Genomic DNA, 144179 nt, shown 5'->3' on the forward strand with positions numbered 1-144179 from the left:
ACAGCATAGTAAAAAGCAGAGACATTACTTTGCTGACAAAGGTCTGTCTCGTCAAAGCTATGGTTTTTCCAGTAGTCACGTGAGAGTTGGACTATAAAGAAAGCTGAGCACTGAAGAATTGATGCTTTTGAACTGTGGTGTTGGAGAAGACTCTTGAGAGACCCTTGGACTGCAAGGAGATCCAACCAGTCCATCCTAAAGGAAATCAGTCCTGAATATTCATTGGAAGGACTGATGTTGAAGCTGAAGCTTCAATACTTTGGCCACTTGACGCACAGAACTGACTCATTAGAAAAGACCCTGATGCTGGAAAAGATTGAAGGCAGAAAAAGGGAAGGACAGAGGATGAGATGGTTGGATGGCATCACCAACTCGATGGACGTGAGTTTGAGCAAGCTCCGGGAGTTGGTAATGGACAGGGAAGCCTGGAGTGCTGCAGTCCATGGGGTGGCAAAGAGGTAGACATGACTGAATGACTAAACTGAACTGAAGGTTTCAGGTTACTTTGCTCTATTTTCCTTTTTCTGCATTACCTGACTTTTCTACAAAAGCCTATATAATCAACTTAGAACAATGCAATCATTTTTATTTGGGGACATTTTTTAACACCTTTCCCGAGTCTCATCCTAGAGATAAAGATCACACTTGTCTCATTTCTTTTTTTAAATCAATTAATTTGCCCTTAGCACGCAGCATGTGGGACCTTAGTTCCCGGATCAGGGATCAAACCTGGGTCCCCTGCATTGGAAGCATGGAGTCTCAAACACTGGACCGCCAGGAAGCCCCTTGAGAGGTCCAAAGCCCAGTGTGGGACTCGGGAGACTGGTATGGCTCTAATCTGGTCACTCACTCCCTTTGGATGCTCTTGGACTCAATTTGCTCCTCCAGAAAATGGAAAAGCTCTTTACTTCAACAACTTGAAAGAACTTTTATTTGCTCATAATGACCAGCACATACATGCTCACTGATCAATCAAACCTTGGAGAATGCAGAAAAGTATCTGGAAGAAAACATGACCCACAATCACACCAGCTGAAGAGATCCATCATTAACATTTTGGTGCATTTCCTCTTTGTTTCTTTTTCTAGGCATCATGGGGCTCAGGACTTGGAGGCAGGCATGAGCATGTGCACTGAGTCTATAGTGAGACGCTCCACCTCTGGACTCAGCATGGCCTGTGCCTGGCTGGGTGGCCTTGAGGGCACTCCCCATCTCTCAATCCATTTTCTTCTTGGTACCGGGGGAGTGACAGCTGTCATGGTTTTCTCATGTGGCATTCAGTGAGATGAGGGCTCTACAGCTCAAGTACTGTCCCTGGTACTGGGAAAGCTTTATGAAATTTTTGGCTGATCCAATATGATAAACACTAATTCCATAATCCCTTACTCCTCCCCTACCCCAGCACCTGATCAGTTTCTCTCATTTCAGAAGATGCTAATCAGGATAGTCAGTAGCTCCTGGCCCTGATTTCACACTAGAATCATCTGGGGAGCTTATAAAATACCATGTCTAGACTCCACCCCAGAATAATTAAATAGGAATCATGGGGGTGGAGCTCTGACATTGGTATTTCTGGAAAGGTCCCCAGAGGGTCCTAATGTGAGCAGGGCTAAAAACCACTGGTGTGCATCAAAGTGCTTTATAAAGGCCAGCACTACAGAAGCGGAAGGGGTTATTATGAAAATGTTTCTCAGCGGGTGGAAATGGGTTCCCTGACTCCTCCCCACTCCTACCTGATCCTGCTAGTAGGCAACATCATACTGTCTTGCTCAGAGTGGGGTTCTTAGTGGGATCCTAAGTATTTTCCTATGACTTCTGGGGCTGGGGTTTGTGTGGATTTAATGAGAGTAGACCCTGTGCCAGGCACTGTGCTAAGCTGAGTGTTTAGAGGCAGACCAAGGGAAGACACACGCCCTGTTACCACACCAGCCTCTGTGCAGGGCAACTTGGCAATATTCATAATTGAAATGAACATAGCCATTCCACTCCTAGACACAGAACCAATGGACAGGAGCCTTAAAATGTTCCCCCAAAGAATGTACATAGCAGCGTTATTAGTAAGAGTCTAATACTGGAAACAACTCAAATGCCCATCAGGATTTGAATGGATGAGCTAATTGTGGTATATTCATACAAGGGAATACAAACAGCCATGAAAAAGAAAGAGCTGCCACTGAACACATGGATGAACCTCAGACATACTGTTGAACCAAAGAAACCAAGCTCAAGAATACATTCCTTACGAAGAAAATTCTAATTAGAAAATAATTGAATTAGAACATTTGAACATTCATGCTATGAACAGCCCAATGTTTACAATAGCAGAACATCCCTATTCACAATAGCAAGACATGGAGGTAATGTCAGTGTCCATTGACAGATGAATGGGTAAAGATTTGGCATATATATATATATATATATATGAACTGGAGGGTGGGACCCACTAGGACAAGGCATGTGGGGGTGCTAGAAATGTTCTGTGGTGACCTATCTGTTGATCTGGGTGGTGGTTATACAGGTGGATACATGTGCAAAGTTTATGGAGTTCTACACTTTACCTTCAGAGAAGGCAATGGCACCCCACTCCAGTACTCTTGCCTGGAAAATCCCATGGATGGAGGAGCCTGGTAGGCTGCAGTTCATGGGATCGCTACGAGTCAGACACGACTGAGCGACTTCACTTTCACTTTTCACTTTCATGCATTGGAGAAGGAAATGGCAACCCACTCCAGTGTTCTTGCCTGGAGAATCCCAGGGAAGGGGGAGCCTGGTGGGCTACCGTCTATGGGGTCGCACAGAGTCGGACACGACTGAAGCGACTTAGCAGCAGCAGCACACTTTACCTTTTGTAAGCTAAACAGCAATTAAAACATTTTTAATGCAAATAAAATTTATACATCCTTTGCCTCATTGATTCCACTTCTGACAATTTTTTTCTATAGATGTATTTGAACATGGAAGACGTTACACATGCATAAGATTATTTATTGTAACATTTACTGTAAGAACTAAAGATTAGAAAAAACAAAACATTCATCAACGTGTGGCTGTGTGTTAGTTGCTCAGTCGTGTCCAACTCTTTGCGACCCCATATACTGTAGCCCACCAGGCTTCTCCATCCATGGGATTCTCCAGGCAAAGATACTGGAGTGGGTTGCCATTTCCTTCTCCAACATCCATCAATAGGGGCTGGTTAAGTAAAGCACAATTCCTCTTAACCATGCAACATGATGCAGCCATGCAAAAAATGGAGAAGATTGCCAAGATATATTATGAAAGTGAAAGGAGTCATGGTGTGGAGATGCATAAATACTGTGCTGTCTTTGGGGTTAGAAAATGTAAAAGGAAATAAAAAGGGAGAGAGAGAAGGTAGGGGAGAGATTAGTTTATGTAAAAATAAATAACATATCTCTAGAAGGGCATGTGTGAAACAAAAGAGATTGGTTGACCATGGGGAGGGAACCTGGGTGGTTGGACTGGGTTGAAGGAAATTTTTTACTATATACCTTTCATGCTTTTGGAATTCTGAACCTATTACAAATTTCGAATAAAAAAATTAAAACAGCCAGGCCTTCATTCACCTCCTTCAAGGTCTGTTGCTACAGAATAGAATTTGAATGTTGACCCTGGCCTGTAATATAATCCCAAACCTAACTGCCTTGCCCTTCCTCTGTCACACTTGCCACACTACTTCCTGGCGCCTCTCAAAGGTGTCATGATTCTCACCCTTGCCCTGGAGCCCTGCACCAGCCATTCTCACTTTGGAAAATGTTCATTCTCTGCTTGGTGTCACCTCCTCCATGAAGCCTTCCTAGACTTCCCCATACTTCTGGGCTCCTGCAGCCCACATTTCTTGTGTATCATTTCTCATGTCCCATTTGTCATATAGCTCCTAATAATTCATTTCTAGGCTTCTGTGCCTTACCGTAACGTTGGCCCACAGCCTGGTGCCTGGAAACAGGGTTTGTAGAATAATAGATGGATAATTTTTACCAGGTTCGGAACTGATGAGCACCTTTTGTCTTCTACCCAGTGCTGTTTAGTTTCCAAATTCTGTGGAAGCATGAACTGTGCCTCAGTTTTCTCATCTGCAAAATGGGATTAATAATGATACCTATCTTGTAGGATTACACTGTGAGGATTAAGTGAGTTAATATATGTAAAGCACACAGAAGTGTATTTGATATCACTAGTTATTATTGCTTCCATATTGCTTTCATATTGTGATGAAGAAACTATATTCTAGTAAGTTCAGAAGGCCATACAACAGCAGGTCTATATCCAGACTTCCCAGGCTCCATGACTAGCCATTCTTCTATGTGAGGGAGCGCTGGGCAGGTGTGGAGCTGAGGGATGTGGGCGTGGTCACAGCATCTAGTCCTCCATGCCCAGCTCCACTGTGGGCTCGTCTGTATCCTTCTTCACGATGGGACGTGCTCACAGGAGGGGGAGGGAATTCGTTTATGAAGGAGAGAGAGGAGGCACATTCTGATTGAAAACCCTAGTCAGAAAAGGGTTGGCTGCCTAAGCTAATGACTGGCTTAGGCAGTCATATTTCAACCTTCAAATCTGATGATGGGTGCAGAATTGGAGGCAAGGACCTCTCTTTTCATCTCTTGAAGCCACCTCCCATAAATCACTGTCTAAAACAAGTCTAGAGGACATCGTAACCTTGTTAAGGTCCAGTTTTCTCATCTACCAAGTGGGGATAGTTACTGTAAGGAAGGAAGGAGATGATAATTCCGTGAAATTATGTGGAAAAGAGCTTCGGAAATTGTCATGCATTAGCAGACGTTGGCAAACAGTCAGCCTGAGGCCCAGACAGTTTCCTTCAAATCACATGAGGCGTAGCAGGATCCCCCAGGTGCCCTAGTCCCCACCATTCCCTACTGTTACTCCAGCCCAGGAAAGGTTGACATTCCTTTGTGTCTATGGGGGTTGGGACTCTCACTGTACTTATCTCGTCCCTGAAAGCGTGTGAATTTGCCACCCCTTCTCCACAACATTGGTTACCAAGGTGCCTGCTCTTCTGCCAGCCGTCAGCGTGGATAGCCAGCTAGCAGGGGAGAGATGGTGCAGCTCTTTAAATAACTGGGATCTTGCTACTCGGCCCAAGTCATCAGACTCCACCAAGGTCCAGGCCAGAGCCGTATCAATCAGTCCTAGTACTTTTCCATGAGCTGAGAAGAAGCCAGACCTGCATGAATCCTTGGACATGCCTCCCTTTAGCCTTTAGGTACAGAGAATAAATCTGCAGCCTCCTAAACATGCCAAATTCCTGGTCTGCTGGAGCCTGGAAGGCCAGATGCTGCTTACAACTCTGACTCCTGGATGCCTGAAATTCCACCATTATCAACACATTCCTCCCCGTTAAGCTGTAAAGTTGAAAGATCTACTGGGAGGCATAGCAGAATGAGTCCAAACTAGGCTGGAGCAGATCTTTAAGGATAACCTTGGTGAGAAGGCAGATTCTGTAAGCAGGCGAGGGAAGGGTTGAGTGGTGTCAGGAAGGACAAGGAAAGAGAGGCAGAGAGGTGCTTGAAAATGAAGTTTCCTTTTAGAAGCAGGAGTGGCTGTAGAAGGGAAGGAGAAGGGAAGAAGAGCCTGGAAGCAGGGTGGACACTCAGGCCAGCAGTGGCCCTGGAAAGAGGGTGTGGACAGCCAGCTCCAGCGTGGGAGGGGGCAGCATCCTCTCTGAACAAACCTGCAGGAAAGAGGGGGATGACAGCCCCCCTAACTACTCACCCCTTCCCCCTCTGTCGCCTTTCATCCCAACCCCCATAGACACAAAGGAATGTCAACCTTTCCTGGGCTGGAGGATTCTGCTCCCACTGGAAGAGGAACAAGGATGAATCAGGTCTCCCGATCAGAAAATATAACCTGATCCGTCTCATCAAAGGCAAGGGACAGGTGCACAGGACCTCTGGTCTTATCACCAGCTCTCAGCCCAGAAAGAGCCACCTCCATTAGGGCCAGTTCTAGGAGGGCTTGGGAGGGGTGAGATAGAGAGACTTGGACGCCTCCAGATCCCCCAAATTCACTGTGTGACTTCAGGCGAGATGCTTAACCTCCATCCTCAGTTTCCTCATCTGTAAAATGGGGGCAATGATGGGACCTGCTTCACAGGGCTGCTGTGAAGATTCAATGAAAAGATGCTAGGGATGAGTTTTGAGCTGAGCCTTATAAGGTGTATTAGACTTTGACAGGTGTTCCAGGCAGAGAGCAAAGGTCAGGGGGTGGGGTGGAGAGTACAGGGCCTATCTGGGCACCGGTAAAGAAGCTGGTGAGCTTTCCATTGGTGCTAGTGATGAAGAACCCACCTGCCAATGCAGGAGACATAAGAGATGTGGGTTCAATCCCTGGGTTGGGAAGATTCTCTGGAGGAGGAAATGGCAACCCACTCCAGTGTTCTTGCCTGGAGAATCCCCGTGGACATATAGCCTGGCGGGCTACAATCCATAAGGTTACAAAGAGTCGGACACGACTGAAGCAACTTAGCACACATGCACACACAGAAGCTGGAGTGTAGCTTGTGATGGGGAAAGCTCATTCTGGAAAGCCAGGCTACGGCTTGATGGTGGAAAGCCTCCGCAGCCCATACAAACTCCAGGCTTCGTGCTAGAAGCAGTGGAGGGCTACTGAGGTATCAGGCATGTAAGAGAGGCCCTCAGTGGCCAGAGAAGGGATTTGTCCCAGGCTGCAGGGGTTGCTGGGTTATGCCCATCTGGCCAAATCACGCTCAGAAGCAGCTACCTCCTTTAGGTCAGCTCCTTACAGCTGATCCCAACCGCTTTCCTTAGACCCTTTCTGTTTCTAATTTGGGCGAGGACTTGACCTTGAAGTGAGGTAGACTTGGTCTCAGATATTGGTCCAGTACTACTAGCTAGGTAATGGAATAAGACCCTGAACTCACAAACCTCAGTTTCCTCATCTGAAATAAGAGGGTATGGCAAGGATTTCCCAGAGTTATGAGGGTGAAATGAACTGGCACACATGGGTGCTGGGCCCTGTTGGCCCCTCCTCTGATCTGTAGGCAGGACCTCCTGCGGGCTGGGTGTTTACTCAGCCGCCATGGGCATCTTCCAGCTCTAACTGCCCACAGCCTCTCCCCTCTGTGACTCTGAGAGCAGCAAAGAGGAGAACAACTTGTGCCGGGAAACCTCGAGGCCAGGCTTAGGCTTATTGGAAGAAATTGAGACAATTATGAGCCATGAGGAAACTGGTTTTCTCTGCTTTCTTTGGCAGAGAGCAGAAAACCCGTCTTGAGCCTGGATTTAAGCTGAGGAGAGGCAGGAACCTGCTGTGCCTGCAAAGTGTCTTGGGGAGAGAATGCAGGCTTTCTGTGGACCTACTAAGGGCCAGGCATGGTGCTGGACACCTTCATCCATGCAGTGACAGCTCATCACGCCTCCTGTGTGCAAGTACTGATGTATTGGGTTGGCCAAAAAGTTTGTTCAGGTTCCCCATAAGAGGGTATAGCAAAACCTGAATGAACTTTGTGGCCAACCCAATAGGAAAAGGGACACAGGCATGAAAAGACAGACAGGGTCCCTGCCCCAGGGAAGGGGTGGGTAACAGATAAGAGGAAATGAAAACAAAAGCACAAATCATCTCATGGATGGATGTCATGATAAAGGAAAGCAAAACAAAAGTATAAGGGGACGGGCATATTCAGAAAGTCCTCTGAATGAGGAGAAATGACCTGCCAAAGGGAGATGAGCATTTCAGGTGGCAGGAACTCTGCCTGAACAATCACCTACATCCTGTCTGCTCAGCATCACCACAAGTCTGAGCTCTGAACATTGTCCCCATAGTACAGGTGACAAATCTGAGGCTTAGGGAGAGAAAGTGGCTCACCCCAAGATCAGGGCAGTGGGAGGATTCGAGCCAGCCCTTCAAAGTCCACGCTCCTCCTTGCAACCTGGTCTTCCTGCCCTGGACACAGGCCGAGGGACCCAGCCTTTCACACTCTTCACAGACTCAGAGAGGTGAAAACGTGAGCATGCCTTTCTCCAGATCCCTTACAGGGGTGGCCTGTAAGCCCACAGTGACAGAGAGCCAGGAGCCGAGGTGGCTAATGTCTTACAGTTCAGAATCACCCTAAAAGGTGTTTTCCTGGGACATCCCCTGTGAGCCTGTATGACTGGGAGCCACAGGGGAAAGCCCATCTGCTTGAGCAGCAGAAGCTGGGCAACTTCCCGGTGTGTCCTCCCACCTACTGAAGGGCTCCCAGGAGACCTGTCTGTGCTCACTGTCTGTGGTCTGAGAGGGGCAGGGACACCATGGGACTTGTGAGCTGCCGTCCTCGTTGCTAGGGGTGATAGGCTGAACAGGAGCTCTGCCGGAGCTAACAGCCATCTCTCCTTCCACTCCTCTACAGCTCCCTTCATCAGATTAGTCCAGGGTTGGGAGCCTGTGAGCTCACAGGGCAGGCGAATATACAGAGGCCTCTGCAAACCTGTGGGGTTCACATGGTGAGTGATGTGGTGAGATCCAAGGTCAAGGGCTGGCCAATTTCTGAAACCTTATTCATGCCTTCATACGAGGATGGTAAGTCCTATGACACAGCCATTTAAAAAGATCTCTAACATTCTTTGTGATAATGAGTTAATCCCAAGGTATAGGTAATAATTAACTTACATACACATTCTATTATGGGGGTATTTTATTTTATTTTAGTGGGGAACTTTTCATTTTTATTTCTTTATTTATTTTCGGCTGGGCTGGGTCTTCATTACCACTAGGGCTTTTCTTTAGTTGTGGCAAGCAGGGGTTGCTCTGTAGTTATGGTGCATGGGCTTCTCATTGCCGTGGCTTCTCTTGCTGTGGAGCGTGGGCTCTAGAGCTCAGCCTCAATAGCTGTAGCTCAGAGTCTTAGTTGCCCCTGGGTATGTAGGATCGTCCCTTACCAGGGATCGAACCTCTGTCCCCTGCACAGACAGGCAGACTCTTTACCACTGAGCCACCAGGGAAGCCCCCTGGGAGTATTTCAAAGTGAATCATCACAAGAGTAGTTTACCCCTAAGTGCGTTCATGAACCAGCAGCATGGGCGCCACCCAGGAACACATTACAATTGCAGACCCTCAGGCCCTTCTCCGGACATGGAGGAGAATCCGCACTTTAGCAAGATCCCCAGGTGATTTGTATGCACATGTGGAATTTTTAAAAGAAGGTATAATCATAACTCTCATAAAACATAAAATGAATCTGGGTCAAAGATTTTATTTAACTCATTAATTAACGAGGAAACCACTAAGATGTTCTAATCACTTAGAGGAGAATGCGAAGAGTAGACACAAATATAGGTCATCAGGAATCTGAATTAATTTACAAATAGGTACATTACTGGAAAAAAAAAATCCACAGAGCAATAATCAATTGCATTGCATTAGATACAATTTACATGTCTATGTTGCTGCTGCTGCTGCTAAGTCACTTCAGTCATGTCTGACTCTGTGCGACCCTCTAGACAGCAGCCCACCAGGCTCTGCCGTCCCTTGGATTCTCCAGGCAAGAACACTGGAATGGGTTGCCATTTCCTTCTCCAATGCATGAAAGTGAAAAGTGAAAGTGAAGTCGCTCAGTCGCCTGGACAAGCATAATTTACACAGCCATCAGTTTTTCTACAACTTCAAAGTTGTAAAATATCTGAGATAATGAAAGATGGGAAAAAAACAAAAGCCAGAAGCATCTTTGGACAGGATACCCCGTAATCTCTGTCTTTTTTTCCCCTTTCTTTCCCTCCCTCCCTCCCACCCAATTTTCCCAATTTTTCTTGACACATAATAAAGTTTGATAAGCCCTGTCCTACACCACTTCTGTCTTCCGGCATGCCCGGACCCGATAACCTCTACAGATCATGACTAGAGGGAACTTTTTAGCAAATCTCAGTGCTTTCAGGGCTCTACTGGGGAATTAGCAGGTGGGCCAGACCAGGCTTCAGATCAGCACTGGCTCAAATAACAGAGCAGAAATTCAGAGGCCTATAGGATCTGAGGTGCCACCTACTGCTGCTAGAGTTAATTTGTGTTCTCTAAAACACTTCATTTGGGACGCAAAGATAAAAATGTGTGTACTTGTCAGCTTTCATTTCCATCCTGTTGTTGTTGTTCAGCCGCTAAGTCATGTCTGACTCTTTGCGACCCCATGGACTGCAGCACGCCAGGCTTCCCTGTCCTCCACTATCTCCTAGAGTTTGCTCAAGTTCACGTCCATTGAGTTGGTAATGCCCCCCAATCATCTCATCCTCTGCCGCCCTCTTCTTTTGCCTTCAATCTTTCCCAGCATTAGGGTCTTTTCCAATGAGTCGGCTCTTCACATCAGGTGGCCAAAGTATTGGAGCCTCAGCTTTAGTATCAGTCCTTCCAATGAATACTCAGGGTTGATTTCCTTGCAGTCCAAGAGATCCTCAAGAGTCTTCTCCAACACGACAATTCAAAAGCATCAGTTTTTCAGGGCTCCGCCTTTTATATGGTTCAACTCTCACATCTGCACCTGACTAAGAGAAAAAAAACAAACAAACTAACATTTCTACCCTAGGTAGGACCAATTGCACCAATTGGAAATTCATCTGCAAGAGGCAGTGACTCCATACTCCAGCTTCTCCTCAGCATTAAGGGTCTGTTAATTAGCAGAGTGGATGTTAAAAGGGGGTTTTCATGACACATGGGTAGTGAAGATACGTGAATTAGCTAGAATCTGGTGGCAACATTTCCCGCCTGAAGGAGGTATGAGAATGCAGTGAGCCAAGCAAAGGCTCCCCAGACTTGGTTCCTGAATGGTCTGTGTGTAGCCACTGATAGGGCAGGTTCTTCTCTGGCTGTTCTAACTGGAAGCATAGCCGAGCATTACTATCGTCACTGTTGACTCAGGTAGAACTTTCATTGACGATGCCGTCAGAACATCTGAAGAGACAGAGACCCAGGTCCTCACTGAGCTCATGGGAGTTGCCTGGCTGGCTGGTTACTTGCAGCAACTGCCCACAGGTGGGAGTCCATTCTGCCTGTGACTTATCTTCATGGAGCCTGGTGTTGAGGCTGAGGGAGACAATCTGAGTTCTCACCTGTCCCTTAGCTGTTGCCTATCAGTATTTACAAAAAAGAACTACTCATTCTGTTTAAGTAGAGTGGCTTAGGGGCCTGGAGAATGGAGCACATGGTTAGGATTTGCGTCTGGTTGTGTCATTGCTCTTCTGGGGTAGATCATCGCAGAGGCTGAGAAACAGAATGGCAGCGGGCAGGTCTGGAGTTGAATCCCAGCTCCATTCCTCCATGGCCCTTAACTGAGCTGCTTGTTTACACCCTGCTGGGCACCAGGAATGGGGCTGGGGCTGTGAAAAACCCAGTGCATATGAACATTGGGGGTTCACATAGACTCAGGGAAGAGCATGAAATGAAATATCACAAATATTGTTTTCTAAGTTACCATCATGATAGCACCATGGAAGGAAGGTTTATTGTGCAAAGGACTATATAGGGGAAGACCTTTCCTTGTCTGAAGAATCAAAAGACTTCCCAGGAGAAGCAGAGACTTAAGAGTGAGTCGGAGGTAGAGGGTACTAATCAAGCAAAAGAAACAGCAGAGACAAAGGCCTTAAGGTGGGAGGGGTTTGGTCCACTCTAGAGATGCAAAGGGGCTTCCCAGGTGACGCTAGTGGTAAAGAACCCACCTGCCAATGCAACAGACATAAGAGATGTGGATTCAGTCCCTGGGTTGGGAAGATCCCCTGAAGGAGGGCACGGCAACCCATTCCAGTATTCTTGCCTGCAGAATCCCCATGGACATAGAAGCCTGGTGGGTTATAGTTCATAGGGTCACAAAGAACTGGACGTGACTGAAGAGACTTAACACGCATGGACACACAGAGATGCAAAAAAGGCCCGTGTGAGCAGTGTCCCTCAGTTGTTTGCAGGCTGGCAAGCTACCTGGTGCACTGCTAAAAGTGGACCTTCTTGAATCTCACTTCCAGAAATTCTGATTCCACGGGTTTAGGGTGGGGACATACAGATCTGCATTTTTAACAACCACGTCAGGAGGTGTCAGAGAGTAATGCTGCTTTGGGCCACACTTTGGATGATATTGTCATAGAGCCCGATGAGAGTGGCACAAAATAAATACAGCTCATTTAACTTCTCTATGTAGCTCTCAGTTCAAATCTAACACTGAGGTTGTAAGATGGCAAGAGGATTAGAGCAGTGGTATCCAGGGCCGAGCACAGAGTCTGACATGCGGCAGGTATTCAACAGATCATTGCATATCTGTTATTGTCCTTCTCTGATGTTCTGGAGGAGTGAGGACAAGGCTAGGAGTCAAATGATCTATACTCCAGCCTCAAATGGGTCACTGACTTACCACCTCACCTTGGGAAAACCCCTCGCTTTCTGAGTGAGTAAACCACAGTTTCCCTATCTGTAAAAGGAAGGGAGTATGATCAGGTGACACTTAGCTCAACTATCATCTGCCATCTTGAATTGCCCACCTGGTGGGGCCCAGGGCTCCCACACCAAATTCAGTGATCCTTGACCTGGCTGCTCATTAGAACCATCAAGAAGGCTTTAAAAATACCAATTAGGGGACTTCCCTGGTGGTCCAATGGTTAAGAGTCTGCCTGCCAATGCAGGGAACATGTGTTTGATCCCTGGTCTGGGAAGATCCCACATACTATGTGGGTCAAGTAAGCCCATGGGCCGCAACCTCTGGCCTGTGCTCTAGAACCCACATGCCTGTAACAGGAGAAGCCACCAAAAGGAGAAACATGTTCACTGCTACTAGAGAGTAGCCTCTGCTTACTGCAACTAGAGAAAGCCCGTGTGCAGCAATAAAGACCCAGTGCAGCCAAAAATAAATTAAAAGAATATATATATATATACCAATACCAATTAGGGACTTCGCTGGCAGTCCACTGGTTAGGACTCTGCACATCCAATGCAGGAAGAATGGATCTGATCCCTGGTCAGGGTAAGATTCTGTATGCTGCATAGCATGGCCAAAAAAGTTTAAAATAAATAAATACCAATTAAATCAGAATCTCTTGAGGGTGAGTCCCAGGCATTGGTAACTTTTCAGCTCCCCAGGCAAATCCAACGAGAACCAGTGATCTAATTCCTTGAATCCCCCTTATTTACAGAGGGGTTTAAAAAGGGGCTTCAGAGAGCACCCCAGCTAATAAGAGCCTTAGACATTATCCAGCACCCCACCCCAACCCTGTTTTTTAAAAACAATTTTGATATAAAATTTTAAGAATCTTGTCTGAGAAAAATGAACATTGTTTAAACAAAATCAGGTAATTCAGAATGGCTTCTCACCTAACCCTGCCATCCCCAAAGGTCACGGTATTGGGTGTAATCAACTTTACTGAGGTATAATTTACATGCCATAAAATGCACACATTTAAACTGTATGGTTGGATGAGTTTTGACAAATGTATTTCCCTCCCCCTCACCCACTCCTCACCTCCCACTTCCCACCAACTCCCATGAGACAACACTTTAAAGAGTTTTCATTTTACTCTCTTGGGTGGTTTCCCCATGTTGTGATCTTTTCTTGATACTTTTTGATTTATCTATTTTAGATTTGGGGTCATATCATTAATCCTCAACCAGCATACTGCTGAAAGCAAAGAGGAACGGAACTAATAATCCCACAGGACAACAGGTGTAAACGGGTTTGTTCTGGGTCAATTGGGGGTATCTGGTTGAGCAAACATTCTCTATTGATGCCTATCATTGATGGATGAGGATTCAACTTAGATACCCCATCTCTAGCTCACTTCCTCTCCCCAAGTGTTGCTAATTCTGTTCCTATTTCAGTTTCCCTGTTGCTTAACTTTGAAATTTTAACTAATATTTGTAACCCCATATTGCTGGGCCCATTTGATAAGGATAGCTCTGTTTCCTGCCCCCCCACTCCCATTTCTGTTCCCTTTTACCTCCTAATTTCTTTTCTCTTTTCTCTTTGTGTTTATCCTATCAAGGTTGATAGCATTTACTTCTATTTTGCAGTCATTATCAAGCCTTTCCTATTTAGTCTATGAAAGACCCAAGGCCCAGGGTTTACATTATGTTCGTGATGCGACCTTTATCTTGTGAGCCTACAGTGTATATTGTGATTGATCATAGCTTCTCCATGTTTACACTATGGTTATCCCTGAGTCTCTCCCAGGAAGATGCTTCCAACATCAGCACTAAATGAATTCTCCTTTCTTACTCTTTATCAGTTCTTCTAAATCATCTCAAAATTTAGTTTCCTTCATATGTGAACCATTGATTACTGGTTGGAATTTGGGGGGGGTGGATTTTTTTTTTTCCGGTTGGATTTTTTTTTCCTTCCTCTCTCCTTCTTGGTGTTTCCTCTTCCTCCTTGGTGTTTCTCTTCCTTTCTCCAGTAAGAGAAATACTTGCCACTTCACCATATTCCTAAAATCATCCGGCCTCCTTTGATATACTGCTTGAAATCTGTTTCTTTCTTCTTTCTAGTTTTATTATACATGGGTCCCTGATTCTTTCCTCTTACCGTTCTGAATGTTTCATGGGCTGGCTGCCTACCAGTCATCCTGGAATTCTTTTATATTAGATTGCTGGATTAATGCTACTAGTTTTTATCCTCCACAGTTGTTTTGCTGAAATACATGTTCAAATAACTCCTCAGAAAGGCAGCATGGGAGGTAATTTCTGAGTCCTTGAATATCTGAAAATGAGGGTTTTTTGGCCTTCACTCTTGACTGATAGTTTGGCTGGGTATAGAATTCCAGGTTCAAAGCCATTTATACTTAGCACTTACAGAATATTAGCAAAAAAATTAAAAATAGTCTCTGGCATGAGGCAACCAGTGTCAAACAAAAACTTTACAATCTACTGGACTCAACAAGTCACTGAACCTCTCTGTGCCTCAGTTTTCTCATCTATAAACAGAGATTTTTTTTTAAAAAGTGCTAATTTGTGGAGTTGTGATGAAGGTTAATTTATGTATGAAAAGTGCTCAAAATAGTGCCCACACATAGCAAACATAAATTTTGTTGTTGTCTAGTCTTTAAGTCATGTCAAGCTCTTTTACAAGCCCCATGGACTATACCTGCCTGGCTCCACTGTCCATGGAATTTCCTAGGCAAGAAGCCATTCCCTTCTCTAGGGGACCTTCCTGACCTAGGGATCAAACCTGCAGCTCCTACTTTGGCAAGTGGATTCTTTACCACTGAGCCACCAGGGAAGCCAAGCATCGATAGTAAGCTATTATTCTTCTGTCTTCTATTGAAACTGATGAGAATTACAGCATCAGTCTGATCCTGCTTCATTGTCAGTCAAAGACATACACATTCTGATTCCTTGTAAGTCAATGTTCTGGTCTCTGTAGAAATGTTCAGAATTTTTTCTAAACTTTGATTTTTGATTTTTTAAAATTACTTCTTTGACTACTACTTCTGCTTCATTGACTAAGCTAAAGTCTTTGACTATGTGGATAACCATAAACTATGGAAAATTCTTAAAGAGATGGGAATACCAGACCACATTACCTATCTCCTGAGAAACCTGTAGGCAGGTCAAGAAACAACAGTTAGAGCCAGACATGGAACAACAGACTGGTTCAAAATTGGGAAAGGAATTCAACAAGGTTGTATATTGTCATACTGTTTATTTAACTTTTATGCAGAGTACATCATGCAAAGTACTGGGATGGATTAAGCACAAGCTGGAATCAAGATTGCCTGGAGAAATATCAACAACTTCAGATATGCAGACGATACCACTCGAATAGCAGAAAATGAAGAGGAACTAAAGAACCTCTTGATGAAGGTGAAAGAGGAGAATGAAAAAGTTGGCTTAAAACTCAACATTTGAAAATTAAGATCATGGCATCCAGTCCCATCACTTTATGGCAAATAGATGGGGGAAAGGTGGAACAGTGACAGATTTTATTTTCTTAGTCTCCCAAATCACTGCAGACAGTGACTGCAGCCACAAAGTTAAGACACTTGCTCCTTGGAAGAAAAGCTATTACAAACCTAGACAGCATATTAAAAAGCATATTAAAGAGACATTGCTATGTTGCAAAGGTCTGTATAGTCAAAGCCATGGTTTTTACAGATGTGAGAGTTGGACCATGAAGAAGGCTGAGCACTGAAGAATTGATGCTTTTGAGCTGTGGTGCTGGAGAAGATTCTTGAGAGTCCCTTGGACAGCAAAGAGATCAAACCAGTCAATCCTAAAGGAAATCAACCCTGAATATTCACTGGAAGGTCTGATGCTAAACTGAAGCTCCAATACTCTGGCTACCTGATGCGAGGAGTCAACTCGTTGGAAGAGACCCTGATGCTGGGAAAGATTGAAGGCAGGAGGAGAAGCGGATGACAGAGGATGAGATGGTTGGATGGCATCATCGACTCAATAGACTGAGTTTGAGCAAACTCTGGGAGATGGTGAAGGACAGGGAAGCCTGGTGTGCTGAAGTTCATGGGGTTGCAAAGTTGGACCTGATTTAGTGACTGAACAACAGCAACAATTTATGCTAAGCTTGTAGCAGGGATTATTTACTTAGTCCTCATGCCAATTGGGTTGGTCTTGTTTTATCTCTATTTTATAAGAAAGACCTTACAGCAAGGAGGTGGCTAGAATCTGGACTCAGAGGATTCTTATGTCTAATGTCTAATGTCTTAACTCTCAGGCCTGACTCTTCTCTCTCATCTTTCCAAATGCCCCTGGAGGCATTTCTACAGGGGACACCCCTGTAAGCACAACCCTGGCCCATGGCCTGGCACAATCCTGGACCCATTCAGCTCCCATCATCTTGATCTTGGCTCCTCAAGAGCCACATGGGCATGTAGCTCCTCAAGGGTCACACTCCCCTCCTCCTTCTGTCTAGCCCACCCTCTCTGAGCATGGCACAGACCGAGCATGCTGGCAGCTTCCCAGGGACAGTTCATAGGAAAGACTCAGGTGCTGCCTGATGACAGTGAGTGCTCCCTAATCATCAGGGACCACTGTCTTTACCACTGTCTTTACTGTAACTGAAGTCTGCTTCTCAGGAAAGGGTTGGTGGCAGCACAGGCAGGGCCCAGGCGTGCACACAAAGATCTGTTCGGAGACCCAGTGCATCATTGGCTCGTGGTGTAAACAGCTGCTGAGGCCTTGCCTGGAGAAAGCTGGGAGATGGAGGAGGTGAGAAGGAAGCCCACATCTCTGGACCCAACAGGAAGCCCAGCAGGCATATTCAGATGGAAACCAGCTATAATTGGGTAGTACCTCTGGGGCCCCCTTGCAGGGTGGCTGGCTCAGTGGTGAGAGGCCCGTGGCCGGAAGATGAAGTGGTGACGAGGTGACAGACAGGAGGCCCTGCAGGCGGGGAGACAGGCGGGTGATCACAGTGCGTGTTTCATTAGCTACCAACTGAGGATTTGCGGAACTTTCCTTTGCTGTCTCAGCAGGTGGCTAGGTTTTTAAAAATAAATTCCAGGACATCAAGCTCAAATTTCCAGAGCGGCGTCCCCAGGCCCCAGGCTGGCACAACTGTGTGATGAGCAGAGTTCATTCACCTAAGCCTTACCTTAGGTGCCCTCCTCCCCTGCTCAGAGCTCTCACCTCTCAGATCTTGGGCATTTCCTTGTATTCCCCCAGGAGCCTTTGTCCAAGCAAATCCCAGTCCTTCTGTGGCCTGCTCCCAGCTGCCAGCTTCAGGTCTTCTCAGCATCTCATACCAAAGTTGCATGGGGCTGGGGGAGCAGTGCCATGGAAGGGCCAGGTATAGAACAGAACCGATGGGTCAAGGCTCGTGGCTTAAGGTATCACCATCCCCAATGAGATCTGGGAACCCCCAAAGGAGTCAGATCCTCTAATGGTGGGACATCCAGCTGCTGGACCATCTCTACAGGAAAACACTCAGCACAAAGCATGCTTGTCCATGACAGCAGGTCCCAGAGCGAGAATTCCAGAGCCAAGAAGAGCCCGCAGAATGTCCTATCTCACTCCTTCCATTTTAAAAGATCTGGGGACCAAGCCTCAGGGAAGTGAGGTGACTTGCTCTCTCTCTCTCTAACACATCTAGGAAGCTGCTGAGACACTGAGCCAACATCCAGTTTTCTGGGGCGTGGCCCTGACCAGCCACAGGCAGCCAACTGAGCATGGGCAGCTTTCCCCAGCCGGGGAACCACCAAGAATTCCATGCAGGCCACCCAGATTCCTGGCAGCTGCCAGCCCCACCTCAGCCCTGACCTGGTGGCCTGGGCCGCTTCCCTGCCAACTCCATGTTCCCACTTGGAGCTGAGCAGTCTGAGTCTCCAATCGTTCCAGACACAACAAGGACTGAGCGGTTCTACTCTGGCTTGCCAGGAGGGTTTGCAGCCAAGCCGAGCTCCTCCAGGGGCAGAGAGCTGACCGGGACGTCAGACACAGCTTGCCTTTGGCTATCCCCAAGGTCGTGTCTGCTCTACTCTGGCTGTTTCACCAGCTCAGCCACCCCTGTCAGAGTCTCCTCTCCACCTGGGCCTACCCCACCCTCCAGGTCTCATTGTTGCTTTATCCATGGAGCCACTGCTCCCTTGGTCTGTAACATATTCTTTTGCTGTCCCCTCCAGCTTGCCTTTCTGCATCACCAAATATAGTAGTGCTGTATCCCCATTCAACCTTCACCTTCAAGTTCCAGTAGCACCTTGTGTGCTCTGTATAACAGATTTCGTGCTTTGCTTTACTTTACGTAGTCTGTTCTTGACTGTGAGTTGTCACTGTGATTTGGTTTCAGTTATTTGCACTTCAGAATCTAGCTCACTGTCTGAGCAAACATGCTGTTTGGTGAACGAGGAAAAAAGATGGACAGAGGGATGGATGAATGGATATTGGATGGATGATGCATGTCAGTTCAGTTCAGTCGCTCAGTCATGTCCAACTCCTTGAGACCCCATGGACTGCAGCACGTCAGGCCTCCCTGTCCATAACCAACTCCCGGAGTTTACTCAAACTCATGTCCATTGAGTCAGTGATGCCATCCAACCATCTCATCCTCTGTTGTCCCCTTCTCCTCCCACCTTCAATTTTTCCCAGCATCAGGGTCTTTTCAAATGAATCAGTACTTTGCATCAGGTGGCCAAAGTTTTGGCGTTTCAGCTTCAGCATCAGTCATTTCTATGAATATTCAAGACTGATTTCCTTTACGATGGACTGGTTCGATCCCCTTGCAGTCCAAGGGACTCTCAAGAGTCTTCTCCAACACCACAGTTCAAAAGCATCAATTCTTAGGCTCTCAGCTTTCTTTATAGTCCAACTCTCACATCCATACATGACTACTGGAAAACCATAGCTTTGACTAGATGGACCTTTGTTGGTAAAGCAATGTCTCTGCTTCTTAATATGCTGTCTAGGTTGGTCATCTTTTTTTCCAAAGCGCAAGTATCTTTTACTTTCATGGCTTCAATCACCATCTGCAGTGATTTTGGAGCCCCTCAAAATAAAATCTGTCATAGTTTCCTCTGTTTCCCCATCTATTTGCTATGAAGTGATGGGACCAGATGCCATGATCTTAGTTTTCTGAATGTTGAGTTTTAAGCCAGCTTTTCCACTCTCCTCTTTCACTTTCATCAAGAGGCTCTTTAGTTCTTCTTCGCTTTCTACCATAAGGGTGGTGTCATCTGCAAATCTGAGGTTATTGATATTTCTCCCAGAAGCTTGTGCTTCATCCAGCCTGGCATTTCATATTATGTACTCTGCATATAAGTTAAATAAGCAGGGTGACAATATACAGCCTTGACATACTCCTTTCCCTATTTGAAACCAGTCTGTTGTCATATCCAGTTCTAACTCTTGCTTTCTGACCTGCATACATATTTCTCAAGAGGCAGGTCAGGTGGTCTCTTTAAGAATTAAGTATGTATGGATAAATGGATGTCAGCTGATGGCTGGCTGAATACAAGAATGAAAGAATAAAAGGATAAATGGATGGATGCTAAATAAACAAATAGGTGGATAGATGTCAGATAAATGGATGGGTGGATGTTGGCTAGCTAGCTGGCTGGCTGGCTGGCTCCATAGATGGATGGATAGAAGTAAGGATAGAAGGATGATTGGGTGAATAAATGGAATGATAGAAGAAAGAATTAGTGAATAGATGGATGGATGGGTAGAAGAAAGAAAGGAAGGATGAGTGGATGGATGGATGGTTCATCCATTTGATAGGACAGCCAAAGACCTCTTATCTCATATATGTGGGATTTCTATTTTCCCATTGCAGAGCTACTGAAAGTCCAAAGTACAAGGTTTTGTTTTGTTTTGTTTTGTTTTTCCAGAGAAGCTCTCTGTCCCTCGTGTCCTCCTAAGCCAATTCTGAGAGAAGCAAAGCAAGAGTTTTTGGCCCCACTTGATGGATAAGGAAATTAAGATCTAGAGTCATTTAGGATTCATTCATGGATACCCAGCTAGTTTAAAGCAGAGTGAAAATCAGACCTCTAGCTTCTCGACTCTCAGGTCTGAGCTACATATGTATGTGTACATATATAACTTTAATGAAGCATCTGAGAGTAAATTTAGAGACTTTTGCCTCTAAGTAGCTCAGCATGTGTTTACCCAGTCTTTCTATTTTACAATCATGTTATAGTTATCAAAAATCAGGAAATTAGCCATTCTACAGTAGTATTTCATCTACAGACCTTATTTAGACCAGCTGACCCACTAATATCCTTTTCCTATCCAGGCTCCAATGCAGGGTCCCATGTGCATTTGGTTGCTGAATTGCTTTAATCTCCTTTAATTGGGAACTGTTTCTCAGCTTTTAAAAAAATTTTCATGACCTAACATTTTTGAAGAGAATCAGCCAGTTATTTTTCAGATGCCCCTTGATATGGGCTTGTCCGATGATTCCTCTTGATGAGATTTGGGTTACTCAACATTGGCAGGCTGCCACAGATATGATGCTCTCCTTCCCGGGCCGTCATCTCAGGAAGGACACGATGATTCGTTCCCTCACTGGTGACGTTATCCTTGGTCCCCGAGAGGTGGTGTCTGCCAGTTTTCTCCAGTGCAAAGTTATTCTCTTTCCCTTTGTAAAATGGTATCATATGAGAAGCTATTATGAGACTACATAAGTGTTTTGCTTCTCATGATACATTTGCCCACGAGTTTTAGCATCCATTGATGTTTCTTGCCTAAAACAGCTATCATCCTGCTGCTGCTACTGCTGCTAAGTCGCTTCAGTCGTGTCCGACTCTGTGCAACCCCATAGACAGCAGCCCACCAGGCTCCCCCATCCCTGGGATTCTCCAGGCAAGAACACTGGAGTGGGTTGCCATTTCCTTCTCCAATGCATGAAAGTGAAAGTGAAGTCGCTCAGTCGTGTCTGACTCTTAGCAACCGCATGGACTGCAGCCTACCAGGCTCCTCCGTCCACAGGAAAGGTGATTGTCTAATTCCAACATTCCTTCTACAGGTGGAAGAAGGAATAGAAGGACATTCCTTCTATTAGGTGGAATCCTTCTTTAAATAAGAGTTTTTTTTCTTCTCCTGATTTATTCAGTCATTTATCTATATCAGTATAGATTCAGAGGTTCCTCCTTTACTGTGGGTTAAAATATATTACTATAATTAATTAGTAAATTAACACTTTATCTTGAAATAATTCTAGACTCCCAGGAAGTTGCAAAGACAGCATATAAGGCCTCGTGTACCCTTCGTTCAGTTTCTTTCAATGGTTGTATCTTACCTAACTGTAGTGCAGGTCAAAGCCAGAGAACGGCATTGGTGCAATATGTGTGCATAATTGTGTCATTTTATCGTGTGTGTACATTCATGGAACCGCTGCAGTCAAGATACAGCTTGACCATCTCGAAGATCTGCCTGGGCTCCTCTTCTACACTCAGGCCCCTCTGTCTCCCCAACCATCCCTTGCTCATGGCAATTATCCATTTGTTCTCCATCTCTGTACTTATGTCACTTCAAGAACATTACATAAATGAAATAATTCAGAGTGTGACCTTTGGAGACAGGATTTTTTGCTCAGCATAACATCCTTGAGCTTCATTCAAGTTGTTATGTGTCTCAAAATCTCATTCACTTTTATTGCTGGGTAGTGTTCCATGGTATGGAGTTACCAAGTTTGTTTAGCCATTCACCTTTTGAAGATATTTGGTTGTTTCCAATTTGGGGCTCTTACAAATACAGCTGCTGTGAAGTCATGTACGGTACAGGCTTTTGAACGGACATGTTTTCCTTTCTCTGGGCCAACTTCCCAGAAGTGTAATTGCTGGGTTGTATGGTCAGTGCATGTTTAGACTTTGAAGAAACCACCAAATTTTTCCAGAGTGGCTCTGCTATCTTTGTTTCCATCAGCAGTGTATGAGTGTTCCAGTTTCTCTGTATTCTCATCGACGTTAGTATTGTGACCTTTTTAAAAAAGGTTTTAGCCATTCTCCTAACTGTGTAGTGATAATCTCACCGTGACCTTAATTTGTATTTCCTTATTATTTTTAAAATTTTTACTGAAATATAGCTTATTTACAATATTGTGTTAGTTTCAGGTATACAGCAAAGTGATTCAGTAATACATGTATATGGATATATATTCTTTCTCAGATTATTTTCCATTACAGGTTATTATAAGATACTGAGTATAGTTTGCTATGCCATAGAGTAGGTCCTTGTTGGTTATCTACTTTATATATAGTAGTGTGCATATTTTAATCCCAAACTCCTAATTAATTTGCATTTCCTTAATGGCTAATGCTACTTCCCTGGTGGTTCAACGATAAAGAGTCAGCCTGCAATGCAGGAGACCTGGGTTCAATCCCTGGGTTGGGAAGATCCCCTGGAGAAGGGAATGGCAACCCACTCCAGTATTCTTGCCTGGAGAATCCCATGGACAGAGGAGCCTAGTGGACTACATTCCATGGAGTTGCAAAGAGTCGGACACAACTGAGAGATGAACATTTCATTTCATTTCAGTGATGTCTAACGTCTCTTCATGTGCTTATTTGCCATCCATGCCTCCTTGTTGGTGCAATGTCTCTTCACGTCTTCTGCCCACTTTGTACTTGGATTGTTTCGTTACTTACTGTTGAAAGTGAAAGTGAAGTCGCTCAGTCGTGTCTGACTCTTTGCGACCCTGTGGACTGTAGCCCACCAGGCTCCTCCGTCCATGGGATTTTCCAGGCAAGAACACTGGAGCAGGTTGCCATTTCCTTCTCCAGGGACCGACTGCTGAGTTTTGACAATTTGTTATATCTGAGTAGGAGTCCCTTGTCAGATAGGTGTTTGCAAATATTTCTCCCTTATTATTTATTTTGGTGTTCAACTTGCCCTTGTTGACCTTTAAAAGAAAGTTTTCAAGGTGTTTGAAAGTTGTTTTCTTTAGACCTACCATGCGCTTGCTGGCACTTGTCAAGAGCTGTGAATATATAAGACATAAGGCAGGGTCCTTGCCCATGAAGGGCTCAGTCTAGTGTCCAAGAACAGAGAACAAAACAGATCATTTCAACACAGTGCAGTCAATGGCACGGAAAAGACATGGATGGTGTGGGACCACCAAGGTGAGGAAGATTGGTCAGGGGAGATGGGCGGGAGCCAGAAGGATGAGTCTGCTCCTGTGGGTGGGAAAAGAGCCATGGGTGATCAGAGTAGAAGAGCTCACACAGACGACCTTGAGTAGTTCAAGTACATCAAGTTCAAGTAGTTCATGGCAGCAGGGCTAGGAGGCCGGAGAGCACCGTGGGGCAAGTGCTTTGTGGAATCCCTTGGAATTGGGTTGGCATCTCTGAAGGCCCTCCCCTGTCCTGTGACCTTGGACAAGGTCAGTTAACATTTCTCAGGCTCAGTTTTCTTACGGGCAAAATAAGTTTGGTAGTGCCTACTTCCCGAAGACTCTGGGAGGATAGGAAATAATGAGCGTGTAGCATTCAGCTCTGTACTAGGGAGGGAGGGAGGGCTAGGTGCTTGGAGAAGCCACTGGAAAAACTGAGCTGGATTGGCTCGTGGGAGGGAGTTCCTCCCGGGTCCTGGCCCTTCCTGAGGGCCTCTCCCTTGGGCCCATCCCTCCCGTGGTTCATCTTGCTGAGGGAAAGTGCGAACCTTGCCCCATGCCAGATGCCTCTCCCTGCACCCAGGGCCGCACCAGGGCCCCGGGACAGTCTCCACCACTTCACACACACTTCCTCTGGCTCCTCCCGGCAGTGCGGAAGCCTCCCTGGGCCATCAGCCCAACACTCTTTCTCAGCAGCCTTTCTTGGAAGTGTTGTTTATTTTCAGTGTCTCTACCTCCTCGCCTCCCTGTCACTGTTTCAGTCCCTGCGGTCTGGCTCCCCGCCACCCACACCCCAGGGACTTCCCTTGTCAAGGTCACCATGGCCTCTGTGCCCCTGACAGGCTTTAACTCTCTCACCTGGCCTCCCTGCAGCATTCGAGAAGGCTGACCACTTCCCCTCTTGCGCTTTTCTTCCAGCCTGGCTCTCAAGGCTGTGCCCTTGCATGACTTTTCCTGCTGTCGCTGCAGGACCCTCTGTTGAGGTCCCCGTCAGGTTCCTCTCTGTACCCACCTCTGACATAATGCATCTCCAAGGGTCATCCCCCAGCTCACTGTCTGTCCTCAACATCTTCGCATCCCTTTCTGGTGATTATCTGATCTCTATTCAAGCTTCCTGTTAGTTTCTACAGTCTGAAGCCTCTCAGGTCTCTACCATGAACTCCAGACCATTGCATCCAACTGTCTAGTCAAAATCTATCTACACCTCAAACCCATCGTGAGTACAACTATGGTCACCCTCCTCCCCAGACCAGCTCCACCTCTGCAGTATTCCGTCTTTCATTGAACCCACATCACAGTCTTCTAGCTGTCACAAACAGAATGAAAAAACACAGGGAATGGGGCAGTTGGAGAGGCGAGCGATGACTTTGTTGTCCACTTAGGCACCAGGGATACGGATGCCAGGGAGCAGCTGTCAGTGTGTGGCTGGGGTGTGGGAAGGAATCAGGAAGGAGACATGGTTTGCTGACATTCTGGAAATCACAGCCCTTTCCCAGGAGCCCTTCAGCCAGATCACCCTTGCAGGCTCAGGCCTCCCACCTTGAGGACTGTAGGTGAGGGTGTAATGATCTACGAGGGCAGAGAAGGAAGGAAGGAAAGAAGGGCTCCTCTTGGTTAAGCAAGAGGGAAGGAGATAACCAACTGAGAGGGAACTGGGAGGCTGGCAGTAAGAGCTCTGTGGACTTAGGGTTGGGAGGCAAAGGATTAGGCACCAGAATAAGAGGCACCTTATTCTGTGTGTTTATGAGGTTTGCAGAAGAAAGACTGAGTTACCCTGCACCCCACTCCTGATTATGAATGTGTGAATTTCCACTTCCTGCCTTAATCTGAGAAAGGCAGGCGGAAGGGACCATTAATGACAAAGGTAAGACAAACGACAACAAAAAAAGATAATAATGAAAACTACCTTTGACAGGAAAAGAGTGAAAAGGGGGTGTTTGTTATGCAAAAAGAGAAAGCAGGCAATTGTCCTATTTGACTGATGCACAACAAACATTTACTGAGGACACACTAATGCTTAGCCCTTCAGATTCATGTCATTTTATCTTCACTGCTATTGTGTGTGGTACATGGTTTTACCCCATTTTACAGATGAGGAAACTGAGGCTCAGGAAGATGACTTAATTTGGTTTTGGTGGTGGTTTATGCTTCTGACAACTGTGTTCTTTTTGTTGTAGTTTTGTTCAGGATTTATCTTTAAAAATAAAGTGATACAGTCATGTCGTTTAAAAGTTAGCTAGTTCCACAAGATGTGTTAAGGAGACTAGCATTCCTCAGCCTCACTCCCTCATACACAAGTACTTGCAACTTTTTTTTTAATAACTTTTTATTTTGTATTGGAGTATTACTGATTAATAATGTCATGATAGTCTCAGGTGAACAGCAAAGGGACTCAGCCATACACATACATGTATCCATTCTCTTCCAGACTCCGCTCCTATCCAGGCTGCCACATAACACTGAGCAAAGTTCCCTGTGCTATGGTAGGTCCTTGTTGATTATCCATTTTAAATATAGCAGCGTGTACATGTCCATCCCAAACTCCCCAATGATCCCATCCCCCATCCTTATTCCAGCAATAATAAATTCACAACTTTTTAAAATAGATTCATTCAATACTTACTTCTGTATCTCTATAGAACATGCTTTCTATCGCTATGTCTTGATGCTTCTATTTCAGCCATTGTTAATTGACTTTCCTTCATGGAAGAGTGGGTTTTAGCTCTTCCCCTCACACACATATAATCAGTATACATATTCACACATCCTAGCCTCCATCCTCCTAATACACTCATGCAGTTAATTTGCTTAGATCCATCGTCAGTAGTGACACTATTATGACTAAGTAACAGCTACTTCTCAGAGCTGATTCAAGTAGTAAACTAGAATCCACTTCCTTTTCCTGACACCTTTTGTTTTCTTTGGAGCTGATCATTGCTTTTGTTTTTCCTGGTTGTTTCCACAGTTACCTATTAATTTATTAAATCGATGGGCGCTCCGAATGGCCACCAGTTGTCTAACAAGAGTCAGATACACGGATGTACACCATTTTCCCACCAGTTTCATTTCCATGAACAAGTGTGTTTCATGGAGTTCTCCCCAGTTGGGATTGGTCATCATCTCGGTCTGGGTCATGGCTGCAATTCTGAGCTCTCCCATAGTCACCATTTGGGGGATTCCCTTTGCCTCCCACTACTTCATGTCTTCCTCTTTCTTAATTCAAATCCAACTCCCACTTTTGTTGGTACCTACATCTTTCAGGAGTTTCCTCACCAAAGTGTGTAGGGCTAAATGTTCAGCCCTATGGGTCTTTCTTTCTGGTTTATTCATTTTCCTCAGGGAAGAGGCTCCCAGTATCTTGCCTGGAGGGTGTACATTGAGATGCAGTTTACTAGGGGTAGCTGCTTGTTTTCAGACCTCCACTCTCAGCTGTGCCTCCTAACCCTCATCTCAGTACAGAGATTCTGTCTTATCTCCAGGCTATGGTCGCAGGAAGACATGGACACTTGCCTAGCCATGCGGAGCAGATTCAAAGATGTAGGGTCCTTATTGCCTGTGAGTGAATTACTTTCACTCTGAAATTCATATTTTTGCCCACTCCCTTCACTCACTTCCAGAAGAACATGATGCTTCCAGTTCCTAAGACTTTTGAGGGTTCTGCTGTGTAAACCGGTGGAGAAGGCAATGGCACCCTACTCCAGTACTCTTGCCTGGAAAATCCCATGGATGGAGGAGCCTGGTAGGCTGCAGTCCATGGGGTCACCAAGAGTTGGACACGACTGAGTGACTTCATTCTCACTTTTCACTTTCATGCACTGGAGAAGGAAATGGCAACCCACTCCAGTGTTCTTGCCTGGAGAATCCCAGGGATGGGGGAGCTTAGTGGGCTGCCGTCTATGGGGTCGCATGGAGTCGGACACAACTGAAGCGACTTAGCAGCAGCAGCTGTGTAAACCAGGTTGGGTTTCAGGTTTTCCCAGTCCCACTTTAGAGATCTTGATATTTTCCTGCTAAGGTGGTTGCCACTTGTCCACTTGCTTTCCAGCCTCCAAAATTTCGTGACTTTTTTCTCTTCTCTTATGCTCCACATTTTATGCGTTTATGTCTTCTACCATCTAACTCTACCATTGCCTGGGAATGTGAGGCTGCTGCTCTCTCCCCAGATGCAGGTGTCTGTTTGCTGATTGTGGGCAAGTCCTGTATGCGCGAGTTACTTCTCAGCCACAAGAATCTCTCAGCGAGAAAGGAAATGAGCTTCTTGGTGCGAAATCAACACATTTCCCGCATAGGAGTCAAGACACCTAGACCTCGACTGACTTGGTTGCCACCTTCCTGGGCAACCTCAAGTGGGTCATTTTACTGTTTTTTTTTTTTTTTTCTCTCTCTGGATCTCAGTGCTCCCATCAGTAAAACATTACAAATGTCACCTGCAAGCCCGCATGAAGATAATGGGAACCGAATGAGATGCAGAAATGCAGGGAGATACAGTTCTCTGCATACAGATGATCATTTCTAGTCTCTAATTTAGGAAGCACCGAGTCTGTGCTAGATCCTCCGAATTCAGGAGTGGGAAAAGCAGATCATTTTCCCTGGAAAAGCTCATGGCACAGTAGAGGAGACAGTGAGTATGCAGGGTATACATGAATTCACAGCAGAGGGAGAGACCAACTCTGCCCACTGGGGTGGGGATTAGAGAACTTCGTAGGAGCTGGGAAAGACTGCACCATTCAGAGAATAAGAAGAAAGTGTTCAAACAGAAGGACTAGGATGAGCAAAGAAAAGACACACGAATCCGCAGGGCAGGAGAAGAGAGCTGTAGTATCTTGGGGTTGGAGCTATGTGGCTGGAGGTGCCTGGCTCAAGCATGCCATCTATGCCATACTCTTCTCTGTGATCCAGAGATGGTTTTCCCCTGGGAAGAAGCATGGTTGCTTCTTCCTGAGGGCAGGTTACCTGTGGCAGCAACATGAAAGGTGGCCCAGAGATAGGCCAGCTGGGGCCCAGAGATCTGTCAGCCTGCTGGTCCCACATACCAGGGTAAGGGTGATGTGGCCTCAAGTAGGGCAGGAGCAGGGGAGGTGGAGAGGAGACTATCAGCTTCTAGAGATATGTTGGTGTTGCTTAGTCACTAAGTCATGTCCAACTCTTTTGTGACCCCACAGACTAATACTCTCTAGGGTCCTCTGTCTATGACATTTTCTAGGCAAGAATACTGAAGTAGGTTGCCATTTCCTTCTCCAGGGGATCTTCCCTATCCAGGTATTGAACCCACATTTCTTGCATCTCCTGCATTGGCAGGCAGATTCTTTACCATTGAGCCAACTTGGAAGACCTCACAAGATCTATGGGCCCAAATCATCAGGACTTGGTAATTACCTGGGTGGAGGCGATGAGAGAGGTTGAGGAGTCTAGACTGACTCTTGGGCATTCAGCTCTGCTGGCTGGCTGGCTAGTGGGGCTGTCCCCCAAGCCAGGGGTGTACAGAAGGGAGAACAGGCTGTGCAGGGGAAAACAAGAGAAGATAAAGGGATTTGATGTGGGCACTGGGAGTGTGACAGGCCTGTAAGACACAAGAGGGGATGACAATGAGGGAGCTGAATGTGTGATTCAGGAGAAGGACTAGAGCAAGAAGCCATCTGGGCACAAGTCATCCAAGCAGAACCAAGACCATCATCATCACCATCATTATTACCAATATCATTACCTTCATCACGACTGCCAATTGTACCACCATGATCATCCAATCCACCATCTGCACCTCCACCACCACCATATCCACCACCAGCCTGCTCTCTGAAGATTAGTTCTGTTCTCCCAACTTCCCAGAAATGATTTCTTCCAAGACAGAGATAAATCACCTGGGCCCAGGCCTGCCCATAGCAGACTTTCAGAAACTATGACCATTACAACCAACTAGTGACAAGCAGACATCAGTGTCAGGAAAAACAGATCCCTGGCTCCATGCCCACCACATCCAGCCTGCCCAGGGTATCACTTGAATGGCTGGTACATCCACCCTCAGCCAGTCCCTGGGCCTGCAGAAGCTGTCCTCTGCCATCAAAATATATTTGCCAGCCAAATATACTGGGCCAGGGCCAACCTTCTCCAAGTGGCCAGACTACTGTGATCCATGCCTGTGTTGATAGTAAGTACCCAGGGTAGAAGTCTCCCACTGTCATGTGTTCTTTACCATGCCTTCACCCTCCCTGACTCTGAAAGTCTATCCCCTGCAGAAGCCCTCCTCCCTCAGCTTCCCTAGTAGCCCTCCTGTGTGCTCCTCCTCCATGAGGAACCTCGGTGGTGGTGTTGTGTTTGTGCGTTGAGCTCCTGGGTCCTCCTTAAGCTTCTCTCAGCTCCCTCCAGCCATAATCACACTTCATCTTCTCATAGAAGATGTGCTCTCTTCCCTTTTGGAGTTAGATTTCAACATGCACTAGTTATGAGTCCGTGAGAAAACCACTGACTTTGAGTCTCAGTTTTTGCACCTGTAAAATGGGCGTAATACCTTCTCCTTTACAGAGCTGTCATTACCCTTGACTGACGCAACACACACAGATGAGGCTGCTGGGAACTTGCCTGACACATCTAAGCGTTGGTCCATTTTCATTACCTCTGCATTTTTCTATACCACCACCTGTCACCTCCAGATTTCATTTTTGTTGTTATATATATGGTCTTGATTAACCTATCCTTATGTGGCCTTGGGCTTCCCTGATGGTTCAGATGGTAAAGAATCCACCTGCAATGCAGGAGAGCCAGATTCTATCCCTGGGTTGGAAAGATCCCCTGGAGAAGGGAATGGCTACTCACTGCAATATCCTTGGACTTCCTTGGTGGCTCAAATGGTAAAGAATCTGCCTGCAATGTAGGAAACCTGGGTTCGATTGATGGGTTGGGAAGATCCCCTGGAGTGGCTACCCACTCCAGCGTTTTTGACTGGAGAATCCCATGGACAGAGGAACATGGCAGGCTACAGTCCATGGGGTCACAAAGAGTAAGATGCCTGAGTGACTAAGCACGCAGGCCCGTCTGTATGTGGCAGTAGTTAGATAAGAGCAGAGTCTGCATCATATGTGTCTTTGAATCTCCTGTAGCTCTGTGCCCATCCTAGGTGTTCCATAAATGTTGGTTAAATGACCAAGTGAATTGACTTAGTGGCTATTTAGCAGCTGCAAATTCTTGCTCACTTGGGAGTTAGGCTTAAAGAAATGAGAAGGCACATCTTACACCCTTTTGTGTGTTCTCCAACCACATGACACTGGTTTGAGGGAAATTTGTCCCCTACTCCCATCCAGTTGTGTGGATACAGCAGGGCTGGCTAGGGCATGAGACGACATGCCCTGTTTCTGCTGGGCCCTTGAGTGGGCCTGCACAAATCAGGGGAGGCTTCCTTGAGAAGCAAAGATTAGACCAGAAGTTCTCCAGCCCAGCTGCTCCTCAGAACTACTTGTAGGCTGTAAAAACCCAATGTCCATGGGCCAGACCACGGACCAATGAAATAAAGATCTCTGGGGACGGGAGCCAGATGTCAGTGATGGTTATAGCTCTCAGGTGACTCTTGTGTAGCCGAGTTGGAAAAGCTCCTGGTCAGAGGCTGTTTTTGAAAGACTGAGGGGAGGCGGGGGCGAGACGCTTTCGGGCCTGGAGGTCTGACGAAATGCCCAGGGCTGTTGCCGCTCTGCTCGCCTCTGCTGCCAGTGTTCTCTTTCCCATTTTTTTTTCCACTCACCTCCCGCTCACTCTCCCCACTGACGAGATGGAACATTTCCTTCCAGTGCCTGCATTAATAACATCATGTATCCCCGGGGAGATTATGAGTCTCTCGCTCTGTTCAGAGCCCCCTCGCCCATCAAAGGCCAAGGGCGCAGGGAGAGGACAGGCGGGATTTACATGGGTAACTCCAATTAAGACAAATGTCAGCTCCCTCTCTGCAGGCGCCCGGTTGGGTGGCATAGGCTGGCAGTAGGAGAGTAAGAATGCTTTGCTGTAACTGTCAGGCTCTGACAGGAACAGCCAGAAGGAAGCAAAAGGAGAGCGTGAGCAGGAGGGCAGTCCTGGCCCAGGTACCCGCTGGGAGGCAGCGCACACATCCCATCCCCCCCTAGAAGCATCCTTGAAGGAGCCATTTTGGAAACATGATTGGGCTCGCAGGCCCTTCCTGTGGGGGGTGACACCTAGAAGCAGCTCCCAGCCCAGGGACCCCAGGACTGGCTGTTCATTTCTCCAAGTCTGTGCCAGGGTTCCCTACCTGCTGAATAGAACAACCCTTCCTATGCCAAGTGAGGTTCCTGGACCAACAGCATCTATATCACCTGTAGGACAGATAGAAATGCAGGGCCTCAGGCCACCCAGCTCTCCTGAATCAGAACCTGCAGGTTAACAAGATCCCCAGTGACTGGAACACACACTGTAACATTTGAGAAGTGCTGGAAATGTAAACCTGGACTTGAAGGGTGACAGAGCAGTGGCGTGATGGGGACTGAAGACAGTGGTGTCAGGGGCTCAAGGCCTGGCTCTGCCCAGGAGCTCCTGGGTCTCCTTGGACAGGTCACTTTGGCTTCAGTCTCCCAGTCTGTACAGTGGAGACAAAGATACCTCCACAATGAGCAACTCATGGAAACGCTTACAAATGTAGGTCATGATAGTGCTGGAGGAAGAAAAAATACTAGTGATATTAACAAGCATGTAGTAGGCACCTGAGGTGTTCTTGGACTGTGCAAATGACTTTATGTCAATTATCTCACTTAACACTCATATTTCACTAAAACACTATCATTATCCTCAATCGCAAATGGGAAGTGGTGACTCATGAAGGCAAAAGAATCTACCCAAGTGTACACAGGTAATGAAGGCTGGAGCCATCCTGGACCCTATATGCTTATATAGTACAGTTACCAAAGCTCTCCTCCCAAGGCCACCCTCTAGTCCCACTTTCCCCAAAGCAAAGAAGGCTCCCTTCTCCTGGGCAATACGAGTCTGACTCTAAACCGTAGGGACACCACACTTGGGATTACCAAGTTCTCCCAGTTACAAGCCAGAGAACAGGGTCGTATGCCTTACCTGGCTCCCAGTAGCCTGTGATCCTGCTCACATCACTCCCCCATCAAACAGCAGAGTTCTGTAATCTTGGCCTTCTACCTTCCTTCAAGACTTCTCGAGTCAATAGAGAGATTTAACAGTGTGAGTCCTTTGAAAGCTACGGAAATAGAGCCCTGGAAACAATGAACTTTGTAATCAAGAGAGAACAGGGTTCAAATTCCAGTCTTGCTATTTATTGTGGCCATAGGCAATTTATCTCTGTGGGCCTCAGTTTACTCTTCCATAAGATGGGAATAACAATCTGCTTCCAAAGGCTGTTGAAGAGATTAAAGGTGGGAGGTTTCAAGATCTAGCACGATGCCTGGCACATAGCAGGCACTCAGGAAAGAGCAACTGCTCTTTATGATCTTCTTCAAACTTTTCCTATAAAGGAATATTGTGGGTAAAATGGGAAGGCTCTGGCACTCAGGACATCAAAGAGGGATTGAGTGCACTGAGCCGGCAAACTGTCTTGGGGCTAGGGGTTCTCAGCCAGGTGCCTGCAGATGTGTCTGGACATGCAGGGAGCTTGGGGCTTTAGAAAGTCCTGCCACCAGCCACCACCTAGCTCACACAATATCAGAGAGTCTTGTCTGGAGGAAAAAAATAATCATTGGCTTTTTTTGCTTTTTCTTTTTCTTGGTAATTTAAGCCACTTTAGATGTAAATTACTCCTAGAATTTTTCTTCTCCTTTCTCTGTCTTGAACAGAGCGCCCCAAGCCTTTCCCTGGTGACTTGCAGTCACGCTCATGAGCAGTGCCGGCTGCTCTCTGCTGTGACATGGGATGCCCTTAGGGCCCAGGACTGAGGCCAGAGCCCCACGTGGCCACAGGTGGCTAATAGCACACCCACCCCGGCTCCGGCCTTGTGGTTCAGACACAGAAGGCCCCTGTTAAAATGGAAACATCTGAGCGGGAAGCACATTAAGACGTTGTGGTCCATGACCTCTTCCTCTGAGCGAGCAAGAATTGATTTCTTGGATTAACAGCAGGTATTTGGCAAGGCCCCAAGGTGGGGGTGGTCTCAGTTTAAGAAACAGTGAGAAGGGGGAAGGACAAGACTTGGCCCTGGAGCTTCACCTGGTGCAGACGGGAAAGGATTCAGATCTGCCCAGGGGATTTGCTAGTTTAGAGGACACCACAGTCAGGGTGGCTGAGCAGTGAACTCCCCTTGTCATCACTGAGAACATTCGGGAGCCAGGGGCAAATACAAGTGCGTACTAGGGGGTGCGTACAGAAAAGGTTTAAATGTCAATTCAGGGCTGTGAGCCCCCTGCTGCCCGCAAGATAAACCCCAGTGCTCAGCCTTATGCACAAGGTCCCCTCTTGTAAAGCGGCCTATATCTCTATCTCTATTTTTATCCATATAAATAGCTTTTCTAAGCCAGCAATTTGGATGAAGACATGGAAAGCATGTGCACCAAATTTGCAGATGACTCAAAGCTGGAGGGGATGAGAGAATTAAGGTTCAAGATGATCTCGACAGTTAAGAATGCTAGGTCAAAAGCAACCAGATGAAATTTAGCATCAATAAATCTAATGTCTTGAATGCAGGTTCCAAAAATCAATTGCACAAGAACGGGATGAGGGAGACCTGGCTTGACTGCAATTCACATAAAAAAAGATCAGGAGGTTTTAGTCGGTTTCAAGTTCAACATGAGCCAGCTGAGCAAGAGGCGGTTTGGGGAGGGAAAAGGAACATGACGGTCACATCCTCAGGCTACGGAGGCATTAACCCTTAGTGACGGGGGCGGGGCTGCTAAATGGCAGGCCTGGGAGGGGTAGTAACAGAGTTAATATTCAGCAGGTACTTAGGACACGGACAGTGTGCTCGTCGCACTCACTTGCCCAAGTTCACACAGCCAGTGAGTGTTGGGTCCATGCTCTTGACCGCTCCACTCTGCCGCTTCTCCAGCAGACAAGAGCCTGTCTGCTCTCTCTTCTGCATTTTACACATGAGGAAACAGGACCGGAACCGAGAGCACGCTCTGTCCACAGTCACCCAGGGAGTGAACTGAAGACTTGGGCTCTCCTGGGACCCTCTATTCACTGCTCCTTCCCTCCGCCACGCTAGGTGGCTGCCAACATCTCGAGATGGCTGAATGCTTACCTTTAAAGCATGAAAGCCTGGGTCATAGCTTGTGTGGCACTTATTCCACGGCAGACTCCACCCTACCCTGCCCTACTGAGCTGGGCATTGCATGAGATTTAGCTGTTTCTTTGTCACAAGGAGTCACACTCAAAGTTAACAATTACCATGCCTGATTCAATCACAGCAGGATATATATATATATGTTTACTGCAGAGAACCTGAGATTTTGTATTATGTCCCTGTTCATGTTCCCATGTTTATTTTTTTCAGTTGTTTTCCAGTTAAGTTGCTCATGGCCTCATCTGAGGGCTCTGTTGTTGTTTAGTCACTAAGTCATGTCTGACTCTTAGCGAGCCCATGGACTGTAGCCCACCAGGCTCCTCTCTCCATGGGGATTCTCCAGGCAAGAATACTGGAGTGGGTTGCCATTTTCTTCTCCAGGGGATCTTCCCAACTCAGGGATAGAATCCATGCCTCCTGCTTGGCTGTTAGATTCTTTACTAATGAGCCACCCAGAAAACCTACTCTCAGGCCTCTCTACTTCTTTCTGATTTCCCAGAATCAAGGGAGCTTTCACATTAAGAGACATCAAACTGAATTTCTGCTGTGGGCCAGGCATAATGCTGGATCTTTCACATATATTATCTCAGTAATCATGAGATTATTATTATCTGCCAACCCGTGAGCTAGGTTATTGCTATCTTCATCTGCCAGTGAGGAAACTGGCTTTATAGGGTGACCAACCTCCCAGCTTGCCTGGGACTGAGGGGTCTCCCAGGACATGGAAATTAGCATATTGAAACCAGGACAGTCTGGTATAAATGGGGGAGGGGGGAGGTGGAGAGGGTCACCCTAGGCTCAGAGAAGTTAAGAAACCTGCTTAAGGTCACACAGTTAGAAAGTGGTTGAGTGAGAATTCAAAATCAGTTCCCCTGATACCGAATAAACCTTGGTAGAAATGAATGTGAAGTCAGAGTGAGTAGTCTGGCCAACTCTCTGACATCTGACAGATCCCTGGAAAACTTGTTTTGCTTCTGACCAGTCAGGATGTGTGAGCCGGGCCAGAGAAGGTGACCTTAGTAGTGAAAGGCTCACAAATGAGGTCCACCAAGAAGCGGATGAAAGAACCGAGGAGAAAGAGATAGTGGGAGAGAGAGACAGGGAGGCTGACATGAGACCACCATGAAAAAATTCCCACAGAAAAGAAGATACTCAAGCAGTGAAGTCCTGGAGGTCCATCCCAAAACGGAGCAGAGTCACTGGGAGGCCACTATGGCTCCATGTCAGAACTTCCCAAAGATCGGGTCACTGGAAGGAGATTGCTCAGGGGGGGGGACCTTCCTTCTCATCGCTGGAGGTGTTTAAGGAGAGGCAGGGTGATCCTCTGCCGATGATCCTGCAAAGGGTTCTCCTCTAGCACATGTGAGGTGGACCAGATGAACTCTCAGCTCCCTTCCCATGCTGGGACCCCCTCTGGCAGATGTGGGATCTCTTTTGACATCTGTAAATATTTGTGCATTCCCAAGTGATAAAGCGGAGCTCTTGGCTCACAGAGGTCAGGACGGCAGGCTCGTTGGGAGAGCAGTTTGCTTGGTGTTTCTGTAGGATGTGTTTCCAAGATTTCTTGTCATCTGTGTTTGGAGTGGACACAAGTGGCAGGGCTTTTTGCTTTTTTTTCTTGCTGAGAGAGGATTGTTCAAGAGGAAAGGATGCAAATGGAGATCATTCAAGAATGTAGAAGGAAAGCTGAATGGCAAGGACTTTACGTGGCTACAGTAGAGACACGCCCCCACCCTGCGTCTTCCAGTACAAGATCAGCCTGGGGCTCTCTTGTCCCATTGTGTGGTGTTTCCTGGGAGAAGCTGGAAGGGTTACCCCACCCACTGCACTGGGTTTGGTCCATCACCTGTTTACAGGTGGGTGAGGAGGTGACAGGTCATCAGGTCTTTTTATTTCTTTAATGTATTTATTTTGGGCTGCACTGGATCTTAGCTGAAGCATGTGGGTTCTTTGTGGTGGTCTGCAGGCGTGGCTCCCAGGCTCCAGAGCTTGTGGGCTCTCTAGTTCTGTCACACAGGGTTGCCCCACGGCTTGTGGGATCTTAGTTCCCCGAACAGGAATCTAGCCTGTGTCCCCTGCATTGGAAGGCAGATTCTTAACCAATGGACCACCAAGAAAGTCCCTGGTCATCAGGTTTTGACACTCATAGCTGGTGTGGCTATTTCAGCTCCTTCCCCAAGGAGCTGGAGGCAGGGGCGCAGAGGTAGCGAGATGCTAAGATCCCAGGTTAGTGGAGAGTCAGAGGGGAGTCTTATTCTTCTGTGCAGGTCACAGTGTGAGTTTTATCATGGTCTCTTGTTCTTCACATTCTGTCTCGTCTACTGCATTGACATCCCCCTGAAAGCACAGATTGGAGGTGGCCATCTTTCAGAGGGCTCCATCTGTGAACATGCCCCACTTGGTCACACGTGTGTCCTTTCTCACACTGGCCTGGACTTGGCTTCCCTTCTCCATGCTTTCATTTCCATCTGAGAAGAGGGGAAAAATAGCATCTGTCTCATAAGATCATTGTGGTAATTTAACGAGTTACTCTGTGTAGGACTCTCAGAATAGTGCTTGGTATTCCAGGGTAACTGTTTCTGTCTTTATTTGATGGCCAACTTCTACTCATCCTGGGAGAGCCTGGGTCATTTGCTCTGTGAAGTCTTCCTTGTCTTCCCCAGAGGTAGATTTGTTTTTCATTGATTTTCAGGTTTGAGGTTCTGCTGTTAATTTGAAGTCTCTGGGGGCAGTTACTGTTTGGGACCAGCCCACGTGCTGGTCTCTCCCACTAGACCTAGACGAGGGCGGGGGACTCCCTGGCCAGTCGTATCCAACTCTGTGCCTAGTACACAGTGTCTGCCCTGTGGTAAGAGCTCCAAAATTGTTGTTGCCCAAATGAATGGGAGGATGAGTAAGTCAGAAAAAAATGGTGGTCCTGAGAGCTGACCTGTTGGTTCCTATTAGGATGACGTTGTCTTAACCTCAGGAGAACCTGCTCTTGGCTTCCCTGCCACCCCCCACCCCACTCTCCTCCCCACATTGTTGGACAGACACCTCATTTCCCCACTTCTCTAAAACGTTTTGGATTCAGAAAATAGCAATCATTTAGGAAAATGGGTAATTACTGAGGGCTCAATCACGGAAAACATGTAACTCCTGGAGTCTTTGGTGAAATGTCAAGGACTTGATTAGAACAAGCCCAGTCCCTGGTGATTTGAAGAAAATATGATCTGTTTGTCCTAGAGGGGGAAGAAGGATCACTCTTTGTTTACAAACCAGCCTGGCTAATCCCTTCTGACAATATGGGAAGTCATTCTGCTTGGCTGAAGTATTATTTCAAGGCTCCCTTAAGGAAGAACTATCTTCTACTCAATTAAAGCAGAGCCTGAACTTGTTCTGACCCCATCATTCCACGGCCAGGAAAGCAGGCTTGGCTCCTTCCAGCGGGGTGGCTGCCCGGGCTCCAGGCCGAGTGCTGTTACATCAGGACGTCTCAAGCATTTACTGGGGTGAGAAACAGGGGAGGGGAAACCATCCCTCCCCAGCTCCCTTCAGCCGGGCCCAGGGTTGGGTGCTGTGCAAGAAAGAGGGTGCTGAAGAGGGAAAAGGCCCAGTTGTCCCAGCACTGTGGTCGCCAGGGTTCACCCCTGCCGGCCCAGCTTTAGCTGGGGGGCCAGCAGTCAAAAGTGATGAGCAGTGCCCCCCACCCCAACCTAGTGGCAGGTAAGGGCTCCTCAAAGACCTTTGAGTTCCCACCTATCTCGCAGGAGAACTCAGCTTCTACCATGCTGTTCTATGCAGGTCAGTGACTCCTAATCAGAACCTTCCTGCCAAGCCCCGCCTCTGTCTGCAGGAATGAGCGGTCTCGTTATTTCGTGGAGACCAAACCAAGATGCATGATCTCATTGGAAAAGCACACGCTCAGAGAGTCTTACCCCCCTCTTCCCCAAGCCTCACCAAGCCCTGGGGGAATCAGGAGGGAGCGGGCTTAGCCAGACCGACTGCTTAGGAAAGGGTATGTTAGCTCAGAAGATCATCTATGCAGGAAAGTGTAATTTTCCTCTTGCTCTTCTCAATTACAAAATAATAAGATTGTTAAAAATCCAATAGTATGAATGTCAATATTGGCAGGAGCAGCCGCAGGAAATTTAATTGCACGATGGGTGCCAGTTAAAGATGGTATGTGTTCTTCTTGGCTTTTCTTAATTCTAATTAGGATAAAATTTACCAATCTTACAGACTCACAAACAGAGGCTTGTCACCGGGCCAGGCATGGGTCCTAACAATGTTGGCTTCCTTTTCTGAGTCCCGGGCCTTTTCTTCTCTCTAAACATCGTCTCTGATTGGGGCTTTTTGCTGGTTGTGAACATCGTCAGCTCTCCAGTTTCTTTGCCATGTCAGAGGACCAGATGTTTTTTATTTGAGAGCAAATTGACACATTAAATTACACTGTGCAAACATTAAAGCCAGCCGCGGGTAAACAGGCCGAGATTCATTGAATTTTACGGGTCACAATAATGTTTATGTAATTTAACAAATTCCTGCCCTGCTGCTGAGTCTCTCCCAGAAGTATTAATTTAAGAAAGATGGGACCTGCCCAGAGGCACCCCATGCCATCCTCTTGCTGTGGCCCACTGTATTTAGATCTGGGCATCTGAATTTCCCATACAGAGTGGGGAACCAGCGGTAGGTCTCACTTTGTCTTAAGTTGTCTACTATTTCCATGCACATGGAACCTTATGAAACATTCCTGATTGTGGACATTTGTTGGATTTGCCTGTCCAGGATCCATCTATTCTTTCTCTTAATAACTGCACTGTGATTTTTCTCTAGGAACCATCACTTCTGTCTTTTTATCCATTTCCAAGCTTCCTGTGGTGGCAGAATTCACGCTAGCAATATGGGCACGTGATGTACTCCATTCAAGGCATGGCCAATCAGAGCATTCCATTAGTCCCTGGCCTTGTGATTGGTTCAGAGGTGGAAGTGTGATCAAATCCAGGCCCACAAGCATCAGCCGGCCCCAGTGTCTTTAGAGAAACTGGCAGAATAAGGAGCTCTCTTTCCACTGGTCTCATGAAGTGGTAAAATGTAAGTTGGGAGTTGCTGGGCACTGTTTGCCACCAGTTGGGAAAAGGTGGCCTGGGAATCAGACCAACACAGAAGAAAGCCAAAATGGAGAAGGGCAATTCCCATGAAATTTTTTTGAGCCCTTGGATCCAGTTGTGGTTGAAATCTACACCTGAGCTTTGGGGTTATGTGACTTAATAAATCCACATTAAGGTTAAGCTAAGCTGAGCTGAATTTCTGTGACACTGCATACTCAATGAAGCAAGACATCACCCCCTACCTCTGTAGAAATAGGACCCCTTTCCTAATTTCCCACAACACTGGCATTGGCCCCCATGGGTGCCCCTCTCATCTCTGATTCTCTAGTACTCTCCTAGGAGACCCACCACCCTCCACTCCAGCCAGGTTCTGTTTCTAAACATACCCTGCTTTTTGCTCCTGCCTTCTTTCTCTCATTTTCCTCTTATTCCCGACAGTGCCATTCTCCCCCACCCCTCATCTACCTGTCTGTCCTTCAAGGCCAAGTTTAATTCTGCCCGCAACCCCCCCACCCCAACAAGGAAGCCACCCTACCTATCCAGAACCCTCTGCTCTGAAATCCCAGATGCCTTCAGTAGGCTCCACATCTTTTGGCCTTTATAAGAATTAAAGAGTTATTGTACTTTTATTGCTTCTTGTATTATATGGTTGATTTTCCTCATCTGTTCTCTCTAACCTATAAAATTCCCGAAACAGTGCTGGACACAAGAAATCATAGATCATTAGTATTTGAAGGTATATTAAAGATTAAAAAGATCACCCTGCCCCACAGCTTACAGGTGAGGAAACTGAGGCCCAGAGAGGTGGGCTGACTTGCCCAAGGTCGTGCAGTTAATTTATGGCCAGGCCAGGGTAGAATTCCAACTGAATGTTCTTTTCACAAGCTTCATCAATTTGGTTGATTTATTTTCTGGTTAAGTGTATGTACAGCTTGAACTGGCATCGTACCATCTATTAATGGTCCTGAGTCAGCACCTGCAGAAGAAATGAAGGGTGGACTTGCCCGAATCAAAAGATCTGGTTTCAGCTTCCGGCTGGGCTGTATGACCTTGGGCCAGTCCTTCTGCCTCTTTTTTTTTTTTTTCTTTCTCATTTTCACAACTACAAAAATGAGTCTTGGCCTAGATCTGAGGACAAGTTTTATTTGTGGCCTTCTCCCAAGGACTGGAGGTCCTGTCTGCAGCACTGTGTGGGAAGGATCTGACGTGGCATTCAGCTCAGTAGAAAAGAGGGCCATGACCTGTTACCACTGGCTCAAGTTCAAGAACATGGATGGAGGCGTGTCAGATACTTGCCTCACATGGACAAGATGCTTTCTTTTTTTTTTTTTTAATGTTTATTTATTTTTTATTGCATTGGGTCTTAGTTGCAACATGCAGGACCTTTCCTTGCAGCATGTGGGCTCTCTAGTTGTGGCTCGTGAGCTCCAGAGTGCCTGGGCTCAGTAGTCGACCTGCTTAGTTGAGCTTAGTTCAGGCTTAGCTGACCTGCAGCATATGGGATCTTAGATCCCCAACCTGGGATCAAACTTGTGTCCCTTACATTGGAAGGCAGATTCTTAACTGCTGGATCACCAGGCAAGTCCCATGGATGAGATGATTTCTGAGGTCCCCTTCTATTCTGTTATCCTAGGCAGTTAAGTACTGATGCCAATGCAAACACAGAGCTCATACTCATCTTTGGGGCCCCTGTCAGGTCCCATCAGCTCTGGGCTGCCTCTCTGTGTAGCCTTCTGTGCCCATGGCATCATGAAACTTCCTGACTCCAAGATCCACATCTCCACCCAACAGAAGTTCTCTTGGACCCTACCCTGGATCCACTGAGTAAGATAAATTTGGGGTGTGAACTTGGCAGATCCAGGAGGTCACATGACTGAGAAGAGGTATGAGGTTATGGAGAAAAACTTATGGTTGGGGAACACAAGGGGACTGAGGAATCTATTTCCATTTTTTCACTGGTGTCCTGGCAACAGACATCTTCCCAACACCTAAGGGGAAATAGGGACCTGGAGCAATAATCCATACAACTCTGGTGTGGGTTCCCCTGGAGGGCCAGGGGCCAAGAATCTAGGGTCAGCTGGGGGATCTTGTCTGCCAGTCTACTCCTTCTAGGGGATGTCTGCATGTGGTCCAAATTCTGAGATATCAGAAAAGTACACAACTTGGAGACTTATGTGCTGTCCTGTGTCTGAAGTTCTGACCTTTCACTAGGACCCCTTTCTTCCTCACTTTACCCCTCTTTCAAGTGGAAATAATAGTCCTAATATTGCAAGATTGTGATGAAAGAGTCCACTGAAATAATTTACATGAAGTGCCTGGCACACAGGACCAAGTGGTATCTGGCAATGTACCTTCCTCCCGAACCTCAAACTCGTTCTTCTCCAGTCTAAGGACATTCAGACACTCATTTAACAAACTGTCTCTGCATTCTGGGTGCTAGTAATGCAAGGATGAGAGAAACTTATTACTTGGCTATCTTTTAGTCACAGGTAACTGGAATAAAATCCAAAGTACTTATGGAAAAAGGAAGTAGGATGGAGATCTTCTGGGTTATAGAAGTAACTGCCTTCAGGCATGGCTGCATCCAGAAACTGAACTGATGGCATTGGGTCTTGACCGCTCTCTTCATCTCTCAGCCTGGTTTTCTGCATGTAACAGGCAAGATGGATATTGGAAGCCCAGGTCAGTGTAACAAACCCAGAACAGGTGGAAGGAAGTCTTCTGATTGGCCTGGCTTAAGTCGTGTGCCCATGATGGATCCAATCATGTGGTTAGGTAAGATGTGTTGGTCAGGCTTGGGTCATGTGACCAGGGAAAAGGCAGGATGGATGGCCCACCCCCAGTGTTCATGGAAGAAGCTTCCTCTGGGAAGGAAAGGGTCTTCTCCCAGGAGAAGCTGGATGGAATATAGAATGGCTTTTGGACAGGCGTGGGGGAGGAACACATCCTCTTCTAAGAAAATGATTAAAATGTACCCTGGATTCTTTCTGGCTTTCCCTTGGGATTTCATGCACAGCAGGCTCCCTGTGCCCCTTGCTGGGCAGGGATGAGGACAATTCCTTGGCACCTAGTCCCAGCCTGCTGCCCTGTCCAGGGGCAGGGAACCAGTGACAGTGTAACTGGAGGTCTCTAGGTCTTTAGTTTTCTCCAGAGAACGTAATGACATGATGCTGACCGCACGGGCCATGGACTGGGGCCTGGCGGCAGAGGCTTCTGAGGCTTGTGGTTTGGTTCCTGCCAATGTCAACTCCTTTCTGTCTAACTTTAGAAACCCACGGTTGGCTTCCCTTGCATCAAAGAAGTCAAAGTAGTCAACTCCAGAGGCTGTGTATTTTTAAAACAACAACAACAAAATCAAAACAAAACCAGAAAGGAAGAAAAAAAAAAAAAATCCAGTGATCTTTCAGAGCCAAGGAGACTCAGCACAAACACCCCTAAGCTTCAGGGAAATGCCCAGTGACTGTGGTCAGCCCAAATTAAACATATCTACTCTGTTTTTAAAGCTAAAAAAAATTCTAAATGACCTTTAATTAGTAGACCCACTTCTTTCCTTCCCATCAAAGCCAAGTGTTTCATGCAGAACTACATTTCCTAAAAAGGCCTAGGGCTGGAGGCTAAGCTCCCTCACCTTGCACGGGATAATGACCTGCAGACAGCATTCCTGCCCAGCTTTGTGGTCCATGGCTGTACTGAGTGGGGTGCTGTTGCTGGAGCAGAGGGGTAGGAGAGTGGCCAGGCCATGAAACCTCAGTAAGGAGGCCTGGAGTTCCCCAAATCTGCCAAATCTCCACTCTGTTCTTTTTTTAACTGTGCAACTTTGAGCAAGTATCCTAACCTCTCTGGTCTTCATTTCCCCATCTATAAAATAGAGGCCCCGGATACCAGGTAGCCACCTCTGGGTGAGAGAAGTGGGCTTTACCAAAAGCCCCAGACCCTCTACAAAAAGATGAAATTGTTGCTAATCTGTCAAAATGACTTGACTCCTTTTCCCCCTTTTCTTCTTCCTCTTCTTTTTATTTAAACATGTTTCCCCTTTTCTCTGTCTTTGCCCCTCTCCTTGGATCTTCTTTATTGGTCCGCCCTTCCCTTGTCCCGGGGGCACATCATTCATCTGGTTTCTAAGCAACAGGAAGCTCAAAAGTGATGTTGGTACTAGGGAGAAGGGGGGTTTCCCGAAAGGGCCAAGCTGGATTTGTATAGGCATCATCACCCAGACATTCTATTTGTGCATCTTTTCCAGGTCATCTGGCCAGATCCAGCCCCTTGGACATAGAGCTGTGAGAAAACATTCGTTCTTTTAGATCCAACTCATGGTGCAACCCTCAGGAAATTTCCCTCTGCCAGCTGCCCAAGTTGGCCAGACAACTTATCCTCTGATCAGGGGGGGTCACACATCATCCCAAGAGAATGGTTATTTTTTTCTGAAGGCTGTAGGGCAGTAGAAGGAGAGGGAAGAGGCTTAAAATAAAACACATACACACACAGTAGACCAGTGAGTAACACTGATGGGCTCACACAGACTTCAGGATTAATTTATAGATGCTTCTTAAGCTGAAGTGACTTGTTCAGGCAACTGGGACAGGCCAGGCCACATTCCCTCGGCTCTCCATCTACTGAACCTTTCTGTCCTCAGCCCCAGCTAATGCAGAGGAAGAAAAGCACTGACACTGGCCACAGGCCCCGGTGTGATCACGCTCCAGGTCTCTGCACTCAAGCCTCCCGGAATATTAGAGTCCTAATACTTTTTTTCAAATTTCTTTAGTTGTTTTGTTTTTTTCAATCAAGGCAAAGTTTACAGAGTGCAATGTACCTGTCTTTAGTGTGCAATGCAATGACTTTTGATGAACCTATATACCGTATCAGTTTTAAAAATACTAGACAGCATGTTAAAAAGCAGAGATTTTACTTTGCTGAAAAAAGTCCATGTAGTCAAATCTATGGTTTTTACAGTAGTCATGTATGGATGTGACAGTTGGACTGTAAAGAAGGTTGAATGCTAAAGAATTGGTGCTTTCAAATTGTGATGCTGGAGAAGACTCTTGAGAGTCCCTTGGACTGCAAGGAGATCCAATCAGTCCATCCTAAAGGAGATCAGTCCTGAATATTCACTGGAAGGACTGATGTTGAAGCTCCATTAATTTGACCACTTGATGAGAAGAGCTGACTCATTAGAAAAGACCCTGATGCTGGGAAAGATTGAGGGCAAGAGGAGAAGCGGGTGACAGAGGATGAGATGGTTGGGTGACATCACCAACTTAATGGACAAGAGTTTGGGCAAACTCTGGGAGATAGTGAAGTATAAGGAAGCCTGGTGTGTTGCAGTCCACGGGGTTGCAAAGAGTCCGACACGACTGAATGACTAAACAACAACCATATCAGTGATATTATAGAACGTTTCCAACACCCCAGAAAGTTATTTTGTGTCCCTTACAGCCATACCCACCCCAAAGGTACCACTCTTCTGATTCCTATCACCATACCCGAATTCTGACAATTCTAGAATTTTATGTCAAAGGAATCCCCCTGTATTTGTTCTCTGTGTATTGTTTCTTCACTCAAACTCATGTCTGTGAAGTTCAGCCCCACTGTTCTGTGCATCAGTATTTGAGTCCAGTTTCCTCTGACTCCTATCCCCGCATGTGAACACACCACTGTTCATTTGCCCAATGCCTCTGTTCATGAATATTTCTCTCATTTCCAGTTTGAGGCTACTGTGGATTAAGTTGCAACAGCATCCATGTACAAGACATGGCGTGGACATATGTTTTCATTTCTCTTAGATAAATACCAGGGAGTGGAACTGCTGGATCATAAGGAGTCAAATATTTAAATTTAGAAGAAACTTATAATTGATGTGGTTTGTACCACTGACCCTCGCAACCAGAAATGTATAAGGGCTCCAATTGCTCTTCATCCTCACCAACATTTTGTGTTGCTGTTTTTTTTATTAGTCACTCTTGTGTTTGTGTAATAGTGGCTCATCTTGGTCTTCATTAGCATTTCCCTGATGACTAATGATGTTTCCCACAGCTTACTGTGTGTATTGGCCATTCATATGCCCCAAGGTCCCAAAGAGTTTCTCCTAGATTTTTTCTAAAAACTTTGTAGTTTTATTGTATACCTTGATGTCCGTAATGTAGCTCAAATTATGTTTGTCTGTGGTGAGAGGTAGAAGTCTGTTTTCACCATATACACCCAGTTATTTAATAGTGTTGCAAAGACTTTCTTTGTCCCATGAAATTGCTTCAACACCTTGGTTGAAAATCAATTCACTGTGTGTGTGTATATATATATATTTCTGGTCTTTCTAGTCTGTTAAATTTATATCTTTGCTTGTGCCAATGCCACACTGTCTTGACTACGTAGCTTTAAGTATTGAATCAGGCAGTGTAAGTTCTCTAAATTTGTCTTCCTTTTTCAATATGGTTTTGACTGTTCTATATCTTTGCTTTTCCATATAAATTCTAATAAGTTGTTTCTTGTCATTTGCTACAAAAACGTCTGTTGAGATTGTAATTGGGATTACTTTAAAGTTGGAAAGAATTGGCATCTTAAGAATACTGAGTCTTTCAATTCATTAACATGGAATATCTCTTCATTTGTACAGTTTAAAAAATGCCTGTCAGTGTATTTTGTCATTTTTATGACAAATATTATTTATACTTTGTTAAACTTATTCCTAACTATTTTGTGCATTGGGATATAAATGTAAAAGAGCACTTAAAATTGCATTTTCTAGTTTTTTGTTGCTGGTATATAGAAATGCAATAGATTTTTGTATTTAGACCTTGTGTCCTATGATCTTGCTAAATTAACTTATTAGGAGTTACTTTGTAGGCTCCTTAGGATTTTCTACATAAAAATTATATTGTCTATAAAGAAAATTTTAATCCTTTTATTCACATTTTGATGCCTCTATTTTTGTTGTTGTTGTTCAATCTTAATTCATTATCTGGGATCTCCAGCACAATGCTGAACAGTAGTGGCTAGAGCCTTATCCCCATCTTAGGGGGAAGCATCTAACATTTAGATTGGTTACTTTTATGGTAAGGCTTAGTTTTTTATAGATACCCTGCAAGAAATTGAAGTAGTCCTTATCTATTCCTAGTTTCCTGAGAATTTTTTATTATGAGTAGATGTTCAATTTTTTCAAATGCTGTTTTGGATCTATGATTATATAAATTTTCTCCTTTATTCTATTAGTATGGTGGATTACATTGTTTGGTTTTTCAAATATTAAACCAACCTTGCATTCCTGAGATGAACCCCAGTTGGCCATGATGCATTACCTTTTTTACAAGTTGCTAGCTTCAGTGTGTAAATATCTTATTAAGGAATTTTGTATCTGTGTTTATAAAGGATATTGGCTTGTATAGTCCACTGAGGATGCTAAAACAAAAGTATCATAGTCTGAGTGGCTTAAACAACAAACGTTTATTTCTCATAGTCCTGGAGACTGCAGAGTCCAAGATTAGAGCACTGACAGATTTGTGTCTGGTGAGAGCCCACTTCCTTGTTCCTAGGTGGCAATGGTCCTCTCTCTGTGTCCCCACATGATAGAAGAGAGCTTTGGGGGTCTCTTTTACTAGGTGACTAATCCACTCATGAGAGTTCCATCCTCATGAACTAATGCCCTCGCAAAGGCCCCACCTCCAAATACCATCACATTTGGGGTTAGGATTTCAACATATGAATTTTGAGAGGACACAAACATTCAGTCTTTAAAGTCTGTAATTTTCTTTTTTTTTATGTCTCCCAATTTTGGTATCAGGATTAGCTAGCCACATAAAATGAGCTGGGAGGTGTTCTCTAGGTTCTCTGTTTTCTGAAAGAATTTGTGTAAGATCAAACTTTTTTCCTAAAATATTAAATGACATGTGAGTGCAACCATCAGAGACTGGAACTGGGAGATTTCTTGCAATTGTCACTCTCTTTAACAGACAGAACTATTTAACTTTCTATATTTTTGTGTGTGTCAATTGGTAAGTTGCCTTTTTCAAATAATTTGTCTATTTCACCTAGGTTGTAAAATTTGATAGTAATAATGTTGTTCATAACTCTTTAATTTATACCAGACATTGTGGGTAAGATATTGTAGAAACTCTGGATTCTATTATCTTCTGAAAAATGTTGAAACTTGTTATGGCTGTCAGTGTTAAGTTACTGAATAATCACTTTAAACTCGTAGAGGTTTTAGTTTGTACTTTCTTAAGGCATGTAAAAACTGCTTTACCTTAGTTTTAGGGTAAATTCTTTGGTTCTGAGACACAGATTTTATTCTGCTAACTTGGTGAAACTCAAATCTGTAGCCAGGCCACAGCTGAAATCTCTGCTCAGCTTTTCCAACCTCTTGGTTAGTGCTTCCACCAGGCATCTTTAAAAAAAAAAAAAAAAAAATTATTTATTTTTTGGCTGCATTGGGCCTAAATTACAGCATGAGGGCTCAGTAGTTGAGGCACATGGGCTTAGTTGCTCCAAGGCATGTGTGATTTTAGTTCCCTGGCCAGGGATCAAACCCTTGTCCCGGACATTGGAAGGCAAACGCCTAACCACTGGACCACCAGGGAAGGCCTTCCACTGAGCTCCGTGATGTCACCCCCATGCATGTACAATTCAGGGGTCAGTCAAGGATATGAGGGCAGTTTCCATGCAGATTTGGGGGTTCTCCTCTTCTCCCCTTTCCAGGATTTCTCTCTCAGGTTCCAGTTACTCCAGCAGACTTGAGCTCCAACCTCTGACACCAAAGATCAGAAATACTTTGGTTTTCTACATGAGTCCTGGCCCCCCCACGCCGTGCAGACAGGGGTATACTGCACTCAGGGGAAGAGTCATATAAACATGAATCACCCAGTAGTGCTGTCTTCTTCCAAGGACCAATCTAGCTCCAGTTTCTGCCTGGTTTTGGCAGCCTTCCAGTGCTTTCAAATACCTGTTTGTACATTTTATTCACACATTAAAACTACCTTCTGTGAAAGAGTTAGTCCAACATAGCTACTCTGACATTACCAGCACAGGAAATTAAACACTTAACTATTAAAGTTGGGGAAAGCAATGCCCAGAGAAGAATAGAAGAAGAACTCTGAGCCAAGTCTCAGGTCAGGCTTGCTGGCTCCTCTTGCTGTATCTTGGTGGTAGGTAACTTTTGATGCTTCAGAAGGAGCTATTGAATGAGATTCATGTATCCTCAGGGAGCCTCACTGCAGGCTTCAGGTGGAGAGCAAAAAAGAACATGGGAAACTATGAGATCAAGAAATTAAGAGGCCACTAGAAAGCCAAGCATTATGTCTTAGAAGCAGAGGCCCAGCCCGTAGGCAGGCTCAGAGGACCAGGGATTTCATAGCAGCTTCAAGCACCACCTGCACAGTTCTACCTCTGTAGTCCAGACCCCCTGGAACCTTAGACTCAATTTGTCGAGAACCATTACAGGGCTCTCCATCCATGACGCATTTCCCTTGTGTTCTCTAGCTCTGATCACAGCCCTACCAATGGGACTCCTCATTCCCAGTACAGGGGGCCTGGGTTTGATCCCTGGTCAAGTAACTAGATCCCATGTGCCACAACTAAGAACTCACACAGCCAAATAAATAAATACTTATTATTTTTTTAAGAGGCCCTACCACCCATCTTCCTGAGTGTTCATCTTCCCAGAATATAAGAGCTAGTCCTGGACTCTGTCCTTATGCCTTAATAGAGACTCACACAGATCCCACATCTTGTAAAACCCAGGAGTCTGCCTCCTCTCTCTGGTCCCTGTTTTTGTTCAAGGTTTCTTCCCTTCTCCCTGGCTTGCAGCTGTGAAATCTGAACAGGCCCCAGCTCTGGTGAACTCCTATGCTCACCCTCCCCTCGATTGCACTTTTTCCAGAATTCTTGTGCGGTTTCCCTGGCCCTCGCCCCCCACACACACCTTAAGCCCTAAATAAGACCCTTGCCCTTCCTATCTACTTAGGGAACTCACAGCCTGGTGGGGAAAACAGGCAGATTAACAACTGGCTATAATACAAAAGATAGATGTGAATAGTAATTGTGAACTTGGAGAGCATCACATCCTTTGTAAGGGCCACCTTCTCATCTGCCTGAAGAGGACTTCTGAGGAGACACTAAGGTAGACAGAGGCACATTGTCAAAACCCCCTGGGCTCCATGCCACTCCCACCCCACACTCCACCTATGCAAAATCAGGAGGTCTAATATTTATTAAGGTTGGTGAAAAAGTAATTGCATTTTCCAAATTGTGGTTTCGGACTGTGAATTTCAAATCATCATGACTAAGCTCAAACACATCTTTATTAATCAAAATAGGAACCATTACAATCAACACATTGCTGCCAATGTGAAATAAGTTTGTTTATTCCTGTAGCATAAGAATCCATGCTTTAGGATTTGACAAACTCTTGGAAAGCATTTTCTGCCTTTTGCTAGTTGAGGAAGTTGTCAAGATGTTTGAAGAAGTGGTAGTTGGTTGATGAGAGGCCAAGTGACTATGGCAGATGAGGCAAAACTTCATAGCCCAATTTGTTCAACTTTTGAAGCATTGGTTGTGGGATGTGTGGTTGGGCTTTGTCACGGAAAAGAATTGGGCCCTTTCTGTTGACAAATGCCAACTGAAGACATTGCAGTTTTTGGTGCATCTCATTTATTTGCTGTGTATACTTCTCAGACGTAATGATTTCGCCAGAATTCAGAAAGCTGTAGTGGATCAGACTGACAGTGACCATGAACCTTTTTTGGTACAAGTTTGGCTTTAAGAAGTGCTTTAGAGCTTCTTCTCAGTCCAGCCACTGAACTAGTCATCTCTGGTTATCATAAAATCCACTTTTCATCACAGGTCGCAATCTGATAAAGAAATGGTTCATTTTTGTTGCATAGAGTAAGACAACACTTTAAAACAACTTTTTTGATTTTTGGTCAGCTCATGAAGCACCTACTTAACAAGCTTTTTCACTTTTCCAATTTGCTTCAAATGCTGAATGACCATAGAGTGGTTAATGTTGAGTTCTTTGACAATTTCTCCTGTAGTTGTAAGAGGATCAGCTTCAATGGCTGAGGATGGCTCTCATTGGCCATTACCAATTTGTAATGGCTAGCCACTATGCTCCTTATCTTCAAGGCTCCCATCTCCTTTGCAAAACTTCTTGAACCACCGCTGCATTGTACGTTCATTATTAGTTCCTGGGCCAAATGCGTTGTTGATGTTGCGAGTTGTCTCTATGGCTTTATGACCCATTTTGAACTTGAACAAGAAAATTGCTTGAGTTTGCTTTTCATCTATAGTCTAAAATAAACAATGTAAACAGCAAGTAATGTCATTAGAAAAAAAAACATAAATTGAGAAATGGACACTAAAATTATGTATAGCATATTGTATTCCAATATCAAACAGCAAAGTTTAACAATGCAAAACCTCAATTACTTTTGCACCAACCTAAGCATTTTGGCTTCAAAGGAGGAGGAAAAGAAGTTCCCCAAGCTCACGTTTTCAGAAACGAGACTAAAAAACAAAAGGAGCAAAACAAAAACAAAATGTTAAATAAGGTGTTTAAACTTTTGCAATAACTTCTATTTTAAAATAAAATCAATTTCTCAAAATATGGGGGAGGAATTCCTCCCAATTACCTGCTCCAAGATTCCCATTTTAAAACTAAAGATGTGGAAGTCTCTCAGTCTTTGACACCCGATGGAATTCCAGTCCATGGAGTTCTCCAGGCCAGAATACTGGAGTGGGTAGCCGTTCCCTTCTCCAGGGGATCTTCCCAACCCAGGGATTGAACCCAGGTCTCCCACACTGATGGTGAATTCTTTACCAGCTGAGCCACAAGGGAAGCCCAAGAATACTGGGGTGGGTAGCCTATCCCTTCTCCAGTGGATCTTCCCAACCCAGGAATCAAACTGGGGTCTCCAGCATTGCAGGCAGATTCTTTACCAACTGAGCTATCAGGGAAGCAAAACTAAAGGTAAAGATGGGCTTAATATTTCCAAACTTCAGAAATTGAAAAGTGCAAACAGTGAGACGTTGGCCAAAATAGAACCTCTCGGCACCCTCCACCCCTCCTTTTTAAGGAAGAAAATGATCATTATCATCCTAGACAGCTCGCAGGGTTGCTGCTTGTTGCATATTAGACAACAAATGCAAAGGCCCTTTGAGAAATTCAGAGTGCTATGACACAAGGAATTACTATCCCAGACACATTTGTGTTCATTTTGCCTTCCTTGCTTCAGTGCTCCCAGGCCAATTAATATTCCAGAGACACAGAATAACTTGAAGAATTATAGGTAGGGACAGGCCCAGAAGGCAGAACTCTTTCAAATTCCCAGGAGACCATGGGAGTCATCACTATTTTTAGCGGGCAACAGGACCACACAGGGATCCTCTTAGCCTCATTTGACCATCGATGATGGCAAGTACCAGGCAGACCATGAGCACGGGAGGAGGGCTGAGTGCCAGGCAGACCATGAGCACGGCGGGCAGGACTGAGACCTGGGCCCTCACCCAGGCCCAGGATAGAGCCCGCGGCAAGGATCCTATGTGCAAATCAGAGGGAAGCGTCTTGGCTCCACTACCTCCCCGCCGTGCCATGTTGGGGACTTCACATCTCTCCTCTGAGTTCAGTTTCTGACCCTGCTCTCCACTCCACCCTCCATGCTGGAATGGCTGGGAGGGCGAGTTGATCTCAGGGATCCTGGTTGAACTGCACACATTTGCACTGCTGCGGTCATCATCAGCCCGCATTTGGTGGCAGAAGTCCTTCTGTGCAAGCAAGGCCTTTGAAGGTATCCTAAGTCTGGCAGGCTTCAACCGAAGCCAGTAATGGAGTGCGGTTTTCATCAGGAAGGCTGGCGGGAGACCAGACACCACGTAGCCTGTGAAGCCTCAGGATGCAAACTCTGCCCCTGCTGGACCAACGCTATCCCAAACCATCCAGCCTCCTGTCCTGGCCTTTTCAGGCCTCCATTTCCACATGGCACTTACTTTTAGGGTGGCCTGTGGATGAAAGTTTTTTTCTTGCTTTTTTAAAATTTATTTTTAATTGGAGGATAATTGCTTTACCATATTGTGTGGTTTCTGCTATACATCAACATGAATCAGCCATAGGTATACATATGTCCCTTCCCTCTTGACCCTCCCTCTCACCTCCCACCACATCCTAGCCCTCTAGGTTGTCATAGAGCACCAAATTTGAACTCTGCATCATGCAGCCAATTCCCACCGGCTGTCTATTTTACATATGGTCATGTATATGTTTCCATGCTGCTCCCTCCATCCGTCCCACCCTCTCCTTCCCCAACTGTGCCCACATCTCTGTTCTCTATGTCTGTGTCTCCTCTGCTGCCCTGCAAATAGGTTCATCAGGACCATCTTTCTTTCTTTAGCTGGGGACTCTTAGGAAAGGCAGTAGGATTCAGATTCCCAGCTGGAACCCCAGGCTGTCCCCTTAATTGATTTCCTTTGTTTGCTTTGAGTCCTCAAAAATGTGTCGACATCCGTTTGGAGCTGCCTTCCGCCCGGCACACGCTGGCCAACTTTCTTCAATTAATGAGCTGAGACTGGAATTGAGAGCCTCACTTTTCACAGCCACAGCGGGGACTGACCCTGCTGTGGTGATAAGATAAAAAATACACTGCCAGTGCTACATCTGTGAAATATAAGTTAATAAAAAATGGACACGCCAGCCTGCACGGGCAATGTATCCTCACGGACGACTGTTGGTTTGGCTGTGGCTGGACTTCCTCCTCCCTCACCTCTGAACTTGGCTTGCCGGCTGCCTGCGCCTTTGCTCAAGCCTGTCCCCCACCTAGCATGCCCTCTCTGTGACCTTTTGGCTCATTACAACTCAGCCAGCCTTCAGGGCCCAGCTCCTTGGATTTTTCATTCACTCAACCGATGTTTGCTGTATGCCTACTTTCATGCATTGGAGAAGGAAATGGCAACCCACTCCAGTGTTCTTGCCTGGAGAATCCCAGGGATGGGGGAGCCTGGTGGGCTGCAGTCCATGGGGTCACTCAGAGTCGGGCACAACTGAGCGACTTCACTTCCACTTTTCACTTTCATGCATTGGAGAAGGAAATGTCAGCCCACTCCAGTGTTCTTGCCTGGAGAATCCCAGGGACGGGGGAGCCTGGTGAGCTGCCGTCTATGGGGTCTCGCAGAGTCGGACACGACTGAAGTGACTTAGCAGCAGCAGCAGTGTATACATGTCAGTCCCAATCTCTCAATTCATTTTCGTATATTCATTCTAAAAACATTTCTTAGGTGAGCAAGATAAACGTTACTCTTATCCTCGTGGAGTCACAGACTTGGAGGGACACAGGAAATTTCAAGGGTGACTCTCGTGTGACACGGTAGGCACAGGGCAGTAACAGACATGCGTATGGGCTTTGTAGGGGGTACTGGGTAGGGGTACTGACTTCTGGAGAAAGTGGTGTGATTTTAAAACTTTTTTGTAATAACAAATTTCAAATTCAGAAAAAATTGTATAATGAACACCTATGGAAAATCCCATGGATGGAGGAGCCTGGTAGGCTGCAGTCCATGGGATCGCTAGGAGTTGGACACGACTGAGCGACTTCACTTCCACTTTTCACTTTCATGCATTGGAGAAGGAAATGGCAACCCACTCCAGTGCTCTTGCCTGGAGAATCCCAGGGACGGGGGAGCCTGGTGGGCTGCCGTCTCAGGTCGCACAGAGTAGGACACGACTGAAGCGACTTAGCAGCAGCATGGACCCTGTTCTAATACCTATCATCTCACAGCCAATCTTTTCACCTATATTCCTATCTATCTCCCTCAACGAAATCTTGTGTTGTTCTTAAGCAAATCCCAGGCAGCACTGTATTTTATTCATGAATCCACAGCCCTCCTTACCCGCACCCCTTGTTGGCTTTAGGTTAGTATTATAAGCATTATGATTAGGGAGCCATCAAAGTGTTGAAAGATTATTTACTGGCCTTGGCATTAAATAAGCCCGAGTTCAAAACCTACCTCCCATATGCACACACTGTGTGATATCAGTCAATTTACCTAACCTCTCTGGGTCTCACATTCTTCATCTACAAAATAAGGATGATATGACCTAGCTTCTAGTGTTGCTCTGAAAATTAAATGAGATGTAAAGTGCCTAACATGATACCAGACACATAGTAGGCATTCTGTAAATATTTCTTTCCTTGTCTAGGTTTTGCCCTGGATGAATATGAAAGTAAAATAAAGCGACTGAGTAAGCTTGACAATGGCACTCCACTTCTGATGTTCTAAGATGCATTGGAAGCTGCCGGAGGGCGGACGCCTGACCATACACGGTGCAGGTGGAGCCCAGACAGCTGCTCTGAAAAGCACTTCTCTCTGATGCCAGCCTCCCTCGCCGACTCGTTCTACCACAAGGACCTTTCACCAGCTGCACTTCTACCATTGTGTGGGTTCACCCAAGACAGACATCGCATAGGTTTTGTGAAGTTCAAGTCAAGAAGTCAGCCATGACTCTCACCTCTCTTAACTTTGGGGAGAAGGGGGCACCGGCCAAGCTGAATGTGTGCACCCAAACCAAGCCCCCTAAGCTTGCTTGTAAAAGCCCTGACCTGCTCTGGCAACTGTTGCCAGCACCAGATTCCTCTCCACTCTGGGTGGCAGCAGGCGATAAAGCCCCTAGAACTCAGACAAATGTGGCTGACGCCAGAGAGGAGTCAAGGGCCTGGCTGCGACGTCTGGGGCCAGCTCAGTCTTGGACCTCGCTGTGTGTTTACAAGTTTCTCTTTGACAATTCAGTTTTGAAGATGGGCTTCATTAAAGGGCAATTATAGGTTAAGTAACTTGTTGGCTCCCTGCCTAATGTGAAAAACTCGACTGTGACAATCAGATAATTTTGAGATTAAGCAAGACAGCAATTGCTACTGAAAGAAGCAGCTTAGCAAGAGGATGAAAGACTCTCCCCAGCGATGACCTCATCCCAGCTGCCCCGTCTGGGCAGGAAGTCTGAATACAAGGAACCAGCAGGCTCTGGGAACCTTTGGCATTGAGGGGGACCTCTTCTGGGAAAGGGGATTGCAGAAGGCAAGGCGCTTTCCCATCTGGGTGGCAGCATATGCCCCCCTTCCTCCCGGGCTCAACTCTTCTAGAGGCTTCTCACTGGGTCCTGAGGGCCAGCCTGCTGGTCTCTGCCATGACCTCTGTACCTCACTCTTCCCCATCACACATTTCTGCTATATCGTCCAGTGTCCCAACTATATACCTAGAAGGCTGTCTCCTTTTCTTACTATCTGTGTAGCTTCCTGACCCAGAAAGGATGGCACACTTCAAAATTCCTAGCACACTTTGTATCAAATGGGAAACTTTCTATTATATGTCAAAAGTGAAGTCGCTCAGTCGTGTCCAACTCTTTGCGACCCCACGGACTGTAGTCTACCAGGTTCCACCGTCTGTGGGATTTTCCAGGCAAGAATACTGGAGTGGGTTGCCATTTCCTTCTCCAGGTATATGTCAAAAACCCCACCCCAAAATATGGGCTACGCTCAAAGTGGGTTTATTGACTCAAGTAGCTTTTGGGTCTTTTTGACGGGCCTGAAGATGACTGGCTTCAGGGATGGCTGGATCCAGAAGGTATAGATGTTAAAAAGGAAATCTGGGTGTTGTTATCAAAATGGGGAATAGATACCAAGAAGACCAAAACCTAACACTTCTGTTCTCTGTCATGCATGTAAATGTCAACTCCTTTAAAACTCTATCTCCAGAGAGGTTTTTAGTTGCAACAGGGCAGTGGTCCTGAGTGACCCCAATCCCTATGAGGCATGAGCATCACCTGGCAACTCATTAGGAACCACTTGTTCTGGGTCCACCCCATCCTGTGAATAAGAAACAACAGGTCAGGGCCCAGGAATCTGTGTTCTAACAAGAGCTCCAGGCACCTCTGATGCTCTAAAGTTTGAGGACTACTGCTGTGGGTCAGAGGCTGTATTTCACATTCGCTCATCACTGGCATTTAATAGTCACCATGTGAAATGAAAGTAAGCAAGTGAACGCATAGAGGGAGGCGCTGAGCTGTTACTTTGGAGAAAGGCATTCACTACCCAGGGTTCACTTGGGTGCCTGCACAGAATGCTGGCCGATTTAGGCATCTATTTAGTCTCCTTCCCCTATTCTACTGGCACATGGTAAGTGCTTGAGAGAAAAACAAACAAATCAGCAGTCTTGATTCCTATGTGCCAAGCACTGTGTTACGTTCCATCCATGGGTGGCAACCAAACACAGACGGGGTCTCTGTCCTCTGGAGCCACAGACTAGCAATCACGAAAAAGTCAGACAAATGAATGAAAATGGGGCACTCTAGGAAGTGCCCCAAATGAGAGATGCTGGTAGAATACCAAGGCATATCAGGGGAGGGGAATCTGATCAATGCAAGGAGGTGAGAAAGGCAGAAACTGAATTTGCTGGGAAACTCTGGAATCCAAGAATCAAAGGAGATCTGAGCTCTTGGCCCCAGGAAGACCATACCCAGGGCTGCCCTGAAGACCACAGCAGTCAGGGCTGGTGGACTCCTTGCTCTGGGCTCTGCCTCTAAAAGAACTCACTGTCGGTGTTGTTTTCCCTCCACTCAAGCATCAAATTCTAGAGAGGAAGAAACTGCTTGGCCCAGCTTAGCCAGTTGCTCCATGCCCAGGACTTACTCAGCCCCAGCTAGGCAGGCAGGAGAGCACCCCAGACAAGGGTCCCGGGGCATCCTCAAGAGCCAGCATTGCAGAGTGGTCAACTCATTCTGATTTTCATGAGGCTTATTCAGTTTTAGTGTTGAAAGTCCCTTGTCCAGAAACCCCTCACTGTCTGGCTCAATCTGCCTCTACTTCAGCCCCTGAAGCCCCCTGGGATGGAGGCCACACGAGCCAAGGCCTCCCTGCCTCTGCTCCTCGATCAGGGCCACCCTCACTGCACCCAGTTCACAGTCACACAGGCAGCAAGCAGGAGGGTAAGGAAAGACGACCCAGGGATGATCAGAGCCAGAGCTTCTGCAGGCCTTGCCCAACTCATTGGACCTTCCCGGGCCTTTCTTCCTTTCTAAATGACAGTCTAAGGACTCTGGACTCTGGAATCCTTGCTCCTCTGAAACTTTTGGGTGTGCAGATCTCTGCTCGACTCTGCTGGGTCAGTACAGAAAAAAGAAAGGGTGATCTCTGCTCACACTGATTTATAATACAATTACATATCATTCAGGTGACAAAAAAACAAAACAAACCAAGCTGCTCACATTTCCTAGTCCAAGTGCAGGACACAAACACCAGGGCCCCAGTAAGCCCCAGGAAACTACTGGGGGCTTCCTGGAGGAGGGGCTGAATTTAACTCATGTACTGGGTAACAGTGTTGAGATTCCCTGGTTCTCCCTGGCTTCTTCCCCTACATAATGCAAAATCTTGCTTCTTTAGCCTCAGAGAGCTGCAGATACTTTGTTAGAGGGTGCACTCAGATCTGGGTGGGCACAGGGAGTGGATGGGGGCAGAGGGCAGTGAGTGTGATGCTGTGATTAAATTCACCTTCGAGGCTGGTATTTAAGAGGCGTTTGGGGTGTGGATCTGGACTGTTGAGTGGGGGGCTACGGAGTACACCGTAATCTAGTGCAGGAAGAGGGAGGGAGGCTGGCATCTCTCGTCAATTTGTTCATTCATTCTATCAATATCCAAACCTTTACTGAGCTTCTGCTCTGGGTCAAGGACTGTTCAGGGCACTGGGACTACAGAGACTCCATATGTTCTGCAGTCAATGCTGGACATTTAGAGAATGTTTCCAACACCTCATTTTACAAATGGGAAAAATGAGGCCAGACCCAAGGCACACAGAGGGTCAATGACCTGCCCAGGACATGTCAGCAGAAGGCAGGTCCGCACCAGGAAAATGGGAATGACTCTGGGACGCTGGAGCCTTAAAGGGCCTGAGACTCAACATGTAGGAGAGGGATGCAGGGGCAGCTGCTGCAGGTTGGGTGCAGCTTCTGGGGCTGGGAGGGAATGAAAATATCAGCACCAGCTGAAATTCAGACAATTAGCCACAGGGCAAGTTCCGCATCCCACCACCCCAGGACAGAGGTGCCCGGGAGTCTGGCCAGAAGCAGAACGCAGGTAAAGAGGGCTAAGCCCCAGCATTGTGATTTCCAGCCTTGGAGAGACTGAGGTGCGAGGCTTGGTCCTGAGTGACTCAGGTAGGGCTGCAACATCATAAGAAGAATGACAAGAAGCAGCTTCCCAGAAGGTACCTGGCATGCATTGACTGGGTAAATCCTAGCAACAAGTATATCCCCATATCACAGATGAGGAAACTGAGGCACAGGAAGGATAGGCTCTGGTTCAAGGTCACAAACCTAGCACCTGGTTGAGCAGGACTTGAAGGGAGGTAGTTGGATTCTAAAGCCCATGTCTGAATAGCATCCCCACCCCCGCCCTATGTTTTAACTTGTCTAGTACACACATTTTCAAACACGTACAAAAGTGGAGAAAGCAATTATATTGATCCCAAATGTACCCACCACCCAGTTGTGAATCCACATTTTGTAATCTTATTTTATCTACAGACCTACTATATTCAGGAGGGGGCTGGAATATTTTAAAGCATATTACAGACATCATGTTTCAGCACTAAACCCTTCAAGATGCTTATCTAACGGACAAGACTATTTTTCTTTTACATAAGCATTATGCCATTGTTCCACCTAAGAAAGTCAACATTGACCTCTGGAGGTCATCTATTGCAACCTTCTCTAATTAGCTCAAAGTTGCCTTTTTTTAAAAAAAGATTTTTTGGATGTGGACCCTTTTTAAAGTCTTTATTGAATATATTACAATATTGCTCCTTTTTTTTTTTTTTTTAACGTTTTGGCATTTTTGGTCCTGATCTTAGCTCCCCAACCAGGAATCGTACCTACACCCCTTGCATTGGAAGGCGAAGTCTTAACCACTGGACCCCCAGGGAAACCCCTCAAAGATGCCTTTTACAATTGATTTGTTCTTATCAGGACCCAACTAAGAGCTACCCGACGCATCGAGCTGCTTGCATCTATCAGATGCTAGTTTCCCCTCTACCCCCCCAGCCAATGATGTGCCTTCCTTTTATAGGCGGGAAACTGAGGCAGGGTTCAAGGGGCAAGGCCAGGACCATAATGCAACTGACTCGGGTCCACAAGTCTCCCCGCTGACAGTTTAGAACCCCTCTCATTTATTCTCTTCTATTTTTGAACCAGCAGAGAAGTTAGCAAGAACGGGCATCCTTAAGCACTGTGAGTTCTCAGGATATAATTCACTTTAATCTTTTAAGCATTTGACAGTATTTGCTCGAAAGAAGGAGCAACAAGTACATAATTATTGCACTAATTAAGCTGCCAAAAACACAAGCGTGCAGCAAGAGCACCTTTGAAACGGGGAGCCCACGACGCATTAGCATCTGCTGCAAGCTTATTAATCACCTAACAGGCAATTAGCAAGCTGTTACTGTTTGAGGCTGCTATGTAAATAAATTCTTGGGTTAATTTCTTCCTCTGATAATAAAGAAAACATTATGAAAATTAGCTAAGCGACAATGTAAATGATCTTCACTGTTAATTATATGACGGTGTTACATATGCAAGGACCCCAGTGCTGATAAGGCCCCGGCTCCCTCCCTCCTCATCGGCCACCCCCAGCCCCCACCTTGGCTCTGCCGCTTTAAAAATAAAAGTGTTGACACAGGTAATGGGGGCGGGGGAGCCGTGGGGACTGAAGTCACAGCTGTTTGCTTGCAGCTTGCCCAGAGCAATTGGTAATGCTGCAAACCAGGACGGGGCTGTTTCCTCGCTGGGACCTGAGGAGGCCCTGGGCTGGCCTGTGACCCCAACTTGCAGCAGGGGAGCAGGGAAGAGGTAGAAGATGAGACCGGGGTCCTCCCCAACCTGGGGCTGCCTGGTCCCACAGGCTCCCCTGAAGTGTTGAGTTAAAGCTTCCTGGGCTCCTGAATTGACACAGAAAGGCAGTTCCTCTGTATGTGGTATCTGGTAGGCTGGGACCTCCTGGCTCATCCATCAGGCATGAAGTACAAGGTAGGTAAGAGCCCTGGCTTCAGAGTTCAAATTAGGTCTGCACCGCACAGGGGCTATGTGGCCTTAGAAGAATGATCAAAATTCCCTTGGCCTCAGTTTCTTCATCTGCAAAATGGAGCCGGTGGTAATAGCACCTACAAAGAGTTGCTGTGAACAGTGAAATGGGATCCTTGGAAAGTCCTTAGCATAGAGCCTGTCTATGGTGAGTACTCAATCAGTTCTGTTCAGTTGCTCAGTCATGTCTGACTGTGACCCCATGGACTGCAGCACACCAGGCTTCCCTGTCCATCACCAGCTCCCAGAATTTACTCAAACTCATGTCCATCGAGTCAGTGATGCCATCCAACAATTTCATCCTTGCTGTCCCCTTCTCCTCTTGCCTTCAATCTCTCCCAGTATCAGGGTCTTTTCAAATGACCCTTAAAAGTCAGCTCTTCACATCAGGTGGCCAAAGTATTGGAGTTTCAGCTTCAGCATCAGTCCTTCCAATGAATCAATCCTTCAGCATCAGTCCTTCCACTTCAGGACTGATTTCCTTTGGGATTAACTGGTTGGATCTCGTTGCAGTCCAAGGGACTCTCAAGAGTCTTCTCCAGCACCACAGTTCAAAAGCATCAATTCTTTGGCGCTCAGCTTTCTTTATAGTCCAACTCTCACATCCATACATGACTACTGGAAAAACCATAGCTTTGACTAGATGGACCTTTGTTGGCAAAGTAATGTCTCTGCTTTTTAATATGCTGTCTAGGTTGGTCATAGCTTTTCTTCCAAGGAGCAAGTATGTTTTAATTTCATGGCTGCAGTCACCATCTGCAGTGATTTTGGAGCCCCCCCCCAAAATAAACTCTGTCACTGTTTCCATTGTTTCCCCATCTATTTGCCATGAAGTGATGGGACCAGATTTCTTGATCTTAGTTTTCTGAATGTTGAGCTTTAAGCCAACTTTTTCACCCTCCTCTTTCACTTTCATCAAGAGGCTCTTTAGTTCTTCTTCACTTAACGTATGGGAACCCTGATGGCAGAAAGTGAATACTCGCTACATGTTCACTATTCTCACCAGCACTGACCTGCTAACTGGTTGTGTGCCGAGTGCCAGGAACCCAAGGCACAAAACTGCCACCCCAGAACTGAGACAGCCAGCAGATGGGCGTCACAATAACCAGCCCACCAGGTACCACAGGCCACAAGCTGGAGGACAAAAACAGACAAGAGCTGACCTGAGGAGAGAGGGACAAGGCCAGTGTCTCATTTCCTGGGGATTGGGTCTTCGATGTCGGTTCTAAACAAGTTGAATGGGACATTGTGTAATGGCTTTGAAATCAGATAGCAGTTTGTCTCCCTTTGAGAAAGCTCTCTGCTTGAGTCTGGCTTGTAGGGTTTCGGGAATGGAGAGATGGATGGGACAGGCTCGCACAAGGCCTGACACTGATGGATGCATGATAAGAATGGGTCCCTTAAATTATAAAAGAGATGCCAGCACAGAAAGGCTTCTCACAAGGCTCAGCCCCTGAGAGCGTCAAGGTCCCCCAGGCAGAGGAGAGGGGCCTTGTCATACTATTGAAAGTTGCCCAGATGTCTGCATCTTGATGACCGGGTCCAGATGCCCGCTGCCTTATCCCAGCCTTTCCCAAGCTAGTCCTCTGAGATTGTCAAGGAAGAAAAAGGGCTTATGGTCCATTTAGGTAGGGAAACAGTGACACAGGTTGCATTTACTGTGGGACTCTTCTGAGAATTTAAATGCATATATGTCCAAATCGCAAACAAAGTGTAATTTCTCACACACTTAAAGAGCCCCTACAATCAATAGTAAGATCAGCAACTCATTTTTTAAATGGGTGAAGTTGTACTTTTTTATACCCTAAAAATGCAACTACCCATGAGCAAGCAATTCCAATCCTAGCTACACACTCTAGTCTGGACATTTTTGCCCCTGTACACCTTATTCCAGGATCGCAGCTCCTGATTTAAGAGCCCAGAAGGCCTCTGTTCCCCACGCTGCTCCTGGGGACTCAGGCAAGGGAGAATCCTTTTATATCTTTAGATTTGTCCCATGTGATATATCAGACATATATCTATATGTCTAAATGCTGAGATGCCTTTGAATCGCCAAGAGGGGTGTTGACATAACATGTATACATTTTCTACTCTTATTTGACTCTGGCCCCTTTTTTCAGGGGACACCTGTTGACCTCCTGACATTCCAGGGACACAACTGGTAACCACAACATGCCCCCTGCTACTTGAAGTCCCAGTTCTGTCCTCTGGGCCCACCCCGACGATCTTTACCCCATGACAACCTCCTTGTAAATGGAAGGCCTGGCTCATGGCCTTTACTTTTCTCCCCCACCCCTTTTGTTTCCCTAGCTAAGGGTCTTCATCTTCTTCAATAAGGTGTTTGACAGGCTCCCTAGACCCTTCACCAGCTCAGCCCCTCTCCTTTCCATAGTCTGCCAACCCTGATATGTCCTTTAATTTGTGACACCTAGAAATAAACACATCTCAGAAAGGTGCCCGCAAGCACAGAGGACTGTCAGGTCATCAGTCCCTAGGCTCTGGTGCATTGCCTCTGCCCAGGCTGTCCATGTAAGAGGCAGACTTCTCTGTGGGCAGCTGGATCATGCCACAGGCTTCTGTTGATCTTGTGGTCAACAGAAGCCACCCCATCCCCCTCCTCACCCCAGGTCTTTTACACAAGACGGCTATGAGCCAACCTCCCGCATCCTGTACTTAGGCGATTGATTTTTCTGAACCTGAAACGGAAGGTGTCGCATTCATCCCTGTTATGCTCTGCCCTGCTAGAGTGGCCGCTGGCAAGGCCTACAGCATCACATGAATCCTAAATTGGGCTGCACGGGCTAGTGGAAAAGACAGCCCTGGGGCTGGCTCTGCCACCTGCCAGTGGTGTGACTTTGATCAAGTCCCGTCTTGTCCGAGAGTGAGGAATGGCCCTGAAACGCCTGGATTGTGGCTTTCCCTTCCAGCTGTGTGACCAGCTTCTTTCTGTGTCTGCCTCCATCCAGCTGCTTACACTCTCATGTTGACAGCTTCGGGGCTCGGGAGAGAACTTGAAGGCCACCAGTGACCTCCCTCTTGGTCAAATGGAACCATCTGTCAACCTGTCGGGGTTATGCCTGTTCCACGAGCCCTTTACTGATTTATGATCCAGCCTAGGTTGGGTCCATCTTCTGTTTATTATTCTGCCTTTTCTCCTGCATTGCTTCCTACACGTGGAAACACCCAATGCTGTGTCTGATCTGAAGTCTAAGCAAAGTATGTATCTGTTTCCTTTTTCTTCCATCTCAACCTTGCTATGACAACGGTCTTTGCTTCCTAAGTCCAGCCTTCTTTTATACTCGATAATATGGCTTTGAGAAATGAATGAGGGCTCTGTGGCAAACCTGTTTCTCCAACTGATCACTAGGGGCTCACTGAGTTGTCCTAGGTGGTCCCCAGGTCCCCGACTCCATATTAACTCCCATTGATTTGGAACAAGGGGAAAAAAGCATTGAACTTGTTTTGCCTTAGTCTTTCTTGGTTAGGAAGTGGGTTTTATTTCTACTCTCTGTGTTACTATATCCTAGTTCCATTGGAAGACCATTCCAAGCACCTCAGGAATCCTTTCTTGCAGAGACACAGGAACCCAGATCCAGGAGCAATGCCTTTTTTACAAAATAAAAATAAAATGGAAATGTATCCTCCAATACATTTATCTAACCACTGAACAAAAAATACTAATGTGACTAAAGAAAGAGATAAAAACACTAATCCTTAGCCATGAAAGGGAGAAAATTCTCTCCCTGTTATTGGGAAGATTAAATGCAACAGTTGATGTGGTCTGTCCCAGCATGTTCTAGGTATTTCATCTTTTGCTTTTCCTCTTGTATGCCAGGGATATTGGTTCCAATTATTCTGGTGTTAGGACTGGAGGGGGCCTTAAAGCTATGCTAACTGATTCTCTTTTTACGCTGAGGCCCCGGCAAACAGGCTAGTGGCAGAATCACTTGTTAGCTCGTCTTTCTCCTACCCAGAAATTTTGCACATTCATAAGGTGATAATAAGAGCTAACATGCATTGAGGGCTGACTACATTTAAGCACATAACTCTACAATAACCTTATGAGGTTATTTTATAGTAACAATTTAAAAAATTATTATCTTCCCAGCTTTGCAGATGAGGAAAGAGAGAAACAGAGAGGTTAAGAGACTTGCTTAAGGTCACACAACTAGACGTGGCAGGGCACGGTTTAGAAGCCTGTAGGCTGGAGAAGGCAATGGCACCCCACTCCAGCACTCTTGCCTGGAAAATCCCATGGATGGAGGAGCCTGGTGGGCTGCAGTCCATGGGGTCGCACAGAGTAGACACGACTGAAGCGACTTAGCAGCAGCAGCAGCAGCAGGCTGGCCTATGCTCTGACCATCACACACAGTAACCTCTTTCATAAACTCCGAGGCTGCAAACCCCCCAGGACCCAAGGGGTCAAAGCAAGGACTGGGAAAGAGCAACTGGATTCTCCTGCTATCGTAAATGTGCACATCATTGTGCTTAGTGCATCCACAGGGCTGTGCAACCGTCGCCTCTCTCCAATCCCAGAACGTTTTCATCATCTCCAGAGGAAACCCCAATTAAGCAGCCCTCCCCATTTCCTCCCCCATCCCCGCCCCCAGTCTCTGGCAATCCCTTTCTGTCTCTACAGCCTGGCCTTTTTTGGACAGTTCGTCTAGACGGAATCACCCAGTATGTGACCTTTTGTGCCTGGCTTCTTTCACTTCGCATCAGGTTTCTGAGGTTCATCCATGATGTAGCATGCGTCTGTGCTTCATTCCTTTTTATGGCTCAATAATGTTCCTCAGCAGCACTTCCTAGTCAACATGGAAGGCAAGGGTCCATTCCACCTTTGAGCAGAGACTTTTCAGGAGACAGGCAGGTGGACACAGGTGCACGTGAAAGGAAAAGGGAGACAGAGAGAAAAAGATAAAAAAGAAGAAGGAGGGGGGGAGAGAGGGGGAGGGGAGGGAGAGAGACCACGTTTGAACAAGGATGACTACAAGCAAGCAGGGCTCAAGCAGATGCAGCTTTCAAGCCAGGAGGGTGTGTTTTGGTGACACTCAAGTGTCAGGAAATAGTAGACACCAGAGCTAGGTGGCCTAGCTGGGGACAAGGTGTCAGAAATCACACAGTCCTGTGCTTCCCCGTCCACCTGCTTTTCTCACCCCCTTCTCTCCCTCTTTCACACGTGTTCTTAGGCGTGGCTGGCACCCTGCAGGCCTGTGAAGGCAGTGGAAGTCCCCTGGTCCTCTGACTCTGCCCCCCGGATTTGGAGCAAGCTTTTTCCTTCCCTCTGTGGGGGGAAGCGGGGTGCAGTTCAGGGTCACTGCAGGACTGCCTATGGTCCCTCTGCAGGGATCAGAGAGGCTGGGACCCCCACGACTTAGCTGCAGGCCAGGGCTGTGTGCCCACCCTTGGGACTGAAGAAACGGACCAGAGCAGGCGTGCCTCCCACGTTAGGTAGGGAGATGGGCTTGGGGTTGGAGAGTGCAGCCTCCCTCACTGCAGGGCACAGGACAGGGCTTCCCTGGAAGGGTTCAGTCAATAAAAGACCCAAGCTCTCCCTTGAGCTCAGAGAGTCACACTGAAGTTGGCTTCTGTTGAGCCAGGGAGCCAGACCAACAGAAATATTGACTAATGTCAGGTTTAAAGGCTTTTGATGTTCCAGGTTTGTTTTCGTTTAATAGTTCAGGGAATTAGAGATTCCCTTCCGATTCAAACTGGTTTGCTGAGGGTCTTTCATCCCCCTCTCTGCTTTGTTTTGAACGTAGCTTTGAAAAGTGGCTCATAAGAGAAATTCATATTTGGCTTTGGTTCAAGGATCAACAAGTAGGGGCCGTTAGTTCTGGTCTGGGCTTGAGGCTTTGGTTCAGAGACAGGGCAAAGCCACCCTTCACACAGCCAGGGAAGGACACAGCCACCACCACCGGGCCTCAGCCACCCCATCTGCAGGTTGACCTCCCCCCTCTCCACTTCACGCTGCATGTGGTCCAGGAGCCCCAGCCCTCAAACCCCAGTGAGTCTCCGGAGGGCAACCTTTTGATTGATTTTGAAACCGTGGCAGTAAAACAGTTAATAAAAACCTGATAGATCTGTACAGAGGTGCTTTCCGCATGGCGCAGGCCCGGCTTAAATGAGCGCCATTCCCCACCGCTGGGGACCAGAAACAAAGGACGGGGTGTGTCCGCGCTGCCAGGAGCTGGCGGGGACCCCCGACTTCCCCGTCTGCTCTGGGCTCCAGTGAAAACGGACATGTCTGTCTCTGGTGACCTCGCTTCCTCTTTCTCTGAGGCAAAGGTTCTCAAAGTAGGGTTCCTAAACCAGCCACAGCATCACCACCTAAAATCACCAGATCTGTTAGAAATGCAAATTCTCAAACTTTGTCTCTCCTTGGGGACCCCCAAACTCTGGTGGGGCAGGGGGTGAGTCCAGCTCTTGTTTTAATCTCCTCCAGGAGATTCCAATGTAGTCCCCAGTCTGAGAACATCAGCTCTGCAAAGCACCGCCTCTCTGGCCCCTCCAGTCTTCAGACACCCTGGGTTTTCAACCTTATATTTCCTCTCTGTCAAGAAACACCTAACAAATCCAGGAAACACCAGGTCTGAAAGTCTCATCCTCTGTGGACAGGGGTTCATCCTTGGACAGAGGGCAGAACCCTGATTCTGCAGCCATGGAGACAGATGTCCCTGCTGACTGATGAGTTCTTTTCTGGGGTGGGTGGGGTGGGTGAAGGAGCGCTTGTGGCCCCAACTCTTCCTGGTGGTTCGGAGAATCAGAATGAGAGGGGTAGAGAAGCATGGAGGTACTGGCTGTGTGACCTTGGGCAAGTCATTTCATCTCTCTGTACCCTTTAGTTCCTGCATATGAAAACTGGGGATGATGATAGGATCTATCTCCTAGTGCTGTTGTGAGGATGAACTCATTAGCGTGTGCACAAGTTCACGCTGTGGACCCTGCCCCTCTCCCAGGCCCCACCTGGGGCACTCTCATCCACCCCCTTTGGGCCCAGGGCTCAGTGCTTCTATAGATGCCCCCACCCCAAGTGCTCCTGTCCTTGGAGAAGCAGGAAACCCAAGGCAGAGGCTTGAGGACGGTGACAGGGCTCTGTCATCGCCACTTCTGCCCTTAAGGGGATAGCAGATCCTGGCAGTTACTGGTCCCCTGTGGGACCATCATGATTACCAGGAACAGTGGCCCCGGTGAGCTGGCCTGCTCCCCAGAGGAGAGAGCAGAGGGCGGTGGAGAAGCAAGAAAGGACAGCAAGAGGGAGAGAGAGGAAAATAGATGGCGAGAAAGAGAAGGGACATGAGAGAAAGAAAAGAGGGAGAGAACGGGGGGGGAAAGATGGGCAAAGACAGGAGAAGAGGGAAAAGGAGCCATAATTGGGAAGTAACCAGAAGGTGACTCTGGACAAGGCTGAATGCAGCCCACCCAAGTGTTTTCTTTAGCCCAATAAGGGTTTTATTTTTTCCATTCAAACCCTGTGTCTTCAGATGAGAATGTGCCCTCCTGTAAGCCACAGCCCTGACGCCTCCCTCCTGTCCTGCCTGTGTGCCTTGCAGGCCCTGGACCTTAACTCATATTCTAGAGGAACCAGTGGCCTCAGGCAGCCCACTGGTCTCTGGGGAAATCATTCAGGATGCAAGCATTTGGTCACGCCCAAGCAAATGTCCACTCAGGTCAGCAACTTCTAGCTCAGCATGCAGTCCCAGTCTGGGCTGTTTCTGCTTTTTGAGGCAAGGCCTCTGGGGACAAGCGGTCTGCAGAGAACGGAGGAAGGAGTGAGGCTGTCCAGGGGTGGGGAGAGCCAGGAGGCCTGAGGAGCCCCCCTCCCAGGGGAAGGAAACCAGAGGCCAGCAGGGATTCCAGGCTGGAGTCAGGGACATTAAGATTTCTGGGATCTTCTCCCCATGGCGTCCCTGCTCCCAGTTTGTTCTTTCTGTCCCCTCTGGCCAATTCCCTGTGCAGATTATTCATACAAACCCTCAAACCCCAAGACTTGTGTGTGTGTTGTCCCAGATCTGAGCTGGGGTAGGGAAGGGGCTGGACTCCATTCTGCACAGCAGGGAGGGGATGGCTTTAGTTCAGAAAGAAAGCAGATTACAGCCACAGAAAGAACAAATGGGGTCAGCGTGGGGCCACCAGGGATTGAGGGGAGGCACAGGGGCTGTGTGCAGAGGGTCCTCACATTCCCAGACCCTGGGATGGGCGGGTCCCTGCAGACATTTTTGACACAGACCGTCCCACCCATGACAATGCTTGCCCTCCCATCAAAGCCCAGGGTCAGGTGCATATTCCTGAAGGCCTCATGCTCTCCTGGTGGACAGAGGGGTGAGATGGATATCTCATCCATTGTCCCCTCCCCGCTCACCTCTGCTTCTGCAGAGCACCCCTCACCCAGGCTCACAGACCCCTAGTATTTACCAGGCGGTTCGTACGGTTGCCTGGATGCACATGTATTTATTTGATCTATACTTTTATTTTTGGTGTGCATCAGAAAAATAGATTGAATACATCAAACAGTGTTTAATGAACTTATTGCCCAGATGGAGCTAAGTTACAGGCATTAGTTGGTATAGGCACACCGTGTTTTATTTAATATTGCCATTTGCAGATATTGTGTGTGTGTGTTTACAAATTGATGGTGTATAGCAACTCCGAATTGAGCAAGTTTATTAGTGCCATTTTTTCCAACACCATTTGTTCATTTTATGTCTCTGGGACACATTTTTAAAATTCTCATAATATTTCAAACTTTTTCATTATCACTGTATTTGTGACGGTGGTCTGTGATTTTCTTTTTTTGATCTGTGATATTTGATGTCACTATAACAAAAAGATCATAACTCGCTGAAGACTCAGATGATGGTTAGCATCAGATGATATTTTTAGCATCAAGCACTTTTTTCTGTTTTAAAATTTAAAAGTTTAAATATGGATGATAAAATAATCAGAACGAAAGCTGATCTCTCAAGAAGACATACAAATGTCCAACAGGCACATACGAAGATGCTCAGCATCACTAGCAACAAGGAAATGCAAATCAGAACCACATGGAATGCCACTTTACCACTTCATACCGAAAAAAAAAGGTAAAATAACCAGTGCTGGTGAGAATATGGAGAATGTGAAGAAACTGGAACCGTGTATGCCGTTGGTGGGGATGTTAAATGAGCACAGCTGTTGTGGAGACAGCCTGGCAGGTCCTCTAAAGGTGAAACAGAATGATTCAGTAACTCCAGGTGTATCCTCAAGGGAATGAAAGCAGGGACTGGAACAGATACTTGCACACCTGTGTTCACAGCAGCATTGCTCACAGTCACCAAAAGGTGGAAACAACCCAAGTGCCGATCCACGATGGATGGATGCACAAAGTGTGGTCCCTTCACACAATGGACCACTCCTCAGTCTTAAGGAAGGAAATTCTGACAGGCTACAACATGGATAAACGCTGGGGACACCATGCTCAGTGAAGAAATCTAGCCACAGAAGGGCAAACACTATCTGATGCCATTCACAGGAGGTTCCTAGAGGAATCAGATTCATAGAGACAGGAGGTAAGACAGTGGGTGCCAGGGGCTGGGAGAGGGGCTGGGGAGTTGGTATTTGATGGGGACAGTGCCAGTTTGGGCAGATGGACAAGTTCTAGGGACAGGTGATGGGGAAGGTAGCACCCTGTGAATGTGCTTAAAGCCACTGAGCTGCGTGCCCTTGAAAATGGTTAAGATGGTGAATTTTATGTTATTTTTTAATTATAATTTTAGAAACTTTAAATCAAATGCACTGCAATAAAACTTTAAAAACCACATAGAATTCTATATGCACATGTGTATGTGCACACGTGCGTGTAAAACTGAACTGTGATCAGCTCTGTGGACTGCATTGGTATCCATTTTCATTATAATAGTTGATTATAAATCAACTATACTGTTTAGTTTGAGGTGTAATACTGTCTTACATTTCGCAGAAGGCAATGGCAACCCACCCCAGTACTCTTGCCTAGAAAATCCCATGGATGGCAGAGCCCAGTAGGCTGCCGTCTATGGCGTCGCACAGAGCCGGACACGACTGAAGCAACTTAGCAGCAGCAGCAGCAACTGTCTTACATTTAGGCAAAATATTGGGGAACTGGGTGAAGGAACTCAAAACCTACCTGTACAATTTCTTGTGAATCAATAACTATTCCAAAATAAAATATATTTATATCACTCAACATGAATGAGTGATCTAAATGTAAACTATAAAACCATGCAGCTTTTAGAAGAAAGTACAGGAGAAAGAATAAACTGATGTTAGACAAAGAAATCTTAGGCATAACATCAAAAGCACACACAAAGAAGGACATAACAAATGAGGCTACTAAAGAATGAAGGGCCAGCTACAGACTTAGAGAAGGAATTTGCAAATCATATCCAACAAAGGACTTTGTGCCAGGACCATATAAAATGTTGTCATAACTCAACAATATAAAAACAAGCCACCTGATTTTTTTAAGTGTAAGAAAAGAAAAAGAAAAAAAAAACACCCCACTTCACCAAAGAGGATGTTGGTTTCATGGCTCCTAAATGCTCAAGAAGTTGATCAACATCATTAACTGTTCCAGAAATGCAATTAAATTCATAATAAGACACTGGCTAAAATAAAATATCCTGACAACGGCAAGTACTGACAGGGATGAGAGATGACAGGAGCTCTGAAAGAGAGCTGGTGGGACAACAGCCACTCTGGGATGCAGACAGCAGCCCCTCAGATAGGGAAACAGACACTCATGCGACGCATCAGTCCCTCCGCGATATTTGCCCTCAAGAAATGGAAGTTCAGGTCCACACTCAAGTTTCTACCAGAAGGCTCAGAACAGCTCCACAAATATTCGCCCCAAACTAGATACACCACCAATGTCTTTCAATACTGTCAATGGACAGACGCTGGTACATCCACCAGGAACGCCACTCACAATAGAAAGGGAGCAGGCATCGGCATCACAGAGCTCAGATGAATTGCAGAGGCATCAAAGGTCATGCACTGTACAACTCCATTCACAGGAGATTCTCCAAGATTCAGAACCCTGATGTTGCAAGGAGAACAGACAGTGGTTGCCGGGGGTCAGGGCCGGGAAAGGGCACCCCACGGAGATAGAGGGCAGTGGAATGGTTCTGAGCCTGACTGTGGTGTCTGGAAGAGTATGAAGAGGAGAAACAGCTCATAGGCCACACAGATGCAGAGCCAAGCCTCCAGTAAGCTAGATGAGGTCTGGAAACTGGACCACCTTTAGCTTGTGTGATGCCAAAACGTAAGAAAACCAAAGTACTGGCCACAGTACCTCTCTTGATGTTGCAGTCTGTGTCTGGTGGCATCTCTTCCAGCAGAGTGCCGTGGTCCAGCACACTGGTGAGGATGAAGAGTACTGTTAGGGTGTGGGCTCGCCAGGAGAAGGTGCTGGTGCCTGCAGGCATCCTAGACTTGCCACTCCAGGCTCTAGCAGCCTGGGTCTACCATCCGGACACTCCTCCAGGGAGGCCTTGCCCACAAGCACAGGAGACCATGGCTTTGGCCCCTCAGCACCCTTGGATTCATCCCCCTGCATGGTGCCTGGTCCTAGCCCCTCTGCCCTGCCCCTTGACCGCACACACCAAGTCATCGAGAGACCACTACACAAAGGATGCTGGGACTGAGTCTTGGTGCTTGCTCTGCAGTCTCCCACAATCAAGTACTTTCTATTCATTTATTTTTTAAACTGTTTATCTGGGCTTTTTGGTCTAACCATGGTGACATGTGGGATATTAATTTCCCAACCAGGGAAGGAACCGATGCCCCCTGCATTGGAAGCTCAGAGCCTTAACCACTGGACTGCCCAGGAAGCCCTTCAAGTATTTTTTGCAGTATATACATATTTAGACATGATGCTGTTGCACATTTAATAGATTTCATTATGGTGTAAACATAACTTTTGTGTGCACTGCCAGGAAACTGAAAACTCATATGATTTCCTTTACTGTGATATTTGCCTTATTGCAGGGGTCTGGAATCAAGGGCTTGATATCTCCAAGGTGTGCCTGGATAAGCAAGCATATTAAATAAACAATAGTACAGATGTCGGTATGTGCTCAAGTTCTTCAGACATGTCCGACTCTTCCGTCATGTGACCCCATGGACTGTAGCCCACCAGGCTCCTCTGTCCAAGGGATTCTCCAGGCAAGAATACTGGAGTGAGTTGCCATTCCCTTCTCCAGGCGATCTTCCTGACAGGGCTTAAACTGAGGTCTCCTGCACCTCCTTGCATTGGCAGGCAGATTCTTTACCACTGAGCCACCTGGATAAAGCTAAAAATGGTGATGGAATACAAAAGACTGAAGTTTGGGAAAGCCTGTGTTGTCCCAGACACAGGCAGAGCCCCACCTGGACTGCAGACTGTTCTGACCCCATTCTGCAGCATGTAACACAGGCTCAGCCCAGGAGAGGTGGCAAAGGCTGGCACTAAGAACATGTGCGGGGGACATAGTGTGCCCAGGCTCATCCAGGTCAGAGGAGATGCTCAGGGCACCTGGGTTCTGGGGCTCGTGTCCACATCTTTCCTCTTGCAGCCATTACCCTAGTAAGCCTCCCCTCTGAGGGGTGTATCTTGGGAAATTTGGTTTCCTGGGGGAGCTTATGACCCTGCTCTCCAAAAACTACAACTGGAGAGAGCAGAGCTGGAAGTGAAAGAGGTTTCATTGATGTGCTACCTCTGGATGATTCCCTCCTCAGGAGTTGGGAGGTCCCATAGCTGGCAGGGGGCAGGGGGGTGGAGCTGAAGCCCTAAAATCCCTCAGAGGCTCACTGTCCTCCTCCCTCAAAAGGGTGTCACCCTGTATCATCTCACTCCTCACTCCTGCCCTGGGTGAGAAGTGAGATGATGCAGGGAGGGCGGTGGGAAGTCCATGGCACCGTGGCAAGAGTCTGACTTGTTCCCTTTCCCCAGCTGTCTGAAGGTCAGCCCTGACTCCTCCAACCAGCCAACCAGGACTCCCAGGAAAAACCCAGAGAAGGGGACCAGTGGATGAGGAAACAGCCCCTGCAGCATCTCTCAGCAAGCTCAGTGCTGCAAAGGTAGGCTGCCCACCATGCAGCTGCCGGCTTTGTCAGGGAAATTACTTTGGCCCAGCATCATTTTTTATGTGCCTGTTCAATAAAATAATTATTGATGGCCTCATCCATTTAAGTCACAATCAAAATAGCAGCCAGGATGAGGCAGCCCTGTATTATATCACCAGAGCGAGAACTATTTTCTATCAATTCGCAAATACATTCACATTTAGGTGAAAAATTATGCCATCTAAGATCAAATATATCAGAGGCTGGGAGCCAGGAGGGAGCGGGCTGGGGTCTGAGGGCTTCTTCATCATTCATTAGTGAAGCCTGTGGGAGAGCAAAAGAACAGCCGTCTGCCTGCAGGTGGGTATCAGTGGAGGGTGATGAAGCGCTGCCGGTGCCCAGTGGTCTCGAGGGATGCTGGCCCCATCCAGGAGCCAGGCGGACCAAGGACATTTCCAAGGAAGGAAGAATGAATATGTGTGAGTTAGACAGGGGATGGGCCCCCAGCTCCCCAGCTGTTAGCCACGTGCCAATCTGGAGCAACTGTGAGCATCCAAGATGGTGGCACAGATGGGGAGAGCCAAAAGGTGGAACCTGAGCCAGAGTAAGAAGTGAGAGGAGAAGAAAAGAACACTCACCAAATGCTGCCATGTGCCAGGCACTGCGTTGGGTTCTTGACATTAACCATCTCATTGGATCCTCCAATAATCCATGAGGCAGGCAGTAGTATCCCCACTGCTGAGCGGAGGACGGGAGGCTCAGAGAGTGACACTCACTCCTCCAAAGGCACACAGCTTGTAAGGTACAAAATCCAACTTTCACCCTAAATCTGCCTGAACCCAAGTTGTACTATGGAACATGGCCTCATTCAGTACCTTATTGGTATGTGTGTTGGGCATACAGAATTGAGCTTGTTTGCCTGCTTATTAGGGGGTTTCATTTGGGTTTTGGAAGGAATGTGTTAGACCAAGGAATCAGCACTGCTTTTTTTGAGAACTGGAAAGTTGGGAAGAAATAATGGATAAGTAGATTTGTAGCCGCTGCAGGGTGGGAGGGGGTGGCTGTTGGGAGGAATGGGGTCTGTTGGGAGGAATGGGGAGTGCCTACTAACAGGTATGGGCTTCTTTGGTGGGGGTGATGGAAATGTTCTGCAGCTGATGATGCTGACGGTTGCAAATGGTTGTGAATATGCTAAAACCATTGAATCTCACTCTTTAAATGAGTAAATTGTATAATATATGAATGATATCTCACTAAAAGTGTTAAAAACCAATCATGGCTATGTTCATTTCTTGGCCACCGAGGCCTCTGATGCCTCGCTTGCCCTTCCTGATGGCAACCTTTTACAGGCTCTTTAACCCAGTGACCCTCAACATTTTTGGCTCCAGAGACCGGATTCCTGGAAGACAGTTTTTCCAAAGATGGGTGTCCGGGTGGGGGTGGGGGGCCATGCAAGTGATGGGGAATGGATGTAAATACAGAAGAAGCTTGGCTTCACACCTCTGGCTGGCCACCTTCACACCTTCACACCTCTTAACAGGCCACAGACCAGTCCCAGTCCATGGCCTGGGGTATTGGGGACCCCTGCTTTCATCCTTGCACACAAATCTGTTACTTGGTTTCCCACTCTTCAACTACCCACCTTCTGCTACATGCAGCTGTTTCTGCTTACCCCACCCTGGGCTCCCCACCTAGGGTACCCTGTTTTCCTGATCTACGTCACTGGTCTCATCAGTCACCTGAGCTGAAGCCTCCCACAGCTGGAGCCTCTAGGAGGCCTGCTCCTCCAGGGCCTGAGAGTATTGCCTGGGGTGGTCTCCTCTGTCTGGAATGACGGTCACTCCAGCGGCCAGGGCCACTGACACAGCCTGCTCGTCCCTGCCTGGTTGTGCAGATTTCACACTGTACCCGTCTAGAGTGTGACTGTGAGACAGAGCACTGGGTCTAAGTCCTGGCTCTGCCTCTTATTAGCTCTTCTAAGCTCAATCGTGGCCCCCACCCCAAATTCTCATGTTAACATCCGAAGAATGTGACTGTATTTGGAGATAGGGTGTTTAAAGAGGCAATTAAGGTAAAATGAGGTCCTTAGAGTGAGCCTTCATCTGACAGGAGCAGTGTCCTAATAGCAAGAAGAAATTAGGACACAGGCATGAAGGGAAGATTTCATGAAAACATGGGAGAAGGCAGCCATCTGCAAGCCATCGAGAGAAAGGTCTCAGAAGAAACAGCCTTGGGACTTCCGTGGTGGTCCAGTGGCTAAGAATTCATATTCCCAATGCAGGGGGCCTGGGTTCTATTCCTGGTCAAAGAATGATCCCACATTCTGCAACTAAGGAATTAGCATGCCGCAACTAAATATCCTACGTGCAGCAACAAATATCAAAGATTCTGCGTGCCTCAACTAAGACCCAGTGCAGCCAAATTAAAAAAAAAAAAGAATTTTTAAAAAATAAGAAACAGCCTTGCTGAAACCTTGAGTCAGACTTCTAGCCCCAGAGCTGTAATCATTTCTGCTGGGTAAGCCGTCCCGCTGTGGTACTTTGTTATGGCAGCCAGAGCAAACTCATGCACTATGAGTTATGTGACCTTAGGCAAGTCATTTCACTTTTCTGTGCCTCAGTTTCCTTTTCTGTCAAAGGGGGATAATACTAGTACCTATTTCCTAGACTTGCTGTGAAAATCAAATGAGCTAGACAAGTAAGGGTCTAGACAGTGTCTAGCACATGGTAAGTACTGTATGTGTTACTATTATTATTATTCAGGGACACAGCTACCTATTTTCCAGGGTCAATAACCATAATCAAAAGTCAGAGCTTTACTTTAATAGTCACTCCTTTAGATTCACAGAGGTATGCCAAAATATAGGCAAAATTTTAGGATATTTTGCTGCCTTATTTGACAAAGGAAAAGCTGGACACAATCTCTCAGCAGTGATCAAATAACATCAGAACATTATACAATGGACTCTATGCAGCCGTTGACTAACAAAGTCTGTTCTGAAGGCTAGAATATGAAAATACAGGAATAAACAGATATATAGAAACTCAGACACATGAGGATTGCAACGCTTAGCACAATGGGTATTGGACAACCCTCTTTGTGTAAGTAAATAAGTATGATATATTATGCACAGATAGAAATATTGAGGGTGGTATGCATACTTTTTTTTTTAGAAAAGCCTATTGACAGAGGTTATCTAGGAGAGAGACTAGAGTAGCAACAAGGAGATTTTTTTAGTTTATACCATTTTGAAATGAATGACTTCCTTTATTAAAAGAGTAGTATCACAGGGTTACTTGGGTAGTGGATCATGGATCACTTGGCTTTCTAGACTTTATGTTTCCTTGTTAAACAACACAACAACCAAGGCCCTAACAGGAAGCTCTTGTAAAACGGCCCTCTGACTCCAGAGGTACCGCCCTATCCAAGTCCGGGCATGGATTTGCTCATTACTGTTCCCTGCTCTGCAAAGGTCAAAAGCCTGGGTTCCAACACCCATTCTGCCACAGGAGGGCTAAGTCCTTAAACTCCCAGAGCCTCAGCCCCCTCGTTTGTAAAATAACACACACCCTGACTGCCCTACCTTGCAGGTCATTGATGGGATCCCAGTCACCATGGGAACTCAGCTGTCCCTGCTTTGCGTTCCTCCCCTAAGGTCAGTTCCAGAGCTTTTTATGGCAAGGAAAACTGCAGGGTCCCAGAAATCCCAGAGATGAAGCCCTCTTGGCACCCTCTGCTTATAAGACTGTCACACCACTAACCTCCTGTCACTGGGGCATTCAAGCAGCTGTTAAGTGCCTGCTGTGTACAAAGCAGAGCTATGGACTCAAAGGGGATGTGAGCTGAGGCAGAGACCCTGGCTCAGGGGGGTTCCTAACCTGGTGCATAGACGCTCCAGGGCAGAGTTAAGCTCTACAAGGATGCAGAGAAACAGGGAAAGGCTCCTTCCAGCTGAAGGATACATCCAGGAAAAGCTCTTTGAAGTGATGAAAGAGGGTCCTATTTGCTCCTACAAAGATGTGAGGGAGGGTATTTCAGAAGGAGAAAGCCCGAGAAGAGGCTCAGGTTGGCAGAAAGAGTGAGAAAGAGCCTCCTCTGAGGTTCTTGGGAGGCTGGGGCAAAGACGGATCCAAACAACAGCACCCACTGCCCAGGCAGTGTTCCAGACCACACTGGGTGCCACTAGTCTCCAAGTCTCAGCACGCTCCTGGGACGGGCTTCCTGTGCCTAGTTCTGCCCAGCTGGGCCCTTGGCTGGGGGTCCCAAGGGCCCCTTTCCTAGGCCTCTGCCCCCTTAAATTCGAGGCAGCACCCTTTTCCCTTCAGGGGACTCACGCACACTCAAAGTCCACTATGCCTGTCATGATTGCCCCCTTTTAGGGCAGGCATGTCTGGAGGCTTGCTCATTGTCCCAGCCCACTTGGGCCAAAGCCTGGTGTCCTCCAGTCTTATCTACCAGACGAGACCTGGCCTGTGATGGAGAAGCCAGTCACAGGAAGCTGGGAGCGGCAGGCACCACCTCAAAGCCCCTGGGTCCAGGAAGGGAAGACCTGCCCAGCATCACGTGGCTGGTCAGTGGGCAAACCAGGTCTGGTCTCTGTGCTCCTAATCCACCAGAGAAGGGTGCATTAATTTCCTCCAGCTTCCCAAAGACAGCCTGTCCTGCCCTCGACACCCTAAACCTCCACTATTAGCGACTCTCTTTTACAGACAAGCAGTGACAGCCCCTACGGAAATGGAATTAGGAGGACCGGGTGAGGAGGAGTAGGGCCTGGCAGGCATTATTGCCTAGCACCTTTGCGGGGGAGCAACACTCTTGCAAACCCTGTTCACAGAGCACTTTCCCACCATTAGCTCCTGCCTTCAGGAGTTGGGCAAACGCCAGCTGGGTTTGGGTGGGAGGGAGGTTGGGATCGGAAGCCTGGCCCCGCGGGGGCAGAGAGCCACTGGCAGCCTGGAAATAACAGCAGGAAAGAGAGAGCAGCTTGGGAGCTGAGGGTGATGGCTTCCGCATAAATGTCCCAAACTTGCACAGATGGCTAAAGATGAGAATGATGCTGGAGTGAAGCCTCTTGGCCTCCGTAGGATCAATGGTTGAGTACCAGGATGGCTCAGGCAGGGAGGCCTTCCCAGCTCTGAATCAGATTCCAATTCCAGAGTCTCCATGCAGAGGGGTGAGCCCCAGCCAGCCAGGAGGGCCAACCCTGGCTGCACTCAGAGGGCTCACAGGTACAGAAACAAGTCCCTGAAGTCAGGAGATCCCAAGAGGGCTACGGGTGCAGGATGTAAATCTAGTGACTGAACAAATACCAGTCTGCACGGAGCCAAGGTGGGGCTGGAGTCTGTAGAAAAAGGCACTGCTGAATCAATAAACTCGGGCTGTTTGTAGCTGCCTGGGGGTTCGGTCTTTGGCCCTCCAGACACGGCTGATAGGATGTGCTGAAGGTGCAGTGCAACTGTGGGGTGTTCCTCAAACCGCATGGGGCAGTGATGGGAAGAGAGGGAGAGTGAGGGGACCCACCTCCCCCAAAGGGTGAGGAACCCCAGCTGAGTCCCAACAACACTGCTCCAGGCTGAGCCTCTCCAGTGGGCCTGGGATAAAGTGACTGAGCAAAGGCGAGTTTGTAAAGGGAGGCCTGTCTGCCCAGAGGGGGTCCATGTCCTTTAAGGGAAGGACCCCAAGCAGTGGGACCCACAGCAGAGAGAGTATGAGGCAGCACGAGACCCAGCCTGGAGAGGGAGGAGGACCAGGAGGAGGAAGGGCTTCATCCCCCACCATGTGGCCGCCCACCCCACCGGCTTCCAGACCCAGGGACCCAGCCTCCCGTAGGTGAGCGGCAGGCGCTGGGTGCAGGCCTCAGCGGCATCCAGAGAATGACTGGGGCCCGGGAGTGAGTTTGGGGCATCTCCTGCTTTCTGGGGGGGGTGGTGGGTGGGTCTTGCTCCCTGTGAGCATGTGTGTACATCCATACACAAGCACACACAGACACATTCATTCAGGAAATACTGCCCCCCAGAGCCTGCTCCAGGTGTTGGGAATACAGTGAAAGTGTTAGTCAGTTGTATCTGACTCTTTGCGATCCCATGAACTGTAACCTGCCAGGTTCCTCTGTCCATGGCATTCTCCAGGCAAAGAATACTGGAGTGGGTTGCCATTCCCTTCTCCAGGGGATCTTCCAGACCCAGGGATCGATCCTAGGTCTCCTGCACTGCAGGAAGATTCTTTGCTGGGAATAGAGTAGTGAGAGCAAAACAAAACAACAACGCCAGCCCCCAGAGCATGTACAGTCTTAGCAAAAGGAGGGCAAGTAGAAAGGAGACACTATCTGGTCTTGGAACATCCACCATTTAAATTCAGTTCCATGCGCCATTAATTTTACTCCTCTTTCTGCCCAGACCTGCTGCGCAGCCTGGAGGCCATGACCGATGGCCCCACCCTGTCCCCTCCCCCAGCTACCTCTGCCTCAGCTCTTCTTCTCTCTCTTCATCCTTACCCCGCTCCCTCCATGCCCCCCTCCCTCACTACCTCTAGGTCTCTCCACAGACCTCCCTCTCTCTCCCAGCAGGGGAAGCTGACCACAGGGACCTGGAAGGCAGGAGTCAGCTGATCTCCAGAACTAACACCTGCCCGAGCACCTCAGGGAGGAACTCTACCCACTGCGGCCAAGCTGGCGGGTGGACCAGCTTGGGAGCGAAGCTGGCACCCCTAGAGAGTCAGCCAGGTGGGTCTCCTGTGTCCCCAGACATTCCTCAGGCCCTCCTTGTCCCCAAATAAGAATAGCTGGCATGTAGAGATTGCATCGTCCCATCCAGGCTCTGGCTGAGCCCTAAGAAGCATCATTTCATTTAACCCTCCCAACACTCATGTGCAGTGGGTAGCATTACTATAACCTCACCACCCCAGGGTCTTTCAGAAGGCTCAAGGGGACTTACCGAGGTTACAGAAGAGGAAAGTAGCAAGATCTAGACTGGAATCCAGGTCTGCCTGATCCCCAAGCTCACGCCATTGACCCCATCTCTACTGTTTTCCGCAACCTTTCCTCCATGGGAACTTCTCTTGTCTTCCAGTGGTCACCAATAAAGCCCTCTGTGTTTGTCACCTAGGGCTATTTGCACTTACTTCAAATAACTGAATATCTTTCTAGACCTAGATAATGTATCTGACAGTAGAATTTCGGACAGATGGGGGCAAAGTGGTCATCTTCATTTGGGAGCAGGGCCTTCCCAGAGGCCCCACAACCAGCCCACACAGAAAGTGGCCTCCTTTCTCATAAGACTGCACCCTCCCCATTCTGGGTGAAGCAATCAGACCCCTCTGTTCCCTTGCTCACTACTCACCTAGCTTGGCTCCGAGGCAAATGTTCTAGACCTATTAATTATCACAGGATAATTAGGCATGGGGAAATCCAGGCACAGATAAAATCAAGGCCTTCCCCCACCTGCCCCCACATTTTCAATCTGGAAATCCTGGGATGTGCTGTGTTTGCCTGTCATCTCCACCCTGTGGCTCCCACCAGACCAACCCGGGCCGGCGCCAAAATGCCCGGAGGAGAGCTAAGCCCTGCCTGGGCCTGCTCAGTCTGCCAGTCACATCGACATGGGATTCCTGGAGAAACCCTCCCTCCTGCCCACCCCAGAGGGCTGAGACCTGAAACCGCCTCATCCTTGCTCCTCATCCCCAAGGCCTGAACTGTCTTTCACCCTTCCCACTTCCCCACTCAGAGGGTAGAAAACCCTGGAAAACCCTGGATAGAGTAAGAGACTTTAATCAGGCATCCGTGCACCTAAGAATGAGTCTCTTAATTTCAGGTCGGGGACACCCTCACCCCTGAGATAGTTGGCAAAATCTTTATATGTGAACATAGCTGCATCTATCTGGGAAGACCCCACACCCTGCAAGAGATCCTTTTCTAAGAAATATTTATTTATCTATTGAGTCTTGGTTGTGACACAGGATCTTCGGTCTTCGTTGCGGCACGCAGAATATTTAGTTGTGGCATGCAAACTCTTAGTTGTGGCATGAGGGATCTAGTTCCCCGCCCAGGGATTGAACTCAAGCCATCTGCATTGGGAGCTCAGAGCCTTAGCCACTGAACCACAGGGAAAGTCCCACAAGAGACTCTTAAAGAGCCCTGGAAACTCCCTGAGACCCCCCCATAGAAAAGAGGTAAGAATCTGCAGTAAGGCTTCATAGAGACCACCCCTTAGTATACTTTACAAAGAACTTAAGTATCATGAACTCCTCTAAGTCTTACAACTATGCCAAGAGCCAGATTATGACTTAGTGGTTGGGAGCGCCACCCTGCAGCCAAACTGCTTGAGTTTCGTCCCAGTGCTGCTAATTGGTATAGCGCCTCAGTTTTCCTATCTGAAAAGTGGGGTCACAGAGGCATGAGGGCAGGGAGAATTCGAGGAAGACAGTCAAAAGGTACAAGCTTCCGGTTATGAGATAAGTAAGTACTGGGGATATAATTCACAACATGATAAACATAATTGGCACCGCTATACTTTATATATGAAAGTTAAGAGAGTAAATCCTAAGATTTCTTATCACAAGGAAAAAATCATTTTTTCTATTTCTTTAATTTTTTTATATAGATGAGATGAGGCATGTTCACTCAGCTTATTGTTATAATCATTTCATGATATGTGCAAGTCTAGTCATTATGCTGCTGCTGCTGCTGCTGCTAAGTCACTTCCGTCGTGTCCAATTCTGTGCGACCTCATAGACGGCAGCCCACCAGGCTCCCCCGTCCCTGGGATTCTCCAGGCAAGAACACTGGAGTGGGTTGCCATTTCCTTCTCCAATGCATGAAAGTGAAAAGTGAAGGTGAAGTCGCTCAGTCGTGTCCGACTCTTCTCGACCCCATGGACTGCAGCCCACCAGGCTCCTTCATCCATGGGATTTCCAGGCAAGGGTACTGGAGTGGGTGCCATTGCCTTCTCCGAGTCATTATGTTGTACACCTTAAATGTAAACAGGGCTGTATGTCAGTTATATCTCGATAAACTGGAGGGAAAAATGGAATCACAATTTTCTCTACTACACAGAATTATCATAAAGAATAAAATAAAAGTGATTCACCAAGATAGTTCTAAACACTCTTTCTGGCCAATAGTAAGTACTCAATTAATGTTAGGGCTTCCCTGGTGGCTTAGATGGTCAAGAATCTGCCTGTAAGGCAGGAGACCCATTCAATTCCTGGATTGGGAAAATCCCCTGGAGAAGAAAATGGCAACCCACTCCAGTATTCTTGCCTGGAGAATTCAATGGACAGAGGAGCCTGGCGGGCTATGGACCATACGGTCGCAAAGAGTCGGACACGACTGAGCAACTAACACTTTTACTTTCATAGATGTTAACTACGGTTTATCACCCCATTTAGGAAAGGAGACTGGAGCTCAGAGAGGCTCATTGACTTGCCCAGGGTCGCATGTAGCACAGCCCCAGGTGGGAGTCCTCTCTGGAGCAGAGTCTGGGATGGGATTTTGAGAACACTGGTCAGGCCAGCAGTTGCTGGAGGCTGATGTGATATTGGGGGTGTTGCTGGGATCATGTGGGCCCAGAAAACAGAGGCGCTTGCTGAGGGGCTGGAGACAGGGGAGGAAGAGCTCAAGCCTCACTGGACTTATGAGTTTGGGGAGCTGAGCTCTAGTTCTGGAGCTCCCCCACGGGCTGGGCAAGCTCCTCCCCTCTCAGGACTTGAATTCCTCATCTATGAGATGAGGTGGGGGCAGGACCAATCTGCAGGATTTTATCCCATAGATAGGAAACAGACAGATGAGGCTCAAAATTCCCAGGCTCTGTGCAGGGTCAGACCCATCTGAGATGAAATGAGCTGCCTTGAGGCTGCTACCAGGTCTGGAAAGAGTTGGGCAGAAGTTGGATGACCACCTGCCCAGGAGGCAGTCGAGTTTGGTCAAGTCCCACATCCACTCATCTCCAGTGAAACCTCCTAAACAGCCTGGGGTCAGCTGGGGATGTCCAGGATCCAAAGGCCAGCCTCAAATAAACCAAAGGACACACAGCCTCTTGGTTTCTTCCTTGGATCATACAGCCTGGCTGCTCCAATTGGAGCTTGTCAACCACTGGCATGCTATGCGGCTTCAGTTGTGCCCAGCTCTTTCCAACCCTATGGACTGTAGCCTCCCAGTCTCCTCCATCCATGGGACTCTCCAGACAAGAATACTAGAGTGGGTTGCTATGCCCTCCTCCAGGGGATCTTCCCGTCCCAGGGATAGAACCCCCATCTCTTACATCTCCTCCATTGGCAGGTGGGTTCTCTACCACTAGTGCCACCTGGGAAGCCCGTCAATCACAGGAGGGACCCCTAGTCATAGTCCAAGGGAAGAGCCACAGCCATGGACTCAAGCTGAAGTTACTTACAGTCAATATCCACTCTTTCAGTGAGACCAGCACACTGTGTCTCCCTCACCATCCTATATACACTCCAGGGAGAAGGAAGCCCTATGGATGGCCCCAAGCAGCCCTGGCTCACTTCTGAAAACATGGTTCAGAGCTGTGAGGAAGCACCCCAGCGCCTCAGAAGACCTCCCTGACCTGGGGGACCCCAAACACCCCTTAAGCACAGAACCCAGCCCAACAAGGTGGACAGTCACAGCCCAGGGAGCTCACCCAGATGCACACACCTGGAAGAACAGTCAGGTAATCTGGGCATCGCTGCAGACAGGATTGGGAGGGCTGGTTCTGCCCATCCAGGATGGCAGCCTAGCACTAAGATGGCCCAGCACAGACTTGGACAGAGGCCAAGCCTCCTCCAGAGATCAATGGCAAGACAGGCTGCTTCAGGGAGGGATGGAGGAGAGAGAGAAGTAGAAGAGAAAAAGAACGAACGGGGTGGGGGGAGCAAAAAGAAGGGAGGGGGAAGGAGGAAGAGGAGGGCCCTTCACTCCTCTTCAAACTCCCCACCCCTCCCTCTTCCAGGCAAAATATTCTTTCTCTAAAATAAAATAATCATCATCACTCCCCCTTCATCCCTTCCCTTTCTGAACAAGAGCTTTGTAACACTAGATGGCTGATCCGAAAATAACTATTTTGCCCTTAGACGGAATCATTTTTTTTCAACAGGAGAAGCTGAGATATTTTGAAAGCCACCCCCGAGGCAAGAAGGTTGTGCATAAGGCACTAATTGTGAGCGCTCCCCAAGGGCGGCCTCAGGTTGGCAGTGCCCGTTACCCGGGGGAGTCTACCTCCCTCACTCAACCAGCCAGGCCAGCTCCCCCAGCCAGGCGCGGAGGAGATAAAACACGGGAACACAGATGATCTTACATAACCGAAGCGGGACTGAACATTTTCAGCAAATTACCTCTGTTATGAGCTCTGCCATAAAATCGCCTCACAAGTGAATTTAGTTTTTCTTCCCTCCGTGCCCAATCAATTAGCACATGAGTAATACGAAGCCCATTAGGACAAACCGATGCCGGGGGAGTTGTGTCATCTGCTATAGAAATGATTGCTTAATATACCAGTTGGCTCCGAGGAGCTCTTAGCCACACACAATCTTGCCATAATCAATAGCAACAGTCAAGCGATGCTGTTTCCAACGAGAACACTGCTGGGCAGCGCCAGAGCCTGGCCCAGTGTGGGGCGTGGAGCCGAGTGGGCCCAGAAACCAGTGCCCCTCCCGCGCCTCTGCCTCCCTCCCCTCTCCCCGATGCCCTTCCAAGCCAACCGGAGCAGCCTGCGGTGACTAAGAGAAATGGAAACTCAGAGGGAGCGAGACAGAGAGGCACAGTTGCACAGGGAAGGGCAGGCACTGGGGGGATGTGTTTCCAGGAGGGAGAAGCATCAGCCCCGCCTTCCTCTTTCCTCCTAGCAACCACAGAATGGGCTTTCCCTGGGAATATCTCCAGGCTCCTGGGAGACCAAAACCTCCATGGAGTTGAGCCTGTGAGCTGATACAAATGCCTGCCTGTGTGCACACTGGTACCCGAGGGCATAAACAAGACCAAGGACCTACGCCTACTTGTGTGTATGTACACGTGTATGCTGGTATGTGCATGTGAGTGCACACCTGAGTGCAGGTGTGTCCATGTGCTCCCGTTACTCCCAGTGGTCCTGCACAACTAGCCAGCCTGCCATGCCAGTCTATTCTGTCACAACCCTGGATTGTAGGAATCCCGAGGTCAAAGCTAAGAGCATCTTCCCTGATTGATGGACAAGGGAAGCAGTGAGTTATGGGGGTCCGTGACCTGTGTGCAGCATCCTGGAAGGATACCAGCTTTCAGAGCTTGATGACCTTCCACCAGGGTCTGGGCCCTGCCCTGTCACCTGCAAAGGAGGGTGACTTGAGCTCCCCGGGCTTCAGTTGCCTCATCTATAAAATAGAGATGTCAACATGTCCCCGGAAGCTTGGGGACACACAGAACGCACTCAGCATGGCTGCCGCGAGCTCCTCCACTAAACCGAAGCCACAGTTACTAACCTCTGCCCTCCTGCTACCTCCCTGACTGCCAAGACCGAGAACCCCAGCCTATCCCTGCTCCTCGGGATCCACTCAGGAACCAGGCCTCAGGACTTTTCCATTTCCCTCCCAGATCCTCTGGGAAGATTTGTCAAGTCCCAGGGATCAGGCAAATCCCAAGGGATTGAGGGTTTACAGCCTCAACCCCTTCTCCCTTGCACAGACTCCTCACCCCTGCCTAGCAGGAGGGGCTCCCTGGCAAGGTAATTATTGTCAGGTGGTGCTGCATTCAATCAATCACAAGATCCCAGACCTAAGGGGAAAGCTTGCAGGGGTAAACCCAGTGGGCCAGCATCTCAGACACACTGTAAGGGCCACAGGCCTTGGAAACCATCTAGCTTTGCAGAAAACCATCTCTTTTACAGACATGGGTCTGTGGTTACTGTGCCGTTAAGTTGCGTCTGACCCTTTGCAACCCTATGGACTGCAGCATGCCAGGCTTCCCTGTTCTTCACTATCTCCTGGAGTTTGCTCAAACTCATGTTCTTTGAGTTGATGAATCATCCAGCCATCTCATCCTCTGTCGTCCCCTTCTTCTCCCGCCCTCAATCTTTCCCAGCATCAGGTTCTTTTCCAATGAGTCGGCTTGTCATGTCAGGTGGCCAAAGTATTGGAGCTTCAACTTCAACATCAGTCCTTCCAATGTATATTCAGGGTTGATTTCCTTTAGGTTTGACTGGTTAGTCCAAGGCTCTCCAAAGGATTCTCAAGAGTCTTCTCCAGCACCACAGTTCGAAAGCATCAATTCTTTGGTGCTCAGCCTTCTTTAGGGTCCAACTCTCACATCTGTACATGGTTACTGGAAAAACCATAACTTTTTGATTATACGGACCTTTGTCAGCAAAGAGATGTCTCCGCTTTTTGACACACTTGTCTAGGTTTGTCACAGCTTTCTTCCAAGGAGCAAGAGTCTTTTAATTTCGTGGTTGCAGTCACTGTCCACAGTGATTTTGGAGCCCAAGAAAAAGTCTGTCACTGTTTCCTAGCAGTGGGATTTTGCTCCCACGACAGCGGTGGGAGAGTAAGTGGGCACAAAGCACCAGATGGGATGGACTGGGGCCTGTGAGGAGGTGCTGACTGACGTCTGGGTGTCCGGGATTCAGGGGAGCGCGTGTGGAAGGGAGTGCCCAGTCCTCTGAAGTGCTGTATTTCCAGAAGTACACTGAGAAAGAAGCCTCTTCCCCTCCCTGGCCTCAGTTTACCCATCCTTACAATGAAAGAAAGGACTGTATGAGCCCATCGTCACTCCCAGGTCTGATGCCCTGGGATTGAGTTGCAGGCTTTCTGCGGCATGTTTGATGTGAGCTAGCATCTTCTGAGGATGGAGAGGAGAAAGTGGAGAGAGTCTGGGAAGGTGCGTGAGTGCATCCCCAAGGCAAGGAGGCACTCCTTGAGCCCCACCCCTACCCCCTACTCTGAGTGCAGAGGGAAAGGCTTTTTCACTTCCCTAGTCACGTGCACGTGACTCTGCAGGGGCAGAGGTGGGATGTGCTTCCCGATCTTTCACTCACTCTCCAGCCTCGCGTGGTTACATGGTCTCTCTGAGCCTCAGTCTCCTCACCTGTGAAATGGCATTAAGGGTGGCACCCCCCCACCAGGGGTAGTCAGTGAGCACGCAGCGAGGAGCTCCTAAGTGCCAGTCACTGCAGGGAACAAAACAGACAGATATCCTGCCCTCACATGTTGCTGATTGGGTGGACGACAGATTAATAAGAAAAACAGAAAGAATGTCAGGGGTGGTAAGCATTGCAGAGAAAAATCAGAGGGAATGGGGTGTAGGGGAGGGGTATGGAATGGGGCGGGTGCAGTTTAGTGAACAGGGCTGGAAGAAAAGACATCTATCTCTGGACCTCAATTTCCTCATTTGCAAAGTGGGTATAAGACCACCTACCTAACCCTCTCCTGGGTTGTTATTAGGGAATAATTATGGTCCCTTTAAATTATGGATTTAAAGCCTGAAGGGTGAAACAGAACCTAGGGGTAACTAGTATGAATGGGACCAGCTGCATGTGAGCTCCTGTTACAGTGGGTCAGGGCCACCACTCAGGTTTGGGATGTGCCCACCCCAACCCCCGCCTCCCTCCCTACTGAGCTGGGCTAACATGGAGACTCACTCCCACGCCATCCTGTCTCTCCACCCACCCTCTGTGCCATGGAGCACACAGCCTCCTCTTCTCCTTCAGCGCTGTCTCCAGCCCAGAGCTCCAGCCTAAGCCCTGTGCCCCAACCACTCTGTCCCTATGCATAGCAGAGAGGACTGGAGACACTCAGGCCTCCAATCACTGCACAGAGAGGTAGGATTTTTGGTGAGTAGAGCATTAGACTTGAAGATGGGAATGCTGAACTTTAGTGCCAACCCTGCTTCCAGCTGCCATGACACCATGAAATTCTTGGGGTCTCAGTTTCCTCATCTCTAAAGTGGGCATAATACCACCTACTCTATTATATCACAGAATTATTATTAGAGAAGAAACAACTTAAAAAAAATTTATGTGGCTGCAGCATCTTCGTTGCAGTGTATGGGATCCTTTGTTGTGACATAGGGGATATAGTTGCCTGACGGTGAATTGAATCCAGGCCCCCTGCACTGGAAGCAAAAAGGCTTAGCCACTGGACCACGAAGGAAGTCTCAGGAAGAATCATTTTTTTAATGTAAGGTAGGAATTCCAGTGGAGCTATTTCAAATCCTGAAAGATGATGCTGTGAAAGTGCTGCACTCAATGTGCCAGCAAATTTGGAAAACTCAGCAGTGGCCACAGGACTGGAAAAGGTCAGTTTTCATTCCAATCCCAAAGAAAGGCAATGCCAAAGAATGCTCAAACTACCGCACAATTGCACTCATCTCACACGCTAGTAAAGTAATGCTCAAAATTCTCCAAGCCAGGCTTCAGCAATATGTGAAACATGAACTTCCAGATGTTCAAGCTGGTTTTAGAAAAGGCAGAGGAACCAGAGATCAAATTGCCAACATCCGCTGGATCATGGAAAAAGCAAGAGAGTTCCAGAAAAACATCTATTTCTGCTTTATTGACTATGCCAAAGCCTTTGACTGTGTGGATCACAATAAACTGTGGAAAATTCTGAAAGAGATGAGAATACCAGACCACCTGACCTGCTTCTTAAGAAACCTATATGCAGGTCAGGAAGCAACAGTTAGAACTGGACATGGAACAACAGACTGGTTCCAAATGGGAAAAGGAGTACGTTAAGGCTGTATATTGTCACCCTGCTTATTTAACTTCTATGCAGAGTACATCATGAGAAATGCTGGGCTGGAAGAAGCACAAGCTGGAATCAAGACTGCTGGGAGAAATATCAATAACCTCAGATATGCAGATGACACCACCTTTACCGCAGAAAGTAAAGAGGAATGAAAGAGCCTCTTGATGAAAGTGAAAGAGAAGAGTGAAAAAGCTGGCTTAAAGCTCAACATTCAGAAAACGAAGATCATGGCATCTGGTCCCATCACTGCATGGAAAATAGATGGGGAAACAGTGGAAACAGTGTCAGACTTTATTTTTTTGGGCTCCAAAATCACTACAGATGGTGGCTGCAGCCATGAAATTAAAAGACACTTACTCCTTGGAAGGAAAGTTATGACCAACCTAGATAGCATATTCAAAAGCAGAGACATTACTTTGCCAACAAAGGTCAGTCTAGTCAAGGCTATGGTTTTTCCAGTGGTCATGTATGGATGTGAGAGTTGGACTGTGAAGAAAGCTGAGCGCTGAAGAATTGATGCTTTTGAACTGTGGTGTTGGAGAAGACTCTTGAGAGTCCCTTGGACTGCAAGGAGATCCAACCAGTCCGTCCTAAAGGAGATCAGTCCTGGGTGTTCATTGGAAGGACTGATGCTGAAGCTGAAACTCCAATACTTCAGTCACCTCATGAGAAAGTTGACTCATTGGAAAAGACCCTGATGCTGGGAGGGATTGGGGGCAGGAGAAGAAGGGGATGACAGAGGATGAGATGGCTGGATGGCATCACTGACTCGATGGACATGAGTTTGGGTAAACTCTGGGTGTTGGTGATGGACAGGAAGGCCTGGCATGCTACAATTCATGGGATCGCAAAGAGTCAGACACAACTGAGCGACTGAACTGAACTGAACTGAAGCAGCTTAGTGGACTTCCCTGGTGACTCAGACGGTAAAGCTTCTGCCTATAATGCGGGAGACCCGGGTTCAGTCCCTGGGATGGGAAGATCTCCTGGAGAAGGAAATGGCAACCGAGTCCCGCATTCTTGCCTGGAAAATCCCATGGATGGAGGAGCCTGGTAGGCTACAATCCAAAGGGGTCACAAAGAGTCAGACACGACTGAACGACTTCATTTCACTTCACTTCAAGCAGCTTAGTAAAGCAAAAGGTGTGTGAACTTCTAAAACAGAGGCTTGAGTTCTAATCCTAGCTAAGGAGCTTCCATGCCCCTGGATCTTGAACAAAGTCTTTCCTGAGGCTAATTCTTCCTCTGGGAAGTAAAACTTGACTGGTAACTGATGTAAAGATTAAATAAGCCGGGTAGGTGTAAATTCTACTCCCTTTATTGAGCCCCTGACACAAGTGAGGCCCTAGAAAAGGGCATGAAATTACCAGATTTTGCAGTAACCAGCCCTCAAGAACATCCTCAAGGCCTGCAGGTACCCCTCGCAGATTGAACAGGCAGACCTTTGTAACCCACTGAGTTTTCAGAACAGATGGGGTATGACCTCCAAGGCTAGGTTGATCAGACTTTCCTGCTTCTTCTTCTGCCTTTTTTTTTTTTTTTAATATGGACCCTTTTAAAAGTCTTTATTGAATTTGTTACAATATTGCTTCTGGTTTATATTCTGGCTTTTTGGGTGCAAGCATATAGGATCTTAGCTCCCCAGCCAGGGATTGAACCCACACCCCCTGCATTGGAAGGTGAAGTCAACCACTGGACCACCAGGGACATTGGACCAAGGCAAAAACCACTGTTTTTGCCTTGTCCCCCTGGGATCACTCTTTGTGGAGGAAGCCAGCCCCCACATCATAAAGACCCTGAAGCAACCATATGGAGTGGCCCCTGGGGCAAGGAACTGAGGCCCCCAGCCAACAGCCAGCATCACCTCACCAGCCATGGGAGAGAGCCATCTTGGAAATGAATCCTACAGCTCAGTCAAGTCTTCAGCAGCCCTGCAGACATCCTCACAGCTACCTCAGAAGAGGCCTGGGGCAGAGCCACCTAGCACAGCCGCTCCTGAATATCACTATCCTGAGTCACCCACACGCCTAGCTCTGTTGAATACGGTTTCAACACTTATCAGGAAAGCTAAGGCTATGTGGCCCACACACGTCAAACACAGCACTTCATGTCAACATCATTGTACTGACTAATTCCCACTTCCCCTCCATTAACCACAGAGTTCCAGGATCGTTGACCCGCAGGAGCTGTGAGAAATCGCACATGTTTAGAGGCTGTGTTCGCATTTGTGATGGCCGGCGCAATAGTAACTGATGCAAATGTTAGCTATTTAACCTGGTTTAATAGCCCTCTTTAACCTGGTTTCAGAGGAAAAGAAAGTGCATGGAGAGGCGGGAACGAGAGGCAGTGTGTGGTCAGAAACCAGCCCATCACATTAGGATCTTCTCTGTGTGCAAGGCCCAGGGGATGTGTATGATTATTCCATTTGAAGGCTTGGGAGGTGATGGATGAGAAAGAATGGTGGAATACAACCGTGCTTCCTGTCCAGAGGGGAAGGGTTATGACAGGAGGAAGGCCTATTGCAGCCCTGAGATGCAGATCCTGGGCCCTAGCACCAAGGAGAGAGTGAGCGAGCATGCTCACATTTCAACATCTGCTGTGTAAAGTCTGACGCTGGTGCCCTGCACCCTTGCCTGGTACTCAGATCCACAAAGTCTCCCAGGAAGGGTTACTTTACTGTGATTTTCAGAAGAGGGGAAAATGGGCTCCTTTGCTCTCCCAACAGCCTGGCCACCCTCTGATTTTCACAGGTAATGGGGCAGGCAATTGCCCGTGGTGAATGCGAGGGACCTGTTACCTGTGGGTGGAAATGGGTAATGAGAACTTAAACCCAGAAGCATCCCCTGATCGCATTAGGGAGGCAGCTTGCAAAAATTATTAGGATATGGTTTTAATATCCACCGATCGGATGGATACCCATCTCCTGCAGCGACCTCAGACTCATTAACCTAGCAGTCCCGCTCAAGCAATCAATCTCTCATGCTGGTGGAGTGGCCTCAGTCCCAGACCTCTCCGGGGGGGCCTCCCAGAACCCAGAGATTTGAAATAATTAAAATCCTATGTGGCACGCTGCAACCAACTCCCCTTAAGCAAAACTTGGATAACCCTTCAGACCTTATGTGAGCGAATAGCTTTAACCTTCCTGCCCTGAGCTGGAAAGCGGGGCCAGAGCCAACCCACTGGGGTGTATTCTGTTTCCTTTTACTTCCTTGCCATAGAAGTGCTCCTAAGAGGCAGTGTGGTCCACTGGGAGGAGCACCAGAGCCCTGGCGCTGGCTCAATGGCTGGTGACCATCTCATTAAGTCACGTCAGAACCTGTGTGTGGGCACAAGAGGACCAGCCTGGCCCGGCTTACTTCTGGTCCTCTATCACGGATGACCCGTAGAATTTTCCCATGTGTTCCTGAGTTAAGTGCCTTGCGTTTCTCCCCCCAAAACTCACCTGCTCCTACCTGGCCGCTGCTGTTCTTCTGTACTCATGTTGGCACTTCTTCCACTTTATGTTTCTTCTGCAAATCCTATCATCTTATCTTTGCAAAACTTCACCCATCCCATTGCCTGACTCCTGTTTGGATTACATCAAGCTCCTCCTCTTTAAGTTTCCTACTCCAGCCTCTTCTTTCCCCTTAAACACAGCTTTCAACACATTGTCCTTCTGCTCCTAGACCAGCGGGGCCTCCACAGAGCACGAAGCTCTCCATAAATCCCCCATTATGGCCTTGTCTTCTGGCTCCCCAACACGAGCCCTTTATCACATGGCTGTTCTCCTTCCTCAGCACCCCCATCGCCTTTAGGCTCCGCTCCTCCTCTCAGCTGGCTGCACATCATTCCTCATCCATTGCCCTCCTGCCCAGCTCTGCCTGTCATCCTCCCAGAAGTTGGACCTGCCTCTTTGTCTCCTTCTGGTCCCTAAACCCAGAGCTCCTGCCGCCCCTACATCACTGACCTCCCAGCATCACACAGACTCTGACTGACTTGAGGATCACTTGCTCATTTCACTTTCATTTTTCTGTTTGAATGGTTTGTTTCTGCGGTCTGATGAGATCTTTGAGAATCCCGTCAGCCACACCTCTGCAAGGCCTGCAGCGTGTCTTGACCAGTGTAAGTACACGACTAATGTTCCTCTTCTTTTAGTGCTAAGGTGTCTGCCCTTGAGGCGATATCCTGAGGAATATTTTGCTAAATTTGTACCCATAGAATTTAGAGCTCAAAGGGACCCAAGAGACCTGTGTCTAGATAAAGAACTACGTCCAGTCCTTGACCCATCTCGATGGAGGACTAGACTATAAGATAAGAAGCAACATTCATTTTTTTTCTGGACCTCAAACTTTAGATGGGGGAAAAAAAACTTAAAAAGTGTTAGCTGGGGGACTTCCTTGATGGTCCAATGGCTAAGACTCCACAATCTGAACGCAGGGGGCCCAGGTTGAATCCCTGGCCGGGGAACTAGATTCCACCTGCTGCAACTAAAGATAAGATACTATGTGCCACAGTACCAAAAAAAAAAAAAAAATAGCATTGGCTGGGTAGCAGGAGAACTGGGTTAGGGTTTAAGTGCTACCATTTGTTCGCTGTGTGACTTTGGGCAAGTCATTTGACCTCTCTGGGCCTCAGTGAGGAATCGGTACAAAATGTACCCCAACGTGTGCATTTTGCTTTAGAATACACACACACACTATTAGTTTTGCTTGCAGAACTTTGTAGGGCATTGTCTCCAGGCTGAGCAGGGAAGAAAGAATTTCATCTTAGAGGAAAATATAGGCAGAACACTCGATGACATAAATCAAAGCAAGATCCTCTATGACCCACCTCCTAGAATAATGGAAATAAAAACAAAAGTAAACAAGTGGGACCTAATTAAACTTAAAAGCTTTTGCACAGCAAAGGAAACTATAAGCAAGGTGAAAAGACAGCCCTCGGAATGGGAGAACATAATACTAAATGAAACAACTGACAAAGGATTAATTTCCAAAATATACAAGCAGCTCATACAATTCCATACCAGGAAAACAAACAACCCAATCAAAAAGTGGGAAAAAGACCTAAACAAACATTTCTCCAAAGAAGACATACAGATGGCTAACAAACACATGAAAAGATGCTCAACATCTCTCATTATTAGAGAAGTGCAAATCAAAACCACAGTGAGATATCAGCTCACACTGGTCAGAATGGCCATCATCAAAAATCTACAAATAATAAATGCTGGAAAGGGTATGGATAAAAGGGAATGCTCTTGAACTGTTGGTGGGAGTGTAAATTGATATGGAAGATGGTATGGAGATTCCTTAAAAAACTAGGAATAAAATCACCGTATGACCCAAAAATCCCACTCCTAGGCATATACCCTGAGGAAACCAAAATTGAAAAAGACACATGTATCCCATTGTTTACTGCAGCACTGTTTACAATAGCTAGAACATGGAAGCAACCTAGATGTCCATCCACAGATGAGTGGATAAAGAAGCTGTGGTACATATACACAATGGAATATTACTCAGCCATAAAAAGGAACTCAATTGAGTCAGTTCTGATGAGATGGATGAACCTAGAACAGATGGAAGTGAGTCAGAAAGAGAAAGATAAATATCGTATTCCAACGTGCATATGTGGAATCTAGAAAAATGGTTCTGAAGAATTTATTTACAGGGCAGCAATGGAGAAATAGACATAGAGAATAGACTTATGGACATGGGGAGAGGGGAGGAGAGGGTGACATGTATGCAAAGACTAACACAGAAACTTACATTACCATATGTAAAATAGATAGCCAACGGGAATTTGCTGTATGGCTCAGGAAACTCAAACAGGGGCTCTGTGTCAACCTGGAGTGGTGGGATAGGGAGGGAGATGGGAGGGAGGTTCAAAAGGGAGGGGATATATGTATATCTATGCCTGATTCATGTTGAGGTTTGACAGAAAACAACAAAATTCTTTATAGCAATTATCATTCAATAAAATAATAAATGGGAAAAAAAAAAAAGAACTTCATTCACAAACCTCCTGAATCTAAGCTGTTGAGAAGTGGCCCCAGTGCCTCAGCAGCTTCGAGTTGCCCACACCACAGCTGCCTGCTGTCCTTTCCTCCTCATGCTGCCCCTGAGCCAGGCAGGTGAGCCCCCTTCAAGCCCAGGCTGGCACCTCAGCAAGCCCTGGCTGCTCCCCCACCTTCCCTGAAACCTGGCAAGGCAGGGCCATGGTGGGGCTGGCTCCCTTCTAGACAGGACTCTCATGGAGAATCACCTCGGCCTGGCAGCTTTAGCATCATCTGGACAGGTGGCAGCCGACTGAAGTTTCCCTGACGCCTGTCAGAGGAGCCTGTCGACCTCTCCTGGCCCAGCCCTTCCCCTGGTGTGGCCTCAGAGCCTCCACCTCTATCACCATGGGAAGCCAAGCCCCAGGTCAGGACAACAGCCTTGTTCTCTGAGGGCACACAGTTTTCTGCAACAGTCTTGGAGGTTGTGGGGTTGATGTGGATGGTACCCAACTTGAAGGTATGAAGAGAGGCACAATAAGAGGAAATTCCAAGAGGAGGCCCAGAAGCAAGTTCCTCCCCCAGGGACAATTCAAGCGCGCAAGGGCACGCTAAGTCACCTCAGTCGTGTTCGACTCTTTGCCACCCCATGGACTGTAGCCCTCCAGGCCCTGTTGTCCATGGGATTCTCCAGGCAAGATACTGGAGTGGGTTGCTATGCCCTCCTCCAAAGGACCTTCCCGACCCAGGGATTGAACTTGCATCTCTTAACGTCTCCTGCATTGGTAGGTGGGTTCTTTACCACTAGTGCCACCTGGGAAGCCCCAATTCAAGCATATCCTTGGGCAATACTGGGCCAGGGTGCCTACCAGTAGGTACAGAACACCCAGTAGACAAGAGATCTCTCTTCTTCAACTCTTTATTTTGACAGAAACAGCCACCCATAATCAACAAGGAGGACACCCCTGGACACTTTCTAGAACAGCCCCCAACTTCCAGAAACATGGAAGGCCATTAATTATTGATCCTTTGGCAAGGCCTTTCCCTCTGTGGGAAGAAGCAGCCCTGAAATGCTCTCCTACATAGACCTGTAATATCACCTGTGTTATCACCCACTAGATGAATGAGGAGGGGGCCACGTGCAGGCCAGCATTGCAGTCTCAGCTCCCTGTCCTCCCAGCCTCCCCTCCAGGTGCAGAGGCCTCAAAGCCAAATTGTTAGAATACTATCACCATTGTTGTTGCTCAATCTCTCAGTCATATTCAACTCTTTATGACCCCATGGACTGCAGCATGCCAAGCTTCCCTGTGCTTCACTATCTCCCAGGGTTTGCTCAAACTCATGTCCATTGAGTCAATGATGCCATCCAACCATCTCGTTTTCTGTGGCCCCCTTCTCCTCATACCCTCAATGTTTCCCAGCATCACCATTATCATCTAATAAAAAGAGCCCCAATCCAGGCAGCCCACCTTCCTAATCGGGGCACCTCATGAAATTCCCATCACAAGCAAGGCCAGGGCTTGAAGATCAAGAAAAACCCAACACTGAGAAAACAGATACCAACTCGTCCTTGTTTATGATACAGAGCATTTTATATATAAGAAAAGCCAGCCATAATTTGCTTATAAATAATTGACTTCTCCAAGATTAAAATCTCTGGAGGGACTCAGTTTATTCACAACAAGGCGCTTCTGCCTACAGTGCAAATTAGGCCCTTTCAAACCTGTCTTATCTCCACCCCGAACGTTATGAAGAGTGATTTTTTTTTCCCTTCATCCCCTGTAATAACCTTCAACTAACCTTTAAACCAGAGTGAATAATTTAAATCTTATTTTCATATCAATGGAGGAGTCAAGCCAAGCAATTATCTTTTATCTGTATATTCTGTCGTCAGAGCGGCAGGCATAATCAAGTTTTCCCAAGCGAGCCAGATGAGAGAGAGAGAGGAAGAGTGAGAAAAGTGAGAGATGGTATCTGAAGACATTAACGCAACTATGAATTATTCAATAATGAGTACAAGATCTGTCATAACACACACACACCACACACACACACACACAGCCTTATATCTGCCCATTGTTCCAGGCAAGCCAAGGCTGGCGGTCTGGAGGAGGGATACCAGGAAGGGGGCCCGGGCTAAGCATGACAAATCGGCAGATCATCTGCTCAATTAGGACCGAGAGCAGGTGCACGGGTCGCTTTTGCAGCCTAGGATGGCACTGTTGTGGGCCAAACAACAGGCGGAGGGAAAACACCTCATTTGCGTGACAGTGATTTAAAGCAGATTGAGCTATGATTTTGCTAAAAGGGGTTGGGGGAGCAGAAAATATTTCAGGGAGGGGGTGTGGGAGAGAAAAGGGAAGATAAAAAATAAAATGAAAGTCTAGAAAAGGTTGAAATTCCCCACGGTGCTCATTAAAATTCTACAGCATGCATCTCTTCCCGGGTCCCCCTGGACGGCCCATGATCATTTTTATTAATTCATAAAATATCACACCAGTGATTGAGGCTGATGATTAGTGGGGCCGACAAACAGAGGAGCTAGTGAAATATTGCAGCCGCTCCTATCGGGTCCCTCCGAGTGAAAACACAGACGTCACATGAAAATTCATCCTCCAACTGGGCGGTGGGCAGCCAGGCTGGCTGGCTGGCTGAGGAAGCAGGCGGAGGGACCAGGGTGTCTGCCATTGCTCCTGCCGCCCCAACTGTCTCCCTCATTCAGACACCCAGTGGTATCGGCAGACATTTCCCGCCCCCACCTCTTGGATTACGGGAAATGCCTGCCTGAGACGGAAGTGTCCTTTAACCTCCCGTGTGAAATGGATTGTCAAGCATTGGCAAGAAGCGGCTTGGAGGTTTGCCCTAGAAGCGAAGCTCCTGGCTTGGCAGCTGTAACGGCTTGTGTGGGATCAGCAAGACAGCCGAGATCTCCCACACTCACCTCAGGCTCTTTTTGAAACGTCCAGGCGCCCCTCCCCCTATCCCAGAAATTCCGTTCAGTGGCGATAAAGGAACCCCTTCCCTGTGTATCATGTAGTACCACCGGCATTGAACAAGTATGGAAGCTCGTGGTTGGCTACGTTCAATAGTAAGAGTGATGTCTCAAGGGTAGCAGGGGCAGAGGTCCTGGCTGCAGGGTAAGCAGTCAAATTTTGTGTTCAGTTCTATTGTAATTCTTTTGCCTTGTAGTTTCTGATACTATTTTTACTATTTTACTCTTCCTGTGAGTCCATATTTTAAGACACATCAGGGACTTCCCTGGCAGTCCAGTGGTTAAGACTCTGTGCTTCCTCTTCCTTCCAAGGGGCACATGTTCCATCTCTGGGCAGGAAACTAAAATCGTTAATGCCATGCATCTCGGTCACACACCATATACATACTCTGTGATGCTAGGTAGGAAGAAAGAAAGACTAGATCGGCTTTTCTCAACACTGGCCTCACTCCAAAGGCTTATTAAATGTGAATCTCAAGGAGGACATGAGACATGGGAATCTGTATTTAACCAGCTTGCTAGCTGACTCTCCCTCACTCTCATCTGAGAATCACAGGCCCAGAGAGATCAGAGCTCAAAGTACAGCCCTGGGTGCATTTTAGAATCACCAGAAGACCTTGTGAACAAAAAAAAATGGTTGCCTTGGGACTTCCCTGGCAGTCCAGTGGTTAAGACTCCATGCTTCCAATGCATGGAGTACACAGATTTGATCTTGGGTCAGGCAATTATCATCTCATATGCTGAGCGGTACAGCCAAAAAAAGAAAGAAAAAAAAAAAATCACAAAAAAATGTGATCCCTAGAGATTTAGATTCAGTTGATCTGAGATGAGTCCCAGGCACTGGTGTTTGTTAAAAGATTTCCAGGTGTTTCCAGGGAGCAGATGAGATTGAGATACACTGAGAAATGACAATACTAGAATCAGTCAGTTCAGTTGCTCAGTCATGTCCGACTCTTTGTGACCCCATGGACTATAGCATGCCAGGCCTCCTTGTCCATCACCAACTCCTAGAGCTTATGCAAACTCATGTCCATTGAGTCAGTGATGCCATTAAACCATCTTATCCTCTGTTGTCCCCTTCTCCTCCCACCTTCAGTCTTTCCCTGCATCAGGGTCTTCTCAAAGTAGTCAGTTCTTTGCATCAGGTGGCCAAAGTATTGGAGTTTCAGCTTCCACATCAGTCCTTCCAATAAATATTCAGGACTGATTTCCTTTAGGCTGGACTGGTTGAATCTTCTTGCAGTCCAAGGGACTCTCAAGAGTCTTCTCCAACACCACAGTTCAAAAGCATCAATTCTTCAGCACTCAGCTTTCTTTATAGTCCAACTCTCACGTCCATACATGACTAGTGGAAAAACCATAGCCTTGACTAGATGGACCTTGGTTGACCAGACTACTAAAATAGTCTCCCTGATTCTACCCTCCCAGATCATCTGTATCTGATTCCACACACAACCATTTATACAGTGCGCACTAACCTAGGCAGAAAAAAATAAATAAAAGAAGTAGAATGAATTACTTTAAATATATATTTATGATCCTATTCATTTTATCCCTGGACACAGAGTCCAGGCTAATTTGCATGCACAGATGAAATATTTCAGTTTTTACTTAGAAAATAGCAATGCTATCTGTAATGTGGGAAGAAAGATGCACTAAGTTCTTGCATGATACACTCAAAATCCTTTCCCTCTCAATTAGCTTGTGTAGACATCAAGCTTGCTGGGTATACATTCTGCATTTAATGTATTTGTATAGCTTCTACTGGGATCATTTTAGGATTCTGAGCTCCCAAATCTAGAAGTATACAAAGGCAGTTTTCATCTTATAGGCTTGATTTCAAAGTAAAGCCTTGTTTCTCCTGAGCGGGTAGCTTAATTTTAGACTTACTGCCAGCATGAATTGTAAAACTGATTGGGTGGCCTTCTTTGCTTTAGCCACTGGGGAACTCAGGGCCAAATGTATATGCTGCGTATATTAACCTTTATCTCCTCTTTCTGCCTTAGGATGTAAGAACACAAATACAGATAAAGAAAAATTAAGTAATAGGAGCTTATTTTGATACCTGCTGGATACTCATCTATCATCTCCTAGACCAGAAGGTCACAAACTCAAATGCCTTCGGGGACCAGGCAGGCTGCATAAGTGAGTGGAATGGGCTTGGGGCACCCTAGAGAGAGGTTATGAAAACTGGGGAGCAATGTCCCATTATCCCATTTAAAGGCTCAGAAATTAAAAATAAAATGAGTAACCACTTCATTGGTCAATCAAAGCACATCTTCAGGCCAAATCTGGCCCTCTAATCCATGGGAGAATGCTCAGGGCCCAAGCCTCCAGGACGTTTAGGTAAGGGACACTTCCCTCATTTTGGAGAGTTTGTTTACACAAGCAGCCAAATTTTCACTTTGGAATAACCATTTCAGCCTGAATGGAGGAAAAGTATTAGATTCCTGATTGAAGAAAAGTCGGAGCCCGGGAAACGTTTCACCAGTTCAGTTCAGTTCAGTCGCTCAGTTGTGTCTGACTCTTTGCGACCCCATGAATCACAGCACGCCAGGCCTCCCTGTCCATCACCAACTCCCGGAGTTCACTCAGACTCACGTCCATCGAGTCAGTGATGCCATCCAACCATCTCATCCTCTGTCATCCCCTTCTCCTCCTGCCCCCAATCCCTCCCAGCATCAGAGTCTTTTCCAATGAGTCATCTCTTCGCATGAGGTGGCCAAAGTACTGGAGTTTCAGCTTTAGCATCATTCCTTCCAAAGAACACCCAGGACTGATCTCCTTTAGGATGGACTGGTTGGATCTCCTTGCAGTCCAAAGGTCTCTCAAGAGTCTTCTCCAACACCACAGTTCAAAAGCATCAATTCTTCGGTGCTCAGCTTTCTTCACAGTCCAACTCTCACATCCATACATGACCACAGGAAAAACCATAGCCTTGACTAGATGGACCTTTGTTTCATAAATGAGCTTTTGAATGAGGTTCATCCTTTCTGCTCTCAAAACTCTGCTCTGGAATGCTGTGAGTTCTTACTAAAGCAATACATGCTCATTGTAGACAAAATAGAAACATGCCAAAAAGAAAACAAAAATGCATAGAAGTGAGACACATAGAGGCACATAACCACTTATACACTTATACACTTGTATACTGAGGTATACAACCTCAGTTGTATATATTTCAGGTGTGTGTGTGTGCCTGTGTGAGTACAGGGCATACATCTACTTTTATTTCCAATTTACATTCTTTGGGAAACTTCTTTATTCCAGGGAAGGATTTATTATTTTCCAAAATTAGTTTCTTAGCCTCCTAAGGAATCAGTTCAGTTCAGTTCAGTCGCTCAGTTGTGTCCGACTCTTTGCGACCCCATGAATCGCAGCACAACAGGCCTCCCTGTCCATCACCAACTCCTGGAGTTTACCCAAACTCATGTCCACTGAGTCGGTGATGCCATCCAGCCATCTCATCCTCTGTCATCCCCTTCTCCTCCTGCCCCCAATCCCTCCCAGAATCAGGGTCTTTTCCAATGAGTCAACTCTTTGCATCAGGTAGCCAAAGGATTGGAGTTTCAGCTTAAGCATCAGTCCTTCCAATGAACACCCAGGACTGATCTCCTTTAGGATGGACGAATACTGCATAGTAAATGTGAGAGTCACAAAATCTCTTCCAAAACCTTATTAATTAAGTGAAGAAATAAAATTGCAAAAAGAAAACCAGAAAAATACTTCACAAAATTTTAGAAGAAAACTTTCCTGAAATTAAAACTTATGTCTACACTTTTTTTACTTTTTATTTTGCATTGGGGTATAGCTGATTAACAATGTTATGAGAGTTTCAGGTGAACAGCGAAGGGACTTAGCCATACATATACATGTATCCATTTTCTCCCAAACTCCGCTCCCATCCAGGCTGTCACATAATATTGAGCAGAGTTCCCCGTGCTATACAGTAGGTCCTTGTTGGTTATCCATTTTGAATATAGTAGTGTGTGCATGACCTTCCCAAACTCCCTAACTATCTCTCCCCCTACCACCCCCAGCAACCATAAGTTTATGGTCTGTGAGTCTTTCTGCTTTGTAAGTAAATGCATTTGTATCATTTCTTTTTAGATTCCACATATAAGGGATGTCATACAGTATTTCTCCTTCTGTCTCTGACTTACTTCACTCAGTATGATGCTCTCTAGGTTCATCCATGTTGTTACTATTGGCACTATTTCATTCCTTCTAATGGCTGAGTAATATTTCATTGTATATATGTTCTACATCCTCTTTATCCATTCCTCTGTCAATGAGTATTGAGGTTGATTCCATGTCTTGGCTATTGTAAGCAGTGTTGCGATGAACACTGGGGTGCATGTATCCTTTCAGATCATGTTTTCCTCTGGATATATGCCCAAGAGTGGGATTATAGAATCATATGGTAGCTCTATTTTAAGTTTTTTAAGGACCCTCTACACTGTTCTCCATAGTGGCTGTACCAATTTACATTCCCAAAAGCAGTGTAGGAGGATTGCCTTTTCGAAAAATTACATCTGTACTTTAAAGCAGAAAAAATGCAGAACAAATCATCCCACAATATATCTGATGAAGTTACTAAAATGATAAAAATAATATAAAAATCTCAAGTTTATTCAGGGTGAAAATACAAATCACATCTAAGAAGCAAAGTCAAATGACTTAAAAGTTCTTCACAGAAATATTGTATACCAGAAAACAATGTAAAAATATTTATAGAGTTTGGAAATGGGAAAATAACCTGTCAATTTTATGCCTAAGCAAAATTTCCATTCATGTATTGGGTTGGCAAAAAAGAAGAAAAGATACATCAAAACCAAAAGTTAACATGCAATCTATCCTAAACCTCAACCCAAGAGGAAAAACTTAGAAGTTCTAGAAAAGAACATAGGAGAAAATCTTTACAACCTGTTGCAAAGTTCTATTAGATAATAGTTCACTAATAGTGAACCATATTAGATAATAGTGAATAGAAATGAAAGGGAGCAATAAAGAATTGGAAAAAATATGTGCAATATGAAAATAGACAAAGGATTTGTGTCTAGAATACAAAAAGAACACTTATGACTCAATAATAAAAGATAACCTAATTTAAAATGAGCTCATATTTAAGAGATCCTTTACCAAAGAAAATGTCTGAAAACTCATATAAACACATCAAAATAATAAGCACAGAAAAAAGGCTCATCCTCATTAGTTATAGCAAACACAAATTACAGCCACAGGGGGACAGCACTTTATATCCCTAAAATGTCTAAAATGGAAAAGACTGACAATACCAAGTGCTGGCAAGAACACGGACCAAGTAGAACTCTCACCCACTGTTGGTGGAAGTGTCTGCACAATCACTTTATTCCAACAGTGTTAGCTGCTCATAAAGCTAAATATACATCTATTATATGATCCAGTCATTTGAACACTAAGTATTTACCCAAGAGTAGTGGAAACAGTGTCAGACTTTATTTTGGGGGGCTCCAAAATCACTGCAGATGGTGACTGCAGCCATAAAATTAAAAGACGCTTACTCCTTGGAAGGAAAGTTATGTCCAACCTAGACAGCATATTCAAAAGCAGAGACATTACTTTGCCAACAAAGGTCCGTCTAGTCAGGGCTATGGTTTTTCCAGTGGTCATGTATAGATGTGAGAGTTGGACTGTGAAGAAAGCTGAGCACCGAAGAATTGATGCTTTTGAACTGTGGTGTTGGAGAAGACTCTTGAGAGTCCCTTGGACTGCAAGGAGATCCAACCAGTCCATTCTGAAGGAGATCAGCCCTGGGATTTCTTTGGAAGGAATGATGCTAAAGCTGAAACTCCAGTACTTTGGCCACCTCATGCGAAGAGTTGACTCATTGGAAAAGACTCTGATGCTGAGAGGGATTGGGGGCAGGAGGAGAAGGGGACGACAGAGGATGAAATGGCTGGATGGCATCACTGACTCGATGGACGTGAGTCTGAGTGAACTCCGGGAGTTGGTGATGGACAGGGAGGCCTGGCGTGCTGCGATTCATGGGGTCGCAAAGAGTTAGACACGACTGAGCAACCGAACTGAACTGAGTGAAAACATATGTCCACATAAAGATTTTATAAAAGCATGTTCATAGCAGCTTTATTTGGGGTAGCCCCAAACTGAAGACAATCCAACTATCCATTAACAGGTAAGCAGTTCAACAAATTGAGATATTACCATGCAATGGGACACAACCATTGATTTAAAAAAAAAAAAACCTCCTAATAAAGACAGCAATGTGGGTAAATCTCATGGACATTATGCTAAGCAGAAGTTGTATGCAGAAAAATATAGACTTATTATTCCTTACATATGAAGTTTTAGAACAGACTAAAATAATAATTGTGATGATTATTTTAAGGGATAAGTGGTGAGGGGAGATTGATAGTAGAGGGGTACACGAAAATCTCGGGGAAGATGGAAATGTTTTATTATCTTGGTTGTGGCAATAATGGTAATGTGGGCACAGACTTTTGTCAAAGTCAACAGCTTTTATACTTAAATCAGAATGTATGAATTTTATTGAATGAAACATATACCTCAATAAAAGTATAATTTTGTAAAAAAAAAATTAGTAAACCTGGAAATACAATTATAATACATGTAGTGGATAGTAAGAACTATTTTTTCTGAAAATAAAAAGATCTCTTGAAGCACAGTGGTTAAAAATCTACCTGCCAGTATAGAGGACACAGGTTCCATCCCTGATCCAGGAAGATTCCACATGCTTTGGCATAACTAAGCCCACATGCCACAACTGTTGAAGCCCACACACCTAGAACCTGTGCTTCACAACAAGAGAAGTCACCTCAGTGAGAAGCCTGTGCACTTCAACAAAGAATAGCTCCCACTCTCAGCAACTAGAGAAAGCCCGCAGGCAGCAATGAAGATCCAGTGTAGCCAAAAAATAGCTAATTAACTAAAAAAGGAAAGTTCTTTTTAATCCCAGTAGATCATCTGGAAGTGGATGTGAACCAACAAATGAAAACAAGTCAATGAATTACAAATAAAGTGTGAAAAGATGCTCAATCTTACTTATTAAAAACACATAAAATAACATTCATCATTTCTCATCCACTAGATTTACCAATATTCACAAGATTTATAAAACAGTGTTTCTTGGGGTACATGGAACCCATGCTCGAATATACCTCATCATTTTTTTTATGAAACTGATACATTTTTATAATGAGAAATTTCAAAAACAAACTCAGTTCATCCCCTCTTTGGTTCCAAATGACTTTATGACTCATCATTGCTCGTGAAAGTACACAGTCCTTAGCCTGGCAGCCAAACCCTCCATGCTCTGGATCAATTTTACAGCATCAGCAGTATTTTTTGATGCACATTCCCTCACTGAATCCTTCCAACAGCCCTATGAATTTGGATCCAGCTGGGCCACTTTGGACTCCCAGTACTTAGCCTAGTGTCTGGCACACAGTGGGTGTTCAATAAATACTCAATATTCATCACTTCTACTACCTATGTCAAGTGGCATCTATCTCACCTTTATGATGTGCCTAACCTCTGTAAAATGTTGTCTCAGGTGAAAGAGCAAGAAGACTGGGATGTAAAGCTGAAGTCATGGTCCCTCCTTGTGACTGTGGAAATCAAAGAGTTCAGTTGTAGGATGTCTGGCCTCACAGTCATGCCACTCCACCCTCGCATCTGCGAAGTGTGGCCAGGATGCCAAGGATAGCACCAAGATGACCTGGGACGAGTGGGACAAGACTTCCAAGTTCATCTTGCTTTCTTGAGTTCCTCTCATTGTCTCCCAATTCCCACACTCATCAGGACCTCAGGATGTTATCCTGGCATCACCTGTTCCTCCTTTCCTTATATATCAGGAGACGCCAGAATCTGATATTTCTCTTCTCCAAAGCCTGGTACCAAATCCAGGATCTAGAAGAAAGGGTGTTAACTAAAAATGATCCTTAACTAAGGGAATGAGTCCCTGCTGGTGGTAGTGGTGGGAGGTGGAATCTCTACGTATAGAGAACTCCTTTCCTCCTATATTCCTGTGGACACAGGCTATATCTGATCACCACAGCTCACACCACTGAGCACCAGGATTAAGTCAGGGGCACTGGCTGACTGAACAGTTGTTCCCCCTTCTCACACTTCTCCCTGAGCACTAAGCCCAAAGCTATGGAAGAGAGGGCAAATCCTTCAGAGAGTGGAGGGCCTGTCCTCAGTCAAAGAGCTATGAGTTAACCGGCAGCTCTAGTAATCATACCACCGCATGATGTCCACAATAGATTGAAGATGCCCCATTGGGAATCGTGTCCCGAGTTAGACTGGCTACCAGCTTCCCCCAGACTCATCCGAATCTTCTTGGGGAGCTCTTCTGGGAATGCAAAGAAAAGAGGATGAAAGGGAGCATCAAGGAAGTTCCCCCACAAAGGCAAGAGTAAGTCATTTCGGGCACTGGTGCTTTACAGACACTGAAATCTGGAGGCCCAGGAGGAAAACTTTTAATGAAAACATCTCTTTCAAATACCATCCAGGATTTTATTTAAAGAAACGATTCCTTCAGAAGTGTAAGTAGGGGGTTCCCAGGGTCTAGGACACTTAAGGCCAATCAAAGAGGAGCCTCAGACTGTAGGTTCAACAGAGAGACTCCAGAGGAAGGCATCCCTCAGAGAAGGAACAAGGCACTTGCATTGGGAGCTGGCACTGATTCAGCTGGAGAAAACAAACAGCACAGCTCCAACCCTCCAGATGATGTCGGAACAGAGAGGAAGACACAGAGGACAAGTGCCTTCTCCTCTCTTGGAGTCTGTCCCCTCTGGCAACCTGCTTTCCCTTCCAAAGACCCCTGCACACACAAGAGGCCCCTGTGGGGGCTCCCACACCACAGCAGACCCTGGTGCCCACTCTCTCCAGGCACCAGGTTAAGCTGGCCAGTCACTGACCCTTGTTTTGTCATTCTGGGCTCACAATCATCTGTGAGGTAAAGACCATTACTGTCCTCATTGTTATGATCAGAAATCGGGCTCAGAGTGTTAAAGTTGCTGAAGGTCATGTGCCCTGTGAGAGAGAAGACGTGAACCCAGATGTGTTCAGGTATGTTGGGTGCCATGTCGGTGGCTCAGACAGTAAAGAATCTGCCTGCAATGCAGGAGACCCAGGTTCAATCCCTGGATTGGGAAGATTCCCTGGAGAAGGGAATGGTTACCCACTCCAATATTCTTGCCTGGAGAATTCCATGGACAGAGGAGCCCAGCAGGCTATATAGTCCATGGGGTCTCAAAGAGTCGCACATGACTGAGAAACTAACGCACATGTGCACACACACACACAAACACACACACACACGCTCTCCCAAGAATCATATCTGAGGGGATCTTGGGTGAAAATTGGAGATCCCACAAGAGTCATTCTGTTCAAGGGTACAAGTCAGGCTAACAACCCAGCTATACTCCAGCAAGGTTTGAGGGGCATAAAATCAACGTACTTGGAAAGCATGAAATGATGTACTTAATTAAGTTGGCAACAGCAGCACAGAGCAGCATCATTTTTATTCTCCTATCAGCTTCTTATCACGAGGGACCCAAAGTTCAGAACATTATGGGATGGGGTAAGGTGCTCTTTTCCAACAGAATGTTAGAAAAGTAACTTCCAATCTCAATTCTGCTCCCACTTGCTCTGTGCATGGCTTTGGGGCCCAAGAAAGGAGGTGAAACATAAGCTGGGTCTAGGAAGATGGCAGCATTTGGGGAGGATGGGATGGAGGGCAAGGTCTGGAGGTGGGCAGTCCCCTCCTCTGAGAGCAAGGGTCTCTATTTCCAGAAGGAGACAAGCTGTGCCTATAACACTGTCTGGAGTGTGATCATTTCTGCCAGGAGATGCCCCCTTACTGGAGATGTTCACTGACTCCTGTTGAAGTCACACCTATTGTGCTGATCCCAATGCACAAAGCGTGCCCATCATGTTCACCTCCCATCCTCAAGCCAAACTGGTGTATAACAAAAAAACCGTCACTGTGTATACAGCATTGATTCTATGTATAAAATAGATAGGGCTTCCCCGATGGCTCAAGTGGTAAAGAATCCACCTGTAATGCAGGAGACACAGGAGACTTGGGTTCAGTCCCTGGATTGGGAAGATCCCTTGGAGGAGGAAATGGAAACCCACTCCAGTATTCTTGCCAGGAAAATCCCATGGAAAGAGGAGCCCGGTGGACTATGGTCCATGGGATCTCAAAGAGACACGACTGAATCGGCAGAGCACGTATGCATGCATAAAATAGATAACTAATAAGAACCTGCTGTATCGCACAGGGAACTCTATTCAGTGCTCTGTGGTGATCTAAATGGGAAGGAAATCCAGAAAAGAGGAGCTATATGTATACCTATAACTGATTCACTTTGCTGTATAGTAGGAACTAACAGCGATATAAAGCAACTATATTCCAAGAAAAATTAATTTAAAAAAAAGAAAAAAAAAAGTGGATATGTGGATATGTGTAACTGATTCACTTTGATGTACACCTGAAACGAACAAGTACAGCCTTGTAAATTAACCATATTCCAATATAACTTTTTTAAATCTAAAAAAAATGCTGTTCCCGTAGGGAGTGGCGGTTGTTTTATTAAATGGATCCAATTCAAAGAAAACCATTCATTTTGACAATACTCACATGGGGTGTTCCAGTAGGAAATAGTGCCTGCACATCTGACAGACACCCCCAACATAGAGGGAGATGGTGGGGACCAAGCATCCCTGACAATTACAGTATGATATCAGGTCTCGGGAACTGCTTTACACTTTCAAGCAAGAACTAACTTGGATTCTCAGAGCAAACAAACCTTAAAAAAGAAATCATTCCCTCAACTTTGGGAACACACCCAGTCTCCCAGACCTTCCCTAATTTCTTCAAGAATGGTCTCTATGCCAACTTAAATATTGCATTTGGTTGGGAGAGGAGGACCCACAAGCCCAGAGTGGAAGTAAAATTATTCCACAAATACTGCCTACTTAAATAACGTTTTAAAAAAATATATCATGTTCAGTGGTGAAGAACTAGTAAATTATTGAATTCCCTGAAGCATCCTACAGGCTTTAAAGTAGCTCATGAAACCCCATAAAAAAAGTCATAAATAGTCGAAAAGGAATGCTGGGTTCCATGTCAGAATGCCTCTACGAGCCAACGCTAAACATCTTCATGTAATCTTTCCACTTAAACCAATGATTAAACAGATTAAACAGATGATTAAACAAATAAAGATTAATGGAACAAGTAAAGTAATCAAATCTGTATGGGTGTATAAACGAATGATTCCAGACAATATTAGAACAAATTGTCTAAAACTAATAGCGAATGCTTCAGTTCAGTCCCAACAGCTTTTGTTGGGCTCTCGCTTGGATGTAATCAAAACATTTGTTTAAACTAAGATGGATATGAGTCTCTAAGATGTCAGTTTCTTGAAAGGGAAAAATAAAACAAAAGCAATGTCTTCGGTAGGGAGGTCGGCATTGCCAGCAGGGCTGCACGCCTGAAGGGCTTGAGAACCTTGTGTCAGGGATATGTGGAAGCTTCATGTCGCTCTGTTTTGTCAAAGAGGCTCTGCTCACATGATAAATATAAGTGAGTCAAAAGAAGGTGGATCTGAGAGGAAGAGAAAAAACTGTTCAAAATCCTCCAACTCTTTTGTTGTTGTTTAGTCGCTAAGTCGTGTCCAACTCTTTGCAACCCCGTGGACTGGAGCACGCCAGGCTTCCCTGTCCTTCACTATCTCCTGGAGTTTGCGCAAACTCAACCATCTCATCCTCTGTCTCCCCCTTCTCCTCCTGCTGTCAGTATTTCCCATCCTCAGGGTCTTTTCCAACCAGTTGGTTCTTCACGTCAGGTGGCCAAAGTATTGGAGTTTCAGCTTCAGCACCAGTCCTTCCATGAAGAATTCTCTAGAAGTGTCAAGTATTAGTTGCTCAGTCGTGTCTGACTCGGTGACTCCACGGACTGCAGCCCACCAGGCTCCCCCTTCCATGGGATTTTCCAGGCAAGAACACTGGAGTGGGGTGCCATTCCCTTCTCCAGGGGATCTTCCTGACAGGGATTGAACTCAGGTCTCCTACAATGAAGGCAAATTTTTTACCATCTGCGCTATGAAATCTCTTTTAATTATCAATCACTGATATGCTAATTACAGCATTTGCTTATCTGTTCCTTCTTTCCTGGAGAGTAGGCCAACTATTCCCAATGCACTGTGGGAAAGAATAAAATGGAATTTCCTAGCAAGAATGCTCTATTTAGATTTTTTTTTTCATTAATTAAAACTAGTGAGCTTCTTGCCCCTACTTAGAGTAGTTACTTGATTTCAACCATACTGGCTGATTCAGGGGTTCTAATTTGCCACTCATTTGTAATTCCTAGCATAGGGAATCTAACTCCTTGTTAGTCCAAGTGTGGCCCTTATGTGGGAGCCCCAACCTGTTGCATCGGGATCTACATTTTAACATTTATCTCACGAAGGGTTTGAGAAGCATTGATATGTGTAATTTGGACCCTGTGAAATTTCCTAGGCAAGTTGACAAATGGTTGAAGAACAGGGAGGGCCATTTTCATTCTTGAAGGTAAAGCTTGTATGAAATGCTTTGAAAAAGTTGCTTCGGAAAGAGTGGCTCTGAAACAGGAGGGAAGGGGGCAGGGCATAGCCTTTAAAAGAATGACATAGCCGTAGGATATGATGAAAACTGATGAGAACCAACTAGGTTCAAGATGGTAGAATATTCAACTTCCAGTGGACACTGAGCCTCATCATACACTCATTGTAACACAGCAGCAAGCTACATTACACACCCACCAGTGCCATGGCAGTTCCAAGGTCGACCATCAAAATGTGGCAATGGCCCATTTCCTGGAAATCTCTGCCCCTTCCCCCCAAACAGTTGCAATAATCCTCCCATTCATTAGCCTATGACCTTATCCAGTCCATTGAAACTAACCATGTGGTGTTTCGAAGCCACTCTCACCTTCTGAGATGGCCCATATTCTGTCTGTGGAGTGCATTTTCCTCTAAACAAATCCACTTCTTACCTTTCTCTTTTTCTCTCAATGAATTCTTTCTGCGATGAGACATCAAGAACCTGAGTTTCATTAAGTCCTGAAACTGGGTGTCTGATCTCAGTTAAAAGACCACGGACTCACGTCCCAATCTGAGCTGCATGGTTTCAACTGGGGCGTGGGTGGGTGACATCCGCTGCAAAGTTTCAGCCAGGACCACAGAGCCTACCACTGTAAGTAGATCTCACGTATGCCGTCCACTCAGTAGGGCCTGTCTACTGCCATGCCTGCTCCCGACATGCATTCAGTGTGACGGACAGCTAGGTGGAATGGCTGGATGGCAAGCAACAGAAATTAGACAAGTCTAAGCAAAAAAAAAAAAAAGTGAGTTATTTGCTCGTTTGTTTTATATAAAAATACAGAGTGCCCTCCTCCGCAGACCCCAGACAAGATGCTGCTTCAGGAAAACCTTGGGCTATAGTCTGGCAGCCCTCAGAACTCCCCCTTTCACCATTTTTCTGCTTCTCCCTGAGTCTCTACTTCATGCTCTCTGCAAACCAGCTCTCTCTGCCTACAGTGGCTGCACAGATCACAGCTGCCTGCCAGCAATACCCAGGGACACACAGTATTTCCAGCCACCTAGAGGCTTTGTCTCTGAGGCCAAATTACAAGTGCAAGGTGAGAGAATCTGAAATCTGTTTGGATGGTGACCACCTGATCCAATCAGCTAGGGGGGGAAGAGCACACAAGAACAGCCATGCCTGTGGGGAGCCCACTCTAGCACATGGCTGGGTGAGGGAGACAGAGACACAGAGGTGTCCCCAAAGAAGGGAAGCACGGCAGCTTGCCCAAGCTCACACAGTGCTGACGCCAGAGTCTGAACCCAGAGGTAGGCTATGACAGACCTCAGCCTGGATACCCTGCAGGCCCTGTGGGCTCCTGGGCACAAGACCTCTGTGTCCCCCATTCCTTTGATTAAGGGAAACAGCCTCCTTTCAGCCTCCATGACCTTCTCCGGGTTCCAATGGGCAGATTCAAGCAGTTGTTAATCAGGAAAGGGAGAGGACATAAGACTAGGGAGAAACAATCAAGAGCACCCTTGGGGCAAGGTCCTGGCTTCCCATCAAGGAATATATGACCATATCTTTGAGCTATTTTGCAGATACTGAAACCCCCTCCAGAAGGGAGAACTTAATGATTAACAATGATATGCTGACCACAAGTATGTTGACGCCAGACCAGTTGGACCTGAAGTTTGATGATGCTGACTAAACTTACCTCACCGACAACCCATCAGAAGAATGTCCATGAGCTGATCATGCTCTGTTTGAACAGTTACTATAAAAATTGTCACTGTCTTCCCCAAATGGGGACACATGGTTTTGAGAGCATGAGTCCACTGTGGCCCTCTCTGCCTGGCAAAGCAATAAAGCTCTCCTTTTCTGCTTCACCCGAAATTCTGTCTCTGAGATTTGAGTAGGCACCAGTATCCAGGGAAGCTGAGTTTTCAGCATCAGCCTCCTCTACTTCCTCATTGATATCCTCCTGGATCCCGGCCCAGCTTGGGTCAGTGTGAGGCAAGCGAACCTTGTCATGAGCCACCTTCCCCTCTCTTCATCCTGGCCTCTCCCTTTCAACACCCAAACTCTGGTCTTCAGTACTCATGGGATGGTCCCTCATGGCTCAGGAAACACCCCAGCACTGGGGTCCCTTAGCACTGACATCCTCAGACCCTGATCTCTGAAGGTGATTTGCTCCCTGATACAGGAAAGCAATCTGTGTGATGCTATGGATGCTAAAGTGATGACACGTCAGCCTCTGGAGTACCTCACTGGTGTTTTAAGAGAGGCCTCTTTGGAGATGGCTGCTGCTTCTGCTTCATCGCTTCAGCAGTGCCCGACTCTGTGTGACCCTATGGACTGCAGCCTGCCAGGCTCCTCTGCCCAGGGAATTCTCTAGGCAACACAGAGATAGCACCTGCTCTGAAAGGTGGAAGGTGCGGGGTTGTTACGGTTTCTAGGGGAGATACTGGGAGTGGAATTGCCTCTTAGGAGTCCCTATGATCCCCAAATCAAGTTTTTGAGCGAGAAAGAGACATCAAGATAGAGAAGGAGAGAGAGAAGTTTGTTAAAATGTGAGAAATGTGGGACTCCCCTGATGGTGCAGTGGTTAACAGTCTGCCTTCCAATGCAGAACCAAGTTTGATCCCTGGCCAGGGAACTAAGATCCCGCATGCCTCTGAGCAACTAAGCCCCAGAGCCACAACTACTGAGCCCTCGTGCTCTGGACTGCATGTACCACAGCTAGAGAGAGGCCCGTGTGCCACAGCAGAGAGCCCAAATGCTGCACCTAAGACCAGACGCAGCCAAATAAATGAATGATTTTTTTAAGTGAGAAATGAGTTAAAAACACAGAAGTCCAGCATGCCCTTGGTATGCTGGATCAGAATCCCAGGAGGTGGAACTGGGAAACCGGTATTTTTAGTGAGTCTCACTCCCCCACCCCACCCTCACAGATGATGGTCATGGCCAACCCAGATGAGCACTTGGGAACCACTCAAGTGGCCAAATGGGTTAGAGGAGGTACCTTGTTCTATGGTCAAGCAGCAAGTTGGTGGTGGGCTTGAGAATGCTGGGTCTGTTGCCTTACATTCTAGTAAGTAGCTCCTAAAGCAGGGTCAGGTGCAAAGAAAACCCAAGAGAAAAAAAAAACCCAAGAGCAAAACAGAAAATAAACTTTCTTAGGCAGGAAGACATGTCCAGAAATAACCAGAAGAGAGACTTTAGTGTGAAGCTGGTAGCCTCACAGCAAGGGTTCCAGAACCACCCTCTTCCCTGGGCCAACCAGAGTCCTCCTCCCCACCCATCCCAGGGCACCAGCTCAAATGGGTCAGCCTGACATACTCCTGACCTGACATTAATACTAAATGCTAAGGAGAGGAAAAAGGCAAAGATTGTAGAGTCAAAGCATCTCATGTTCAACCCTTGGCTCTATGCTCTGGGTGAGCTGAGTATAAGCTCCACATCTGAGTATAATATCTCTACATCTCAGTTCTGAGCCTCAGTGCCCCCAGAGGCAGATCCCAGGAAGCAGGCTGGCCCACAGGTCATTGAATTTGGAAGGAATGAAGGAACTGGAGAGAAGGACCAGCCAGTGAAACAAGGTGGAATCCTATATCATGCTTACTGTGCTACGTCTCTTCAGTCATGTCCAATTCTGTGCAACCCCATGGACTGCAGCCCGCCAGGCTCCTCTGTCCATGGGATTCTCCAGGCAAGAATACTGGAGTGGGTTGCCATGCCCTTCTCTAGGGATCTTCTTGACTCAGGGATCAAACCCATGCCGTGTTTCCTGCATTGGCAGGCGAATTCTTTACCACTAGTGCCGCCTGCGGAGCCCTGGAATCCCATATAATCCTGTATAGTCCCCTATTGTTGTCAGCCACTGCCGGGTGACCTTCTGAGCAGCCTTATGAAATACGTCATACAACTGTTGCCCTGGGGGAGGGACAGAGAGAACCTTCCTCCCCTGGCTTCTACTCCTCGCTGGTCAAGGGCAGCTCCATGGCTGCCTTCCTGCACACTGGCTTCCTGGACGCCTCATGCTTTAGCATCACAGAAGGCCCAGGGTAGGAAGTGAGAGTTCCAGAGCCAAGCTGGTAAAAACCTACTCAGAATTAATCATCACAGTGCTTGGAGAATGATGAAGACAAAGATCTTCAATGACACCAAAAAGTATAGATTGATAGAGTTCCCCAGAGGGTTGTTACAGGAATTACAGGATAAGAGCAGTGTTTCAGCCTGGAATCTGAACTGCAAGCAACAGACACCAGCTTTGGTTACCACAAGCAGAAAGGACCCTCTGAGTTCACAGGAATCTGAAGAATAAGACTTGGAAAGTGGGAGAAAATACTAAGGTAGATGCAGATGAGCAAAGTGCAGAAGGCGCAATCAGCTCTTTGCAAGGACAGACTGCCTAGGGTACTTGCCCCACAGCCATGGCCACTGGACTCTGTCATGAGTCCGTTCAAATGGTCCCTTTGTCTTTGATAATTTGCTCATTATTCAGAGTCCAGACAGGAACAGCTGACTGATGAGATCTGAGCCACACATCTAACCTTAAATATTCCAGGATTTTGCCCTATTTGCTTTCCTAAAGATACAACTGTGCCTTCCACCAAGACTTCCCCAGAGGAATCTGGGATCAGGCACCCCAGAGAATGAAAACCAACCCACCACCTACCATGTGGGAAGTGTTCCCAATGCACAAGCTGACACTTGGTAGATGCTAAATGAATAGCAGTTCGTGGTGTGTGATGAAGTTGTCATTCTGACTCTCTGTACACCGTGCTGAAGTCCATCCCATTCTCATACCTCAGGTGACTGACCAGTGGATTTCTAAAAGGAACAGCAGCCCTCATTAAAGCAAAGCTAAAGCCCCCTAGGGGAGACTCCCTATGGGAAAGAGCAGCTGTGCTGGCAATTTCTCAGCTGTTTTCACTCAGTTTTCCCTCCCTGCAGGATTCACCTTGATTTCGGCAGCCCAGGGAGATGTCGAGTCTCCCTCAGAAGTCTTTGATCCACTCAAGCCCTGGAGAATTTGAGGCTTTAGGCTTTGTATTAAAGAGGGAGGCACTGGGGACTTCCCAGTGGTTAAGATCCAGCACTTCCATTGCAGGGGGTGTGGGTTCAATCCCTGGTTGAGGAACTAAGAGCCCAAATGCCATGTCTGTGGCCAACAAACAAAAAAAGAAATCTCTCTCTCTCTAGTTCCTTTATTAAGAAAAAGAAAGAGGGAGGTACTGCTGCACACCATCATGGCGTGGCTCAGTTCAGTTCAGTCGCTCAGTCGTGTCCAACTCTTTGCGACCCCATGGACTGCAGCTCGCCAGGCTTCCCTGTCCATCACCAACTCTCGGAGCTTGCTCAAACTCATGTCCATCGAGTCGATGATGCCATCCAACCATCTCATCATCTATCCTCCCCTTCTCCTCCAGCCTTCAATCTTTCCTAGCATCAGGTTCTTTTCCAATGAGTCAGTTCTTCACATCAGGTGGCCAAAGTATTGGAGTTTCAGCTTCAGCATCAGTCCTTCCAATGAATATTCAGGACTGATTTCCTTTAGGATGGACTGGTTGGATCTCCTTGCAGTCCAAGGGACTCTCAAGAGTCTTCTCCAACATCACAGTTCAAAAGCATCAATTCTTCCGTACTCAGCTTTTTTTGCAGTCCAACTCTCACATCGATACATGACTACTGGAAAAACCATAGCTTTGACTAGATGGACCTTTGTCAGTAAAGTAATGTCTCTGCTTTTTAATATACTGTCTAGGTTGATCATAGCTTTTCTTCCAAGGAGCAAGCGTCTTTTAATTTCATAGCTTCAGTCACTATCTGCAGTCATTTTGGAACCCAAGAAAATAAAGTCTCTCACTGCTTCCATTGTTTCCCCATCTATTTGCCATGGAGTGATGGGACCAGATGCCATGATCTTAGTTTTTTTAATGTTGAGCTTTAAGCCAATTTTTTCACTCTCTTCTTTCACTTTCATCAAGAAGCTCTTTAGTTTTTCTTCACTTTCGGCCATAAGGATGGTGTCATCTACATATCTGAGGTTATTGATATTTCTCCGAGCTATCTTAATTCCAGCTTGTGCTTCATCCAGCCCAGCATTTTGTATGATGTACTCTGCATATAAGTTGAATAAGCAGGGTGAAAATATATAGCCTTGACATACTCCTTTCTTGATTTGGAACCAGTCTGTTGTTCCATGTCTGGTTCTAACTCTTGCTTCTTGACCTGCATATAGATTTCTCACGAGGAAGGTAAGATAGTCTGTTGTTCCATCTCGTGAAGAATTTTCCACAGTTTGTTGTGATCTACACAGTCAAAGGCTTTGGCATAGTCAATAAAATAGAAGTAGATGTTCTTCTGGAATTCTCTTGCTTTTTCAATGATCCAGTGGATGTTGGCAATTTGATCTCTGGTTCCTCTGCCTTTTCTAAATCCAGCTTGAATATTTGCAAGTTCACAGTTCTTGTGTAGTTGAAGCCTGCCTTAGAAAATTTTGAGCATTACTTTGCTAGAGTGTGAGACGAGTGCAATTGTGTGGTAGTTTGAATATTCTTTGGCATTGCCCTTCCTTGGGATTGGAATGAAAACTGACCTTTTCCAGTCTGTGGCCACTGCTGAGTTTTCCAAACTTGCTGGCATATTTAGTGCAGCACTTTCACAGCATCATCTTTCAGGATTTGAAATAGCTCAACTGGAATTTTATCACATCAGGTAGCTTTGTTTGTAGTGATGCTTCCTAAAGCCCACTTGACTTTGCTTTCCAGGATGTCTGGCTTTAGGTGAATGATCACACCATCGTGGTTATCTGGATCATGAAGTTCTTTTCTGAATAGTTTTTCTGTGTGTTTTTGCCACCTCTTCTTAATATCTTCTGCTTCTGTAGGTCCACACCATTTCTGTCCTTTATTGTGCCCATCTTTGCATGATATGTTCCCTTGGTATCTCTAATTTTCTTGAAGAGATCTCTAGTCTTTCCCAGATAGCATGGTACCCTGTGAGTATTGGCAGGGAGTCTAGAGAGTTTCCTTATTGGATGAGGATGCTGAGTTCAGAAAAGTTGGTCCAACATCACACAACTAGTGAACAGCAGGCAAGGACACGATTTAATTGCAAAATTCCGTCTCCTATTCTTTGCATGGGTCAGCTACCCGGCCCTACCTCAACATAATGCTTTAACCCAATCACATCTCGAGAAATTGCCTTTAAAAAGGCTCACCAGACACAGGAACAGGCAGAGCCCTATGTCACCCCATCACTCACTCCTGAGTAACAGCCTTTTCCTCTCTATAGGCATAAGGTTGATGACACGATACTTCAAGAGATGATTGCATGCATGCTAAGTCACTTCAGTCATGTCTGATTCTTTGCAACCCTATGAACTGTGTAGCCCACCAGGCTTCTCTGTCTGTGGGATTCTCCAGGCAAGAATACTGAAGTGGGTTGCCATTTCCTCCTCCAGGGGATCTTCCTGACCCAGATCAAACCCTTGTCTCTTATGTCTCCTGCATTGGCAGGTGGGTTCTTTACCATTAGTGCCACCTGGGAGACCCCAAGAGACTGTTACAAAGAGCCAGTTCAAAGCCCACGAAGCTCTACAAATGTGTTAAGACAAAGATTTCTCATCTGGACACAAAACCAAGTCCTTTGGGAAAGAATTTAGGAAACTGTTAAGTTCAATTACCTTGTTTTGACAAGGAAGAGAAAGCCAGAGATGGATAGTGACCTTCTTAAGATCACACAGCCAGTCCATGGCAGATCCAGGCCTAGAGTTTAAAGCTGATTCTCCAGGATTGGTGACCCATTCCACAATGCTGGAGAACATTTCCAGAGCCAAATCACTCGGCGGTTTTGTCATCTCTGGTAAAGCCCTTTGGCCAACTTTCACCCTTCCTTTGTCTTCAAAAACAGCATCCTTCTAGTCCCCTTGCAATTGTCCACTGGCTGTCCTAAAATTACTGCAGTCTCATTTGCTTATTTTAGCTACAGTGGGTCTGAAATTTACACTCAGCTTGTGTGAGCTTCTCAAAGCTGGAATCAACCCCCACACACGCTTGTCTTTGAGTGTAGGCCATGAAGTGCAGGCCAGTTATGGCCAAAAAAATCAAGGAGGAAAGGATTTAGTGAGCTTCTGCCCTCTCCACATTTCCTGGGTCACTAGAGAAGCTACTTCCATTAAGAATTCTCACTCGTCTGTAACACAAAAAATAAATCAGATGCTCAACCGAACCACACTGCCAGGGTGGCCTCCCCACCAAGTGTCAAAGAGTTGGCACTGTGGGCACCAACATTTATAGATTAGGTCAAGCAATGACACATTAAGGATGTTCTAAGAAACAGAGGTCTTCACATGCTTGACATCAACAGGGGAGGATGAAAGAAATGGAGCGCTGGGGATCTGTAGAAACTTTCCAGCAGCCAAAAGGACCTGGAGGGCAGCATGGGAGGCAAATAGGAACTCCCAGGGGATTTTTAACACCGATCCCATTACCCACTAGTCCCTCCAATTTGCAGTGGTTGTTTGAATTGTGGTGTTTCAGCAAACAGCATACCTCCCAGCTTCACTCCATCTTCGTATTCCTACAGCGCCTAGCACACAGCAGGTACCCAGTAGCTGCCTGCTGTATGCTCAGTCATGTGGATGGACTGCAGCCACCAGGCTCCTCCTGTCCTGAGATTTCCCAGGCAAGAACACTGGAGTGGGTTGCCATTTCCTTCTCCAGGGGATCTTCCCAAGCCAGGGATTAAACCCACATCTTTTGCATCCCCTGTATTGGCAGGCAGATTCTTTACCACTGGCGCCACCTGGGAAGCCCCAGCTCCCTGCTGAAGGACTTATTTCATGCGGTTAATGGCATAAGGCACTTTACAAAATAAAGTGAAACACATTTTGCTCACAGAACAGAGTTGTCCCCAGCCAGGGAACACTTAGAGTGACCAAGCAGACACCAGTGAGTGACAGGGCGTGCTAAAGGGGGTCACTAGGCTCCCACCTTCGAGAGCAGACAATTTGGCAGAGGACACAAGTGGCACACGCACACGTGGTTTGGCTGATGCTTTTCATTTTTAATGTACTTCCTCTTTTGCCTGCTTGGAGGGTGACCTTCCTGTCCATCCCAGGGAACCATCTGCCCGGAAGCAGATTAGCCTTTGTTTCAAAAGGGATGCAGAAAGAAAGATTGAGGCAATTTTCAGTTATTGACACACAAAATAGGATTATACACTGGGGCAATAGTTTTGTAAGCCAAGCTATTGTCTCAGAGAGGATTTCTAAATTCCTTTTTAGCCTCCGTTAGCATACCAACTGCCCCAGAATCCCCCTAATGAGTGGACAGATCCTGGGACCTATTTGCCATTAAGGTTCAGCAAAGATTTGGAGTTGGAAAGGGAGCAGCTATGATGAGTGGAGGCCCTCAGTGTCGCCTGCCACACACACACACACACACACACACACACACACGCACTATATGGCCCACTGCAGCAGGGAGGGGTGAATCCCTCAGCAGGGAGTGGACTACAGGGCCAGTGGGCTGGACACAGATCTGGCTGTCCCTCCCCCTCCCCCAACAGGACTGCATCCCATGAGAGGTAAAGAGAGGCTGAGTCAGCCAAGGGTGTCTTTGGGACCCGGCCAAGGCCAAGCCAAGGTCTTCCCTTGCCACTGGCTCTAGCAATGAATGCCCCCAGGCAGACAAAGCAGGGAGCACAGAGGAAATTCTTCCTAAGGACTTGGACTCAACCCTCACCTCCACACAGATTTTTTTTCTTTTTTTAACTTTACAATATTGTATTGGTTTTGCCATATATCAAAATGAATCCACCACAGGTATACATGTGTTCCCCATCCCAAACCCTCCTCCCTCCTCCCTCCCCATACCATCCCTCTGGGTCGTTAAGATTTTACAAATCCCTCTCTATATATACACACCTGGACCCCATCTTAGCAAGTGCAACAGCTAAGTATTTTTATTCACATGGGTAAAAATGTTCCTAATGAGACTGTTTAAAATGATCAAAGCCAACTATATTCAATCATATTAGACAATTAGTTAAATTTTCTTTTCCCACTGTTCAAGATTGGGAGGGAAGTCTGGTTAGGTATGGGGGGAAAAAACTAGTTATATTTTATTTGCAAATATTGTGTGAATAATCAGATCAGCCATATACACATCTCCTATATAAGGCAGAGTGTGATTATAGCCAAATGAATGGAAAGATAGGAAGCTAGTGAAAATCCAGAGAACCAGTCAAGGATTGGATGGGCATTTTTTGTTTCTCTCTAACCAACTCCCCTTTCTCACTTCCTCCAGTCATCCTGCTTTTCCTTGAAGGTCTGTACCTCCCCCAGTCCACATGGTCAAGGTGAGGTAATCAGTCACAGCCCCCCTGCTCCAACCAAGGCTTAGACAGATGCTCCTCTGACCAATAAGAGAAATGTTTATCAACTGGAATGCAGTGATTGGTACAGGATAAATACCCCTCTCACCAATCAGAGAAATACCTCTTGATATGAGCACAGTGATTGGTTCGGGATGGATACTGATCCATGGAGGACCAATCAGTCTTCTCTGTTCTTTCATATAAAGATGCTGGGAAGAGTGGGGCTGGGAGGAGAGTACATTTTGCTTTTAAATTTCAAGCCATAAAGAACCAAACTTGGGGCTGCTAGGGAGAGTGCATACTTTTTTCTTTTCTTTTTTTTTTTAATCCCATATGAGGAAGAGCCCTGACGTACAGAAGGAAACAAAGAAAAGAGATGGATAGGGAGAGGCAAAGTTCCAAATACACAAATTGTTTCCTGGATCCATCTGTGTCTAAAGTTAACCTTAGATTTCAGAGTGACATGAATCACTAGTTTCCATTTTTTTCTCCTCAAGCTAGTTTGAGATGAATTTCTTATCATTACCATCAAAAGAGAAGATTATTCATACAGAAATGCCAAGAAAGTTACCTGGAACAGTTAGGTCTAAAGCTAACTCTTGGAAAATGGGAAGTCTATTTGAAGTCTATTTGCTTAATTTTTTTGTTAACACAGATAGAGAACAGAGAAGTTAGAAGAGAGAAAAATGAATGCAGGTACCAGCAGTGGTGGGCAGTGTGTGCAGTATTGGTGAAGAGTCAGAGGGCAGAGGGAACAGTGGGACTAGGGTCAGAGGTTAGGCTGGGCCCAAACTATATAGACGCTGAATAGCAAAAAGAGGAGTCTTCTTTTTTTCTACAAGCAGTGGAGGTCCATAAACAGTGTTTGAGCAGAATATGGCAAAAACAGAAACAGTTTCTTGGGAGGATGGCTCTGACCTTGAAGCTAGAGATCTCATCCAAAGGAAGCTACAGCTCCCTGGTGGTCATCCCCATGCATTTTTATGTCAGCGGCTATAATCACAGTCAGAATGAGCATTCTATGAGAGACCTTAAGGAGCATGGAATCCCAATGCAACTTTTACAGAAGAGGATATGGAGGCCCAGAGAGGGTACATGTTTTTCTTGAGATCATCATTAAGCAAGTCAGTGGCAAAAACCTAGACTAAGGTCTGAATCCCCACATGCCTAGATTGTGAAAGAAATGGTCAAGTGTCTCTATGCAGTTTTTCTCCTAGGCCAGTTAGGAGACTTAACACTTACATCAGTTTTCCATTGTTGCATAACAAATTAGTACAAACATGGTACTAATAACTTCCAAATGCATGCATATATTAGCTCAGGGTTCTGTAGGTCAGAAGTCTGGCACAGCATGACTGAGTTGTCTGCTCAAGGTATGACACAGCCGCAATCAGGTATCGGTCAGGCTGAGTTCTCATCCAGAGGTGCTGAGGAAAAGTCTACTTTCAAGCCCATTCTTGTTGGCAGAATTCAATTGCTTGTGGTTGTAGGACTGAGGATACTGCTTTCTGTCTGGCTGTCACAGGAGAGCTGCTCTCAGCTTCTAAATCTCACCCCAATTTCTTGCTATGTGGCCCCTCCATTTTTAAGCTGTAAATGGTGTGTTGAATCCTTGCTGTGCTTCAAATTTCTGACTTTCTCTTCTGCAACCAACTCGAGGAAACCTCTCTACTTTTAAAGGGAGATTAAATAAAATGAGAAATTAAATGAGATTAAATGACCTGCGATTAGGTCAGCCCCACCCAATTATCTCTATTTTAAGGCCAACTGATTAGAGATCTTCATTACATCTGCAAAACCCCTTCATAGCAGTACTAAGATTAGAGGCTGATTGAGAGGAGTTATGAGTCCTGGGCTTCCCAGGTGCTGCTAGAGGTAAAGAACATGCCTACCAATGCAGGAGACTTAAGCGACTCAGGTTCAATCCCAGGATTGGGAAGATCCCCTGGAGGAGGGTATGGCAACCTACTCCAGTAGTCTTGCCTGGAGAATCCCATGGACAGAGGAGCCTGGTGGGCGACAGCCCATAGGGTCACAAAGAGTCGACACAACTGAAGTGACTTAGCACACACACACGCACATGTGTCCAGTAGCCATGTAGCCATGTCACACTACCTGTGCATGCTCAGTTGTCCTAACTCTTGGTGATCCCATGGACTATAGCCCACCGGGCTCCTCTGCTCATGGAGTTTTCCAGGGAAGAATACTGGAGCAAGTTGCCATTTCCTCCTCCAGGGGGATCTTCCTAACCCAGGGACTGAACCCATGTCTCTTACATCTCCTGCATTGCAGGCAGATTCTTTACCACTGTGCCACCTGTCTAGGGGGTTATCTCAGAATTTTATGCCCATAGTACCGTAGTGCCTCCTGGAATGGACGACTCATGAGGGGAGTATGACAGTTTATTTCACTGAATTGGAGTGGGTGTGTGTGTGTGTGTGTGTGTGTTGGGAAGGTACATAAATACACACAAGACAAACCTACCATCTCAAATAAGAAAACAAAGCTTAAGGTCAAAGCAAGAAGAACAGCCCACCCTACATCTGTGTGGTACACCTGTGTTGTTCAGCGGCCTCTCCTCATAACTGACAACAATGTAACCCATTCAGGTGTGCCTGTAAAATTCAGTGTGGCCACTAGCAATTCCTTGAGAGCTCCCCCATTTGTTATTTCTGGAACCTCAATGTCCTACTATCTCTGGCATGGCGGCCTCCACCCCGCTCTTGCAATCAACCCATGAACCTCAAAAGAGCCGCACTATCCCTCACTCTCTTGGGCCAGCCTGCTTTGGTTTCTGGACAGCCTGGAAAAGCCATCAGAGCAGTGGTCTGTGCACTTGGCCTGTCATTAGGCTGCAGCAATAGGCGGCTCAACATCTGGGTCACTGGCCTGGGTCATCTGCCAGGGACCCAGGAGGTTCACCCTGGGTCCCATCCAGCCCACCCAAGCACCTTTATGTCAACAGATTTGTCCACGAGCCATGTAGTCGGTCTTCAAAAAGTGGTTGGCACTTAGCTCATTTAATCAGTTCCTTTACAGAGAGCTTGGAAGAGCTGAGAGGGAAAATCTGCTCAAATAGAGAAATCCAGAGGGAAACAAGGTAGAAGGGAGAAGACACTAGTGTTCTAATTCTGGCCTCTGACTTCACTCCCTTGCCCTTTGGAGCACCCCACTGCCCACCCCTTGGAATCTCAGAGCGCCTGATGGGCCCCACAGCAGGAGCCCCGCTGTCTAGGAGAAGCAGCAACTGCCACACCGCCTTGTGCTCCAGCAGAGCCTGACTCTGATCCTCCCAGGCTCCAGCAGTCGGCTCAGCTCCGAGCAGTTTGTTTTTTGAAAAGTCTCATAAATTTCCAAGAAACTTCTCCAGACAACTGTCACGAGGCTGCACCTGCCAAACAAACACAAACAGAGCTCTCCTCCACCAGATTAGTTACTTAATTAAGAAGAGAAAGAGACAAGGCACATAATGTGGAGATAATTACCCGTCTTGCCAAGTCTCCGAGTGTAGCGTGGCACACGCCGGCAAATTGCAGCACTGCCGCTGATGCATATTCATCCAAAGTTGTAACTGCTGTGAACATTTTCCACACAGACAGCAATATGTTCAACCAACAATCTGAGCTCTCTCTCGGATTCCAGCATCTTCCCACACCCTTCCCCTGCCTTCCCCGGCTCCTTCCTTGTCTCTCTGTGAAGGAATTTGCTAAACAAAGCAAATAGCAAACAAGTTACAAGCAAATGTGATCAAAACCCTCTCCAGGGATGCTGCTGGGAACAATCAATTCTGGACCCCAAAACGAAGTGTTTGGATTTTTTTCCCCTAACCTACTGACTCATTTCATTTAATCTCATGTAATCGAATGACAAGGATTTATTGAGGGTTTGTGTGCCCACCAAGTGCTGTGGAGGCACAGAGATGAGTATGAGGAGGTCTCAGCCTAGGAGGCTCACAGTCCATGGAGAGAGGAACTCTCCTCTGTGAACTAGGTAGGGTGGGCATTATGTTAATCCTACTTGACAGATGAAAACACAAGACCAAAGAGATTAACCCTACTGCTAAAACAACAGTAACTACATAGGTGCTATGGACCTTGAACCAATATTGTATGGTGTGTGTTTAGTCGCTCAATTGTGTTTGACTTTTTGCAACCCTTCGTACTCTAGCCCACCAGGCTCCTCTGTCCATGGGATTTTTCAGGCAAGAATACTGGAGTGGGTTGCCATATCCTCCTCCAGGGGATCTTCCTAATCCAGGGTTTGCAGTTATGTCTCCTGAATTGCAGGAGGATTCTTTACCCATCATACCTGTATTATCTGACTCCAAATCCTATGTACAAGGCAAACAAGGGGAAATTCTGTCTTGGAGACAAAGGAGGACGGAATAAAAATCAGAACCTGGGGAGGCCCAGGAGATGGCAGGGGGAGGGGGTGTGTCTGCTCCCAGCTTTGTCACTTACTAATTCTACTACCTCTGTCAAATCACTGAGCCACAAAGTTACCAATTTTCTCATAAATAAAATATAGATGGGACTTCCCTGGTTGTTCAGTGGTTAAGAATCTGCCTTGCAATGCAGAGAAATAAGATCCCATATTCTGGGGAGCAGCTAAGCCAGAAAGAAAGTGAGATCAAAGAAATAGAAATGCTGGTAAGACTAAGTAAAATCAGAATCCTAAAACTGCTCCCTGGGATAGTGCCTGGATAGTGCTTGAAAAGACAAGCAGAGCAAAATGGAAGAACACGAGGAGAGAGGCAGGAAGTAAGATGGGAGCCTCATGCAGGAGATGTTATTTGAGTGTGGCTTAATATATAGCAAGACATTCTCAGAAAGAAATGGAAGCCAGGACATTTCAAGTGCAGATAAATGCAGGATAACATTGAGGAGAGAGAGTCAGAACCTGGGATGGAGTGAAGAGAAGATCAGGAGGGAAGGTTAGGAAGCCCCGGGTGCTATGGGGCCTCGAATGCCAGGGTGAGACATTGAAAAGTGGTGCTAAGTTTAACAATTGGCAGTCAGGCCTTTGAAGAAGAAAGTCCATGAGGAATCCAATACATTCAGAGAAGAAAGAATTTGGCCTGTTTCCAGAACATGCTCAAGTGGTCGGGAAATTGACAATGTTTGACAATGTTGTCAATTTTGTTTGAAAGTACATCCTTATCTGATATCCTGCTCTCTCTACTCAGCCTTCTTCACCCTAGGCCACCCAAGAGAGCCCATGAGAAACCATATGCAGTGTATTTTAAAAAATGAATAAATTAACTCACTTCAAAGAAACTCTAAACTGCCTTTATCATTTCAGGTTAGGCCCTGAGAACCTCAAAGGATATTTAACAGATGACGATGGTCGACCTCCTTGGTATAATCTAAAAAGCTCAAGACATAATATTTACTAACCCTGCTTCTCATTTACTCTATAAACCTCTTTAAACCAAAGATAACAAATAGGTTTCAACTGGGATGCCAGATCCAATTCACTGGAGCTGCCTGGAGTACAGGGTGGTGAAGCACCGCGAGGACACTTTTGATTCAGAGGGAAACCGTGCCATGATTGGTTAGTGATGCCTGTCAAGGACATGGTACGGGGGAGTGGCTACTTAGATATTTGCATCCCTGGCAGTTGTCCCTGGGCTTTGGGCTAGTTTAAGCCTTCATGGAGTCTTGGATTATTTTTCCCATTCTGAAAGGAGTAAAGAGCAGGCAAGAGCAACAGAAGTTACCAGATACGGAACTCTTATAGTCTTAGAATGCAGGGGAAGTGGTTTTCTTCTCTAATTGCCCTTCCATGGCTAAGGGTGAGGAGCAGTCTATTACAATGGTTCTCAATCTGGGATGGGGTGAAGAGGGGGATCAGGGGGGAAGGTTAGGCTGGGGCCAGGTGCTATGGAGCCTTAATGCCAGATTATTCCCTGTGCATCAGAATAACCCAAGAGCTTTTGAAACGATGCAGTGGCCCCACAGAGATTTGGTTTCAGTTGGTCCAGGGTGGGTTCAGGTGTCAGCATTATTCAAAGCTCCCCAGGTGTTTCTGATGTACAGTCAAGGTGGGCACCTTTGTGCCAACTGTAAGCCCAACTGAGGAAGCAGCATGACTTAGGCCCTGACTTAGGCCCCACCATGAATTTTCTGTTCTTTGGGACTTCCCTGGTGGTCCAGTGGTTAAGAATCTGCCCTGCAATGCAGGGGAAGTGAGTTCCGTCCTTGTTTGGGAAATGAAGCCCCCTCATGCCGTGGAGCAACTAAGCCCCTGTGCTATAACTACTGAGCCCACACACCACATCTTGAGAGTCACAACAAAAGATCCCGCATGCCACAATTAAGACCTGATGCAGACAAATAAATAAATATATATATTTTTAAAAGTTCCTGTTCCTTGAAGACCATGTGAAGGTTCTAGTCCTCTCCTGGGAGGTGCAGGAAGCTCATTTGGTGACATGAGGCCAAGATACAAGGATAGTACTCGTTCTGTCGATACTAGATTTCACAGAGATGGGTCTGAGCCAGGCCTGGGGTCAATGGGCAGACTTTGGATAGATGGACTAACACGCATAGGATGAAGTATGGGGTCACAGAACGCAGACAGCAGCTGGAGCAAGCCGGAGCAGAGGCTCTGGAGGGGAACTTGGGGGAGGGAACCACAGTCGTCCTGGGACCAGGGCCATGTGGCCTGAGAAGAGCTTGCTAAGAACTGAGGTCGTGAACCTGCCAGGTCCTGCCAGGTGTGAGCTCTATCCAGACTTTCTGCCTGCCAAGTCTTTCTTCTGGGAGCCCCACCTCTAGCCAGTTTCTGGCCCCGGGTACTGCTTTCTCCGTTTGTATTTCCTATTCAAACAAGTTACTCAAAACCAAATTTTCCTTCTGGCCGCAATGTCTTTCAATATAGTCTAATTCCAAAACTAGGCTTTCAGAGTGGACTTAAAGAGCCTGCCCGTGAGAGTTTACTGGGGCCTCCTCCTTCCAGATGGAACAGTGGTCTCCCTTGGCTGGCGTCTCTGCCTGAGCCCCAAGAATCCTCCCCACCAGCGTGCACTCCAGGGACTGCCAAGAGCCTGTTGTTTCAACTTGGCACCTGCCCATGTTGCTTCTCTTGTCCCTTCCTGTCTCCCACCTGTTCACAGGGACTTCTAAATTAGTCATCTGTTGTCAAGGAAACGTTCTGTTTCCTCTGAGGTGTGAAGCCTGAGGGACTCAGTTATGGGGGAGGGAAAAGTGATTTACCGGGCTGGTGTGGTGCCTACATTCATCAATACCCAGGTGGCAAAGGCTAGAATTCTCTGGAAAGGTGTGGTCCTCCTACTCCCAGCATTAGCATCAATGGAAAGGTTTGTTAAGATGCAGATTCCTGGCCCCACTCTGACTTCCTAAGTCACCACCTCTGACAGTGGGTCTTGGAACTGCTTATGGTGCCAGAGACTCATGGTGGGAGCAGAGTCTGGAGGTCAGAAAAGAGCATCTCCGGCTTGGCCAGTGTGCAAAAAGCTTCTGGAGGACTGTGGCATTTCCTCGAACTTGACCACATTTGGCTGTTTCTAAAAATTATGTCTTTATCACTTGATATTTGTAGAACTCTGTGTGTGTGTCCCAGAGCTGAACACAGAGGTGGAGAGGAAGAGACTCAAGGATTAAATAATAGAGAAAACCAGAACTGTGCTTTGGAATATTTCCTTTGTGCCCTGTTAAGCAACTTCCTAATTCCTAGCAAATCCTATGAGCTCTCCCAGTGAAAAGTGCATTCCCAACTTGTTCAAGAAAACTCAGCATTTAATTAGATCTCCATTCCTGATTGAAACAGAACTAAAAGAACAGCAAAGGTCAGAACACTTTTGTGCCGGAATCAGACACTCACAGCTTTGCCTGCTCCCCAGAGATCCATAGAAACTATTCCCCATGGTCAGAGAGGTCAGAGGCTCCCTCTCTATTTATGTATCTGGTGACCATTGCCACTCAGCCCTGTGACGTACTAGAAACTGCTTTGAAAGCTGTGAAGCCCTATTCAAGTACGGGAGATGTTATAGGTGTTTGCTCTCCCCACTGATACTGCTCAAGTATCTGCTCCAAGTGTGCAGCTTCACCGTACTGAAATAGGAGGGAAGCCGGTAGGGCACAACCCTTGAAAGGATGACATCACCAAAGGACATGACACGAACTGGAACCAAACAGGTCCAAAATGGCTGACAGGTCCCCTTCCGCTAGAACTTGAACCTCAGTATACACTCACTGTAACACATCAACAAGCTAAATGACACACCCAGAGGTGCCCAAACAGTTTCAAGTGAAGTGAAACTGTTAGTCTCTAGCTGTGTCCAACTCTTTGGTGACCCCACGGACTGTAGCCTGCCAGGCTCCTCTGTGCATGGAATTCTCCAGACAAGAATACTGGAGTGAGTAGCCATTCCCTTCTCCAGGGGATCTTCCTGACCCAGGGATCGAACCCGGGTCTACCCACAGATTCTTTACCGTCTGAGCCACCAGGGAAACCTGTGGTCACCCATAAAGACCACAAAGTAGGTGGTGGCTCAATTCACAGAAATCTCTACTCCTTCCCCCAAATAACTGGAAATAACTCTCCCACTCATTAGCTTATGAAATTACTCAGCCCATAAAAGCTCATCACACCATGTTTCAGGACCTCTTGCCTTCTGAGAGGGCCCACACTCTGTGGAGTATGTTTCTCTCTAAATAAATCCATGTCTTACCTATCACTCTGTCTCTCACTTGAATTCTTTCTATGATGAGACATCAAGAACCTGAGCTTAAGTCCTGAGACCAGGTATGTGATCTCAGCTGAAAGATTGTGGATTCAATCCCAACCTGAGTTACATGTTTTCAATACGTCATCTCATCCTATATTCTCATCCCTATTTCACAGATGAGACAACGGAAACATAAATGACCTGCCCAAGTCATACAGTTAGTGAGAGACAGGGTTCTGTGTGCTTCTGAGAGAAATCCCCTTTCCATTACCCATCATCCATCCCTGCAGTCTTTTCTTGCTTTAACTGAAGCCAGGATCCTCTGCATTGATACTGACATTGATTGAGTCTGACCCTCACAGCATCCAAGGGGGCAGCAACACTTTCAAACCAACTCATTTTAATTTCTTCTGATGAAAACCACCCACTGGTATATACACTTGGAGACTGTTAGGAGGAAGAAGGCAATTATGGGAGAAGCAGAAAGCTCTGGGATGTTGGGCAGTGATGCCCCTTGCTGTAGGGACTGTCTACCCATCTCCTTCCTCCAACACGTGTTCACCAAACCCCTACCTGCTCCACAAAGTTTCAGCAGTTGGGGGGCGCATGGGGGAGAAACAGAAAACACACCCTGCTCCCCAAGAACTCATATTCTGACAGCTTCAGTGTGTGCCTGATGCTGACGCTCACCTACTCTGTACACTGGTACTGAATCAAACTTCAAAGACAGAATTTTGGGTAAAGTAGAAAAGGATAACTTTATTACTTTGCCAGGCAAAGGGGGCCCACAGCAGGCTAATGCCCTCCAAACTATGGTGTCCCCACTTGGAGACTTTATAGTAATTGTTCAAAGAGAGTGTGATCAGCTGGTGGATATTCTTCTGATGTGTTGGTGGTGAGGTAAGTAGAAGTCAGCATCATCAAACTTCAGGTCCAACTGGCCCGGCATCTATATGCTTGTGGTCAGCCTTCCATTGTTAATTGTTAAGTATTCCCACCTGCAAAATAGCTCAACGATATTGTGTGTATCTGTTGATGGGGAACCAGGATCTTACCCCAAGGCTGTTCTTAACTGTTTCTCCCTAGTCTCTCATTCTCTCCCTTCCCTAATTAAAAACTCCTTGAATATGCCCATTGGAACTCAGAGAAGGTCATGGAAGTTGAAAGAAGGCTATTTACCATAATTAAAGAAATGGAGGATACAAGAAGGCCCTGTGCCTAGAAGCCCCACAGGTATCACACATAGTATCGTGCAGAACCCAGCCCTTCATCCCTCCTTTACAAGAAGGTGAATGGAGAAGACTTTGCTGTTTTTAAGGAGGGGGTTATTGGCAGGAGGATGGGGGCATCTCAGTGACAATGGAGATGCTCTAGGGAACACATCTAGGTGGACTTGGAGGCTCATTCTCCAGTCAGTGGACCAGCAGATAGATTCAGCTCCTCTTCTTCACACAATTGATAAGCTTCCCTCTGAACCCCATTCTCCTAACAAGATGGAGCATTATGGAGACAGGAGTCTTTGCCTAGGACATCCAATCCTGTGAGCCTGGCCTGAATATGCTCTGTGAGGGAGGTCATCCAGGCTCTGGGGCTGGGGGAACCCTGCTGCTTCTCTGCTTGGAAGTTTTATCCCAGGGTGCCCCCCTTTACACAAGACCGTCTGCCACCAGATGTGTGGACGCGGGGAGCTTGCTTTGCAGAACAACGGCTATAATAAAGGTATGGGTCACACGACATGGTCTTTGTGTTTTTGCAGAGTGGGATGAGAAGACAGGATGCAAAAATAATGAGACTCTCTGCATCTGAGCTGGTTCTGAAGGGTCAACGATTGCTGTGGAAAATCCTTTAAAGCCAGCTGTCTGGGACAGAGAACACAGGTGCAGGGCTTGATAACAGGTCTCCAAAGGCCAGGTATCTCCCAAGGGAGTTCTCAAAGGGCACCCTGAGGTGCTGCAGCTAGGCCTCCAACCCAGAGAACACTTGCCCAATCAAGGGCATCCTGACAAGGACCTACAGGTTCTGTCATGACTGTTGCAGGAAGGGCACCCTAAAAGTAGGACCTAAAAGTAGGCTCTTGTCTAACACCGGGAAATGAATCGTCAGAGAAGACACACGTACTGACAAAGCAAGAGACTTTATTAAGAAAGGGCGCTTGAGCGGAGAGCAGAAGGGTAAGGGAACCCAGGAGAATTGCTGTGCTATGTGGCTTGAAGTCTTGGGTTTTATGGTGATGGGATTAGTTTCTGAATTGTCTCTGGCCAATCATTCTGACTCGAAGTCCTTGCTGGTGGTGTGTGTGCAGTGCTCAGTAAAGATGGATTCCAATGAGAAGGATTCTGGGAGGTTGGCAGACCATATGGACTGAAGTCTCCTCTCTCCTTTGACCTTCCTCAAATTCTTCTGGTTGATGGTAGCTTGTCAGTTCCGCGTTCCTTACCAGGACCTCCTGCAGTAAGATAACTCATGCAAGTGGTTGCTATGAGACCTGAACAGGGCAGGCAGTTTCCGTCAGTGGTTTCCCTGACTTGACGATGGAATGTTCTCTTCTCCAGGTGTCAGAAACAGACGCGGATCCCCCGCCCTGGGAGGCAAACAGAGCTATGTCTGCTCCCTTCTGCCTTGGCCCTAGACACTCAGTCTACCATTTTCTGTTTTCTTCCTTTCCTGGATTCACCAGGAGACTGAAATGTCAGTGAGCAGAGCCCCATCCTCCTCCGGCCTCATTGGGGGTCTTCTCTTAGGGAGATGGGGTTCATGCTCTGTGAGCAGAGAGGCTATGGCAGGCCTAAGCTGGTGTTTTATTGTCTTCTTTAATCCTCTTAACTGCTCTAGTCACCTACCATCCATATCCCTGTCTGTGTCCTCTGTGGTCAGACTGCATTAATTCTTGCCTCTATCACTTTCTTTTTCTTTTTTTAATGACATATCTTTTTGGTTTTGTGGGGGTTTTTTGTGGTGTTTTTTTGTTTGTTTGTTTGTTTGTTTGTTTGTTTGTTTTGGCTGTGCCAGGTCTTAGTTATGGTGCATGGGATCTAGTTCCCTGACCAGAGATCAAACCTGGGCCTCTTTCATTGTGAGCATGGAGTCTTGGCCACTGTACCACTAAGGAAGTCCCTCGACCACTCTTGAGCGGTGTGATATTGGCAAAGATTCCTAACTCCTGAGCCCCCACCCCGCCTCCATAAAAAGACCTCTTAAACACACTGACCTCTTCCTATGTTCTTGTGAGGATTCAAAGAGATGATGCCAAATAAAGAACATGGCATCCCGTCTGGCATTGTTATTATGAGCTAAGGGAGTTATGAGTGACTTCCTAAAGGTCACACAGCTGATAAACAGCAGAACTAGACTTGAACTTAGTTCTGACTAATTCCAGAGTTCATTTACCAGAACACCTTATGGCTGTGGGTCTAAGATGTGGTCCAAGACCAGTAGCATCAGCATCACTGAAAATGCAAATTCTCTAGTTGCATTCCTAAGGAGTCAGAAACTGGGGATGCCCCAAGCGATCAGCCTACCCTCCAGGGGATACTGAGAAGCTTCGGTGTGGGGAAATACAGCAGGACAGTCCCTCAACTTCCCAATGGCCTCAGCCCACCCCTCACTCTCATATAACTTCAGAACTTTTAAAGCTCCATACAGGAAGTACCAAGCAAAGCAAATCCTTAAGAACTGAGAGGATGAGGCACAAAGGAGCAATTAGAATCAAGGAGGAAGTTAGCACTAACAGGAGGGTAGTTATTTTGAGTGAATTTTTTAAAAACAACAACAACAACATAAGGTGAGTCACATTTCAGAAATTCACAAAATCCCTCTCCTTCTCCCATGCCTCCTTTGTGCATTCTCTCTCCATTCCTGGTCCTAAGGAGGGCCACAGGGACCTGCCAGGTGTATGATCTTCACCTACTGTGTTTCTCCCCGCGTGGAACCCAGGCTCTTAAGAACGGGTGTGACTGGGCGTCAACAGCTGCCACAGTGAGATCTAGAAAAGAAAAGGGGAAAGAAAGACATGCCGCTTTTCCAAGGGAAACTGGAAGAAAAAGCCCAGGAGACCCCATGTGCTTGTCAATGGAGGGACTGGGCAAGCCAAGTGCCTAGGGCATCAAATTGAAGGAGACACTTGCCAGACCCAAGAGTATTTACCTCTTGAAAGTTTGCACCCTTGTCCTGGCCCTACCTGAAGGTAAACCTATACTTTGACATTAAAATGTTGGCTTCTCCCAGATAAGTCACCTGAGTCAGGAGAATCATTTTATTCTTTGATTGGAAAGAGCCACCTGGACCCACACAATAGACAGGTGAGGTCCCAGAAACCTCAGCTAACACCTGCTTGCGACGATCGTGCATGAGGAGCGAGCCGGTCTCACCACACCGAGGTGGGACCCATGCTGATGGTACAGCACCCTAGGGACCCCCATCTGGGCCCTCCCAGCTGCCAGGAGGAGGTGTCCGCCCATGCCAGCTGCCAGGCCAGCCTCTTTGTGCTCAGGAGCCCTGTAGAATCTGAACAGACAGCAGGTGGGAGCCCCACCGGGGAAGGCAATGAAACTCACAGCCATAAACGAGTTTATTATTGTTGTTAACTCAGGAAATAAACGTCTCGAGCACTAATAAAATGTTGTGTTTTCTGTCTTTATGTCTCAGAGCTGAGGTTTTTCCCATCGCCATGGCTGCCTGGAGCTGGCGTGGCCCTCAGTGACAGGACCAGGGCCTGCTGACGGGGGTCTCGGGTGGCCCCTCCTCTGTCACTCAAGCCCCACCTGGTTCTTTCAGGAGGTGTCAGGAAAGGTAGGCACAGTGGAGGGACTCAACCAAGGAGGAAACTTCGAATCAAGGAAACACACACACACCTCAGGTACATAAAGAAGCATGATCAGGAGCTTCCCTGGTGGTCCAGTGGTTAAGAATTCACCTTCCAAAGCAGGAAATGTGGTTTTGATCCCTGGTCAAGGAACTAAGATCCCACATGCCACAGAGCAACTGGACCCACATGTTGCAATTACTGGGCCCCCACGACACAGTGAAGATCCTGCGTGCTGCAACCAAAATGCAGCCAAAAAATAAATTCATTAAATTTCAAATAAAAAAGAAGCATGATAATTTCCTCTCTGTTCCAGCACGGTGTGTGCTGCACATGTCTGCAAGTGTGTATGCTGAATGCCCTTCACATTATGAACACTCAGCGTGGAATTGTGGTGATAGGCCAGTTTCAGCTTTCTCTGAGTCTCCATAGAGATTATGCAGAGACCCTCCCGGGGCTGACATTCTATAAATTCATGATTGGATTTTGAGGACAGGGTTTCCTTGACCAGGTAGGCATGGACAAATGCAAGTGAGGACAAATCCATTGGGAATCTTGGGTTTTTTTCTGGCCATGGGTCATGTTTTGGTCAGGTCAAACGCTAGTTACTGTATCAAGTAAACTTGAAATCATTAGGGGCTTAACACAAAATAAATGTATCTCTTGCTCCACAAGAGTGTTTCTGGTTGATGGGCAGCTCTCCTCCACGTGGTGACTCTGGGATCCTGGTTTTACTCATCTTGTGAATCTGACCTTCTCCAGGAGTCTCTGAGTTCTCTGAGTGAAGGCAGGCTCCTACACCATTAGTAAGAACTAGTCTTATGGCCCAATGGTTTGAAAGCGGGCCTGGGAGATGTAGTCTCTGATTGAGGAATGGCCTTAGTGTATGAAATTCTGGTAGACAGCTGGCGGCAGAGACCAGCCTGTCAGAGGGATGAGCAAAGAAGCCAAGGTCTCAGGCTCCCAGCATATAGGGCTGAACCTGGTTGCCCCAAGACCTTCTAATGAGGCATCTACCCCACCAGAAGGCTTCATTGTCACCAAGGTCAGGGGGAAATGGAAGGAAATTGATGGGTGACTCCGCACAGATGCTCTCAGTTTCTCCAACTGCAAAATGGCATTTCTAAGAGTACTTATTAACACTTTCCTGGTTGGGTCAGGATTAAATGAGATGACACATGTGAGCACCCTCACCCCATGATACCTGCACTGTGAATGTTAATTAATGAAAGGGAAGTCTCCATTAGAGCCAGTGAAGCTGGGAAAGAGGCAGTTTCTGTGGCTGTGGGAAGGAGACAGCCTACTCTGCCTTCTGTCCTAACAAATGTCCCCAAATCTGATCCCGCGGTCCTTACATCTGAGCCTGGCCAAGGCCTTGTAAGTTAGAATCACGTGTGTCTTCTTGGTTTAAAACCACTCAAGCAAAACTGAACTAACACCAAACACCTTCCCTTAGACAATGACTGTGGACATAAAAATCACACAGAGAGAAGGAAACAAACTTAAAAAAAAAAAAAAAGATGCAGTTTTAGCTATAGATGCTATAAAGCTATATTTAGTACCAGTTTAGCACAATCTTATACTGCCTTACATTATTTGAAGGTTTAAGTGAGTCCTCCAATCCAAAATAATTACCCTGCTAGAAGTTTAGATAGAGAGAGAGAGAAATAAGAGGTGTGATGTCCTATTCTCGAATTGCTGATGACAGTGGGGACGTGGGAAAAGACAGCCATTCTTCTTTAAATGAGAACCCCTGTCCTGATAATAAACAAGGGCACCACAGCTGGGATGGCTCCAAGGGAGGGCAGGGGTCACCTTGCTGTGTACCCTACCAGGTTACGAAGTTGACTCTTCCTTTGTGGTCCCTTGATGGGCGTGGGCGTGCATTGGTGGGGATGTGAAATGGGCCTGGCTTCCCCACAGGCAGATTGGCTCTCCTATCTTCACTGAGCCCCTTGAAAACTGTCTCGACAGATGTAAAGAATCAGAGTAGAGCCGTGTACACAGTGCATCCAAAGGCCTCCTGCATGGTTAGCCCACGTACCACAAGTTACATCAAACTTGCACTTAATGCAAAGGGAACAAGATGTTCTCTTCAGCTCTTGGGGGTGGCCCACATGTTCTACAGACTCTGCTGGGTGCGTGGTAAGGGCTCAGGACATCATCAAATGCAATCAGTGATGCTGCTGGCATTCCCCCCTCCCCCCTCCTTTGCCTTTTCTCCCCACTCTCTCCCTCTACCCAGGCAGCTGAGACACTCAGTCTGCAAAGAATATTCTTTGCTTTACCAGATTCTCCTGCACTAATCTGAGGGCTCTAACCCAACAGGAGGCTAATGGTGTGTGTGTGTGTGTGTGTCCCCCTCCTTGGCCTGATTGAATGGAAAGAACACAGACTTGGGGGTCAGGCTGGAGTGGGTTCCAATCCCAACTCTGCCACTTACTCGATGTAACTGTGGGCTACTTGTGCAACCTTCCGAAGCCTCACATCCCTGTGTGCAAAATGGAGGACATCCCCACCAGGAGAACTTTTCAAGGGGTAAAGGATGACTTAGCAGATACTAAAGAGCTGTTAGTTTCCTTTTCTTGTGCATGCATGTTTGTGTGCTAAGTCACTTCAGCCATGTCTGACTCTTTGTGACACTATGGACTGTAGCCTGCCAGATTCCTCTGTCCATGGGATTCTCCAGGCAAGAGAACTGGAGTGGGTTGCCATGCCTTCAAGGACATGGGTAGCCATGCAGCCTCGCTTCTGTACTCCACTCTGGAATGTCCACCATTAGAACTTCATCTCTTAAGCCTTTGATCCTTGTGAAAGTCCAGCATCCACCGGGAGAAAACCTGCATAGAAGAAAGATCACAGAGGGACTGGGAGACACTGGAAGCGAACATAGAGACATAGACTCCTAGGCTGCGTGGCAGGGAGAGCCTAACTCGTTCTAATCTAACCGACTGGCAGCAGGTACTGGGAGTGCTGTGTCGAGGCTGCTGTGTTGAGGACTCTGAGGTCACTTTTGGCTTGGGGGAAGGAGGCATGCCTGATCAACTGGTGATGTCCATGAATGAAGACAAGGAGGTCACTGGGTCTCGAAGGGTGTGAGAGAAGAGGGCTAGCAGCTTCCTAGGTGTTTTTATTCCTGGGTACTCAGTTGACTTGTTCCTCTGCCTGCCACAACCCGGATTATTCCTCCAGGAGTTCTTCCTGACTGATCTTCCTAAGCTTTTCCTGCCCTTTGCTTTCCTTTCTCTGGACCAAAGAGCAGCCTGACTGGCTACAGAGTGTTGCTATGCTTTATTGTAAGCCCAGCTGCTTCCAGCCAGAGCTGGCTCTTGCCTACAGAGGAGAGCAGTTTTGAGCATGCAGCACCGTGCCTCAGCATCCTTCTCCCCAAGCCTCATTACGATATTGTCGATATTCCCCTCAAAAGGGCATCTCTCCCGACGCCTTCGCCTTTTTATTAATGTGTGTGAAGGCAAGTCAAGCCTGATTATCATGAAGACAATTGCTAAATCCCTCCTGGAGAAGGCTCATCCAGACTGTGTAGGCGGTTTAATTTCAGAGACCCATTAATTGGCAAAATTGCTTAAGCAGCTGCTCTTGGTGTCATTTCAGGACCACGTTGTGAGAAGCAAAGAGGAGGGGAGTGGGAAGGAAGGGAGGAAGAGGGCTTCCCAGTGGCCAGCCTGCTCAGCCTTGTGAAGCAGGCCATCAGCCCAGCATCTGCCAAGGTCCACTCTCTCCAGGTAAACAGACATCAACACGAGGAAGACTGTATCACGACCTGTGTCTGTGAGTGTGCTCAGCCGCTCAGTCGTGTCCAACTCTTTGTAGTTCCATGGACTGCAACCCATCAGGTTCTTCTGCCCATGGAATTTTTCAGGCAAGAATACTTGGATAGGGTGCCATCTCCTCCTCCAGGGGATCTTCCTGACCCAGGGATTGAACCCACATCTCTTGCGTCTCCTGCATTGGCAGGTGGATTCTTTACCACTAGCGCCACCCAGAAAGCCCCCAGCACATAGAGCCTGCCATAAATAAAGGGCTAAATAAAGTTTTGTTACAAGGAACATGCAAGGTTTATGTGCACGGAATATAAAGTTGTCCATTCATTCAATAAACATGTGCCTGGCATGGTGCTGAGTAAAGAGTGTGGGCCTCATTAGAGAGTCTGACAAGCTATCAAGGGATGTAGACCTGGGGAGATTCTGAGGTGAGTGTAGCACTCCCAGTGGAGACTGGAGAAATTTTTGCAGGGGAGAGACTCAGAGCTGGAATATGGGAAAGGGACATAGCAAAGCTTTTTGACACCAAAGCCTTCCAGAAAGCAACAAATACAAAAATAAATATCTAAATGTTCTGATTAATATTCAGAAGACAGACAAATCCTGGGATGAGCATGTTTTCTAAAAAATTACTGAAGCATAACACATGCAGAAAAGAGGATATATGTTAAATAAATGCCTCACTAAATTCTTATATTATTATCCCCCTCATAACTGCCACCCAGATCAATAGCTAGAATATTTCTAGGGAGAAAGCTCCCTTCCCTAATGCCTCCTCCCAGTCACTGACATCCCAGGAGTAACCTTTTTTTTTTTTTTTTTTTTTAACTGTGATCACCACATATTGGTTTTGCCTGGAATCGTAGAGAAATCTTTCAGTTCTGGCTTCATTCACTCAACCTTATATCTGTGAGACTCATCCATGTTGTATAGAGCTATTGGAACAAATAGGCTTTTAATGAATAGGCCCCTGTGAGCCCAATTCTGGCAAAGACTTCTCATTACCTATCACACATCCATTTCCCATTCTCACTAGCAGAACTCCAATTTATATAGGGTGGTTACACACACACAACTATAAGACTACATTTCCCAGACTTCCCTGCACCCCAGAGTAGCCAATGAGACATCAGTGAAAACCACTCAGTAGGGCTTCTGGGAAGCTCTTTACAGAGGACTGAGTCAGCCAGGAGGCCTCCTCCACCTCCCTCCTCCTTATGCCTGGTGTGTCGACATGATTGGAGAACGAGCGGCCATCTGAGGCCCTGAAGAGACTTGAAGATAGGGCCACATGGTAAGGAATGCAGAGCAGAAAGCCAACCGAGTCTGGATCCCTAATGACATCCTGGAGCCTCCATATGAACCCTGGATTGCTTTCCTCCAGGCTGATACTTGGGTTTTCAATTACAGGCAAGAGAACTGAATCCTAACAACTAGACCATATTTGTGCCTGAAACCTCCTGGTTTCCATATGGTGCACATGGAATAAAACCCAGATTCTTGGCCATGTCCCCCATAGCCCTGTGTGATCTGGCTTACTTTCTGAGTTCTTCTTCCATTCCCTCCCTTGCTTTCCATTCACAGGAACCTTCTTTCTCCTCCTCCTCAAATACCCAGAGCTCTTTTTTGCCTCAGGGCCTTTGCACATGGTATCCCTCTGGCAGGAGCTCTCTTTCCAACATCTGCCTGGTTTCTCCCATTGTTCAATCTCACCATAAGCACCGTCTCTTCAAAGAGGCCTTCCCCAAGTACCTGATCGAAACTAGATGCCCCTGGTATTTTGCATTTGGGCACTTACCATACTTTTTAATTATACAGTCATTTGTTTATTTGTTCAAAGCCTGTTTACTCCCACTAGACCTCAGTTCCATGATGGCAAGGACTATGATTTTGACATATGGCAAGTACTTCAGAAATATTTTTGAGTTATTTGAGGGAAATAGAAAGGAAGTTACAGTCCCTAGCTGAAAAATCAAGTAGACTACAGACCTCGGCTCTACAATAAAATGAAAGCAATAATATATAAGATACCAAGACGAGTCAAACAGAGAACCAAGAGACCAAGGCCAGATTGGTGGGGGGACGTCAGGGACTCATACAAATAGGCAGTGTTCTGAGAATCCGCAGAAGAGGACTTGAGTGTGATCAAGGAAGGCTTTGTAAGATGAGGACAATTATAAGAAAAAGAAAGAAAGTAAAAAACAATCAGTAGATGGAGGAAAGTCTATTCATTAGAATCGAGTTCAGTTGTGACAAAAGTATCAAGTTAGCAATGGCTTAAAGAAGATAGAAGTTTGTTTTACTCTCACATAAAAGACCTTGAGTCACCAGGGACATTTGTGCTTTCTGCCTTGCTTCTCTGCCATCTTGAGCACATTACTAGATGGTCTGATTTGGCTGCTCAGGCTCCAGCCACTGCATCCAGAATCCATGAAGCAGGAAGAAATAAGAGAAAGGGACAAAAGATGCATGCCAGTTTCTCTTACCATCTCATTGGCCAGAATCTAGTTACATAGCCTGTCACAGCTTCAGGGAAGTCTGATATAGGCAGTCATGATTCTGAGCCCAGATAAATGTCAGGATTCCATTATTAAGCAAGAAAGACAGAGTGGATATTGAGGTACGCCATTGCAGTGTCTACCATAGGACAGGGAAGGCATTCATTCTGTCAAGGTGTGGTAGATTGCAAAGGGAGCCATGGTACACCGAGGCTCCTCCCATCTGGAGGTGGAGCCTGTTTTCCCATCCTTCATACCTGGACTGACTGATGACCTGCTTGGACCAACAGCATGTAGTGGAAGTGACAGTAGCAGGGGAGCCATTTCTAAGCCAAGGCCTAAAGGGACCTTGCAGCTTCAGCTCTTGCTGCTCTTCTAATACTGCTGCCACAAGAACAAGCCTGGGCCAGCCTGCCAGAGGAGGAGAGACCAAGAGAAGGAAAAGCAAGGCATTCCTGCTGACCGCTGAATGATCACCAGACACACAGGCAAGGCCATCCAGGACCAGCCAGCCCCCAGCCCATACTCTTTCAACAGAGTACAGACATATAAGAAAGCAGACTAGGAGAACTAACCAACACATGCGTGAGCTGTAGCAATCGTTATTTTGAGTCATCAAGTTTTAGTGTGGTTCCTTACACAATCTTCTTTGGCAATAGACATCTGACACAGGTGGACAGGATGCAGGTAAGTGTGGGAGGCTGAGTGGAGAGGAGGCTTCTTGGGAGGCTGAAGTCAAGTCTGCTTCTCCCAAATAGTCCCAGTGAAGTTTATTTATTCCAAATTAAGAGTCTTCCTGAGAACCAAAGTTCTTTCAAGGTGCTTTGGCTGGAAGAGGGAGTCAGGAGTCCCAGACTCCAAAACTCCACCATCTCTAGCAACTGTGTGCCAAGAAGCAAGTCCCACCCCTTCTCGTGTCCCCATGCTCACCATCCACCAGTGATGGTGTGCACTTAAGCCTCAAGACACCTTCAATGTTTATAAGGACAAAGTAAGCTAATGAGGAAGTGAAGAAGAAGAAGCTGGAACGTAGAGAAATGGGTCATGGGACATGGATTGTTGGAAAAACTGCAGTGATCTGAAACAGAAACCTTGGCTCATGGTAGACAGAAAGGGCTCAGTGCCGCCCCCAAGTGGCCATGGCCTTCCTCTGAGGGTCTTTCAGGTCCCTTAAAGGGCATTTGCAACCACTCCTTGTTCTTCCCTGGCAGAATCACAAGACCCCAAAACAAAAAGTAACTTTGATCTGCCTAAGCTCTCTCAGTGAAGAGGTGACAGCTGGAATTTCAGCCCAGATCTCTGGGTTTTGGCCCATTGCACTTGCTACAACGATTGCCCTGAGACCATCTAAGTCAGAGGGGCTATGGGTGTGAGACCTTGGGGCCCCAGATCTCGGATGTCACCAGGTCATTCCCTCCATCCAGGTGTGATTGTTCCCTGGACCTCTACACCTCCTCCACATCAGAGGAGCAAAGAGCTAATGGATGCCCCAGGTTGCACTGAGCTAAGACTGCTCTGGCATGTTTTTATGGTCACACAGCTCCCCTCCCAAAAGTGGGCAATGGTCAGTCCCCATCTCCCCCAGTGCCACTCTGAGCAAGAAATACTGGCCCCAGAATGCAATTGTACTGCCTTTCCACACCCAGGAGGGGAGTGGGCACCTCTGCAGCCCTAGTGCCCAGCAACCTGCTGGTGAACTCGGCCCCTGGGGACCACTTGGGTTTCAGATGCTGCCCACCCCCAAACCCCACTCAGAAGCCTCATCTGCTTTCCTAGCTTCTGCCCAAATCACTGGTTCCTGCTGGGACTGGCCACCTGTTCAAAACCCCAGCTCAACTGAACCCAGTGACCAGCAGGGCCCCCAAGTAAAAAGGAGCAGATGTTCCGGGTTCAAATATCTGCTCTGCTATTTGCTGGCTGTGTGATCCTGGGCATCTTAGTTAACCTCTCTGAGCTTCATACCTGAAATAGACATGATAAACGTCCCCACCGCTGCCCCCCACAAAAGGTGGTTGAAAGACTCCAGAGTAAACTTTTAAAACAAATCATGTGTCCATCTATCCAATTGCCTCTGGTCGTTCTGAAACATAGTGGGTACATGTGGTCTCTCAGAGCCCGGTTCTACAATCTCCAATCCTCCCCTATCCCTGAAAACTACATTTCCCAAGCTCCCTTGCCTGCTGGCGTCTCATTACGCTCAGCCAATAGGAAATCCCGGAGGGAGATTGAAGGCAGGAAAGAGGGAGCGGTGACTGTGGCCCTGGGGGCTACAGCAGCAACGGAAACAGTTTCAGCAGCATCTGCAGACTGGTGGCTCAGACGGTAAAGAATCCGCCTGCAATGCGGGAGACCTGGGTTTGATCCCTGGGTTGGAAAGATCCCCTGGATGAGGGCATGGCAACGCACTCCAGTATGCTTGCCTGGAGAATCCCCATGGACAGAGGAGCCTGGCGGGCTACCGTCCATGGGCTCTCAAAGAGCCAGACAAGACTGAGTGACTAAGCACAGCACAGCTGCAGAAGAGCAGACCCTCAGGTTCCCACCGGGTGGCCGCACCCAATCATGGCACTGGGGCTGCACAAGGGCTGTGGGTGAAAGGTCCCAGGACAGGAGCGGCTTCTTGGTGCAGGGTCAAGAGGCTTCATTTCTATTTGCCCTCTGACCTTTTAGCCCCTTATAACCAATCCCTTGCATTTTATCCTGCCTGGTCTCCTGCCTGGGTCCTGGCAGATGCCATGGACAGCAGGTGGCCCACATCTGGAGAATTTGTCACTTTGTGCATCCTTCACTG

At 46.8% G+C, this 144179-nt stretch overlaps 4 long non-coding RNA genes across 8 annotated transcripts; 1 reads left to right on the forward strand and 3 right to left on the reverse strand.

The window, feature by feature from the left end:
• Positions 1 to 36756: 36756 nt before the first annotated feature.
• Positions 36757 to 38515, reverse strand: LOC129620983 (uncharacterized). The gene is made up of 2 exons (XR_008698975.1): positions 38454 to 38515; positions 36757 to 37183 (listed from the first exon to the last, which is right to left on the reverse strand). It is a non-coding gene; the product is annotated as an uncharacterized LOC129620983 (long non-coding RNA).
• On the forward strand, positions 37176 to 47992 carry LOC129620981 (uncharacterized). 5 transcript variants are annotated; one of them, XR_008698972.1, is made up of 5 exons: positions 37176 to 38206; positions 39531 to 39788; positions 41502 to 41688; positions 42295 to 42580; positions 44046 to 47992. It is a non-coding gene; the product is annotated as an uncharacterized LOC129620981 (long non-coding RNA). The 5 variants fall into 5 exon arrangements; XR_008698969.1 differs by lacking the exon at positions 41502 to 41688; XR_008698970.1 differs by lacking the exon at positions 41502 to 41688 and having other exon boundaries at positions 45507 to 47992.
• An 850-nt stretch (positions 47993 to 48842) lies between these two features.
• Positions 48843 to 116043, reverse strand: LOC129620982 (uncharacterized). The gene is made up of 3 exons (XR_008698974.1): positions 115908 to 116043; positions 111699 to 111998; positions 48843 to 49009 (listed from the first exon to the last, which is right to left on the reverse strand). It is a non-coding gene; the product is annotated as an uncharacterized LOC129620982 (long non-coding RNA).
• Positions 116044 to 132334: 16291 nt separating this feature from the next.
• LOC129620411 (uncharacterized) lies at positions 132335 to 134533 on the reverse strand. The gene is made up of 3 exons (XR_008698527.1): positions 134451 to 134533; positions 134215 to 134289; positions 132335 to 132753 (listed from the first exon to the last, which is right to left on the reverse strand). It is a non-coding gene; the product is annotated as an uncharacterized LOC129620411 (long non-coding RNA).
• Between the last annotated feature and the right edge of the window lie 9646 nt (positions 134534 to 144179).

The sequence above is a fragment of the Bubalus kerabau genome, chromosome 10 (genome assembly GCF_029407905.1).
Source record: "Bubalus kerabau isolate K-KA32 ecotype Philippines breed swamp buffalo chromosome 10, PCC_UOA_SB_1v2, whole genome shotgun sequence".
In the NCBI taxonomy this organism is placed as follows: domain Eukaryota; kingdom Metazoa; phylum Chordata; class Mammalia; order Artiodactyla; family Bovidae; genus Bubalus; species Bubalus kerabau.